This window comes from Embiotoca jacksoni, unplaced genomic scaffold (assembly GCF_022577435.1).
Source record: "Embiotoca jacksoni isolate LCO1_2020_lvr unplaced genomic scaffold, fEmbJac1.0.p SCAF_20, whole genome shotgun sequence".
Taxonomy (NCBI): Eukaryota; Metazoa; Chordata; class Actinopteri; family Embiotocidae; genus Embiotoca; species Embiotoca jacksoni.
Window position 1 is genome coordinate 1989923 of NW_027185341.1, and position 115627 is coordinate 2105549.

General features: G+C 41.9%; 6 protein-coding genes across 9 annotated transcripts; 4 read left to right on the top strand and 2 right to left on the bottom strand.

The window, feature by feature from the left end:
* The first annotated feature begins 1292 nt into the window (after positions 1 to 1292).
* adrb1 (adrenoceptor beta 1) lies at positions 1293 to 3513 on the top strand. The gene has a single exon (XM_069155554.1). The coding sequence runs from the start codon at positions 1430 to 1432 to the stop codon at positions 2621 to 2623; it is 1194 nt and encodes a 397-aa protein (XP_069011655.1). The 5' UTR covers positions 1293 to 1429; the 3' UTR covers positions 2624 to 3513.
* An 8215-nt stretch (positions 3514 to 11728) lies between these two features.
* ccdc186 (coiled-coil domain-containing protein 186) lies at positions 11729 to 40087 on the bottom strand. 3 transcript variants are annotated; one of them, XM_069155558.1, is made up of 16 exons: positions 40071 to 40087; positions 37329 to 38295; positions 36736 to 36862; positions 35206 to 35334; positions 32492 to 32704; positions 31832 to 31951; positions 30490 to 30594; positions 29723 to 29821; positions 27217 to 27303; positions 26985 to 27127; positions 25378 to 25633; positions 24729 to 24918; positions 23403 to 23501; positions 22953 to 23181; positions 17920 to 18139; positions 11729 to 15076 (listed from the first exon to the last, which is right to left on the bottom strand). In XM_069155558.1, exons 2-16 carry the CDS (start codon positions 38273 to 38275, stop codon positions 14993 to 14995), a joined length of 3048 nt encoding a protein of 1015 aa, XP_069011659.1. In that variant the 5' UTR covers positions 38276 to 38295; positions 40071 to 40087; the 3' UTR covers positions 11729 to 14992. The 3 variants fall into 3 exon arrangements, with proteins under 3 accessions (XP_069011659.1, XP_069011656.1, XP_069011660.1); XM_069155555.1 differs by lacking the exon at positions 40071 to 40087 and adding an exon at positions 39986 to 40043; XM_069155559.1 differs by lacking the exon at positions 40071 to 40087 and adding an exon at positions 39596 to 39619.
* Positions 40088 to 42048: 1961 nt separating this feature from the next.
* tdrd1 (tudor domain containing 1) lies at positions 42049 to 51992 on the top strand. The gene is made up of 25 exons (XM_069156279.1): positions 42049 to 42208; positions 42362 to 42399; positions 42491 to 42551; positions 42814 to 42925; positions 43040 to 43106; positions 43211 to 43291; positions 43378 to 43557; positions 43664 to 43807; positions 43969 to 44134; positions 44925 to 45005; positions 45351 to 45527; positions 45614 to 45721; positions 46023 to 46193; positions 46475 to 46717; positions 47089 to 47220; positions 47619 to 47726; positions 48005 to 48172; positions 48335 to 48682; positions 48774 to 48890; positions 48994 to 49122; positions 50291 to 50458; positions 50568 to 50984; positions 51228 to 51290; positions 51432 to 51475; positions 51683 to 51992. Exons 1-25 carry the CDS (start codon positions 42049 to 42051, stop codon positions 51752 to 51754), a joined length of 3555 nt encoding a protein of 1184 aa, XP_069012380.1. The 3' UTR covers positions 51755 to 51992.
* A 654-nt stretch (positions 51993 to 52646) lies between these two features.
* vwa2 (von Willebrand factor A domain containing 2) lies at positions 52647 to 68917 on the top strand. Its single transcript, XM_069155565.1, has 14 exons — positions 52647 to 52856; positions 56104 to 56165; positions 60473 to 60547; positions 61253 to 61386; positions 61485 to 61594; positions 63183 to 63380; positions 63499 to 63632; positions 63817 to 63946; positions 64919 to 64974; positions 65060 to 65167; positions 65249 to 65830; positions 66626 to 67177; positions 67406 to 67528; positions 67943 to 68917. Exons 2-14 carry the CDS (start codon positions 56114 to 56116, stop codon positions 68053 to 68055), a joined length of 2367 nt encoding a protein of 788 aa, XP_069011666.1. The 5' UTR covers positions 52647 to 52856; positions 56104 to 56113; the 3' UTR covers positions 68056 to 68917.
* Positions 68918 to 69018: 101 nt separating this feature from the next.
* afap1l2 (actin filament associated protein 1-like 2) lies at positions 69019 to 107832 on the bottom strand. 2 transcript variants are annotated; one of them, XM_069155563.1, is made up of 20 exons: positions 107609 to 107832; positions 92906 to 93034; positions 88596 to 88661; positions 85495 to 85586; positions 78204 to 78321; positions 76760 to 76843; positions 76092 to 76303; positions 75383 to 75562; positions 75197 to 75277; positions 74957 to 75041; positions 74745 to 74849; positions 74161 to 74372; positions 71987 to 72132; positions 71757 to 71868; positions 71410 to 71664; positions 70962 to 71244; positions 70298 to 70471; positions 70014 to 70201; positions 69670 to 69849; positions 69019 to 69557 (listed from the first exon to the last, which is right to left on the bottom strand). In XM_069155563.1, the coding sequence occupies exons 1-20, from the start codon at positions 107622 to 107624 to the stop codon at positions 69531 to 69533; spliced, it is 2745 nt and encodes a 914-aa protein (XP_069011664.1). In that variant the 5' UTR covers positions 107625 to 107832; the 3' UTR covers positions 69019 to 69530. The 2 variants fall into 2 exon arrangements, with proteins under 2 accessions (XP_069011664.1, XP_069011665.1); XM_069155564.1 differs by lacking the exon at positions 76760 to 76843 and having other exon boundaries at positions 107609 to 107831.
* LOC138201952 (kelch repeat and BTB domain-containing protein 13) lies at positions 82999 to 84690 on the top strand. The gene has a single exon (XM_069155566.1). The coding sequence runs from the start codon at positions 83071 to 83073 to the stop codon at positions 84583 to 84585; it is 1515 nt and encodes a 504-aa protein (XP_069011667.1). The 5' UTR covers positions 82999 to 83070; the 3' UTR covers positions 84586 to 84690.
* Positions 107833 to 115627: the final 7795 nt, after the last annotated feature.

Below are 115627 nucleotides of genomic sequence, written 5' to 3' on the forward strand. Positions count from 1 at the left end.
ACAAAAAAACTACACAGTGTGTGCCTGAGGTATAAATCCACGCGCACATCTTGACACTAAGATAGGCTTTGTTATGCCGGGTCAGGTTGTGTCACACCCTCTGGCACCGGGTCTTCAGGTTCATGAATAGGCATGCTGATCAGCAAAAAAGAAAAACAAGGAGCCACAGCCTTATCCATCTTTGCATGCAGTCTGTTTGTCACAAGGCTGCTGCAAATCCTTTCTCTCACTGATCATCAAGATGTCTGTCCTTGTCTATATTTTTGAGAGTCTTGCTCGTCAGTTGTGGACATAGAAAAGCTCTCTGAAGAATGTAGGGAATGTGCACACAAAGGCTGACAGTACTCTGCAAATCATTTTTTTTTTATGATTGTATGACCACCAATTCTGAAAATGAAATCACAATGTGTGTTGTTCCTCCAGGAGGTCAGATACAATCAATTATTTGCCATATTTTTCACTGTCTGATTCAGTTTTGTAAGAATATTTGAAGGGCCTCAGTGGCCTCTTTGTTCAGCTCTTTTTTTCTTGTTTAACTTTTGTTTTGTTTTTTAAATACTGGACCTGCCTGTCAGCAGGTTCACACCTGATGTTCCTTACATCCTGGTGGTATTTTTTTTTTTTTTTTTTTGGTATCTTTTATGACCTGCAGAAGTCCTGAAATTATTGTTTCTGAAATGATGGGTGTAGTTTGGCTGAGTCAAACTCTGTTTTATAGCTTTCTTAACTTCTGACTTAAACTAAGAAGTTTAATGCAATACAGCTGCTGAGAAGCACAGAACAGATCTGTGGTTGGTTGTGACCTCTGGCTCATGGAATGTATTTTTGGAGATAAAAATATATAATGGACTAGTGGAAAAACAAATCTTGTTTGTGATGGCAAGTGATGAAAACAGAGAAATCCCTGTAGTTCAAAATGTGTATATTGGACTTTTATTTGGCTCATTGTGTTCCCAGAGACTGAACGATTTTTGACAGATAGGAGTCACAGTTTCAGGTACAGGAAGCTGGATGTGGTTCAAGAGCTGCTTGCCATAAATGTCCTCCTCTTGTCTCAATGAAAGTGTCTTCATTCATTCATGCGCAATAATTTCTTAGGATATGATGAAAATGAGACTGAAGTAGCCAATAATTTTTTTGAGGTTTAGGTGCTTTTTTTTTTTTTTTTTTTTTTTGCCTCTTAAACTTCACTGCTCTGGACCGTTTGTCCGCTGAGCTGCCTGATTGGTTGTGAGGAGCATTGATGTCACCGCCTGCTTTGCTGCCCGGGCCGGTGCAGCAGCGGACGCAGGCTGAGAGGAGATCCAGATGGAGTTTGCGCGCGATGGGAGAAGAACTGTAGATCGTGCGACGGCAACAGGCTGGAAAGGCTGCTTTGCATTGCCTTGATGAACTCGCCCTGGTCCCGCACACAGCGCAGCAGCCCGTTATGGGGGACGGTGGCGCGTCCTCGCCGGTGAACTTCCAGAACGGCACGGGGAGCGAGGCGTCAGACGCGCCGGGCTCCGCTGCAGCCGCGTCCGAGCAGTGGATGGCGGGGATGAGCTTGCTGATGGGTGTGATCGTCCTGTCTATTGTGTTCGGGAATATCCTGGTCATCGTGGCCATAGCCAGGACGCAGAGGCTGCAGACGCTCACCAATGTGTTCATCGTGTCTCTGGCGAGCGCGGACCTCATCATGGGGATGCTGGTGGTGCCGTTTGGCGCCGCGCTCGAGGTGCGCGGCTCGTGGCTGTACGGCTCCTTTTTCTGCGAGTTCTGGATCTCCGTGGATGTCCTTTGCGTCACCGCCAGCATCGAGACCCTGTGCGTTATCGCCATAGACAGGTACGTGGCCATCACCTCACCTTTCCGCTACCAAAGCTTGTTAACCAAAGCCCGGGCCAAAGCGGTGGTGTGTGTAGTCTGGGCCATCTCTGCGCTGGTCTCCTTCCTGCCCATCATGATGCACTGGTCCCGGGACAGCGTGGACACTGCCTGCTACGAGGACCCTGAATGTTGCGACTTTGTTACTAACAGGGCCTATGCCATCTCTTCCTCCATCATATCTTTTTACATTCCTCTCCTGGTCATGATATTTGTTTACGCCCGAGTGTATAGGGAGGCGCAAAATCAGCTGAGGAAGATCGACAAGTGCGAGGGCAGGTTTCACAACGCCTTAACTGGACTCACCTCCAAGTGCAAGAAGAGGCCCTCCAAGATCCTGGCGCTGAGGGAGCAGAAGGCGCTCAAAACGCTCGGCATCATCATGGGGACGTTCACTCTGTGCTGGCTGCCCTTCTTCATAGTCAACGTCGTGCGCGTGTTTAGCGCAGAGGTGGTGGACAAGAACCTTTTCGTGTTCCTGAACTGGCTGGGTTACGTGAACTCTGCGTTCAACCCCATCATTTACTGCCGGAGCCCGGACTTCAGGAAGGCTTTCAAGAGGCTGCTGTGCTGCCCGAGGCAAGCCGACCGCAGGCTGCACATCAGCTCCTGCGACCTGTCACGATGCTCCGGCGGGTTCGTCTCCTCTCTGGAGCCCGGCACGCTGGGTATGTGGACAGAGTGCGCGGGCCTGGACATCAGTGACAGCAGCCTGGTGGGGACCGCAAAGTTGTCTCACTCTGAATCACAGTTGTGAAGGAAAAAAGTTCAACTTTTGCGGATTACAGCAACCGGGGAGGGGGGGGGGGGATAAAAACGAGCGTTAACTCCGTGGGTTTCTTTTTGGGGAAAGGTATACGCAAGAGCCATACCTTATAGTGTATCCATTTTTATATGCATCAACGAACTCGAGCATCAGCCAACACCGGAAATATTTGAAAGCCATATTCTTAAAAGAATCGTCAGGGCCAAATGTTGTGCCCAAGATGCGCGCACATCTCTTCAGCACGACTTTAATGTCTAAGAGGTGATCCAATTTGACAAATTATAGGCTGAAATCCGGTGGATGTAAAACGTCGGTGATAAATCCTGATTCACTTTGCTTTTAAATCGGAATCAGTGAACGTGCCAAAGGCGCACGGACTCTCCTGTGATTTATTCCTGATCATGTCCTCTTAATTCTAATTTCTTGGATAAAAAAAAAGTTCACGTCTATATTGATGATTGATAATGGGGAGGTGGGTCGGGTATCCTATAAGTCAACTCCATATCCGTGATGGGTAACAATGTACTCTTAAATCGACCGCTCAGGCGCGCTACAATAAAGAGCGAGGCATTTGTCGGAGTGACTGTACTGTAGTCCTGTAGAGCTCACGATGTGTTTTACCTCACAGCCATCGGCAAGTGCAATTTGTACGACAGCTATTTGTTTATATTAAACATTTCTGTACAATAGACGTGTATTTATTCCGCGCTGTCTTTTTCAACTAAGCAAGTTCAATGTGGGTGGATTCCTATGAATGCCCTGTGTACGTGGTGTTTAGTATTGAAGTGAGGAATTTGAGCCTCTCTCTTTGTCTTTGGCTTTACATGCTATTGTGAGGTGATGTGTCAACGTCTGTGAAAATAAAAGGACGTTTCATTGTTTATCACTGTTTGAGATTTATTTGGATTTGAATTGCTGATTACTGGACTGCCACGGAGGATCATCAAGCTGTAGTCATTTAAAAAATTCCTGAGTATAAATTGTTTCATTTCTTTCATATTCTAAACTTCATTTCATTCACAAATAATTTGCAAAGAGTATAAAACAAACCCGTGTTTGGTCTGTCAGGGTTGGTGACCTGCTGTGATGTTTGATGCCTCTGCATGTGCTTGCTGGGACTGCTGAGAGCAACTGGAATCTGATTGGCCTCTGTGGAGATGAGCCACGAAAATCAGATTATCAAACAATGGATTAAATAATGAATTAATATATAAATCGTTTTTTGTTTTTTGTTTTGTTGCTTTATGGTCAGCCAACAAGGCCCATTCATACAGTACAGCAGAGACATTAAAGGAAGCAGCTACACTGTGACTGTCACCGCAGACATTTTTGACCTATTGGAAAAGCACAGGTGTTGTTGTGCTTAACTGAGGCTCTGTATTATTCGAGCTTCTCGGTAAGCCATGACAGTGTGACAGCAACACAGCGTGCGCAAACTCAGGATGCTGAAACTGCAGCAATTCAGCCACCATTCATTTGATTATTTACACCTGGAACCCACCTGTGCTGGTCCTGCTGTGGTGTGACAAAATAGCTTCTGCGAACAAAGCCTGTTTAGTTCATTTGTGAAACAAATGAGTTTTTCTCTTACCTAAAACATTCCCTTACATGCAAATTAAATTGCATTACGATTGACATGTATTTGTTTGAATTTTAAGTGCATTTGCTCAATGCAGTCCATTTGCGCTGGATGTGGTCATATGCTGCACAAAATGCAAGTTGCTGACTATTGTAGCTTTCACACTACAAGCCAGTCGACTAATGTAAAACTAAATGTGTGTGTTGTCTCCCAAGAGACAGATCTTTAGAAAGAATGGTTTAAAATCAAAGCAGCAGATGTGCTGACTTGGTTAGTTTTAGCCTTCCGTGCAAACCTCAACTCAGGGAGACGGTGAAATGATGTGAAGTTTCAAACCTATAAAATGAGGTGATCCCGATGACATCACTGTGACATCACCAGGGTTATTTGAAAGGTACTCCATAGCTACAAGAGCTATTATACATTTGTTTTGACAGACTGACTCCTCAAGATGAGTAAACTGAACTTTTGATGTAAAATAGTGCCACTTTAAAACATTTAGGTTTTTTTTATGGTGCAAACAAAATTAAATGAAACATTTACAAGATTTAATGTGTCACATTTTTAGCATGATCAACAGTTCCCTCGCTCTTGCCTTTAATCTTTACAATTTAAGCTGAAATGTGTTTATGATCTCCTGCATACAATCTCATTATAAAGTTGAACTGCCTCTTGCTTTCTGATGGCTCTCCTCAAGCTTCACTCCTCAAGCCTATAGAAAATGTACCAGTAAACAGCTGTTGTTATGAAGTGGCTCTTAACGGAGATATTTTGCCTTTCTATCTGGGGAATATTAATTAGCCCCTAAGCTGGGCGTCTTTAAAACGCATTAACATAATGTGTTCTGTTAATGATGCTTTCCCAACGGAGCTGAGCCGTACATTTCAATTAGACCTGAAAAACTGACTGGAACTGAGCTCAGCTGTTTTGGCTAATGAACATTGTTTAGATATGATTGGCTGAACTAATGAGTGTGAATGAGACCCAGCTTTTAGGGGGAAAAAAAAACTAACAGCGCAAGCGCAGCCAGCTCCATTGATGGCCTCCTGGCAAAGACTCACTTCATTATTAAGCATTGTTTGTTTGGCAAGAAGTTTGAGTTTGGACAGATTAACGGTGGGCTCACAGATGGAGAAGCTAATCACTGGCTTTAAGGATAATTGTTTCAAATTGCATGTAGTAGACATTTAGGCTGCTCCAACTCAAAGTAGATTGATATCGGCGTGACCTCTGACTGGTCTTGAGTGCTACTATTCTACAGTCCAGTTTTGGAAAGACCCTTTTAAATATTAGAAGAAAGATGGTAAGCACCGAACAATATTTCTGCTCTTTATTTGTCCAATTTTATTCACTGTAATAAGAAAAACATCCATAGAAAATATTGTTGCATATTGTTTTGACAGATAATTGTCAGAAACATGAGATTTCCTTTTTCATAGAAAATGGAAAATTCAATAGATTTAAACTATGTTATATCCTCTGTACTATCTATGGAGACTTCTGTCCAACCTCAAGCTGACAAAAGATAAATACTTCAAAATGAGTGCAGCAAAAATATTCCTGGCTTGTATGGTGAAACTAGATTCGGGTTAACAAAAGCTCAACAACTCTTTCAAACTAAAACCATACTCAGCTATGTCCTACATTTATAAATCACTTCAGTTTAAAAAATGTAATCCTTTATTTAAAAATTTTTTACCATAGAAGTGTGAGAAAGGTTCGAATGAGTGGCTGACGTCAGTGATGGCTGCCCTGCCTCTTGTACTTTTCACCCTTGGGTGTTCTTGGTCCCACAATGCAATGTGCATTTATAAAATACAGACAAAGCACCTGTGAAAAACAAATACAGAAAGTTCCTTCATATTAACATAATTCATTGAGTTTTATTTTACCTACTTTATTGCAGCGGATGCGTGATGTATGCAATATAAGGGCATTTTTCAAGACACTGAATCATTTCCTTGATGAAATCCCCACACTCTTACATATGAAAGGAATTGTTCACCATTTTGGGAATTACTGTTATTCTCTGTCTGTTTGTTGTTCTGTCTTGAGCTGATAATATTGATTCCACCCTCACATCTGTGCAGCAAATAAATTGCCTAAATATGTCCAGCCAAGAGACTCTTAATCCAGTAGTAATAAAATCTGCCTACAAGTACCTCACTAATTAATATACTGTATCTTTTGAAGTCGCGGTTTTATGAGGGAGTTGTGTGCCTGACTATTTCTTGGCCGGGAGCCGCTGCCACCAGCGGAGACTTCAGGAAGTCGCTGCTCTCGGCCAAGAAATAGGCAGATTTCGTCACCTTTGGACAGAGGCATCGCTTCCAGCTGAGCTTCATTATTTATCATGCAGATATGGTGATTTTCTTGACAAAATAAAAAATGAACAAGTGTATTTTCCAAAATTATTAACGATTCCTTTAACAGTATTGAAACAAACGTTTTTATAGTGTAAAGACCGTGGGGATATTTTACAAGACTAGTTGCAAATCAAGGTGTAATCAGTCCTCGATAAAATGTCCATGTTCCCAGGTCTTAATAATTAATGGACCCATAAAATAGTTAAAAAGAGGGGTTTCCTTCGGCAGAATGAAGTCAGACTTCTTCCACGACCTCCCAAATCACAGCATCCACACCGCGCTGGAACTTTAAGGGAGTGTTTGGAGTCCTTTCAGATGCTCTGAGGCAACAGGTGTGAGGTTTCATTCAGTTATTACATGGACTCCACCTCCTCTCATCCAGATCATGAACACTGCCTCTGCCAACCGCCTCCACCTGCCATCTGCGCTCCATTAAAGAGCAAACACGATCATCATGATCATCAAAGAGAACCAAAAACCCTCAGACCAGGAGACCTCATTGTGACTCATATTGATGGTCGCTTTTTCCAAATGCTACTGTAATATCTGTGCGAGGAGACATTAATGTTTCTCAGTGGACACACTTTTGAATAATAGATCCAACAGAAACATGATTATGAAACACAATACTGTAAAACGATATGCAAATGATCTCATTTTCTTCAGGGCGTGCAGTTGGAGGCTGATACAATCTGGGAAGAAGAAAAACAAAACCCTCCGAAGGCAAGAAATGTCCCCACCTGGAGATAATTATTGCTGATTGGTAATTATTACCACCTTGTCAGACCCCAACAGATATGCAAAATTTGTGCTGTGGGAGCATAAAAGTGCACCTTCCCCCCCCCCCTCATTTAACATCTTATGTTAGCCACATCAAATGCAATTAAACTGTAGTTCAATAAGGAAAGATATGTATATAAAATACATTTTTAGCTATAGAGAAATAATATTATAAACCCTTTTTATGAATGTAAACTATGGCAATGTGACCAGCTTGAACTCGTGGAGACCCCATTGTTGGCTCACGTCTCCCTGATGTAAAACATTGATAAAAACCCAACCTCCATTGGCTAATAAATGCCTTGTAACCCTGTAAGACAAAATCCCCCTGTGATTTTTTCCACTCTAAATTACGCTGTGAGTATCGAGGTGCGCTGCCAAAAGCAGGTGCTTCACTTCATGCGTCCATCTGTTTGGATTCCCGTGTGAACTTGGCGCTTTGCGGCTTCCATCTGCTCAGTGCTCGGGCTCGTTCCGACCGGGGCTCACGTAAAGATTGGGGTAATGTGGTCAGTCATGCTCCGCATTTGTGTTCCGCTTCAATAATGTAAACTGACTGACTTACGGAAATATGAACTGAGAAACTAAGAATAGCACACTCATGATCACGCAACTGCTTTTAGAAATATTGGAACAGCAAACATGAGTGAGGTACATTTTTTTCTGTTTCGATCAAACAATTTTGGACTAAACTGTGATCAGATTGCCAGATTATGATAACTGAACTATAAAAGAAACTCGTTCCTGGTCAGACTGATACATTCAGGGAAAGCACGGCTTTTAAATCCAAGGAATTTTGCATAAATAAAGCTGGAACAATATCAAAATCCAAGCAGGCTTGGAGTGGTGTAACTTGCTGACTGCTCACTGCATAGGTTTGTTTAATTGAAGGTAAACAACTGGCGACCAAACACATTACAAATTCCTCGCTGGTTTCTCCCTCTGAATGAGAACCTTTTGGCACAGCTTGTGTAATTGCACTCTGTGGCTCCTGAAGCAGCCTGGCTTTCTCTTCAAATTGTTCATCGGGTTGCCCGTCTCCCGAGTCCTGACCTTTTACTAAATTCTTCACTCGAATCCAAATAAGCTGATGATTCAGTGTCTGGTGGTGCAGGGTCCTTTTTGATACCTGGAGATTTAGTGTACAGGATGAGTGTGTGTGCCAACAGAGATTGTCATGAAAAGAATATTTGCACTGTCTCAGTTAGATTAGAAGACTGGAAGCAGAAAGAAACAGCTAGCTCTGTTCAAAGACAACAAAAATCTTCTTACCAGCACCTGTGGAGGGTTTTGGAGTGGAATATTTCTTGGCTGGGTGCAGCTATTTCCTGGCTCTTCATATTCTTTTGACACAAGCGGACCAGCTCTTTCCTGTGTTTCTGGGCTTCTCCGATTGACCGCTGGCTCCAACCTCATGATATCGTTCTTCTCATGTAACTCTCAGCAACTAAACAAAAAGGTGGACTTTTGCAGAATGTTAAACTATTCCTTTAAAACAGAAGCCTTGAAAGTCCTCTTGACAGTGACTGCATTGATGAAAGCAAACATTATTACTAATTGAGTCTCAAACCCACTGTGAAGAGAGAAATGTGCTTTTCCATACTTAGTTCGAGCCCATCCTCAGCTTACAACTTTGGATCAAGGGTTAACTCCTTCCAAAGATCTGAGTAACATCAACATGCATGCAACATTTTCAGTCCCTAATTCTTTTGAAAGCCTCAAATAAGTCCTGACCCGGATGGTCAGTCTTTAATAATAACATTGTGGAGAAACTCCCGTCTCAGGTGTACGAGTCAACCTCCTTAAACCACAGAGTGCATTAAGCCTTCTGAGAGCTTGAGTCTAAAAGGGGAAAAGTGCCCTTTTGCAATTGCTCAGGGTTTTTGCCCTCTCACGGTAAAGGACACTGTCTGCGTTACACCAGTAAAACATCACAGTAGTGCATCAGATCCTGGAGTCCTCCTCGGCTCCTCAATTGTTCATGAACCTCTGCGGGTGACCTTGCGTTCCTGCTCGAAGACAATATTCAGATACACACTGCAGGCATGTTACACTTCTGGTCTAAACATGAAACAATACGAGTTACATTTTTCACGTATTGTATTTGCATACTGGAACCAGCCCAAACCTGCAGCTCAGCACCTTCTCATCAATTACAAATCTGAATGAACAAGACACAAATTGGAGGTTGTTAATGTAGCTACTGCAGCCCTGTGGGAGAAAATTAATTGTCTGAATCTCCGCGCTAGAGGCTGAAGCCAAGTGTCTGAAGAGGCCGAGCAGAGAGTGGCATACAATCAAAGCATTACCGAGAGCTTCCACACATGAGAGGGCTGATTTTTCTAATGGGATAGACCACATGGACACATGAATATTCCCAATTAAAACGTCTATTTTTGCACTCAGGATTACATAACACTGAAGTTAAAAGACAATAAGAGGAATGTAATGATACTCATTATGAATAGCCCATTCATATTCAGATGCGTTTCATCTTAATGTTGCAGCTTTAAGTGCGTGTGGACCATAGTAAACAAAAGAAGACCGACAAGGACATGCTTGTTATCTCTCTCCCTCGAGAGCTACTGTCATGGTTGCTGCTTCGGCTAAAGGACACGGGCAACGCTTTATGAATTCAAGGGTGGTCATCTACGCTGATACGAGAATCCACTATCTGTGTGCTAAAAATAGCCCGTCAGTAACCATTTGCCTGTTGTGGATATTTGAACCTGCTCTGTGCCGCCATGCCTCCAGAGAAAATGGGAACTTTCACCCCTACGTGATATGAATGTCGACACGAGCAAATGTCTTATTTTCCCACTTAATGATATATTATTTTGACGACAGGTGCCATCAGTTGGTCTGTGGGCGTATTTCAGTGTCTGCACGTGTGCAAACGTGGGAAAGAATGAAAGCACAGACGTGATGTTATTTTGATGTGAGCAGACCGACAGGGTGACTCAGGGTTCTGTTCTGTATAACACTGCTGTTATTACCAGGATACAGTGACTCCAGCCTCCGCCTCCGATCACCAGAGGTCTGGTAAACTCACCTCTTTCAATCTTTTTCGACATTTTTTTTATGTTTGTAGTTTTCAAACCCAGCTGACGCCGACTCAAGCAGCATGACTTGTTTATCAGATTTTGTGCAGGTCTCTGTGAAGTCAGGAGTGAAATCAGTGGCACTTTTTTTTTTTTTCGTATGCAGGCCTCCCAAAGATCTGCTGCTCTTCTTTGTCTTGTGTGATATTAAAGATGAATATCCACTATATTGTTTGGGTTTAGGCATAGATATTTTTAATAGGTGAACATTTTTCACAAATCTTTGAATCATTTTTTTTTTTTATTTTTTTTTTTAAAGCTTTTGCATTATTGGGAAAACAAATTCCATAATAAGCTTTTAGAATATTGTAATTCAAGTGGTCTGAGAGAACAATACACTTCTGTACCTCCAATTGGCTTTAAGAAATCTAGCCTATGACTTTGACAATCACGGGTCATTTCAGAGGGCGTTCCTATTGGCTGTTCTACAAATGCAGACACGAGTGCAAGTACCTTCAGATATCAAGCTTAAGTCAATCGCAGAAAATCCCAGAGTAAAAGTTGTTCAGGCATTGGCAACATATGGAAGTGTCGACACAGGATGGTCCGGTCAGGAGCGAGGACGAGACGAGGAGGGTGTTTTTGACCGTGACACCCATCTCACAAGGGCAAACCAACCGTTCTGCTGACGACCAACAGTCACCTCCACCTGACCAAGAGAACCTTTCTGTTACGAGCAAGCATAAAGTATGTGCATTTGTCCATCTGGTGGGAGGGGCTCAGGACACAGAGAGGAGGGTTTTGGAGGGAGGGGGGGGAGCTGCAGAAATTATTCTTTGCCTTTTCTAGAAAACTGCATACCTCAGCATCAATCGATTATTCAAGTGTGAAGCTTTAACATTTGTTCCTAAATGCAAGTCTTACTTTGTATAATTCCAGAGTCCTTATAATACAAGGTTGCTTCTACAAAACTGCCGCTTTCAGTTACAATAAAGAGGCTGAATGGCCGAGGAGGACAGTTCAGCCTCGAGTTGTTTTCATTTGGACTTCGGGAGTAGCCTTGGGTTTTAAATTGTGTGAAAGGCTGTCTGGTTTGACTGACAGCGGCACAGAGATGCACATGACCTCCAGAACCGATGACGCTGCTGCTTTTAAAGTGGAACCAACGCTGCATCCTATAAATGTCCCCGTGTGAAGAGGTAATCTCTGAGCAAAACTGCTCCGTTGTCGGTGTTAGATTTAATTCTAAAGATGTTAATGTCAACCTTACAGCAAAAAAAAAAAAAAAATTAAATTAAAAAAATAACCACTGTGAAGCGAGACCGCTGCAGAACATTCAAGATGAACTTAACACTCATCTCCTTTTATTCCTTGGAAACAAAATATATGTACAAACATCATCCAGAATCAGCAATTTTTTTGAAAAACATCTCATCATAATTTTACAGACCGACATATCTACAAATGTATATTATAATCACAGTTGGAATAATCCACAAAACGGAAAAGGGAATCATCATTGCACAGCGGGAGCAAAAGAAAACAAAAGACAAACTTCTCATTTAATTTTACAGATCGGCACTCGCACATACTGAACACTTTATATCTTCAGACATACAGTGAAACACGAGGTTTGATTCAATCATCCACACAATGCTGCAGCATGGCTTCATTTCAAGGCTGCGGAAGTATGCAAAATCTTGGATCAGCAAGTGCTCCATTTCTCTCTCTCTCTCATACTGTGACCAAATCAGAAAAAGGGTATTGGCGTGCCTCTGAGAATTAGAAGGACTTAATTAGGGAAATCCCATGCGGATGTATTGCATAGGTTGGACTTTACTTCTGTAGCAGAAACAAACGGCAAAATAATAATTCAGCTGCAAGCACCTCGTATTTTAGATGCGTGGAAACATCCAGATGAATTCTTTTTAAATTAATTAACTGGCTCCACTGGCAAAGAAATAAAAATATGATTTGATGTGATAAAGTTGCAACCTTTCTGAACCTTAAATGGATTCTTTTGGAGTGTTAAAAATATCCCTAAATTTTAATATAAAGGAGAATCGAGGTGTAATTTCCAGGTTTGCTGCCTGTACGTTTAGATAATAATCCCACGTCACAAAGAAGTCGGTCTGGATTCAATAAAAGTAGAGTAACACCAAATACAAAGCTCTCGCTGCAACAACAGGGAGGCTTTAAGGACTCTGTGACCTCAATCCTGGAAACTTTCATCCTTATTCAAGTAGTGGTCCATTTCAACACAGCCTCAGGGTGTATGGGGAGGTGATCTGCCTGTTACCATTCATGACCCATAAAAGCTTGTTTCTGACAGCAGAAAAAAAGAAAAAAAGAAAAAAGGAGGCTTATCGTTTGTGACGGCTTCTGCAATCAGGTTAAATCAAGTGAGAGGAAACTTTGGTAATGCGGTATTGAGCTGGTTGGCTGCTGTCTTACCCTTCATCTGGGCGTGTTGGTGAGCGTGCATGTCTGTATGATTAACTAAATAGTTGTCAGTGAGAATACGAAAGCGCTGAGCTGCAGGTGTGTGTCTGTGTGTGTGTGTTTGTTTGTGTGTCTGAAAGACTCTGGTCTAAATGCAAATCGTGTTTACCCTCCAAATGGAACAAAACTTCATGGTCAATGTGGGTAAAAGTCTACAAGCACTGACAGCTGAAGCATGTAGACAAGGTGTAAACACCAAAACTCGAAAGGTTTAAAAAAATAAAAAATAAAAAAATGCACACACACAGCCATGCACATGCACAGATGTAAATACTCAAACACCAGCACAAATGCATGTTGCACACACACAGGCATAAAATAACCAGACATACAAACAGTAAACTGGCACGCAAACGCATTCAGAACAAAGAAAGACCAAACTAAAAAAAAGGAACAGCATTGCACTTTGTCCCTGGATATATTTCTGTAGGTTCCATTAGCTTTCCTGAGCCACAGCTTCAGATTCTCCCTTTGATTCTTCTACACTTGATTTACTTCAATGGACTCAGTCACTCTTTCTAAAAAAACAAAACAAATAATAGTAATAAAGACGAGTGCGACAAGAATACCCAACAAACATTTTAGTCTTTCAACTTGTCATGCACACGGTGCAAAACAACTTTCCACACACTGTGAGCATCTCTGTGCCCGCCGTTTAAAATGAGGAACGCCAATTATGTTAACAAATCACTTTTTGGGAAGCTGGAACATAAACATTGGTAGATGCTCATGTCTGATTAAGATAAGTTGTTGCCAGTTGGTACGAATAAAACAGGAACATTTAAGGAGGCCAGATTACAGGAAGGAAAAAAAAACAAACAAATTTTTAGGTGTTCATTATTTTTAAATTAAGAGCAAAGAAAAAAAATCTAAAATAAACTTTGCTGAAGTGAAAATGAATAATAAAAAAATGGAAATATGTAACTGATCAGACATAGTAAAATAAAATCTCAATATTAAGCCAACTTGAATGATAATAAGCTTTAAAAAAAAAAAAAAAATAAATAAAAAAAAATAATCACTTTCAGAATGGCCAAACTTGGCTCTACGTTTTAAGTCTTCACATGACATAATATTTGTCATAGATGTATTTAAACTGTACACAGCTCCAGAGCCGGATACTTCCACGCTGGCGGAATAGTGCAGCTGGCTTCAGGAAACACTGCAAAGATGCAGACTGCTTCCTCACGTCGAACGCCGGTGTCACACAGATGGGTGGGTCTGCTGATGTGAGGCCCCTTGATTCACCGGCTGGGTTGTTAAATGCTGTGCAAAGCAAAAAAAAAAAGCAAAAAAAAAAAATAAAAAAAAAGAAAGGAAAAATGCACCGGTGGCGTGCAAGGTCCCCACGAGCCAGGGTCGATCTGTTTTTTAGTTTTTACTTCAAATGTGGAGTCAAGCTGAAGATGCAGTTTTTCTAAAACACGTTTGGCTTATTGTCAGATGGACATCAGGGGACGAGTAGAGAGCGAGCGTGCTGGCGATGATCATCTCGGGGTGCTAACTGCTCGGTGGACGGAGCTGGGAGATGCTGCTAAGAGACAAACGTACCAGAAGACGGTCCATTGTTTTTTTGTTTTTTTTTTATAGGAGGAATCGCTGGCAAATCAGAATTTGTCGTTTTTCAAACTATTTTCCAGGTAGAGTTTGCTTAACATTCATAATGACGGCATCCTCAGTCAATTATTTAACAAGGCAATCAAGAGTTTTCAAGCAACTGGCCTGAAGAGTTATCTTGGCAAAGGCTCCAGGGAGACGGATGTTAGCTAAACATGGAGGTGGTACAATGTGGATGGCATCTTGACAGTTCAAGTATGTTCTCCAAATGGACAGAAACAGAGCTCATGAGGTCCTCCAAAAAAATAAAAAAAAAAATTACAAACTGAGCCCCTACTGGCACACTAATTCAATGTCCTCCTTCATACGTTGCAAAATGAAGTGTGTGTGTGTGTGTGTGTGTGTGTGTGTGTGTGTGTGTGTGTGTGTGTGTGTGTGTGTGTGTGTGTGTGTGTGTGTGTGTGTGTGTGTGCGCGCGCGCGTAAAATGGTTGGTTGAAGATTCCTCAGGTAGTTTTTGGTCCTTCGAGGTCATGTCACTTCCTCCTGACTCCATCCTCTGGTTCCCTCTGCTGTTTTATGAGCCTTTCGATCTCAGCCCCCAGTGTCTGCAGATTCTCCTGGGAAACGGAGAAAAGATGGAAAGAAAAAATGCAACAGTTAAAGTGACAGTGCTCTTTATCATTTATCGATTTCTTATGAAGGCTCTCAAATCAAACTAAACCGAGATGGTTTTAGGTATTAAAAAAACCACACAAAAAATTCTTATGGATATCAAAACCGCAAGTCAAACACTGGACGGGTGTAAAATATGGGACCATTAAGAATAAAAAAAAACACAAAGAAAATGATTCTATTACAAGTACTAAAAAAACACTATTGTTAAAGATTGTCCCGGTCTCGTCTTTTTTCTGGATGATTTCTGTATAGCGGGGTTGAAAATAGCAGCAGCTCACTTTGTCATTCCCTCTGACGAAACCACTTGCTGCCACTAATTTTGATTCAGTATGGAGACCAATAATCACAGACTTAAACATGGAAAAAGCTAGATTATCCATATCAATCAATGTGAAGCCTTGATTTGGTTTCATCCGAATATTTTGTGTTATTGTCACGTTATTGTGCCCGTGGTGAGTGGTCCTCTTTCATCTGCCAGAAAACTCTCCCACACATTATTACAATGTGTTTAATAGAAGACTGACAGAACAAAGACAATAGGGAGCAGATTGGCTGCGAAAAATCGGAAAATATTTATAGAGCAAAAAAAAAAAAAAAAAAAAAAACATCAAAGAGGCTGAAACAATACATAACAGACAGTTCGGTGACACGTTGTGAGACTTTGCTTCAATTACGTCAGTGCGTGGCAAGCTTTAAGAAATATTTTCTCCTTTTCGCTCACCGTTATCTTTATGTTGTGTCACCCTGAGCCTGCTTGGTACCAATTTTTCACTCTCTGGATTCAAGATACATTTTACAGTATGTAGAAATGGTAAAAAGGAAGTCAGCTGAATTGCAGTCCATAAAATATGACAGTGGAGACATACACAGTTGGTATATTTGTTGTAATTCTCATTGGCGTTGTTTTTAGCAAGCAGCATTTCAAATAAATAGCTGTAAACATGCCCACTTTCAACTGGTAGCAACTACCTGGTGAACATCGAAGAGGATTTAGCAGCTGAAGAGATATTTCCTTCAGGAGTTGGTGGAGAATAAAACAGAGCAAAAAAAAAAACAAAAAAAGAGAGTGAATACTGGAGTCAGAAACACGACTCCCAGTCAGAGCTAATGCTGCTGTGTTTATAATCTTTAGCACTGATGGTTCCATCCATTAAATCAGGTTAAGCTTTATGTTCAAAAGAGACGATATAGGTATAAATATAGGTAAATCAATTTTTATATATCACCACACTCTAGCTGGGTGGTTAACGTAAACTTTTAACAAAAACTTAATCGGAAAAATGCATATTTCATGACGTGGAAATAAACTAGTCTCAATCGCCTGTCGCTATGCAGGTGCTACATTTTCTTATGGGTACAGTGTGCCAGCTGGTCAAATCATCTCTCGAGTCAGGTGTTGTTAACTAAAAGCTGAGAAGTGGAACTGATTCACTTATATAACACCAACGCATCAGAAAAATTGGTTTAATTGAAATCCTAACTCAATTCAATGATCAAAAGCCCCGAGGTCCAGACGCTGGACAAACACACACAGATTAAATGAGGATGAATGTAGGCTTCAATCAACTATTTCAGACCGTGGACAAACCATAGGCACAGTTTCCTTCCTTGGTATCATAGCATCAGTAAAGCAGGTTCTGATCCGAATTAGGCCACGATTTTCAACATTTTCAACACTGTCCTGACTCCCGACAGGACCGTCGGTCTGTCAAATGTCACAGTCGGACCGTGCGATGCTTCCTGTGGCTGATTTTAAAGGTTTGAAAGAAACAACCCAAATATCAAACAACCTGCCTTGACAAAAGGCAGAGGGTGGTCTGACATTCACCCGTACCTGGATTAAACTGTCCTTTTATCCACACCTACCATACTGTTGGTGCTCTATTTCGCAGCTGTCCCAGCACTTTAACTGTGCTACTTCTTCCTGTGGTTCACTGTTTTATGTTAGAAACCAAGCAAGATAAAGTATCTAAAAATCGATTCAGATGAGTATCTCTAACAAGCCTTAAAGCAACGGTGTACATTTTAAGAAAAACATGGAGCAAAAGTAATGAAACGCAAACGCGTCATTTGTTCCAGTCAATGAATAAAGCTGTGAAACTTTTCGTTTCAGTGTCTGAAATTTTTTTTTTTGTCAAAGGAAATTTGTCAAATGCCTGAACAACAATAAACTGGTGAAGTTGACTAGTGAATATGGCATGTTGATCACGACACCGAATATGAAGCTTTGCTTTCTAACATGAATGGCTTTGGGAGAAAGATGAGCAGCTGCTAACGGAGACATCCAGGGATCCTGCAGTTTTCTGGGCTGGAGTAGGTAGTTGTGAGGACTGAGCTAAGTTTTTAGTGTGAAAGTCAATGTAAACGCTTAAAAAGAAAAAAAGACCAACGTTAGGGATTTAGAGATACTGTTGTGTATCGTGTTTGTAATTCATGCGTTCGATAATGCACCAAATGTTGAATCGAATGAGCTGAGGAAAATTAAATGCATAAAATTATTATTATTATTTTTTTTTTCAGTAAAGCAGGTTCTGATCTGAATTAGGCCATGATTTCCAACATTTCGTTTTTATTTTTATTTTTATCATCCACATAATATTATCCACAGAGGTCATCTGAGCGAAACGATTACTCACTCACGGCAAATTAAGAGGCCTTGAAGGAAACTGCTCACATAATCAATATTATCAATGAATTTAAATCAGCTTATCTGCAGTTGTGGCTGAATACTTTAGTAGTATGATGACCACTGGGGGTGGGGGAGTGGGGGGGTGGGGGGGCTTACCTTCAGTGTTATGTTTTTCAGCAGCGTGTCCTCCAGCACGGCCTGCAGCTTCCTGTTGATCTCCAGCGACAGGTCCAGGGTCAGCCCGCTGTCCGCCGGGTGGGAGCTGTAAAGCGAAGCCATGATGCCTCCCCGCCGGCTGAGGTGGGCCTTGTTAATGTCTGACGCCTCGGATGAGAGGGCCCCCGACTCCTCTCTAAGCACATAGCTCTGGATAATTCTGTGGGGAGGAACGAGGAGGTGATGAGTCAAACTGTGTGCTTCCAAAAAAAAAAAAAAACGATAAGGAGACCAAGTGAAGCTGTCGGCTGGAGACTGCTGAGCAAATAAAAAAAATAAAAAAATCCAGAAAGTGGGATTCTGGGATAGTTGGGGAGCATGCAGAGCTCCAACACCGCAATAAACCATTTCTAGGAGCAAAAGCAGCAGACGTAACGAGAATAGTAATCCCAGTGGGATGGCTTATTGGACTCATGTACGCGGTACACATTCAGTCATGGTTAGAAAAATTATTATTGTGCCACTCAGAGAAGGAAAGGTAATGAGAACGGCGGCCTTAGAATGGACTGCCAGGATTCAATTAATCAACTGCATGCCTCTGTGTGTGTGTGTGTGTGTGTGTGTGTGTGTGTGTGTGTGTGTGTGTGTGTGTGTGTGTGTGTGTGTGTGTGTGTGTGTGTGTGTGTGTGAGAGAGAAAGGGAGATACATTTTCACGATCATCATACATTTTCATCTCGGTTACAATATAGTGCCAAGGTTAAGCTGTGTTTGTCAGAGAGAGGCAGAGAGGAGAATTCATAAACTTAAAATCTTTAAACTTCCTGTTGTTTAGCCTCCTGCTGGCATTGTTGAGCTCCAGTTCAGGTTGTGACTGAGAGTGATCGCTTGAAGGTGGGTAACTACAGGATGAGCTCCGAGCAAATGGACGCTCCAGATCATACATTGTCAGGATGAAGATTCTCAAGAAGATAATAATCATTGAAACGGAAAAATTCTACTTCAACAACAACTATTACTGCTACTACTGCTGGTACTACTACTACTACTACTACTACGACTACTACTACTACTACTACTGCTGCTGCTGTTACTACTGCTGCTACCACTACTTCTACTTCTACTACTACTACTACTACTACTACTACACCGCTCACGATCTAGTTGTGACAAATGAAATACATGGAAACTAAAACAACATCACAAACAATCCAAATGGAAATGAATGGAAAACGGTTTGTGTCCTCTCGTGTACCGGTGATGACCTTGATGACAAACAGAACTACTGTTTTCAAATACACAATATTCCAGCCTATAATAAGTCAATAACTATATTAATGCAATTATGACAATTACACTGACTTTATCTCACAAGGTTAACCACGATGAGTTTTCATGGGCGAGACATCCATTGAGGGTCCAAGTGACTCAAAAAGAGCCTGCTGTTCAACTTGCACTCGCTTAGGAAGGCATTTTATTGAAGTGAATATGTTGGAAGGGTCAAAGACCTCTGATATTTTCATTGATATTCCATGCATTAATAATAGTGGTTAAAACAACTGAATTGTGTTGCCTGCAAAAGGATTTATCGGCAATTTACCTGGAACTAAAATGTCAAATTTACCAGCTTTAAGTTTACTCTAAAGAGAGGGTCATATTTAACATGCACTTTAAGCATTCATACTAGTCCTCAGTATTGGCTCTTTCCTGCACTTTTATTTTCCAATGATTAAGCTGGCTTTTTTTCTGGTCCGCCCCAGAAGTCAGGCTCATTTTTAGAAGTACACAGGCTTGAAACTGTGCTGCAGTGTATGCATCACAAACTAACAAGGCGAATAAATCTACGCAAAAAAAAAAAAAAAAAAAAAAAAAAAATGAAAAAGCTACGTAAGCACTACACAGTAGGGCACCACCATAAATTGTCAACACTCACACACACACACACACACACACACACACACACACACACACACACACACTCTCACACACACACACACACACACACACACACACACTCACCCCTCTGGGCTTTCACGGACATAAAGTGGGACTTACCTCTGACTAGGCTTGCAAGGGTCCATATTTGGACCCCAGTTCCATCACGACAGTGTTTAGTAAAAACAAAAAAGTGACAGAAATTAAAGATGTGGCCACATGATGCGCTGAATGGCATGCACAGGTCGGCGTGCAGCAGAGATGTGAGCAACAGGTTTTTTTTTTTAAATTTTAAATTATTTGTGAGTCCTTTGTTTTTCTGGAAATGAGGGCAGCAAGTCAAGCATGCACAAAGTGAAGGTGGCGGTTCTCAGAAAAGTGCAGAAGAGCTCTCTTAGGAAAGCCCAAAATGTGTATTTTTGTGCCCAAAATAGCAAGACAGAGAAATCAGGTGCAGAGAAAGAAAGATACGCCTGCAGTCTGAAAACCTTCCAGTTTATCGTCATCATATTTAGAACTAAACTATTTAAAAGGTAACTATCTGTGATGATGATGATGATGATGATATCTTAATACATCTAAACACACATCCTCTGTATTATTTATAAAACATCAGAGGCACTGACTCACTACAGTAAATAAAAGAGTCAAGAAACGGGCAGATACCCTTGAAACGATCCATTATAATATATTCTAGCACATTCAGCAGGAGTGGATCCACAGTAACCTACAACAGAGCTCATATTGCTCTGGTTCGCACTTACCATTGATTACAACCTTAGACTGAAAAGCATGCCTCCCAGATAAATAGGCATCTACACCTCCTGAACAGAAGGCCTCCACCTGCTGCTTTTGTCCATGTCTGGTTCGTACCAGCATCATTTTAATTCCAGTCACATGAAGAGACCATTTCCATGTAATAGTTATAACAACTGGGTCTGGCGGTGGGAGGGGGGGATTGAAGGACAGACATCATTGCCCTTGAAGGATGATGCTGCCGTTTCTGCATGTTTCAGCCCATTTACCACAAATCGCATATGTATTCTCTATAAGTCGCGGCCAATGGCCCGTCTTTGCCTCGTTAGCAGCACATGAACATGCCACTGGGAAAAACAGAAATGAAAGATTGCATGATGGGCAAAAAACAAAACCAAAAAAAACAAAAAACATGTCATGTAGCAATAAACTTGCAAAGTGGGAGCGACTTGTCCTGCTTCCAGGTGTATCCCTCCCCTCCCCCCCAAGCACACACACACTCCCATGAAAGTCTCATGAATAATGAATGTAACTATCCTACAGGTTGAAATTGTGGCCGGCGGTTTTAAATCGTTTGAATTTAGTTCGAATGAAATCATGTTTTTTTTTTTTTGTTTCCCGTCAGTTTGGCATGGAAGATGTTTTTTTTTTTTTAATACTAAAGTGCCGATGAGCCTCGGCCACAAGTCGTTGGTGTTGTAGTTGTGAAGAAACACAGTTGCCCAATTGATCCTAAATTGACCCAATTGGTCCAAATAAGAAATTGAATTAAGAAACATTAACCTTCGATTAGCGCTGCAATACAATACTTGAACTTTTACGACTTGAACCAGTAGTACCCAAAATAGCCCCTCCCGCTTCGCAACTATAAATTCTACTAAAAACGGTGGACATACATGTGTAGTAAATGTGCTTAAAGATGCAAAAAAAAAACAAAAAAACACTGCAATGATCGCACAACAGAGCGGTATGAATGCGGTAACGTAAATCAAAAGTTAGCCTTTTTTCCTTTCTCCCACTGACTGCCCCTTATCCCAGATCCCCTAAGCTTCTCCCTCCATCTCTTTACTCATCACCTGCTTCAGCCTCACAGTTAGCTCATCAGTGTTCACCAGGCTGTCCTGGAGGGATAGGGACAGAGAGGCAAAAAGGACAAATTCACAGCCACACTCTGGGGCAGTGCAACACCCCCTCGCGCTCAGCCAAGATGTTATGGAGCTAAATTTAGCCCTGCAACCGTGGGATTCGTCCTCAATTTTAACTCTTCAATGTAGGTTGAGGCTAATGGATTCAGTCCAAGCGTATAGCTGGGAAACAAATGAGAAATGGGAGAGTAGAAATGATCCGAGCAGAATCAAATAAAATGGCAGGATAGCTCGGAGCGGCTGAGAATACCATCGAGCAGTAAAAAGACGCGCGGATGGAGAACTTTAACGAACCGTGTCGGCGGGATCTCCACCGATCGATTCACCGGATTTCACTCATCCTGTTTGGAGAATAATCTTTCCACGCTTTAAGCCTCTAGGAGATTATATTTTATGGGAAACTCGCATCCACACATTTTTTTTTTTTTATCCCGTCTGCTGCCCACAATCCAGTTAAGAGGCCTAAAACGTAGTGGAAGTGGCGACGTGATGAAGAAGTCCGAACGTCCTTTACGCCGTGTCTTTATTTCAGGTGATGACCATGAATATTGATTTATTTTCCCCCCCGCTCCCTCCAGTGGCCCTGACTGTAAATAGCTCTTTATGAAGTTTGTCACGAACCGGAGGTGCGCAAATCGCGCGAATTACAATGTAAAGATGAGAGCGAGAGATAAAGAACGATGCAGGGGGGGGGGGGCCATGAACTGTGTGCGGAAGCAGATACTGGCTGTCAAGGTCAGTCGAGGCGTTCTGTGCATAAAATATTTGGTCATGTGTATGTATGGAAAATTGTTTTTTTTTTTTTTTTTTTTTTTTTTTTTACACACAGCTACAGGAAACCGTTCTCATGCCTCTGCCTCACTGACTTTTGATGTCATCACATGATATGCTGCTAAGTTTTCTCAAACGGGGATCAAAGAAATGGTTTCCGCAGCATGTTTCGGGGATTCCAGCTCTTACTCTCATCTTCAAACTGTCGGAGGGTCTGAAACACTGTATCACGGGTTTTCCCTTTGCACTGCAAGTGCTGTCATCGGTAGCGTTTGAAAACACATCATAACCTGCATTCTTTGGTCAACGTGCCCCCGATGCATAAATTCTAATCGTACATTGTAAAAAAAAACAAAAACATAAAATACAAACGGTTCTCTCCACCTCTGTTTCTCTGCTCTCCCTGCACTTTGCTCCGTGCCACTCACTTGGTCTTTTTGCGGATCTCTTCCACCAGCTGCTTGATGTGGTCTTCCATGAACTCGATTTTCTCCTGCTTCCGAGCCAGGGCCTTCTGCAGACGTACGATGCGCTCCACGAGCAATGCCTTGTCCACCTCTGGGAAGCTGTCCACGACCACCACCGAAGGACCTGACTGGCTCTCCGGCGAGCGCTCTTCGACGCCGCTGATGCCACCGTGGCGAGCGTTCAAGGATCCTGGGGAGCGGACGGAGATTCATTTAGAAAACCAGCTAGTGGTTGGGACTTTGGTCATTTAACAACCAGCTGTGATAAACAAAAGAGTACAGAAACTTTGCATTTTGATGACCGTGTTATTTATAGAAGGATCATTTATCCCAACAAAAGCAAAATATACCTCCACCACTATTTATAAAGGAAAAACACCCTTATGGTATTACTATGTGTTAAATACTAACCAAATTTCGGAGTAGTACCTGAGGAACTGGAGCGACTCCCCATACTGCTGGCATCCCGGTCGCACCCTCCGTTCTCAACCTGATCCAGCCTCTTACGGGCTGCAGAGACAGAGAAAGTGAAGAGCTGTTAACTGTCAGAATGAGACACGGACACCAAAAACACTGCGACATGTAATTTGAAATAACTGAATATTAAAACATGAATCACCATAGCTCGACTTAACTCTGGGACATTTCCTCTGCGAAGGTGTCACCCTGAATAAATATCACGCTGCAGAAGAATGCTCGCTCAACAAACCTTTTCAGGTTTGAACTTTAACAACATGACAATGCTGTTAAAGTGTAACTATGAACGCTGATGGAGAATCCGTGTTTCGCCTGAGGAAAGTGTCCTCTCTGGCCCAGGAGACAACTGGAACTTTAAAGCTTGTCCATGCAAGATAAAGGGGACAAAACTTAAAGCCCTCAGGTTCCTCCGTGTGCCCGGAGAACCAAGTGAGAGGAAGCTGGCTCACTTCCTTTAAGTGTAATCCTAGCAGGGGGGGCACTTTCATCTCGCTTTAAAACGCCGTGCACATTCTCCTCTGAATCTGCACGTACGATCTGACATGAACATGCACATGAATATATGAATACATACGTGATCAGACTGAGAATCCATAGAAATGATACGCAGATGTTTGAAAATCGAATTTACAGTCATTCGATATCTATTTTTTTTTTTTTATTAAAGTGTTAAAATGTCATCCGAGTTACTCGGCGTTTACAATGTTCACGAAGGGGAAACCTCAGGTGGTATTTTTGACCTCTGAATTTTCTGAAAGCTCTGAAAGTTTACAAGTTGAAACGTGTAATTGCTAGCCTCTTTGGCTTCGAGGGGTCGCCCGTGTTACCGTTGCCCAGCAACTGTGTTCTCAAGAAAACTAAACTAACGTGAACGCAAAGCATGCCGTACACACGGCTTCCGGTGTCGTAACAATGAGCTCACGACCTCCGGTCGGCGGCGGCGCAGTCTTGGTGACAACTTGACGAGAGTCACCGGATTACAAAAACCAGATGTTACTCTGATGTTTTCCTGAAGTGTTGCGCATGCCAATCAGTCGCTTTTCAGCATGAAAAGATCCATTTTCAGTTTTAAAAATGCACCACGGGGCTTTATTCTCCCTGGATTTAGGATTTTGAAATTCATTTATGCAAGTACGGTTTTCATTGTGGGTGAATTTTTTTTTTTTAGCATAATGGCCATTTGGCAAAAAAATATCTCAAATGTGGAAGATCACATCTGCAAAGTGCGACCACATGAAAAATAACACTGTGGAGTCTAACCTTGTGTTAGCTGTTTCGTGAGGTCCTTGATGTTGGCAGCTTGTTTCCTTTTCTGAGTCACCAGCTCGTCCCTCAGCTCTTCCACTCGCGTTTTTAGTTGGGCCACATCTGTCTGCAGTGCTGCCCGCTCCTCCTGCAGATCGTGCACCTCCTGCTGCCTTAGCACCTCCTCCTTTTTCAGTTGCCGTGACTGCAGGATAAATGGAGTTGGTAGAGTAAACATGAAACAACAGCCATTATAGGAGCGGTAAACTAGTTCAGCAGGGATTTCTAGTAGTCTAGAAATCTGGGATTGAACGAATAAAATAGGCCAGATAGTGTTTTAATTCTCTCGTCTCTTCTCTTCTCTTGGATGTCAAGTCAGAAAATATCACTACTAAGGGACACTGTATGTTCTAGGTCAGTCAACTTGGCTCTTTTGAGAATGTCAGAACCATAAATTATTGGCTCTGTAGAAGGTTTGTTCCAACCACAGAAATCAGAATCAAACATTTTGATCATGATGGCTTCCTAGCTTTTGTATAAGCTGGTTGTTGTTTTTTTTTTTTTTATATATATATATTGTGTCCAGCCATTTAAATCCAACCAACTTTACTGCTTTCTATGTTTCACCCCATCAAGACCACACTGTATCTCCGAGCGCCCTGACCGTGTCATCCAGCAGACTGCTGGTCTCCTCCAGCTTGGCTTGCAGCTCTGTGAAGCTGCAGGTGAGCTGATCCAGCTGAGACTGCAGCGCGTTGCTCTCCGACTGGAGCTGGGCATTCTTGCTGCTCAGCTTCTCGGTGAAGCCCAGTAACTCGGCCTCGCGCTCCCTGCTGCCTTGTACGTCGCGCTGCAGGTCGGTCATCTGATTGGTCAGCCCATCCACTTCCTCACGAAGAGACGCGATCTCCTGTTCGTCACTGCGCACAGGAAAGAGATGTATCGTCACAAAGTCCGGTGCAATAGTAAAATGCAATACATTTAAAGAACTAAGAGAGACTTAAAAGGACAGAAGGCCTAAAAATATATCATATATAACTGTTTACTATCATTACAATTATATGCAATACATTATTAAGCCAGAGAAGCCATGTTTTTTTTTTTTTAAATAAACATGTGAACCACGAAAGCAAAAACTACCATAAACAGTGTGATTCTAATCTGTAGATTAACTGTTAAAAAGTTAACTATAACTTCAGTGACGTTTTCTCATGACCAAAAAAAAAACAACTTAATTTTTTTTTTCTTGCAAACACCTTCATATGTCTGTGCACGTGATAGAAAAACGTCCTGTAGCTCGACATGACACCCGCATTCTTTTGCTTCATTTTGGGTTGGTGCACATTTTTTGAAAAAAGCATTTCAATAAATGGAAACGCAGAAGTTTCTCTGCCTTGAACGTCCCCCTCGCTCTATTAAGTCATCTTCACATGGCCAGCAGAGTCACACACCCACTGAGGGACCCGAGTCCCTCCCTGCCCTGTGTGCTATATCTATCCCTGGCCTAGCTTTAGCAGTTGGGGAAAAAAAAAAGAAAAAAAGAAAAAGGAACAAGGACTAAATACCAACCTGCACAGTTCTATCCAAACCTGTCGTCAGATTGGTGATACAGAAGCACGAGTGGATTTGTTTAAGCATGTGACACATCTTACTTAGACAGTGATGTGAAAGTAGCTTGTCAAGACCTAAATACTTCCAAAGGTGAGCTCATGTCATGTAATATGACTTCTACTTATGCGGGTTTATTTTCCTGGAAAAGTCTAAATGTCACGAATGTATAACTGTCTGTACTGTTTTCTATCCCACAATCTCACTTTAAAAACACAACTTTTAACAAGTCCTTAAGATGTATGTATTTCCAGCACTGACAAACGCAGTCCATCGTTCTAAAATATTCATGTGTTCTTTTTCCTTAACCGACTTTATGTCAACGAATCTTGACACTTACAGCAAGCGAAGGCTGTCTTCAGGTTAATTTAATATTACTGCCTTTCACTTTATATTCATTAAATATTCTGCAAAAATCTGTCCCAGTAAGTCTGTTTGACACCGCATCCGTGGCCTGTTAATATATGTTACCGAGCAAATTTGTTGTCCTTTAGTCTTTTCCGTCGGCTGCTGGACATGTTGTACCGTCCTGTGGTGGCCATTATTGAAGTTACTCCTCAGTGTGTGTCAGTGTGAACCATCACATGCTGCAGGGTTCCCATGCTCTAGCTTTGACATGAAGTGCTGCTCCTGCATGATCAATGAGAGAGTGTGTGGCTGTACCGTTCATGCTGCTGCTTGAGCGCTGTAACCTCTTCCAGCTTTTCTCTCTGGCGGCCAATCTCGGCTTTCTGCCGGTTGATGATCTCCCTGTATTTGGTCAGCTCGTCCTCCCATCGCGGACGCTCGTCCTCCAGGCACTTCAACTAAAGAGCAACGCTTCCTTATTAGGCTGAAGACCTGCTCATATTACGGTATGTGTGCAGATGTTCAAGCTTTTATCTGTATGACAAACCTTGGTACGCAGAGTATTGAGCTCGTCCATGCTCTCTTTGTAACTCCTCTTCAGATCTTCCAGCTCTTTGGCCTTCACTCGGTGAACCTGCCAGATGTAGTAAAATCTCCTTTTATCCACGGTTATATGTTTTACTTTAAGTCTGCTTATATACAGTAAGCTGCAATCTAAAATGTTTGTTCTCTCCCAGCTCTGAGTGCGATAAGTAAGATTTAAAGGTGCAATATGTATGATTTTTGTTTAAAACATTTAAAAAAATAACGAAAATGATGTGATGATTGTGACTGAAACTTTTGGCAAAATAGAAAAACAAAAACAAGCTTTAACATCGGCATTGCTTTCCACTGCTGTAGACAACTCTTGGCTGCAACAGTCTCACTAAAATAGTGATTAACAAGCTATAAAGTTAAGTGTAGGTTGAACTTATTGCCAGTTTTTTTACTCGATCCACTCCTGGGTGCAGAAAATCAAACTTTACAATCAGCAGTTATTGAAAACAACTAACTAATGTCAGGGCATAATTCGACCCAATTGGTGAAACTCTGCTGTGGTATTACAAGGCATGATGTATTTCTTACATATTCATATATAATGAATATTGCTCTTTTTGAAATGCATTTCCGCACAATCCGAGTGTTGCATTTATTACAGCCACTTTGCTTTGCCACTCATTAAGCATGTGAAAGCATTGATGCTTTTAAAATGTTTCGTCTTGTCTTTTTAACAAAGGCATTACCGGTGTTACTGCGAATCAACCTTTCCGCAAAGCTATTAGTAGCATGGGGTATCCAAGACAACGGTGATGGAGATGTTGGTAACTTTACTCTGTACTTCTTCCACTCATCCCTTCCCATCCAACTTGAATGTTACCACCCAAACAGTGACGGATACTGTTTTTGACTGCATTATTTATGACTGAACTGCATCATCACTCCAGCATATCACGCATACTAAAATAAACATGGGCTTGAACCAATTTATTAATCAGCAGGGCGGCGATATCTGCCAAAAACCCAGGTCTATGCTGAAACCTGGCCTAAAAACAGCACTCAGTTTCAGTGATGAGCTGGCAAAATTTCTTAGATAACAATGTCTGACACAACAGAATTCAACTTAATCGTATTCCTCTTTTTATATATTTTATGCCTCCATTTTAAGAAAATTCGATTTATCAATCAAGACACTATAAGGAAATTAAAAACACCTTAGAAAAATGAAGCGGACTGTGGAACCATGGCAAGCAATGGGTGATGCCTTCTGGGTTGTTATTGAAACACACAGCTTCGTATTGATTATTTCTAGGCCATTTATTTTTAAAGTGCGATTCCCCTTAGAGCGGGGCATGGAGAAAAACAGGCCATTGTGTTTGGATTAAGTCCATGTTTGTGCCGGCGTTCATGCGCTGCAGAGCTCATGTCCCGTTGTTTTACCCACTCTAAGTTAAGGTAATTACACCTCTCGAACGGAGGAAAACAGCTGAGAGTAAACATTTTTACTAAAGAGCTGGCATCGAGGCCTTCAATAAAAGGATGAATAATGGCCTGGCAAACAGAATATTGATGTTGAGGTAATGACAAGCCTGTGTTACTTTTATTTTGTCTGCTAATGGATTGTCACATAGATACAAAAATAAATTTTAAAAAAAGACACTAAATTGATGAAGCAAGCATGTACACTGCTAATGGTATTGCTGCCCAGCTTCATGTTATGTCTAGGATTAGAAATGTCTCGCCTCAAGCTCTGTATAATAGAGTGCTGCCTTACAAAAGCAATAAACTGCCACTGCAACTGCAACTGTGGAGACAATGCTGAGAAGTTAAGAAAAAAGGATTTGAAGTTTGAAGGCTCCTAAGCCAACAATGTAATAGATACCAGTTAAAACACCTTAATTGTATTCTGTTTAAGGCTGATTATTCATCTTGGCCAGTGACTCTGCAACAAATATTTGAATACTGCACTCCGTGTTCGAATTTAAAAAGGTGGCAGAGAAAACACAGCATCTGAGAGCAAAATATGTTTTTGTTGCCGCTTTCTTGTTTATTTGAACTCAAAAGCGAGTTTAATAAGTTCATCTTAAATTAAATATATTATTCAAAGGTAATATCACAAGAATGTTATAAGAGGACGAAGCTGCAGTTGTGGCAGTCAGTGTTATTGGTGTTTTTAATTCTTTCTCTCCGTTATGATTGGATTTAGTTGCTGCATTAGTTGTGTGATATAACAACTCAAATACAAATTTGTGGAAGCATCAAAATTGATGTTTTAAATATAAGAAACAGAAAAAGTTGGTTAATTAGCTTTAAACAACCCTATTTCACCGCCTGGCTAGTGTTTTGTTTGTACATGGGGTTTAAGCCTTTCTTTGGTAAAATGACACTTTTATTGCATCATGTTTATATGGTATCAGATAAAATGTTAAAAAGGTCAGACTGTGGCTGTGTTTTGGCTTTGTAGGGAAAAGTGGTGGAGATGATGAGTGTATGTGTTTGCCTGTAGAGTATATCACCTCTAACTGGTCTGTTTGTTCCTGCTTGTGTTTCGCCAGCTCTCCCTTGGTCTCCTTCAGTTTAGCATCCAGCTCGTTGGACCTGAGCTCCTCTGACTCCTGAAGGAGAGAGAAGTAAACATTTCAGAAACAGAAGAATAATACCAGGGGAGAAGATGCTTTTGTAAAAGGAAAATAGGAAAAGAGTGGCTGAAATAAAGAGACAGCTAGCCGGAAATAAAGAGTGATTTCTAGGCACAAGTAAAGAGAGGCAATGACAATAATTTCGTTTTTGAGGTCCATTTTATGTAATTTCATTTTGACATCTTGCTGTGTTATATGCTGTCACTGTTTTCAGTCTATGCTGTGATAAAAACACTGCTGCTGAAAGAATACAGAAGCTCAAACTAATCTTTCCACCAAACGAACACAGCTCTTTACCACCATCATAAGGTACAAATGAAAACTGCCATTCTCATTATCAGAATCAATCTGCTTTTTAATTCAATTTTGCTCGTTGAAAGCGTGTCGTCCAGTCTTTTTATGAGTGGCGCGTGTGAATCAGCTATAAATGACCTTAGTCTAACAGTCGAGTTAGTTCATTTGAGACCAACTGATTGTATTCCTTGATAAAGATTTTCCGACAAATCCTTTCTTGCCAGAAAGCACATGCATTCATCTTGACATCATCTCCACACACACACATGCAGCATGATTGAGGGACACACACTTTCTTTGTTCGACTGTCATGAGCAAACTAATACATTCATGTGATAAATATGACAAACCTGATAAGTTCGGATCATGTCCTGGCAGTTCTTGCGGATCTGTTCGGTCTCCTCTTTGGCCTGAGCCAACTTGGACGAGGTCTCTCTCAGTCTGTCTTTCGTTTCCTGCGCAGAGATAAACATCGACAGGGTTCGTAATCACGACACTGAAATTGCATTTCACTTCAAAATAATGAAAAGTCTCCTTTTTTTTCTTTTCATTAAAATGTATTGTATTGCATGTTATGCAGATATACTGTACACACACACACACACACACACACACACACACACACACACACACACACACACACACACACAGAGTGACTTACACACATATGAACCGCACACAGAAACCACAAAAAGAAACATTAGTGACTCGCCTCCCGCGGCCATTAGTAGCTACTGATTTTTTATTTATTTCCCCTCTGATTATTGTTGTGTGTTTGCTTGGAGGCAGTTAAAAAATAAAACCATTATTTTGTAATAGACATTTTCTAAAATAGTTACCATGTTAATGATTATTTCCTTGCAGGTTCATTACTGTATTATTCCCACCCCATTTCATTTTGCTCGTAAATCACAAGACACATCTAATCATGTTTTTTTTTTGTTTTTTTTAATGGAGCATCTGCAGATAAAATGACCGGAGGGGAAATCATTTGTGTGCCTGCGTACGTGTTCAACAAACAACAGGCATGCTTTTTTTTTAGACTGAAGAAAATCAACAATAATCAGAGGATCCATGTCGTTTTAATGATAGGGGTAATGTATACGTTGTATCCTTGAGCAGCAACTCCTTTCTGTAGTCAGCGGTATTAGTGATGCAATTGTGTAAATTTAGCTATTTGGATTCATTGTCTTTTAAATAAGATTTGACTGCAGCATGCTCAGGTTCACACCATGTCTACAACAATATCTAAAGCACAATAATACTGTATGCAAATAAGTAGAACATTGTATTTTTTTTCTTTATGTTTTCTGACAATTTTTCTGCTGATAATTTTACAACAAAACAACAAATAAGAAAACAGGGAATTCTGGGGTTATAAATTTTGGTTGTAAACTCCATTGTAAGGTTTACATGCAGCCACCAAGCTGCTTTGGGCACCACTGAGGCCAGTACATTTCTTTACCACGTTATGTCAAGTTATGCCAAGCTTTTTGTGTGTTGTTTACTGATCATTTGCTTGATTTTTTTTCTAAATTTTTGGAAATGTTACATAAATATGGTAATAATACTGGTCAAAATTTTGGTAAAATGTCATATTTTTTATCTGAAAAACATATTCGAGGTTGGATTGCTTCCTCAATAAGTAACAAATTTAAGACAAAACCAATACAAAAATAGCAGTTGGATTACCTTGTGCACATCTGCCTCACTCTTCAGTTTGTTCTGGGCCCATTTGACCTTGATAAGATGAGAGTTGATCTCCTCCTTTAACTTTTCCACCTCTCGAGTCAACCTGCTAACCTCGCCCTCCTGAGAACAAAATAAACATGGGTGAGACAAGAACAATATTAAAGAACAGGACAGGGAACAGATCTTTAACTGAGCTCATATACCTATTATTAAATAACTTATTTTGTTTTTCCACTCCTAATTCCAAAAAACTGGGACATCTTACATATTGCTCTGATAAGACTCACAGCAGTGTAATAAAGACTAGGGAGATAAAATCTGCATGACCCAAACAATGCTGGGCACATCTTGGAGAAACTCGTATGAAATTTTCACTGTACAGTGCAAACTATTGAGAGGGACATGTATCTATGTATATCAATGTCTAGAATGGTAAATCATGCCAAATATAATCAAATTAACACATAAAAAATACATTCAAATGCATTGACCGAAAAATTGTGTGACGTCTTTAGTCTTCTCTTTTGTGAGAAGTTAACAGACTTAATGCAAATACATCTGATAAAGTCGAGTAGGTATCGAGTCTTTATGTCCTAATAAACAGCTTCCAACATAACAACGCTACAACAAGGCACATAAGAACTCGGACACAGTACTTACCTTTGCGTCGTACAGCTGCTGCAGCCGGCCTTTATCCTGAGCCAGCTGGTTTCCTCGGAGCGCCTGGCGGTCCACCTCCTTGGTGGCTTCCCTCAGCCTCTTCTCCAGACCCTCCTTATCCCGCCTCAGGTCGAGGGCCTCCTTCTCCCCCCGCACATATTTCATCACCATGGCCTCCTTCTCTTGACGTGCCTCGTCACACTTCTTGTTCACCTGGGAGGATTGTTTATAGCATGAGACAAGTTGTAAAATGTCCTACTTCAGTCAGGGAGTTGCCAAAATTGTTGGATCCATGAGAGGATCAGAAAAAAAAAAGTCATGTCTTCCTTGAGGATCTCTAAGAGGAGGTGGTTGTGAGCAGACACACTACATGGACTACTCCACTTAGCCTGCTTTGATTTCAACCTGAACTGACAGAAGTGATAGAAGACGGACAGTCAGAAAGACAGGTGGATGATCCCTGTTGTAGTGGGGATGTAAGACAGACGTGCTGACCCACTTTATGACTGTCAGCATGTCAACCTTTTTCAAGTCGCTCGAACAAGCTTCCACTTGGCAGCAATATTACAAAGGCATTTTTCTGTTGCCTTATTGTACCAGTGGATGAGAACCAAAAAAGTAATACACCCAGACTCTCTCAACCCCATAGTTTACCTTTTTGCATAAACTAGGGCTTAAAGTAATTATTATTAATTATTTAGCAAATTATCTTTTCAATTAATGAATTCATTGTATTTTCAACAAAATGTCAGAAAATAGTAAAACAAAAGATGGTCAAGGTGTGAAATGAATATACTCAAATTGTTTGTTTGGTCTAACTTGGTCCAAAACTACCTATAGTCTTATATTATTAAGAAAGAGCATCAGATGCTCCGATTCAAGAGGCTTGAACCAGCCAATGTGTTGCTATGACGATGGGAGACCAGGTTTCGCTGACATGATATAGTATGTAAAAATCTGATGGGTGTTTGCCTCGACAATGACATTTCCTTTAACGAAAATTCGACATTCACTGTGTAAGTGCAGACTGATTGCTACCTGAAGCACGCGATCAGCCCTGCCCTTTTCAAGACCCTGATGCACTTCACTCTCAACCTGGTGGCTCTTTCTTTGCTTTCCCCTGTAGTCTCACACCCGTGTGTTCACTCCTCACGCCAACGACATGCTCATGTGCAGCTTCTCAGTTTTATGTTCGTGTGCCAAACTTGTACTGTTTGCTGTAACGAGTTGGGGGTTTTGGGAGAGCAAGAGAAAAGTGGAGAAACTGTACAAACTGTACACGAGATGCTGTGTGAATTTGTACGTTTAAGAATATGAAACAAGGAAAATAGATCATGTTGCGCATGTGACATCACAATGTTATTTTAGGAAAGAAGTTAGTTGTCGCAAAATGTCTATAAATTAACACAACACAATGTTTTCAAACCTCAGAAGAAACAGCTGGTTGGGACTGGGTCACCATCTTAATACAAGGGAGGAATGAAACAATGGAAGGGCTTAAAAGATACGGCCGCGAGCAAAATCTACCTCGTATTGTTCACTGAACAGTGAAATTAAAAATGGTGAAGTGTGACAAAACTGTCAAGAGAAAAGTGCCGTACAGGGTTTCAACCAGGTGTGCAAACTGCCGGATGAAAAATGTGCCTTCCTGCACTATTCGTTTAACAAGTGATTAAATCTGCAATAACAAGAGTTTGGTGTGCAAAGACCTTGAACGATCAGCTGCAAGTTTTGTGAAGACATCTTAAACAAAAAAAAAACAAAAAAAAAAAGGAGGGGGTGGTCGTGGTGGTGGTAGAGGGGGATGTGCGGAGAGGGGGGACAGTGTCTGGCAAAAAAAACGATGTATTTTTGTTGTGACTATCTTTCATTTTGAAACAATCTTAATCTGAAGATAAATGCTGCTTTATTGTGACGTTTACAGTATGTATGTAGGGCGATGCAAGTTTATTGCTGGAAGTATCATGTATTGATCGGCACTCACTCATGTTATAGACATAAATACCGACAGCTATGAGGGCAATCAAAAAGTTCAGAGACTGCTCCTATTGCACGCGAACGGAGAGCAGCACCGTGATGCGCAAAGAGCCACCGAGTTACAGATGTTTTTGCGAGAAGTGGTACGTGAGCAGTTTGCAAGACAGAGGTGCAGCCGATGGGGCGCAATTAATCAGATATCGCTCAATTAAACATGGATCTTATTGAATGCTGTGTGCATTAGCAGTCCGAGTTTGCTGTTGTTCATTTCTCACTGGGATCTCTGACTTCAGAAGTCGGAGCCTGATCTCTTGTCAATACATCGATAGCTATTTAATTGTATCCCATTAAACATATACCCCCAAGTATCCATAAACTGTGTCGGTAGGTCATTTCTACTGTTGTATCCTGTTAAGATCACAGGATCTTTATCATCAACACTCAGCAAAATATCTCCAGTCGTTTTTGTCAACTATTCAGCCCAGGATTAATGCTGGGGTACATAGATAGAACTTATATGTCCTACACAGTCTTAAATCCAAATCTGCCTTTACGATGGGTATGTTGACATTTTAAAAAAAGGTAAAAACATACGGTGTTAAGTTACAAACTTCACCTATTGAAGTAGCCTGTCACGAAACAAAACCAAACATGAAAATCACAGTCAGATTTGGGCAAAACTAAGTTGTGTGAGCAGCTTATCAAGGAGTTTCGGAGCATTCAGGTCTCCGTTTTACCTGTTCTAGCCGGTAAGACGTCTCCCTCTGCATCTGCTGGAGGGCGGCCTTAGCTGCCTGATCCTGGTGAATTAGTTTATCCCGCGACTCCTTCAGTTCTTTCAGCAGCTCATCCACCCTGCCCTCCAACTGCAGAAACAGGGAGGATACAGGGTAAGCAGCTTGTTGGGCAATATGATGAGTCTGGGCCACACCTGAGCTAACCTGTCAGGCAGGATGACACCTGACACAAAACGCTGAAGGCCAAATAAATGTAGACAGCAGAAGAAGAGGATGTCAGTCTGTTTAATTCTGAAAAATCAGATAATTTTACTGTATAAGAATAAATGTTTCTGGTGAGATTAGCCTACAATACTTATGATGGAGAGCTTCTTTTACCTTATCAGCATAGCCTTTAACTTTTAGAACATTTCTGGAAAATGCTGCAAAACACATACTAGACAGTAAATCTCTCAAGCCTAAAACTAGACAGCATACATTAGGTGTACATCATACAAATCCATCCTATAGCCTTTTATTTATACAATGCTTAAACAAACCATGTTACCCTGACAACATGAGTCAATTATTGTTCCTTCCATGGCAACAGCAAAGCTAAACCAGACCCAATGAATAGGGAGGCACTTTTGTTTTGGAGTTCTAGCTCATGTACAAGGTGATCTTTGTAAATCAAAGGGAAGAAAACACTAGGAAAAAAAAAAAAAAAAGCTAAGATTTACACAGGTGATGATGCACAAGTGCTGCTTTGAATGCTGGCAATCAGGATTCAGTATCATTTTCTTTTCCCCACCGGGCTGCTGTGCTTGATGTCCTTAATTATCAGCAATACAAGGCTGGAGTCCAGACTTAATTGAATTGAGAGTGTCACTGTGACTGCTGCAGCTACACAACATTTGTCCATTACATTGTACAGCAGTCAGTGTCAGCTAAACCCTCGCCTCACAGACAAAATATTATTGATATTCAATGTTTTTCGGAATGTAACTCATATATCAACTATGAGGAATTACTCTTCTACTAATCTAAGAGTTTATCATCAACCTGAAAACCAACAGGGCCATTACCATTACTAAGAGGGCAATTTATAGATTTTGAACACTAATGCAAGAAAAATGCAAGCAAGCACCTACACATTCAGGTGAGTCACCCATTAATAATTTGAAAACTACATGATCTAGCAATGGTCAAGAGAAATGATAATAATTCATCAAGGTTTGCATATAAATATATTACTGCTGCAGAACAAAGTCTTTCACCGCTATAATAGTGTCAACAGTATTTGCAAAACTGCTCGAGCAATGTGAACACAATTAGCAGAAATCAAAGTCTGGCACAGACAAAAGTTAGACAAAGCATTGCAGCGGAACAATTCCCTGTCATCTGGTAAAGAGGCTTCCATTGTTTTCAAAAAGCTACCAAAAATAGCTTGGAGAGACGTACATGATGAACATGGACCGTTAGTTCAGAGTATGTCTCCTAAACAGTCAATGCCATGAACAACATGAACAGACGACAGAGAATGAAACTGACCTTTTTGATGGTGGCCATGTGCTGCTTTTCTGTCTCTGTCCTCTTTTTCAGGTCTTCCTTCATCTTGTCTTTCTCTGAGCAGATACCCAGGATCAGCTCCTGATGTCTCTTATTCTCCTCAAGCAACCTATGCACACAGATGGAGTACACAGATGGAGTGTGTATACACACACACACACACACACACACACACACACACACACACACACACACACACACACACACACACACAATCCGAATTCAGGTCAAGTCCATACAAAGTACTGAAGAATTTGCTATTAAGGCCAAAAGAGAGCTGGACTGGAACATGTGTGGATTATGCTCGCTGTTATTCACCAGTTTCACTAATGAAAACACTGCTGAGGTTTTAAAACAAGTATTTTCCTGTGTCAGCTTGATGAAGGCAGATTTTTATAAGTAAAGCAAAAGCGAAAGAAACAGCTGGCAGGTAAACTGCCCCACTGCACAGGAAGCCAAGTACTGTACAAAGTGAAGATTAAAATGAAAGGTTGTCTAATATGTCAAAGGTTCCTCCTTCTACACCTCCCGGAATAATGATGTGCATAATTGGCTTGTACAACATAACAGTTTACCTCTGAATAGCTTTCTCCTGTTGTGCATACTTGTACTGCACACACTTCTCAAAGACCGCCATGCAGTCCTCCTGGTCTGTGGGGAGTCCGTTGACAGGTGGGCTGCCTTTCCTCTCGCCTCCACCTTCACCTTCAGGCAGCTGACAAGCCAACAGCTCCGACTCCAGCTCATCCAGCAGCGACTCTTGTGACAGCGAGCGCTGGATCTGGGAAATCAGCTTTCGGCTGCAATCAGTGTCGTAAGGACTCAACGAAGAATGTGAGGGGACTGAGTTGTTGGCACTGGTTTGTGGGCTGGAGGCAAGCGAGGAGCTGACGGTGTCGGAGCTCGGGCTGGTGGGACCGTTAGAGATCCCGGAGGTCGTTGTGGTGTCGGTGGGTGAGTTTTGGACAGAAACGGATGATGGCGTCTTAGCTGAGCCACTGTCGTCAACAGGTGATGGCTCTGTGGAACAATTTGTAATCAAGAGGGATGGCTGCTCGTTGCTGTTTTGAGAGGTGGCATCGAAAGTCAATGAGGTGTCTTTTGTCCCTTCGAGAACGGAAGGAGAGCTGTCTACTACTTCCAGCGTGGTGACTGGGGTTACCAAAGTGATAACGTTGTCATCTGAAAGACTAAGTGGAGGTCTACCGATTCCCAAAGAAACAGCACTGGTATCAACAGCCAGCTCTCTCCCGTCTGGATGTTCCTGACTGCGTGTTTGAGCTTCCTGCTCTGTCTTTGTGTTTGTTGTCGTCGTGATTAATTCACTGTCAAGTGGCAATTCATCTTTTGCCTGACTGCTGATTTCCGCATCATGTGCACTGTTGTGAGAGATTTGTTCCTGCTGTTCCACGTTAGACGTGCTGTTGTGAAGCTGATTCTCTTGGTGTGATGCCTCCGTCACAGATTTGACGTCTGATCCTTCCATCATGTGTGTTTCTGTCGCAGGACCAGGCTGATCCATGGACTTTCTCTGCTTCAAATCTGGCATAGTGAGGAAGAAGCAAACACAAAGGAGAGACAGGGAGAGAGTTTGGTGATTTATACATAATGTAACAACAGTTTTATCTCTTTACAACCTAAAATTCCTGTGTGCCACACCTCACAGCATACTGTGGCCATTTGCATGTTGTGCCTTCCTGGTCACGTCAAGGCAGAATCTTAGCCTTGTTGAGTCAGGAAGAACCCAGACAATCCTGAGAATAACTCTCATATTTCCTCATGTTAGTTTATCTGTTACCAAAAGGAAACTAAACGTAAACAATGTCCAACAGACACATACACACACACACACACACACACACACACACACACACACACTACAAGGTACGGTGCTGTCAACACCTGTGACGTAATACATTTGGAGGTATGTGCCGCAGAACATCAGACAACAGGTATTCAAGATTATTACACAGTTATTACACAGTTACTTCTGCTCAAAATGTATCACTAAACCAATCAGATGTCTTGGTAAAACACACGTTAAAAGATCTGCCATTAATAACTGTACATTTGTCTTCAATACTACTTTTCTAACCGTGTCCAATAGCCTCAATGCAAAAGAGGCAATATGAAGCCAATGACCCCAAATCATGAAGCATGACCACACTGAAGTTACCGCGGAGAAGAAAGAACTACAATCTTAATGGAACATCTTGATAACACATCCAGTTAATCTAAGAAGTAGATTAAGAGAGTAAAGATAATGATTAAATTAAAGTAAATTAATCAACCCTATCTCTGTCTGAAACATACAGTTTTGGCTTTAACCTACTCAATCCAACATTCAGGAGTTAACAGTTCCCTTGGACTGAAAAAGGCTGTGTCAGCATTTAGTTTGTTATTAATTGCTGGGGTGACTGAGGACAGCGGGAAGCCGTGTAAACTTTGACTCAACTCTCTGCGTTCTTGCGAGACAATGAAATATATGCTGTGGTCGAGACCCCTTCTTCTGTTACACCATGTTTCCTGATCCAAACCTCCCCCCACACCCCTCCCAGGACCATTTGTCCCACCTCTTTCTGCATCATCCTGTTGTACTTCTGCAGCTATTACACAACTGAGATTCGAAATTATAAGGTCTGTCAATAAAAACCCGTAATGACTGTGCTTACCACCGTCCCCTTGTGTAAACCTGTGACACAGCTGCATTCAGAGACAGTCCAGCCTCGTCACTTGAACATCAGCTTTAACACACGCGAAGCTGAAGATGCTCTTTTGACAGGCGTCATTCCGTAACCCTGGAGTTCACGTGATGGGTGTAGCCACCCTTCTTAAAACACACCTTTTTAAGTGTCCCTTAACCGGGTTGGTGACTGCAAAGCAGCAGGCCGATGTATTGCATGTATTTACTGCTGATTTAAGAACATGTCGGTTCGTTTAACGTTAGGACAGCCTGGTCTGACTTCAGCTCGCGATCTGTTTACGTATCCAAGGCGAAAACCTGTCTCACGCGGTAAGAATAAAAACATTTAAAGAAAACATCAAACCCACGAGATGTGATTTAAACGGATTCGACTGCAGACTGACATGTTGTGAGGTTACAGGGCCACCGCTTACTTTAGCTGGTGAAGCTAACGCTTTAGCTCCTTTACAGTACAATCCCCTCACACTTCAGCTAGCGTGGCTAACGCCGGCGTCAAAACATAACCGATTGGCTGTAAGATTTACCCACCGATTGCAAAAAACCCATGCTGCAGTTCAATGCGGAGACAATCGGAATAAGAGTGAACTTGGAGTCCCCCCCCCCTCAGTCTTACCAGCTGATCGCCCAACGAGTCACTTTGATATGACACATCAACAAATATGGCCACCGCAGGAAACAAAAAAACGACGAGGCGATATAAACCAATGACAGCCCAGTGATCGATGACGTAGTCTGACGTAAGCACACGACAGGTACCTAAATGGCGACAAACTCCGCCTTAAAATTGAATCGCGTAACACAAGTCAGTTCACGGATCAGCAAACCACATTAACTTACCTCACGCTGCTCATACTATTCATATGACTTATTGAAATGGTCTGCAGTTTATTCAAATACCGTACCGAACGAGATTATGTCAGTAATCCTAAATAAAAAAAAAAACTCTTCTCAAAACCTTATTTTGTTGAGTATGAAGCTCCAGAAATTCCTTTTAAACTAATGTAGCACAAAAAAACAAAACAAAACTATGAATTAAATAGCATCAAATGTTGTTGTATTACTTTAATACCCAGCCCTAATTCAGTTTTTTGGGTGCTTTAAGAACATTATTGCTTGTACTGGTTTGGAAAATAGCATATATTGAGTTTTTAATATGAGGATACATACTATCTGATGTAAGAAAGCAGTTGTAGATATTTGTTTAACAAATGCTTTTTTTTTTTCTCCTGAGGATATAGCCGAACGCTCACTGGGAGGCCTGGATGGCAACCAGGGAAGGGCAAAAAGGGTGTGTGCCACAAGCATCTGTGTGACCATGTGCCTTCAGTGCAGATGGTTTAAAGAGCCTTTCATTTAATTATTAACTTTTCTATGTGGCCCACTTAATATCTGAAGGGTTTTCTGTTTTTCAGCTGTCATATACTGTAAACCCCTATGACAGATTCTCATAAGATTCTGAATTAAACACAGTTCAATAATAAATTGTAGTACTTATTATTTGAATTCTATTGTTTCTTTTTCCCTGTCCCTTATATGGCACACATCTTTTAGTTGTGATGAAGTTCTAACATTTCCCTTTTTTTTTTTTACCTCTCCTGAACATCCACATTTTTACAAAGCTGAATACCTTGTAGTTGTAGTGTTTTATGTGTTCAAATAAATGAATAAATAAATTAATAAAATAGTTATTTCAAACGATAAAACATTTTAAATCATATGCCCTTCTAATTTAGTATCATTGTTGTTCTTACCATATTAGTTGAATTTTCACAATTGTTTATTATACCTACTTTATTTTTAATTTTACTAATATTATCATTGTGTAATTATCATATTATCAAGATAAATAAAGAAATACCATTTTTTTTTTTTTTTAGAAAATTCCAAAACTGTGAGCCAGTGCTCAAAGCACGTGATAGAGTAGTTCCAGACATAGCCCAACACTAAGGTGTATCTTTATTGACCTGTGTAAAAGTGTATTATTGTTGGTTTTCTGTAGCCTTAATGGTTGGAATGTCTGATTCTCACCCTTGCACAGAATCAGATATTCCTTTTATTATTTAATTTTTTTTTAAAAAATTTTTTATTATCAATTAAGGCAAATAAAATGTCCCTGCACAATCAAAACAAAGTGGTTGTTAAATGTCTCTCTTCTTAACCCTGGCCTTTTGACCTCCCTACAATTAAAGGTTATTGGGCATCCCAAAAAAAGAAGGCGGAACGTAGTGCGCATGTGCAACTCTTTTTTTTTTTTTTTCTTTCCCCCCTCTGCAACCACGCGTCTTCTCAGGTACGATACTGACTGTGCAATTTAATTTAAAAAAAAAATAAATACAGTAAATATGTATTTATTTGGTTTATTGTTGTGGTATAGCATTCTTTAAGTTCTTTATCGAAAGTTTTGCTGAGTTTTTGGCCTTAGTATCAGGTTGCAATTGTCTAATTAGCGAGTGACCTGTTTAACAGTAGGTGACTGTTAGCTGTTTGACCGTTCATGAACGAGCTGACGATTGTTTCTGCTCGCACCCGTTTGTAATAAACTGACTATTTATTTATTTATTTTTTTATATATAAAGGTGACGGCTACCGAGATGAACGGCTCGCTCACTCCGAATCAGGTTCGACCAAACCTGCCTTTGAGGAAACCCTCATCGAGGCCCGCGGCTCTTTCCACCACATTGCCTCCTCCCAGACACCCCGTCGCGCCCGGTGTGACACCTGTGCGACCCGCGTCGGGCGCCACCGGAGACGGTAAATCAGTCAAGATAGGTTTGTGTCCATTATCGGACACGTAACTGCTTTGGATACCTCCATTTTGAGTTGCAATTTGCTAACGTTATTTAACCTGTTTTTTTGTGTGTTTTTTTTTTTTAAGTATGTCGTCTCTCTTTTTATTTTTTTCAGGCACCATGAATTCACCAGTCAGCAGGAATACATCTGGAGTATGTAACAAACGTGCAGTTTTGGTTATTGGATAAATCAAGTGTGTCGTATTGACGTAAGAGTCTCAGTGCATCTCTTCTGCCTTCACAGTTGTCAGGCTCGGCTACGCCAGCACTGACTGGATATTTCTGCAACTTTTGTGGTCAGCAAGGTAACAATGCAGTTTAAAGGGACATGTTGAGTTCCTGCAGCCGTGTTCGTTTCAGCCAAAGACTCTTCGCCGGGCGAATTAACCAGCTCGCCCTGAAGTGGCAACACGTTTCACAGCTTCGTTTTGTCTTTGCTTTTCATATTAAGTTTATGGTATCGGTGTATCTGAGGATGTACTGTCGAAATTAATATGGGACACATTTCAGCACTGCGGTTTCTGTCAACAGTTTAGTGAAGCCTGATTTACCAATGTTCGTTGACAGGGAGTTTTCGGTGCAAGCGCTGCAAGATGTCCTACTGCTCTGTGGTGTGTCAGACGGAAGACTGGAAGGAACACAAATACTTGTGCACGCCCGTCGATCCGGAGACTGCAGTGTAAGCTGGGTCAACCCTGAGTGCTACTGACTGGCAGCTGTTACCATTGCTTTAACACCAACAACAACAAAAAAAAACGGCCGATAATTTTCACTCTTTTCCTTTAATCTAAAGAGAGAAACCAAAGGAAACGTCAGCTTTGCCAGTTGTGGCAGAAACCACCAGCCTGTTGAAGTTGGAGGTAATTGCAAATGAAAAGTTGTAAGTTCAACATTTGCATGATTTGAACACTGTAAAATAATAGTGATATTTAACTCTCTCTCTTTTTATTTCTATTTATTGAAGTATGGTGATCCATCCAGCCCCCACAGGGTCTTTTTAAAGGACTTACCTATTACTAAAGTCATTAAGGGAACAGACATTCAGGTATAACACACCCATTTTGCCTTAACTGTAAAGACTAATCTAATCAGATTTGTGAAATACCAAAACACTGTTTGTCGTGTTTTCAGGCATCTGTTGTTGAGTTTGACAGCCCTGGAAGGTTTTTCCTCATTCCTCAAAGCCCTGAGCTGCTTGAAGCTTTACAAAACATCAGCACACAGCTTCAGAAAACGTACAGCTGCTCCTCTGTGATGACGTATGTACCCTGTGTTGGGGAAGTTTGCGCGGTTCAGTTTTCCTGTGATCTGGTGAGTAGAGGCCCCTCTCAATCAATTTCACAAGATGCACAAGGTTTAGCAAACACACTGGCTCAGTTCTCGGCTCTGTCATTTGTCTGTATATTAATATGTGTAGAACTGGTACCGAGGCCTTGTGCAGACGTTGGATGCTGACCAGACGATGGCTAATATCCTTTACATTGACTTTGGCAATGAAGAGAATGTCCCTGTGGAGAGGATGAGACCCCTGACTGCTAATATTCAGCCTTTTTGCCCTTGTGTGAGTGCATATTCGGACCAGCAGTTGTCCAATGTAACAGCAATAGACGTCAAGACATTTTATTTTCTCCATAAGTATTAATCATGCACACACAACCATCAAGGCCATAACGTTCTTTATGCCTGCATTGTGACATCAGCGTCGTCCTCTATTACTTGTAGGCAATGGAGTGCTGCACCGCTGAGGTGGTACCGTTGGTTAGCCACTGGTCAGGCGAGTCCTGCTTTGCAGTGAGACAGCTGGTGGCCGGCAAGACCGTGACCGCAAAGCTGGTGGAAACACTGGAGAACAGCCGCATGCATGCTATCGATATCCTGCTTCATAATGGTGAGCTGAAAACCATAAGGATGAATGCACATGTGAAGAATTCTAAGAAGTTAAAACTCTTAAGAGCTCCCAGTTTGTGTTTGAGGGGCAAAAACCCTCTCTAGCTTTAAGATTAGACTCAAAACTTTCCTTTTTGATAAAGCCTATAGTTAGGGCTGGCTCAGGTGGACCTGAACCAACCCTTAGTTATGCCGTTATAGGCCGAGGCTGCTGGGGGACCTCGTTACACGCCGAGCTTCTTTTCTTTCCTCCTACTCTTTAACTCTCTACAGACTCGCACCTCACCATCTTTTTCTCTCACAGTTTTTGCTTATTATCTGTCGTCTCTCCATTCAGTTCCCTCGCTCGCGTAGTTTTTCTTCTTTCTTTTGCAGATGTCCCATCATGGAGCTGCATGCCTCTTCCCTGCGCTTGTCGTCTCCACCAACAGTTCTTCTCTTCTATCTCTATGCTGTCCTTTTCTCTCTCTGCTCTCCTCTCACCCCAACCGGTCGGGGGCAGATGGCTCCGCCCACCTCTGAGCCCGGTTCTGTCGGAGGTTTCTTCCTGTTAAAAGGGAGTTTTTCCTTCCTTCTGTTGGAGGTTTTTCTCCCTTAAAGAGGAGTTTTTTCCCTCCTAGCTTATGTGGGAATTGTTGAATTGTTGGGTTTCTCTGAAAAATATTGTAAAGTCTTGCTGTAAGGACTTCAACGTGTTAAGTGCCATGAAATAACCTCTGTTGTGATTTGGCGCTATATAAATTAAATTGAATTGAATTAAACCCAACTCCCTTCCTCCTTGTGTCTTTCAGGAAAGCAGTTGAGCACATTCCTCCTTGAGCAAGGATATGCACGAAAAGAAGTCACTGTATCACCAACTAAGCAAGATATAAGTAAGCTAACTTCATGTGTACTTAACCATCACATCTCAGATCAATCTGCAGATCAGGGCTCTGACAAGGGACAGAACTGGGGTGAATCGCAAGACATCACTGTTACACTGCAGAGTTTGTTGAGATATGTAATAGATATGTCATTTTATGACTTCTGACAGCATGTAAGAAATTCAGCATCTGGATTTTTTTTTTTTTTTTTTTTTTTTTTTTTTTTTTTTTTTTTATATATATACATTGACAATTAAGTATATTTAGAGAATACAATTAACCTGAACCACAGTGCTAAAAATATTCTCTCTGTTTATATGAAAAGAGTTTTGGCGTGTATTTGATTTTTCTCAGATGCCATGGTGAGTGCATCCTTGGAAAACTTCAAGTGTCACTCTGATGGGAAAGATGACAATACGTGGGCTCAACCACCGGAGCCACTGACGCAGGCAGTGGGAGACCAGCTATCTGTTGCGGTCACTCACTTCAAGTCACCCAGTCAACTTATAGTGCAGAAGGTGGAGAATGCTGGTGAGCCGAATTTCTTCTGGATAATGCAACCTAAACCTATCAACCTCAGCATGCATCTTTCCGCTGACAGAGATTTTGGTTTGCAGGAGTAATTCAGAATTTGCAGTTGAAGCTGAGGAACTACTGCTGTCAGGTTGCAGCCTCGCCGAACTTCCGACCAGCTCCTGGCACAGTTTGTTGTGCACAGTTCTCGGGTACAACCCTTTATGTACATATAGAAACATCACGCGTTGCATGTTGGCAGGATGTCCCCAAGTTTCAGAACAAAAACTTATATTTGCCAATAAATTAGTGTACTTCATAGTTCACTTGATTTGAAAATGCCCCGATCCTGAACGGTGGCGAAACGGACCAATTCACAAGATACTGAAAATATAACGCGCATAATAGTTGGGTTTCAACATTTCTACAGACAGTATAATATCAAGTTTGTATCTTCATAGTGGTAGATATGCTCTGTGAATCTATGGCCTTACCTCTTCATGTTTCTTTCAGAGGACAAGCAGTGGTACAGGGCTAAAGTGCTGGCTTACTCATCAGGGGAACACGTCTGTGTCGGCTACCTTGATTTTGGCAACTCTGAAGAGGTGGATTTAGGCCTCCTGCGACCTATCAGTACTTCACTGCTGGCCGTTCCGACGCAGGCCATACCGTGCGGTCTAGCAGGTAGGACCTCCATTGTGCAGTGTGTTTGATGGCTCAGTCGCAAGCCTTTTCTTTAACTTTAGTGTCACTCTGATTTTTTTTTTTTGAAGAAATCTACAAATATACCTCATTGGTGAAATTGGGCAATAATGTGATGATAAAATACTGCAAAAAGTCTGTGGTTTTGACTTTTATTTGGTCAATTGAAATGACGTATTACAGCACTAACGTGTTTTTAAGTCTTGTCTCAGCAAATTGTCTCTCGCACTCATTCAAACGTCTGTCTTCGGGCTCCTCTCCAGGTGTGCAGCCCGTCGGGGAGGAATGGTCTGAGGAATGCCTTTTGGCCCTGCAGCAAAGGGTATCCAACCGAATACTGCACATCGAGATCCAGGGAGCACACGAGGGCACGCTGCTGGTGGCCATGATCGATGAAGCCAGTGATCCTCAGGCCAACGTAGCCGAGCTGCTGATATCTGCAGGTTATGCCGTTACCGCCAGCAGTGACCTGCAGGCCGAAGAGACGACTACTGCAGAAACACAAGGTGGGAGGTGTCTGAAACGACACGCGTCACACAGTCGGACGTCTTTGTGGTTCCAGTCGGATCTTGTGCAAATGCAAGTCCCATTTTGAAATTTTAAATCAAAACGTGAAAAATAACATTCGGATTTAATCAATGACTGATTTCTTTTGACGGAGGATTATAACAGTGACTGTTTCCGCCTGTCCCTCTCTGTGGCTGCCAGTGAATGTATTTACCCCCCAGTCACAGTTTTACTTTTCGATGTCAACGTGTTTATGCATCTGTCTCACTCAATTTCATGACTTTGTTTTCAAGCTCAAAGTTTGATTGGACAAGGAATTACTGGATACCTCTGTGTGATGCATATTACTGTGTTGAAATGTGCTCTTCAGTGTCTCCCCCTGTGTGTGAGCCTCTGGTTTGGTCTTGCACTGAACTTCCCTGTCACAACCAGACAGTGGCGCTACTAGCCAGCGTGGTGGAGAACCCTGACGAGTTTTACTGCCACATCAACAACCCTGCAGGTATTGTTTGCTCAGTCTAGCGGACCACCATTATTGATCTTTGACAACAGGTTGAGCTGAATATTGACCAACAGAAAAATGCCACTTGGAGCACCCGTCCCAATAAGTATGCTGCCCGTTCACTATTGTTGTATACAATGAAAATCTTGCTTAATTGGCCACGTATCGCAGGTGCTCATCGGTGATATACTATATTATTCCCTTTTTCATATATTTTATTGACATACAGTTGTATTGTACAAATGTTAGTGGAAGCTTTACATTTGTTTTATTCAGTGCAATAAATACATGATCAAACTCTGGCCGGCATTGTTGCAATAGATTTTATATCAGACTGTGTCACGGAAATAATTTCAGAAAAGAATAAGACAAAGTTTTATATTCTGATACTTTTTCAGACCATCGGCGACTGATGGAGCTCGGGCCGCTGTTAAAACATCACTGTGAGGCCGACGCCTCACCTTTCATGCCCAAAGTAGGAGAGCCCTGTTGCACCATGTTCCCTGGTGAGACCATCACACTGCACCGCTGGTTGTGATAAATACTGTCAGCTCATCAAGCAGGCTGTTAAAACAACAACAACAAAAGGACAGGCATGATGCTTTTGTGTACGAAGCAGATTTAAATACTCATTGATGGTGATTCTAGGTGTTGCTGGGACTGATCATTTTTTTTATGAAAAGCCAGAATATTACATTTCTGTCTGTAGGCTGAATACCATTTGATTTAACTCCTTTTTCTTTCGGGGCCTTTGGTAGTCCATAATGTGCCGTTTGCTCCCCAGGTGACGGAGCATGGTATCGAGCTACGGTAAAGGGATCGTCTGAAGACATGATCGCAGTGAACTTAGTGGACTATGGTTACAGCATGGAAGTCAAAAAAAGCCACCTTCGGTCCATTACACCCCAACTCCTGACACTGCCCTTCCAGGCCATTCGCTGCTGGCTTACAGGTGTGTGTGTGTGTGTGTGTGTGTGTGTGTGTGTGTGTGTGTGTGTGTGTGTCAGTAAAACAACTGTCAGTTTAGCAAACAAAGGAGTATCTCTGTCTTTCCTGTCATCTCCAAATATGGATGTCATCCGCCGTGTTAAAGGCCATGCATGTTCGTGTTCAGGTGTGGAGCCTCTTGGATCTGAGTGGACCAGTGAAGCCCTGCTGCGGTTCCAGACTCTGGTAGCGGAGGAGCTGTCTGCACGCGTCCTCTCCGCCACCGAACGGGGCTACGGTGTGGACCTGGAGAGCCGAGGGCAGAATGTGGCAGCCGTCCTCATTTCTGAGCAGCTCGCCAAAGTTCCCGGAGAGACCGCCAAAGAGACGCATGAAAAGACGGCCTCCTCCACCAAACAGCAGGAGAGAGTGAAGCAAAATGAGCACCAACAATCACATGTTCGAGCCTCCAGTCAGACAGAAGCCAGTCCCACAGAGACACCAGCTGAAGGGAAGACCGCAAAGCCATCAGAAGGTCAGCTAGAGTGACGTGCTTTAGATCAAATGCTGTTTGGTGATTTTTTTTTTTTAGGAGCTGGATTTGAAGTGTTGTGATCTGGTTTCAGTTCCTTTGTTCCCAGTGGACTGGAAGACGGTGGCGCTGCCGCCCAACGAGACCTTTCAGCCTTACGTCGCAGCTGTCGTTAGTCCTGCCCTCTTCTACCTGCTCGGTCCCACCCAGGGTCAGAACACTCACTTTAGCACTCCCGTCTCTTATAAAAAACGGACATTACATGACAAGAAGTTGGTATAGTGGTCTGTTGTAACTATCGTGTTTTTGTGAAGTGAACCAGCGAAAGCTTCAGGAGGTTATGATGGAGCTGGCTGCCTACTGCAGCAACAACCAGGCCACTTTATCCTCCGCTGTGAAGAGCAGACCGGCTCCTGGGGCGGCCTGCTGTGCCCAGTTCTCCGGTGAGGAAAACACGGGTTAATCTGAAAATTCAGCCGCAAGTCAGTCGCATCGATGAACTTAAACTCGTGTTCGTTCTTTCTGCCACGTCGTCAAATACACGCAGCAACAAACAGCGGCGTTAGTCCTGGCCTCTTCCCTCTCAATTAGTCAAATTTCCACAAAACATTTGATTGCATGTCTCCTCCAAAACCACGCAGCCTCACAGTATGTGATCCAAGTTCGATGTTGGCCAGTATTACCATTAGTGTTTGCAGCCATTAGGGGGCAAACAGGCCGATTTTCTCACAAGACTCAGTAACAAGTAACAAATGCAACTTCAAAGCGAATCATGCTCCATGACAGCTAACAATACCCAAACAATGTCATCTTAACCGAGACATTTTATTTGATGAAAAATATGTATTTGAATCTCAGGAGGTGGACCCATTTGTTTTACACGTGATCCTGTTTTATGTGGAAAGGACATCCACAGTTCCGTCGTTCAGGCAGTGTCCATCCCCTCGCGTCGCTTACTGGCGACAGGGAAGACAAACCAGCGGAATCTGTCGGTGCAAATCTCTCTCTTTTTCATTCTCGCATCCAAGTGGTGTGTTGGCTCTCTGGCGGTTCTCGAGACCCCACCTGCAGTTCTCGTCGCTGCAGTCCTAAGCTGGTAATTCCATGTCTGCCAGTAGATGTAATTACACAGTGTGTGTGTGTGTGTGTGTGTGTGTGTGTGTGTGTGTGCGCGTGCGCGCGCGCGCGCGCATAGCTGAGCATCGGGGCTTCTTTAAACACACCATACAGGTAGGAGACTATAGCCTGGTATACATTCCACAGCCCCGCTAGCAACAGGGTCTGTTTTAATGGAGTTGTCTGTGCTGACTGGAGCTTCTTACAAAAGCTGTACATGTAGAAATGTCTCTTGTTATGTCTTAAGGGTGGATGTATAAGTTTTTTTTTTTTTTTTGTACCGAACTTGCTCATGAAATTTGTGCCTATTTTTTTTTATTTTTTTTAATTTATTTTTTTTGCCTCCATGACGGCATAAACTTTTGTTTCATGTAGAGAATGTTTAGCTCTTGTGTCAACGCAACCCTTTGACGTGACATAACAAAAGTATACAGGTGAATTAAACGCCTTAGTTGGAGCTTCTTTTAATTGTATTTTTTTTATTTATTTATCCAGCGGACAATAAGTGGTACCGCGCAGTGGTCCTGGAAGTCGGCGAGAATGAGACGAGCGTCATCTACGCCGACTACGGCAACAGCGAGAAGGTACCGTTCTCGCGAATAATGTCCATCCCCGTGCACCTGCTGCAGCTCCCCTTTCAGATCGTTCGCTGCACCGTCACTGGTAAGGCAACGGGGGCTGTCCGTTGTTTCAAGCACGTCCTCTGTGTGATTTCTCTGGGCTGCAGTAGTTTACTCCCCCCCCCCCCCCCCCCCCCCCCCCTTTTTAATAGGCAAGGAGCGGTTTCCGGCAGAGTGGCCGGAGGAGGTGCAGCAGCTCTTCCGAACTTTGCCGCTGACTGGCGTCCTGGCCACTGTCCAGTCCTTTGACGGCTCTGCTAACGTGCTCTCCCTCACTCTGCCCGCTGAGAGTGGCGGGGTACAGCTCACCGACACGCTCTTGGACGCATTACGCGCCCATTCAAAGAGTAACCCTCGCACAGCCGCCGCCCGGAAGGCTGACCAAACTGACAGCAGCAGCAGCACTCCCATCGGCACCACAGCTGCACCCGACCGCCCGCAGCCCAAGTCGGTACCCAGAACCCGGAGCGGACCGGGGCCGCTCGGCACCGCAGAGCCGACCAAAACCCCCGAGCCAGAAGCCAAGAACGTTCAGCAGAAGGAAAGTCCTTCTGCAGCGTCCGCGAACGGTCGGTCAAGTTGGAATTTGCGATTGTAGGCGAGATTTTAGGATTAAATCTGTACAATAATATATTTTTGTGAACATTTTAAAGTTGGATTGGGCAACCTGATATGACATAAATAAATTTGCTTCATTATTGTAAGTTTAAGTTACTAAACGGAGGCGCTGCGGGTATTTAATGCACATCTGGATGGGATGGCACACAAGATACCAATGCTGACCTCCGTCGGCGGTTCTGTTTGTGTTTCAGAAGATCCGGTGAAGCATATCGAGCCAGTGGAACCACCATGCCAAAAGAATTCAAACATTGATGGTATGTATGCATTAAAACGGAGCCTGCAGCCTCCCTGCCTGAGGTGACGTATTGTAATTTCATTGGACTATGATGTAAAGGATTAGTTTGTGACTTTTCGAGGTGGCTCAGAATTCACTTGTCTCTCCACCTGAATCCCAGATCATCAGACCTCTGACTGCTGCTGTCTGAGCCTGAAGAACAAGGTCAGAGCTGGTTTCACAGTTTTAGAATATATATATATATATATATATTTTATTTTTTATTTGTGTAATTTGATTGCGAAAGGTAAAACAACACGACGTGCGTTTTTAGTTTGTTCATGCGTATCGTGCGACAGGAGAAAATGTTTCATATTATTTTGAATGTAGGCGCAAGTGGGCGACATCAATATTTCCTCTTGTCCTCCACAGGTTGATCATCTGGAACAGCTGATGCAGCTGCAGCTCGCTCTCCTCAAGCACTTAGTTGCACAGACAAAATAACACTCGATGTTCAGTACATACATGTTCGGCATCTCGTTCCGATCAAGGCTGTTATTTTTTCTTTTCTTTTCTGCCTGTGTTTTCCTAAAACCGGTTTCCTGTGAATGTGTTCTCCAGAAGCTGCCATCCAGCTTGTCATTTATTTTATTTTTTTTCCCTCTTTATTCCCGTAGTTGCCATCCAGCTTTTAATTTTCTGTCCTTATCGCTGATGGTACACTCTTTTCATGGCTTTTATGTTTTTAACCTGTGGTTAAACTTCAGTCACTTTAAGGTTTTAATATTTCTGGAGCTTTTCTTAAAGAAAGAAAGAAAGAAAAAAAAAAAAAGATACTGAAAGCAATTTAAAGGTTTGTCTTTTAAAGTCTGCAGAAATGTCGGCTACAAGACACATCCTGCCTCCATTATCAGCTTGCCTTGTCTCCTGTAAGTGTGTTGTAGCGCATGCTGTGCTGCCATCTGTTCCTTTGTTCAGTCCTAATCACCTGTTAGGTCGGGGTGTCCTGCCTGATTGATTGATTTATGTTTGACATGTGTTTCAGTTTTCTCATAAACAAAAAAAAAATTCAGTGGTGGAAAACCTGAAGACTGACTGGTCCATTTCATTGGCTGTCCACACTAAGCAGAAGTAATCCGCAGCGGAGATTAAACGTAACAGTTTGATCTGCTTTCAGTGGGGTTGGATGAACTTCTCTTCTTGGCTCAGAGGGGGAAAAAATAAAAATAAAAAAAAATCCTTGGGAGCCATTTAAGTCTCTCGGGCACTCCCTGTCTTCGTGCTTCACCCCTGCGCGTGGGGAGGGAGGGAGGGAGGAGGAGGAGGGGAGTCGACAAATTAGACCCGACCGGTGCAGGTACATCACAGGTGGGCACGGCGAGTAGGTGGGGTCCGCCGCTCTCCTTCTGTCCCCAGCAAACAACCCTATCGGATCGCACCAGTGCGGAAACGAAGTGGAGCGAGGAGACGGGAGAGGTTCTGCTTTCTGGAAGACGCGCCTCCCAAACACAAAGGGGAGACGTTTTGTCGCGTTAGTTTTGGTCGCCCGGTGGTGGCGGGCGGTGCACGCTGTTGCGCAGCAAGTTGACAACTTTGGATGAACGAGGTGATGTTTTTACTCGACTTTTCCTTTTGATTTGAAGCGTCGGTTTAAACGCGTAAAAGTTGCTCTAAAGTTACGACCACGCGGTGACAAGACTAGTAAATAAAACACGTCTATTTAAAAAAAAACACAAAAAAAACACCGATGGCTAATTAGACCAACATCAAAAGAAAATGCCTGTCTTGGATTCTCTCCACTTGCTTAGTGTTTAACCAGGCTGACATAACACCATTTTGTTTGCCTTGCTGAGTAAACTCCGGTTACTGTTGCGTGTCAGGGGTCATAACCTCTGGCCACATTTTGGACCTGCCTTGACGCATGATATATACGTGTATATATAAGGGTGACCAGATGTTGGCAAAACCCTCTTAACTACAAGGTAAACTACACCGAAAATGAGCGACTTGTTTCTTTGAGGTGAAAAGGTTTGGTCGTAGCAGGAGAACGTGTCTGCGGACGTGTCTTTAGTAGTATCCGCACGCCAGCCTCTTAAATTGGGAGTTTCCAATTTGTGTTCGAGATAAGGATCTTCGGGTAGAAGCTCATCCTCGGTTAACTCTATTAAAGTTGAGGTGAAGTTTGATTGCTTTTTAATTCAAGTTTTTCCTACTGTTTGTGAGAAGTAATTACCCCTCGGAGGCTGCACATCCTCTGTGTGGTTTCCAGCTTGCTCTTGCAGCACATTCCTATGCTTCAGTGCATACCTAAGCATTTTTAATTATAGTTATAGCTTTTAATCAGACAGTTGTCACACTATGGGGGAAAAAAAAAAAAAGTTTCCACATTAGTCCTTCTGTTGTTTCAAAATGTCCGTTTCGGGTGACTCCCCATTGTAATAATTGAAGCTGTCGGGATGTTTCTCAAAGTGACACCCTCGCTCCAAGTACAGGTTAGGAGATCACTGGATTTTTGAATGAAGTTGGTCCAAAAGATAGCACTCCTTTCTAATTATAGACTTCAGAGTGGAGGCACTTTCCAGCCTAAGAATCATTTCAAAACAGATGCAACATCTGGGGCTTGGGCCTTCTTTTTTTATTTACGAAGGTGGGCACAATTTTGGGAATGTCCAAATCTGTGGATGTGGTTTTTGATTTGATTACTGAAAGAGCTAATATCTCGAAGTTTAACCATTTCATTACATTAAAAAAAAAAAAAAAAAAAATAGGAGTACACGGCACCTATATTAGTAGTTTTCTCTCAAGTAGGTCTACAGAGGTTGATCTGTACAGGGTTGTCAGGAAGGGTGTTCACTGGCAGACAGACTGACGGAGGGCGGAGGCATCCGCAAGAATGCTTGTGAAGAGGCAGCCAATTTTGAGACAGCTGTGTGCACTGCGTGGGTGCGCGTCCGTACATTATGTTTGCTCTATATGTAGGCATTGCTTGGCTGCTTCCCCCTCCCTACAAGCATGCAGCCCCCCCGCCCCCCTCCCTCCCTCCCTCCCGGGCAGTAATGAAATCCCTCGTCGGCGAGACGCACCAGCGAGCGCACAAATAGAAGCATCAACAGACTGCGGTGATGTTTATCAGCACAGGGCTTCTCAAGACAGCCGCCGCTGCATGTCAACTCTGCAGATCTGTTGTCACCAACACACCGGCTCCTCTCGAGCGGAGGCTCCCATCATCCTGCACACAATTCCATCTCGGGTCTCAGAAGTACGCACAGTTCTACCCGTGCAGAGGAGGGTCTCTCTGCCGCGTCCGTCCTCTCGCCTCGATGGGCACACAAACGCGCACTTCAGCCACAAGGCAGGATATCATGGCCGAGCTTATCAGCAGGCCGAGTTAATCAGACTTTATCTGCAGCCCCTCGGCGTCTTGTGTGTGTGTGTGTGTGTGTGTGTGTGCGCGCGCGCCCAACAATGACCATACAGAGTTGATGGAAGACGGGTGGGATTGGTGGGGCTGTCGTGGAATGGTTAACACGAGGTCAAGATTGTACGCTCAGTTTACGGTTTGCCGACTTGCGCCTGCGTAATCAAATGCAATCCAGCACAACCGTATCGCACAGTTTTATCTTATCTTTATCTGTATAATATGAAACTCCAGGCCACGTACTGATGGAACTAAGGACACCAGAGCCACTAATTGTGGCTTCTCAAGTTATTAAGTTGACTGGGTTTCTGTCTGAAAACATTGGCAGTAATACGTAATGCAGGAATACCACCAGCGCTCCGCCCGCTGAGTCGTTGCGAAGGTGCTGGAACCATCAATTAGCGCAAACACAGCAGAGCAGATAACCACACACTCCGAATCATGCACTATATCACTTTTATTAAAGCTTTCAGTCTTATCGGATCAGAAGGCAGAGGTGGGATTTAAATTTTTTTTTTTTTGCAGTACTATTGGGTTGCATTAGATTATAGAGCAACTGTGTAATAACTAGCGACTCGCATATTGCACTGCCAAAGATTTTGCATCTTACCAAAAGTGTCCATTGCCCGTAATCTTAAACACAGCGGGCTAGAAAGACATTTCAGTGGATATGTAGACGAAAATAAAACTGTAAACGCAGAGGACATGCTTTCAAATACACACTCGCAAACATAGTTCCTACTGCACGCACATTCCTGACGAAATGATAGCACCGCAACTTGTGCTTTAAGAGCTTCACTTGTTATTATTATTATTCAGCTTATTGTAATCTTTTTGAACCAGACAAAACACTGATAGGCTCCCATGCTGGTGTCGAGTAAGTGAAGTGCTGTGTGGAGACACCTTTGTCTAGTGCGTTATGTTTTGATACACAGCAGTGGGCAGAGATGATGGTGGGGGGGAGGGGGGTGTTCCTTTGTGAGCTGAGCTCTGGACATGATAATACTCTTTTTTTTGGACAGACTGCTGACACATTTCTCTTCCAGGTTTTGGAATTATAACTACACCTCAAATATTGTGAAGTTCCAGACATCAGCATTGAATTGCAGATAATGGACCAAGGTGCAGCTTTAATAAGAACACAGTCACTCGGACGTCAACACCCTGCTGGTGTTTCTTTGTGGAGGCTGTCACTCATCTCGCACAGCAAGCGTCCAATCATTCAGCTCTCTTTGAAAGGTCAGAGGTCGACCCACACTTAGCTGTAGAAACACAGTGGGGGTCAGAACACTGCTTTACTCCCCGACTTGCTGGATCATAAAATACATGTTACCCCGGCAGAGCCTTGCTAACATCTCTTACCTATCCCGCTATTAAACATTTCACGCTGCACTGTTATTCATACTTCAGCATTTGCCTTTGTTTATCATTCCAGGTGTCCCGCCATGCACCCTGATATCCGTCTCCCCCTGCTCTCAACGCTGCTGCTCCTTCAAGGTCGGTTGATTGATTTTATTACTGTTTTGCCATCTCTGCGTCTCCGGTATTCAGGGCCATTAGAGCCAGGGCAAAGAGTCTTGTACCATGTTGGAATGTTTCTAATCTGCTCACATTATTACGGATGTTTGGTTGGTCCAAATCACAGACTGCGGCCGTCTGTGAGGGTTAGTGTTATTGTAGGTATACAGTTCATTGAAAGGTGTAAATGTTTTTGCCGAGAGAGAGAGAGAGAATGAACTCGCTGTAATGGCTTCATAAATACAGTGTTGAAAATGTTCATTTGTTGGCGTGAGCCCATTTGTCATTTAAGTATTACGCCCTGCATGGTGGAAAATGTGGGGTGATTCACTGGACGACCTGAGATTCTTTTACTGCTTGAACCTATCAAGTCTCCACCGCTGAAGAATTCTCCCCTTCAAAGTGATTTCCTGCCTCCTGTTCTCGTTTCCAGGCGGGAGTCGTGGGGCAATATAATCGTTGAGTTGTTTTCAAAAATGACAGCTTTAGCACCATCTTGAGTATTTATTACTGGTGATTTTAAGAGTTTGAACTTGAGCAAACCAGACTTTTTTTTTTTTTTTTACCTCGTCAAGACGCGCCCACCTTTCGTCCTGTGCTGACAACACAGATAACATGTTGCGGTGCAACATATCCATGTAATCCAGCCCGGCAAATAAAATTTCACAGATAACGCCAGTTTTTATCGCTGATTTCGAGTGAATATTACTTATATCGCCCAGGCTGCGGTGGGATTAAAGCCAACTGGACATCAACCCCTCAGCCAGAGGACTTATGCTCATTATGTTGCTCCTGATTTTCCTGCTGCTATTTCTTTCACAGACATTAAAGATACACAGTCATTTTGCTGGAGGCTTTTGGCCGAACAGACAGACTTTTTGTTCAGAGCACTGGGGCCCCACTGACCATGACAAAGCTGCTTGCCAAGACCCTAAACTTTCACTGTCAGGAGGACTTTGGGGGCTGGAATGATGTTGGAATTAGGCGCAGATGAAAGGGTCGGGATTGTGAGGAGGTCGGTGCGCAGGCCTCTGGTTTTGCAGTTGGTACTTCTGGAGTTCTTTTAGTTTTTCCCCTTTAATATTTCCTCCCCTCATGCTGTTCCTTTCCCCATATGACTTGCTGATTGTACACTAGGATGTCATGGGTATTTAAAAAGGGATTTTTGTTAAATAAAATGCCTTTTGGTACAAATGATACTAACGCAGCATTATATTTTTAGTTTTACTCAGTGAATCAGTTTAACTATTTAGATATCAGTAGTTCTAATTTGACGTTCTTTCGAAGATGACTTGATGCTGACCTCTCCAAAAATATTTATTTTGCTGTAACACAGCTTTGCAAAGTGCCTCATTTTGTCTGTCGCGGTTACCTTCCAAAAAGTTTTTTTTGAAATAAAACCACACAAGCAGGTCAGTTGTGATCTTTTGAAAAGGAAGATAAAGGAGCTGTGCCGCTGTCCTGACACCCTCTCGCCATCCCTCCACTGAAGGGAAGACGCATGAGTGATAATCTCCCACTTCTGACTCAATCACCAGATACTCGAGTCTCCTCTTTTGATGAACATTCACCCTCTCCACCACTTGTCACGTCCTCTTGTTCAAATCTCATACTGTAGCAGGCGCCACTAAAAAGAAACGGCACATTCATGTCCTAAAGTGTCGTTGTTAGAGTTTATAATGACATTAAGAGCTACAAAATGAGCCATGAAGAGATTAGGGCTGAAACAAAGTAGTTGTTTAATCAGCCGGTTGGTCAATTAATTATTAAAGTCGCTGATGGAGGTAAAATTTAACACACTTCTTCTTGTTTCTCAAACTGGGGATATACCACTAACAAGTTAGTCCGAATTTTTTATTTAACAAAAAAACATGACTTTGGGCTCTTCAAATTTGTTGTCAGTTTTTATTATTAGAAATAGTAATCCCAAAAGTCATTACCGCTAATAAAAAGTAATTGTCCCTGACGGCCCTTTGACACATGTAGGTTTTTATTCATACATAATCACGTCTAATTTCATTTTCAGTAAAATTTTATTTTTCTATATCTGTACAATGAAAAATCCTTCTTTCTTTTGACAAATAAATCGCAAGTCTCCAAAAGATTACCAATTAAAGTAGTAACTGGTCTAAATTTTATGGAGCACATATGGCTGGAGTTACCGCTAGTCGGCTGCAACTTCCTCAATGCGTTTCAAACTACAAATACTTATTTCAAATTAAAAGCCCTCTAGTGTCACATACGATCCAGACGTATACTAGGTTTTGACCTCGTCTTATTGCTCTAATAACCGAGATGATTTTTCCACCTTATTAAATTGCATTTATCGTTAGTTTTTCATAGTTAATCTTTTTGTCATTCCTGATAGATAGATAGACTGATAGACTTTATTGATGTCGCAAGGGGACATTTTTTCATTAAAAAAAAAAAAAAATCTTAAAAATAAGATTACATTAAAAACAGTGCAACGGTGTTAATGATGGTGTAGGATGGCCATTTTTTTTTTGTCACTGAACTAAAAGGGTTTCATAATTATTTCCCTAAAACATGTAGTTTTTAACCGCTGACTAATTTTTTGTTCTCCTGAACCCTCACTTCAACTTCAGTGAAAGAAAGATGAGCAGAAGAGGAGGAAAAAGTCAATGTTGGCACTAAATTGTCCGACGCCGACACGCCCTTATTTCTATTGAACTTTTGCACCTTTCTTTCATGTTTTCTGTTGTACTTTGTTACTTTGCTCTCTGACTTTTTGTCACCGCTTTTAGCTGATTAGCAGGCGCTAAATCAACAGGAGGCGGGCGGCCTGAAGAACTACGGCGAAGTTGACGGGAACAAACCGACAATTAGTTTCTGCGTTCCGACTGGAGGGTGAGCACCGCCCCGTTCGGAGGGAGGAATCTATTTGTGTGGAGTTTGTAAAATAACTCGAGTGTCTCTGCGTGTCTGTCCTGGTCAAATGCCTCCGTGACCTGTTGGGGTTACCAGGGACAACAAGGCATGTATACAGGAAATGTCCCTCCCTCCTCTCTGAGCTGTACGTGTGCTTGAATAGAGGAACCTCATTTCACTGAATGGACCAAGGGAATGGTTTTCTTCACTTGTCCGCTCACATTAGCGTTGAGCCCTTCCGCAACGGATAATTGAGTTTTCAAATGGGAGACTGCATTGGCTTCAGGGAAAGCATCCAATTAAATACATTTAACATGTGAAGAAGCATTAGGGCTAACAGGTCACGGTATGCGTGTCTACATCTTTTGTGAGCCCAAGTGACAAACTGTACAGATGTATGTACGGGAAATCGCATGTCAACTTGTTGTCAAAGTGCAGGCGTTTGCGTTCATCCAAAGCGGTAAGGGAAGTAACCCTCCACTGCTTAGTGGATGTTAGAGGACTTTTTTTTTTTTGCTTGTGACCACTTAAAACAGTTTTAAGGAGTCACAAGACATCAGCAAAAAAAACATTTAATATGTTTTTAGAGTTCTTGTCTTGTTTCTTGAAACACCAGGTTGTGCGACATTGACAAATCAACAGTGATAAACCCATAGGGTCGTAGTTTCAGGTCCGACGTCATCAACCACCCTCAGCCAAGTATATCGCCCCTCTTGATCCAAAGCGACCATGACTCTGTTTCTATGACTGCAATCGCGTTCTTCGCCGCTGTTGCCAAACAGGCTGAGTGTCCAATGTAGAGGCTTAGCTGTAAAGTTTCTGCAGCCCACCTCGGTGGGCTCACAGTCGGCCTTCCATCTATGCCTTCTACTTTTCCCTCTTACCAGTTTGAGATATTTGGCCTGTTTACTCTGATGGGCCTCCTCTATCCAGTCTTCCTGGGAAACAGTCAGGTCCAGCAGAAGCATTTGCTCGGAACGGGCAGATGTTAAGTCTAAACCTGGCCTGAGTGTCGTCATTGCAACACGGTCCGCTTCAGCTGCCTCCTTCAGTCAACCATCAGCTGCCAGTCACGAGCTAATTTCAAATTTTTCATGTTAATCATCTCGCGACCCCTTAAACCCATCATGTGAAACCTTTTAGACGTCCTGAACCCGATGTTGGGAACCACTGCTGAGATATGCTACAGCAGAGGTGGCTCAGACACAATATTCATTTTTTTTAAATTTCCTTTTGAAAGACCAAATGTTGCCGGGGTTTGGTTTGGTCATTAAAAACCCGACTTTCAGTTTATCTTGAATGTCATCGGTTGGTGCTCAGTATCTGAAAATTGCTGTACGAGTCTGTGTGTGTATAAATACATCTGGATGACCTCCACGTTGTTTGTCCCCTTCCAGTTCAGCAGGACGCTGCCGTGCAGGAGATCCAAACCAGCCACGAGAACATTGCAAAGATCAACTCTGCAGGAGAGAGTGAGTACCCGCCTGACCTCGTCCTTTACAAATGAAACTTGGTGAGGGAGGCTGAGGCGGTTGAAGGAGCTGTGACGGTAACCGTGTTGACAGGTCAGGCGGTAATGGCCACGCTTTAGACCCGCATGCGTGTAAATGTCGGCTGCCAGCCACGCCGTGAATGTGCCAGCGGAGCTTTCATGTTACTGCAAATGGAGATTGCATTGCGATGTAGCGTGACGAGGCTGCGGAAGAATCCGGCGCGAGTGGTCTTATTGGCCTGATGTCTGTGTCACAGACGACGGTGCGTGTGGAGGTGACTGTCCCGTAACGTGAACGTTTGACAGACAGACGGCACACGCTCGCTGCCTCTGCACATTCTGACATGACAGCAACACCACAGATTCTTTATACCTCCGGCGAGTACAGACGTGTGGAAAAGAGACAGAGACAGAAAGAGAAAGAGAGAGAGAGAGTTTTTTTGCTTGGTAACGGTTTAGTGTGTTCGCTCTGGGGAAAAGAAAATTGAGCTTTAGCACGCGAAGCTGGTTTTCTTCTTATTATGTTAAGGTTTTATTTTCACCTGGAACAATTCATTTTTGAACCAACCAACCAGGATGCCAACATATAAAGACAATAAATGAGTTTGGACCTACATCTTTGTTTTTACATCCAGAGGGTGTAACTTTTTTTATGACGTGTGTGCGTGCGTGTTTCCATGGGAAGTGATGCAGTGCTCAGCAGCCATGGACATCCTCTTCCTCATGGATGGTTCCTACAGCGTTGGGAAGGGCAGCTTTGAGAGGTCCAAACACTACGCGATCAAACTCTGTCAAGCACTAGACATCGGACCAGAAAAGGTTTGTCCCCCCCCCCCCCCCCCACCTTCTCCCCCCAACTCCCTCCCCTCTTCATCTTCACCATCAATCAGTACTCTTGTAATTGCACTCTGGTCCAGGTGCGAGTCGGTTTGATTCAGTTTGGCTCCGTTCCTCGGCTGGAGTTTTCCCTGGACTCGTACTCCACCAAACAAGAGCTGACGAAGCACATAAAGAAGATTTCTTTCAGGTGTGTGTCTCCTCTCACCTCACTCTCCGCCGGATCATGTTCCGGGTTTCAAAAGAATATTATGGAATCTTTTTTTTTTTTTTTTTTTTGTACTGCTGAATCAGTAAGACTGAAATAACAATCATCACTAATATATAAAATGATATACAAGCATGTGTAGTTCATACAGTCATATGTATCCCTTTTAACAAACTAAGCTGGGATTGACATTGAAATCTAAAAAAGTTCTATTCACTGAAGAAGGATGAGATATGGTTGAAGAAGAAGAAGAAAAAATAGCTAGTAAGTGATGAACATGTTACTGAAAATTTGAAGTCAAACTGTTTATGCTGCCATATAAAACATTATTTTGTTGCAATCGTATGATTTTAAAATTCATAAATAGCTATTCTTTTGTCATATCGTCAAGAATATCCTTATTGCAAAAATACCCTGAAATGTCAAATAACTATTGTATGACTATAATGGCCGGCTCTTTTTTTAATGCAACAAAATCAAAGAACAAAACAAGATGAGAGGGAACTGTGTTCAGAAGACCCAGAATCACAGCAATTACTTATATTCTCATCTCTTTTCGTGTGTTTAAAAGTTGTCACAATTCTTAGTTGATTAATGTGGCAGTAGTTTAACTGATACTGGCAGCAAAACGCACACACACACACACATATGCAGAGGCTTAGTAAAACTAAAATCTGCCTGCCAAAAAACAAATTAATTTCAGATTAGAGGCGCCACCACAGGTGGTCACTAGATATTGGATAAGTGAATAAGCCGAGGAAGAGGAAAGTAATTTGACCGTGTGTGTGTGTGTGTGTGTGTGTGTGTGTGTGTGTGTGGGAGGAAGGGGTTGTTTCACAGTTTGAAAGAAACAATCTGGTTTCCAGTGCCTACCCACATTTTAAATTAGTTAGTGGCCACATTGCTTTGAATCAAATTTGTGTTTATTCATGCTTAAATGCTGAATAATTTATCTTTAGCAACATACACGGTAGAGATAGATGTTTCTTTATCTGCAGTCCAACGATGCACAAAGCGTCTTTGGTTTCGACACGTCCAGTATGGGCGTAAAGTGTGTGTTGATATAAATCTGTACAAGGGAGGTGATGTGGTTCAATCACGCCTGAAGGCCTTCAAGCTTTTCGCTGCTTCGTCTTGTAGTTTCAGTGCTTCGAGGGGACCCACCGTAGTATTGCTTTCACGGCTGAAGAATATTGGAAATATGATAGGGTGGCATCAAAACACGACCTCCAACTATTGTAAAACATGTCAGTCTTTTTCTCAGTGTTTGATGAGAGGTCATAAAGTGGCTCCTGCTCAACTGACATTCATGACTTCTTGAAAAAAAAAAAAGGACTTAAGTGGGTTTCATGAGGCCTGCGGTGATGATACTTAGCCAAGACATGGTTTCAGTCCAAGAACTAAAAAGTGGAATCCGACCAGAAGTCATTTTTAGTTGACTTTGGCAGTGATCATTGACTCCGCTCTCCAACATCTGTAGCACTGCGCATGTTCTCTAATTGCTCTGTTTGAGTATGTTTCGAACGATAACACGAAAAATCCTGCTCGTTCTCAAACTCTCCTCTCCCAGGGGAGGCGGCACTCAGACAGGCCTGGCTCTGAAATACGTCCTGAGGAAGGGTTTCCCCAGCGGCCGTAACTCCTCCGGCGTGCCCCACGTCGCCATCCTGCTGTCGGACGGGCGGTCGCAGGGCAACGTGCTGCAGGCCGCTGCGCAGCTCAAAGAGACGGGCGTGGTCTTGTTCGCCGTGGGCTTGCGCTACCCCAAGTATGTTTGGTGCTTAAAAAAAATAATCATTACCGATAAGACGAATAGTAATGCATGAAAGTGCTTTCAGTTGGTTGCAACGCAGTCTCGGGACAAAGTGTCTCCGTTTGTTTTCCAGGTGGGAGGAGCTACATGCTCTGGCCAGTGAGCCGATGGAGAGCCATGTCTTCTTCGCCGAGCACTTCTATGACGCTGTCAACGGCCTGTACACCACACTGACCACCTTCTCTGTCTGCAGCGCTACACCAGCAGGTTGGACTGGAGGGAGTTATGACGGATACACATGCTAATTATCCAAATGAGGAAATGTTTTCTATCTCTTTCACTCCCCTCCTCTCTAAAATCCTTGTGTTGTGTTTCTCTCTCTCTCTAACCCCCCTTTTCAATTCCCGTCCATCATTCCCCTCTCTTTCTAACACCCACCTCTGCCGTCCAGGCTGTCAGGTGGAGTCATTTCCCTGTGAAAGGAAGACACTGGAGACAGTGAAAGAGCTGCAGGGGAATTTCATGTGTTGGAAAGGCGCTAAGGGGTATTCCCCGTACACATCGCTCTGTCCCTACTACAGGCAAGTGGGCACGAAGATGCAAATACTTTTGTTTTCTCCCTCACAAAGAGATTTCTTGAATTCCTGCACTTTTCCAAGATTAAACACTCGCCCGCTGTTCGATGCATCTTTGCTGTAAATCGGCACAATGATGTTGACTGGAATATTTACAGATTCTTCTGGGTTGACTTTGCAGCATGCAGCAGGAATGATGGATCTTCCAGCACAAATGTATTTTATTATAAATTGTTGTGGCACTTTTGTGTTACCACAGAATAAATCTTCACAAGCCAACAGATTTTTTTTTTTCAGTTTGAATGTTTTACTTTTAAATATTTATTATACAATATTGAAACATATTTCCTCATATAAATTCAATAATTATAATATATATTTTGGAATTTAAATTGGACCTGAATATACAGCACTTTCCTCTCCTTTGCTCAATGAGCCACAAGCCAGTGTTAGAACAGAGAAACTCCCATGTGTTAATGTGCTGTGTCAGTGAGGGGGTGTTAATAAAAACAAACTGGTGTAATTGTGTCGGAGCCTTCCAGGGCAAATTAAAATGGCCTTAGACAAAATCTATCTCGCAGAACATTGTAACTTTATCACAGTAAAAAAAAAGGCCTCTGACTCGCAGAGCTCAGTTTAGAGAACCGTTTACTTTTTTTAGGTACAGTAAACAGAGGCAGTAATGAGACTGCTGTTTGTATGTCTACCATAAGCCGTGTATATAAATGTCCACATGAAAAACACTTCACATAAATGGCAGTAAAACAAAATGTGAGCCAAATGAGATATAAAGTGCCTTCCATCTGAGTAACTTATCATATTCAGTAGCTTATTAATTGAATGGTGAGGCTCAATGACTGTATTTACTTCACAGAACAGGTGTAGTGGAGTATGGTGCCTGAAACTCGCCCACATTCCTTCTCTCCGTAAGCATATACGCTCACAAAACAAGGGGATTTTCACTTGTGTATGTTGCAGGTACAGCAAGGTTTACAAGAGACACCAGACAGTCTGCCATCGGACCATCTGTCCAGGTAACAGCCTGTCGTTTCCTGCTTCACTCTTCTCTCTCCTGGATTAGTGGAGTTTACTTCCTGTCGTTCGCTCTCTGCACTGTAGATCCCTGTGACTCTCAGCCGTGTCTGAATGGAGGAACATGTGTATCAGAAGATCCGGAGGGCTACCACTGTGTGTGTCCACCCGGCTACGGAGGAGACCCGCACTGCGGTGAGTGCACTGTCTGGAGGAGACGCCTCACTGGCCTGTGTGTTCAGGTGATCTCTAATCTCTCCGTTCATCCCTCCTCAGCTCCTGCGATGTCACTGGACTGCTCTGTGGACCTGCTCTTCCTGCTGGAGGGCTCGGCCACCCTCACCCTGGAGGGCTTCCTCCGCCTCAGGTCCTTCCTAAAGCGCTTCCTGCAGATCGCCATCGGGTCCGACAGCCCCAGTAAAGTCGGCCTGGCAGTGTTCGGTGGAGAGACTCGAGTCGAGGCCCAGGTCGACAAGTTCAAAGGGGACCTGAGGGGTCTTCTGAAGGCTGTGGAGGCACTCAAACCGATCGGTGGCGAGACCCTGACAGGCCAGGCACTTCTCCACGTTGCGCGCCGTGGCTTTGTGAGCGCGCCGGTCTATGCCGACGTCACAGATGACCTTCCCCGCGTGGTGGTGCTGCTCACCGCCACGCCTTCCGCCGACGACGTCGTCGAGCCCTCGAAATATGCACGGGATAGAGAGATCTTCCTGATAGCAGTGGGAGCCGACAGTTTGAAGGGGCAGCTGAATAATATCACGGGAAACCCGCAGAGGACTCTCACCTACGCCTCGCCTGATAGGCTCACGAGCAAAATCCCGGAGCTCAAGGCCAAGATCTGCAGTGTGGATACACAAGGTACTCACTGACCAACACGGGACTTTTACTCAACAAGCAAAAGTCACACTCAAGTTCAGTGTTACTCACCAAAATGCATCTTTGTATCTTTTAATGTCTGACAAACATGTTCAACACATTTCCTTCCTCATAAAACATTTGCAAAGCCAAAGTTTGACAACACGATAGTTCCCAACCATGTTATCAGGGCTGGTGCTAGATTGGACCAGCGGGAGGGACGCTCTTGCCTGTGATAGGTTGTGTTTGGAAAGGTTTAGGTCAGGCCTTTCATTTACAGTCTAATGGGTTAGGTTCATAAACCTGTTGACTGGCAGTGAAACGGCAAATCACAGCAGCATAGAGTTAAGAGCATTCATCCCTCCGGCTGCTCTGATCTAGCACAAACTATTTACCATCAAGTTTTCTTCCTCACTGCTTTTTCTGGCACGCTGCTGCATATCACGGTGCACTGGCGCCACCTTTAGGTCAGTGAAATAGTGTGAAACTACTGACTGAGAGCATGCAACTTGTGTGTGTGTGTGGGACAAACATTCAGTTTTTTCAGTGTTTATGCAGGATATTCTGCTACTGCTGCTGTTTACTACTGATACTTACTGTGGCCATTAAGATCCAGTCATTAGTTCTGACACAAACGCATTGCACAGCCAACAAATGCTAAAATAAAATATATATATATTTTTTTAAATCTATCAAAACTTTATACGGCTGTGTAAATGTTTATCCGTTTAACTATTGACAGTCTGTTTGTGTATTTTTTTTTTTTCAACATAATTCTTTGTCCCTCCTGTCTCTCAGGTTGTCTGGGTCAGGCAGTAGACCTGGTGTTTGCCCTGGACGCCTCAGTTGGTATCGGCCGCGACAACTTCCCCACCCTGCGGGACTTTGTTCGCAGCATCAGCGTCCAGTTCGACATCAACCGCGATGTGGCTCAGGTGGCCCTCGTGGCTTACGGTCGCAGAGCCACCACCGTCTTCGGCCTGGACGCCCACGAGACCGGCTCCGCCATCCTCAAGGCCGTCGGTGACGCCGGCTACGTGGGCGGGGTGGCGTCGACGGGCGCAGCGTTGCTTCACATCCACACCAACGTCCTGACCGTAGCGAACGGTGCACGGCCAGGAGTCAACAAGGCGGTGGTGGTGGTGACGGACGGTTCGAGCGGGGACGACGCCGTCGTACCCGCTCGAAAGATAAGAGACAACGGCGTTTCAGTGTTTGTGATCGGTATCGGGGACGTGCAGAGAGAGAAGCTGATGCAGATTGCTGGTGCAGAGGAGCACATGATCTCAGTGCCGTCTTACGAGGATCTCAAGTACTTTGAGGATGTTCTGGTGCAAATGCTTTGTTCAGGTAAGAATGTAGAGAAACACCCCTGTTACCAAAGCTTTCGAGACCGGTTTGTCCTCTCCTTCTTTATGGATGGGAGAATGTGATGTACAATATATTATTTTTGATTTCATGTCTCTTTTTCGGCATTTTGCTTCACGAAGACGTCTTTGCAACAGGTCCTGTACAAAATAGGAGTTTGTGTACGTTTCATTGAGGTAATGACCTGTTTTGTGATATTCTTTCTATCAGAGGTGAAGAAACCAGTAAACCTGTGCAAGCCCAACCCCTGTATGAATGACGGGATCTGCATCCTGTCAGGAGGGAGCTTCCGGTGCCAGTGCCGAGGCTTTGAAGGACCTCACTGTGAAAAAAGTCAGTGGCGTCTCCTGTCCTTTCTTTATTCCTTAATTCCTGCCTTTGTCTTTTTTTTTTTCTTTTTACATTGCCAGTATCCCTTCTCTTTTCACTTTTTGCTTATCCGTTCGTGTGTTGCCTTACCTCTGGCCCCATCTTCAGAAACCCTGACACAACATCTGAATCATTGAGACTGACTGTATTCAGTCCAAAAACCTGCACTTCTGTTCCCCCTCTCAATAGATTTGCTTAAAACCTGTAGTTACTTGCCCTACTGGATTTAATGTTGCCAGATCCCACGAATGGAAGTAGTGCACAAAATGTAAAGCATGTGCAGATTGGGATCGGATTGGTGGCCAGAAACAAAGCAACAGCTTCGTGATTGATGGCGCAAATGTAGAAGTCATGACTTGTTCCGTGGTTCGTTTGCAGGAAGCAGTCGGTCTTCATCCAGAGGGGATCTTCCAAGACCGGCTGGTCTGAGGAAGAACCACCAGGAGCTCCTGCATCACTACAAACTACACCGTCGGAGACACGCTGCCTGACCCACAGTATACACACACACACACACACACACACACACACGGAAACAAATCACTGTATGAACACTTCCGAACCAATGATGTTTGCGGGTACACGCTTCAGCAAAGGGAATCCTCTTGTTGCTTTGTGTTTGTCTCGGTATTTAAAGTTGTACTCGATGTCAACGAGTGCCTCGTCTGTGTCTCTCCTGCCGTGTTCGTTTGTCCTCGTTTGTGTTTTCGTCAACCCCCATAATGCTTTCTGTTGTGCGACTGTCTCAACGCGGTTCTCTTGGCCGTTAAAGGATGTAAACGTTTATATTATAGTGTATATCTGTGTTATGATTTTTTTTATTATTATTTTTTAATGTATAATCACCAGTTAAAAAAAACAAAAAACCTTTACAAATTGGTCCCAAAAATGCTACATGTGTTCTATTTTCATGTTTTAATTGAAAGCTTTGGATGTTAAAAAGATGTTTCACCAATGGAGCTAATTTCAAAAATATGTGTACATGTATTTCATATTTAATTATATAAGCACTACAGCACACTTAATAAGGCTAGTTTTGTACTTCAACTTTTCTTTTCCTTGACTAATGACAATTTATCGGGAAAAGAGAAAAAACCTCAAATGGGACAGATTTCATGATGAGACAGATGTTTCAGTCCAACTTTAGTCTGTTTACATTTACATAAACAGTTGAATTTTTTTTTACTTGCACATCAGGTGACCAGCTTTTATATTGTCTACATGAAACAGCTGCTCATTTAAATTAATAGCCAAAGGAAAAATTGTAACACTTTGAACTGTCCAAAACATCTGCCAGACAAACACCCTTTTATCAAATGAGCCTCCTTCATAGTATGTTTTCTTTTCATGAGTGAGAATTGATTCCAATTACCCTGTAAATATTTAAATACTGCAGATTATATTCTGCTAAAGGCAAAGGGAAACATTCTCAAAAACAATTTTCAAGTCCGTAATTTTTGTCAGTACATTTTTATTTGAATAAAAAGTGCATTTTTAGCTAGCAATACAAGCCAGAAGGCTGAATAATGGTGTAAATATATTTACATCTTGGCTACCAGCATATACGAACCAAGCTACAATCTATCGTGTACAGAACGGACAATTTAGTAGAGGGGCGTCTTTCCGTCTCGAAATTTTGTGGTTTCAAATGTTTGTTCCATTTGTGCATTTGTTACACTGGCCAAAATGCTCAGACATCAACTTCCTCCCTTTAAAAATAGAGAAAAACAACTTTTAAAAAAAGAGTCATTGAACTCAAGATTATCCAGTGGTATTTGAGAAGACAACTGGTGCCTCTCTCTGATTGGCTCTTCATAGTCTTGGCAGGGAGATGATGAAGGATTGAGGGAAGGGAGGATGTTGATTTAACTGTGTGGCCTGTTACCTCCTTGTTAAAGCAGGAAGTGGTGGACAGGCAACCAGACCAACAGACATTTGATTTTTAGAGGTCAAAAGAGGTTTTCTTCTACGTGGTGGATTTCTTCTCCCATTCCTGTAAAATAAAAACAAGTTCAGGAAATGTAACCCATAATTTGTTGACAGATTTACTTCAATTATTTGTTCTTTTGACGAGTGCTTTTAGTGCATGTTCTGTAAAATATCACCTTGGCTTTCTGCAAGACTTTGCCTTTCGTGGTCAGGATGGAGGCGGGTCTGCTTTTAAGAGCAGAGGCAGAGTTGACGGGAGAAGCCGGGTCTGCTGGGACGTTGCTGTTGGAGGGTTGGAAAGATGATGAAGATGATCCTGATGATGATGACACCTGGGAAATGGTTGCTGCTTTAGGCTGAGGAAAAATGGAAAGAGATAGTTACTCTATAGTGCACGTTTCAAAGAAGATTCACACTAAAGTACTTTCATACACGCACAGGTATGCATTTAAAAAAAAAAAAAATGTTATACAGGTAAATAAAAGTTGTACATCTCTAGAAACAGACCCAGTACACTGACCGTGGTTGTGTCCTGGAGGCTGCTGTCCAGTGTGGTCCCCAGTGTAAAAGGCCCCGACTCCACTTTCTTCAGACTTTCTTTCACTTCAACCAGTTGTAGCTCCACCTCTACCCTGCGGCGCTCCCCCTCTCGACACGCCTCCTCCTTCTGCTTCAGACGGGCTTCCAGCGAGGCTTGCTGCTTGGCATCTGAGGACAACAGACAAGCTGTCAGTCGCACTCTTCAGTGTAAACTTTGTAACCTAAGCGGTACCAAGCCACAGGTGCGATGACGTGAATGTGTACCTTGGCAGGCGCTGAGCTCCTCTTTGGTCTCCCTCTTCTCCTTCTTCAGGTTGGCCAAACTGCTCCTCACCTCCTCCCTCTCCTTCTCCAGGCGATCACGCTCATCGATGTAGCGCCGCATGTCCGCCTCGGTGCGGTTCTTGCCCAGTTTAACCTCAACAGCACCGGGACACCCTGGGAAGTAAGAGTATCATTTTAGTTCATCCATTAGTAAAAAAAAAATTTAAATTTTTTATTTTTTTTTTATTTTTTTATATCAAGTACATTTATCCGTTTATAAGGTTAAAAGGAAAACAAAAAAAAACAATAATCACACAAAAAAAAAAGCAAACGTATTGATCTAAATCATTGCATTCTGAAGCTGTGCCTCAAACTGTAGAGGATGCAGCTCGTCACTAGAGGGAGCTGTTGTAACGTAAGATTACAGAGCAGAGAACCGATGTCAAAAAAAACTTAACAGCTTCGCTCACTCACTAAAAATGATTTTTTTTTTTTAAGTATTTCTGTTCACTGAAGAAAAAAAAATTTTTTTCCAGATACGTTTATAAATTTGGGTGTGGTGATAGTAAAACAGATGTTTGACTGGAGAACATGCTCACAATATTACACTGAGCACTGTTATACTTTCTGCCCTTTTAAGAACCCAGCAGCTGTCTGTCCTGACCTATAGTGTGTGCCTTGGGCCGCATGGGTAGTGGGCTGTGAGCAGTCTGAGTCGTTGGGCCCTTGTGGATCTGTGCCCCGGAGCTGAAGGCCTGTGGGATTCCCAGGCTGGTCCTCTTCGGGGTCTCCTGGCTTTGGGATGAGGTCTTGACTGGTTGAGCTTCCGGCCTTGGTGGAGTGGGGGTCAGAGGTCGTTCTTGTTCTGATTTGACACTAGCGGAGGTCGAACTCGTCCCGTTTACCGCAGGTGTGGACTCTGACTCAGTGCCGCTGGCTGAAATGACCTGGAAATAATAAATCATCACAGAAATGTAAAGCCAAGGATTCAAATAATTTACTTTAGTTTAATAATACATCTGTTTTTGGGATACTGAATATGTTCATCAGTAATTTAACAGTTATTTGTTCCAAATACTGACAAAATATTTCATTATATCCTGATTATGTACCTCTTTAACTTGACAAGAGGAATCCTTCTGGTCCTCTACTGTGACCGGGGAATGTCCAGAAGTTTCTTTGGCAAGGGGGGCTTTACTGCCACTAGATGTATGGAGGAAGGAGCGCACAGGGACGAGGTCCAGGTAAATCCTGTTTTCAGTATCCTGCTCTGCCCCCGGGGGCTCCTTGGCTTCTTGTGAGCTTGTTTCGTTTTGTTCTTGGAGGTTGTTGTTCTCACAGTTTGGCAGGCTGCTCTCTTCAGCATCCTGTGACAGAGGAGTAGGAAATTAGGAGATGGAAAAAAGCCAACTAAGGTGAAAAATGAAACTGGAAATTGACAAACAATAAGGCAACTTACCTCTGGATCAGCTATAGACGCTACATCGTCGTACAGCTCATCAGAGTTTTGAGAAATGGAGGGTGGGGTGTCTATGTAGGTGTTTGGCTCTGAATACCTCCTCTGCATCAAGCTAGAGAAAGACACAAATAACGGGACTCACTTAAAGTTTTCCTTCAACATTAATACAGAGTCTCACCATTAACATTGTTCCTGCATATAGAGCAGCATCCCTTCAGTGTCTAACTTACTATAAGGAAGTCTTGGCAGCATTGACTATGCTGGAGATCCTCTCAGAGTTGACGTAGTCGTACGTCAGCTCCTCGGGGTCGGTTTTGGTCCCCGTCTGTGACAGCAAGAGGCCCAGCCAGTGACCCATGTCGGCTGATGTCTTCGCCTGGAAGGGGATGGGAGCGGAAAGGAAAGGAAAGGAAAGAAAGAATGTGCCCTTAGTACAAACCATGTACTTGCAACATAGTGGGTTTCAAATGGTTTATGCTGCATGCCATCCGTCACTTTGAATTAATGAAATGATTGCAACAGCATCGTCTTCCGATCTGTGTTTTACAGTGCTAAACCTTTTAAGACGTGAACCGTCTTCTCCTCAACTGAGCTACGACACTTTAAGAGGAAATGCTTCAAGAAACAGCAGGACACAGTAAACATGTGCGGATGGCTAATAGTCTTTTATGGCTTTTATGAAATAAGCAATAATGTCCCATAAATCAGAAATGCTGTGATGTGGTAACGCTTCGAGGACAGACGAGTATTCAGTGGAACTGATGCATATAAAATGGCTCATTTCAGTAACCATCCCAATAAGACACGACATGTTTACAGCCTTTTAAGCAGCTTGACCAATAAAACTCTATTCAAATCTCCCCACACAATGGTTTGACACATTTCCTTACAGAAAAATAAGTGGCTTTTTTTTAAATTCAGTTGTGTGTTTTGGTAAATACTTGACTGATTTTAGTTTTGTAAAATGAAAAGCAAGCATAAAAAACCTCAATGAGAAAAAAAAAATCAGCACATTTAATGTGTTCAGAAAGAGACCACAAGACTAAACATAAAATTCCATTGCCGATGACTAAATACGCACTGCAGCTGGGTGGTACTGGAAGACTAATGAAAAAGGGTGTAGCATTAGTCCCCAAAATCCCAGTCCATCCACACCCTTCCACACACACACTTTTACACACTCTTACGCACACAAGCAGGCAGACCACCCTTGCATATATCACATACACCATATGTTTGATGTCAGCAGAAAGTGAGCTTAACATGAAGACATGTTTCCGTTGAGGATTCCGAGACGTAGCTGTACATCTTTCTCTGTTTGAGAAAATGCTGATGCAGTATGTGATTTTTATTATTATTATTTTATTTTTTTTTAGACATATTGCCTTTCCAGACGTGTTACACGTCTGCTGATACTTCAGAAGAGCATTAGAAAAGTCACAGCTGCACTGTGAGGCAAGTTCTCATTTAAGGCAAACATGAACTGAAGACAGGAAACATTCTGCATGCATGCACAACACTTCTCACGGCCAATATTTAAATAACTTTTTTTAAGCTTGTAACCACCAATTTTCCAACCCTAACCGATTAAAACCCACACTGTTGTGTTTGACATTAGGGTCAACTTTCACTTTGGTAAGGGTGTTAAAACTTCTGTGTGTCAAAGAGCATCAAACCTTTTGTTCAGCAGTTGTTGGCAAAACTTCAAAACATTTTCTCATAAATCTTCACCTACTCAAATTTGAAGACATTTAGCGAAAGAAAATCACCCGATTTGATTATTTTTGTTGTATTATGTAGTATTGCACAGGCAGTTATCACACATCTGTTTCCATTGCGACCTCTAGTGGCCATATTAGTTATGATGGGAGCAATGGAGGAAGTCAGGTGACGTAGTGTAAACAGTTGCTGACATCCAGTGGAAGTTGTAAGCTTGTATTTACAAAATGGGAAATCGTTTGCTTGGTATGCTGGCAGTTCAAATGGTTAACTTGCGAGCGCACTGTTACTAAGCAACGACAACATGGCCGGTGTCTGGAAGCCACAGGCAAATACGTCACATCTCGTGAAGTTTTCAGAAATTTCGAGGTCTTTCACTTGTGAGCCACATTACTTGTGTGACCTACATACGCAACTTGCGCAAGTAAGATTCTTATTTCATCCAAAACCATGATCTTTTGCTCAACCTAGACAGGTAGTTGGGTGGATAAATGAAACTGCAACTGTGTCAGAACATTAACTTGGTATTTGTTATTGTTAACATGAAAATTAAGGTTTAGAGCACCTGGTACTCTTCAACAGTCATATATGCTGTTGATAACAGTAGGCCACTACTAGCCCATATATTTGCTATCTTCAATACTCATAATAGTCGGACCGGGTGGAAAAAATACTGGTTATCTACCTCTAGGTTTGCCAGCTGCATCCCATCCATGTCAATCCTGAAGGAGTAGTGGTGCTCTGGGCTGGGATCGGGCAAAACACTGCAGCCCTCCAAGGTCACAGCTGGCTGGCTCACTTTGTTCTTGCCCTTGTCTTGGTAAAACCACAGCTGCCCGTTCTTTATAAGACACCAGCAGGTCCGCCACTGACTGTTCACCAGCACGCTGAGGTAGCCTGACAGAGGATGGGGGGGCGAGAGAACTTAATCACGAGGTACCCGTTTCTCTTTCTCGGAACTAACACCGTACGTAATTGCTCGACAAGGCAGAGAAACAAGAGTATTTACATTTCACACAATACAATGCGAGATGGTTTTATGGCCGTTAGACTCCACAAATGTCAATCTGTGTTTGTTTAATGTCACTATCCTACTGATTCCAATTGTTGTGGTATCAAAACAAACTATTATTGACAGCTATGAGGCTAAGAGTGTTAAAAGTTTTGTCTAGATTGAGTGTAAATTGTTGAGGATCATAGCCAGGCAAATACTATCCTGCATCCACTAAAAGGAAAGATGTCTGACATGCAAAGCAGATTCGCGCCTACCTGAGGTGTTGACACATTTCACTGGGCTCTCCAGTGTGGAGGGTTTTTTCTTGCCAATGTTCATAAGGTTGCTGAACTTCAAACCTGCACTGTATTTCTTCTTCACTGTGGAGGGAGAACAAATTGTGACGAGTTTAACAACATTTTTTCTGTATATTTTGATCTCAAATCCCAGCGCCAACAGCTGAAAAAATACATTATGGATGACTCACCATCTTTGTTTTCTGGAGTTTCAGCGTGGCTGTCTGTGCTGCTGCCGCTCTCTGAAGCCACCGAGTATCTCTCACTCAGCTCCCCCTGTGAGTTCACAGCTACATTTTAGTCATTTTGAAAAGCACATTTCTGAAAAATACAGATGATGACACAATTTGAAAGAACAAAAACTTACCAAAAGCCGGATGTCTGATCACAGGACAGGGAAATCAACAGATAGAGGTTTGAAATAAGCATACCTTAGTGCAAATAAGCCTCGGGGAGTCCGAGTGTTGGGGGTCACAGTTTTCAGCTGGCTTGGGACTGATCTCTTGAATAACCTAATGAGCAAAAAAAGATGCATGCCATTAATAAATCCTTATAAAAAAATGTTTTTTTAAAAATCGAAGGATTCGTTTAAAACAGAAAACCACTGAATTTGTCACCTTTAACCACTGCTCAGTCTGTTCTTTGCTCTGCAGTCCCAGCACAATGGCCTCCCCTACTACTGGACTAATCTTCAGCTTGTGCTCTTTTCTCTTTAGCTGCTTTTCTTTGTAGACCACACTGCAGCCCAGCAGACTCACATCCAGCAGAGGCGCCTGCTCCTTGGAGCTCTTATAGCACTAAAAGAGGACGAGAAAGCACGTTAGTTTGTAATTGACTCAGGGCTGATGAAATGCCTCAGCTTAACGGTGAAACATGTACTGTACTGTAGGACAGCCACTTTGTGGTAGTGTGTGGTATCTTTAGCATTAATTACATAACAAACACGAGCTGTACAGAAGCTAAAAAGCCAAATCTATTCAACCTGTCCGTGTCCATTTAAAATGTGTTATTTGATATTCATTCCCAAACAACAAGTAACAGTTTAAGAGGAATTGACATGCTGTAATTAGCTTATTTTCTGGCAAACAGCTGTTTAACTGGCCTGACTATCGCTCTCAGCTTCAGTCTTCACTGTGTTTATAGTCTGGAAACCCTGTCTGCATTAAGGTCTGTTCAGCCACTTTGAAGGGCGGACCAATCACAGACAAGTGGGCGTGGCTAAGTGCAATGACAATCCAGTTGTGGAATGTGCAATGAAGAGTCGCCAGACTGAGATATTCACAGGGAACTCTGATTCCCACTAAATTATTATTTTTTTTTACCCACCTGCAGGCGGTGGTCTTTAATGACACACAGCTGTTTGGCCCACTGGCCAAGCCACTTCTTCCTCCATAGGAAGGCACAGATGCGAGCGTCCTTCATCAGCTCAATAGACGCCTCTGCTGATGGCCACTGGTGCTGCGCTGATGGTGACTTCCCTCGGGTCACTTCCTCCTCGTCGTACGACTCGTAGGAACTGCTAACTGCCTCTCCATCGTCTGAGAAACAAAAATCAGAGATGAAAATTACAACACGGTGAGGGTCACACACAAAAAAAAAAAAAATGATATGGCATGAAAAGTACAGATTCAGAGAGATGGATCTGTGGGATGAGTCTGAGGGAGGAAATGAGGTTAATGTCTGATTTCTTGATCTGGATGACTTTCTTGAATGGAAATGGGATTTCCTCACAACACTCAAGCAATCAAACAAATACACACTTGTCAGGTGGAGGTGACCAGGAAAAAGATAGCAAGTTTTGCAAAAGGAAAAAAATAATAAATTCAGGAAGTTGATCGGATGAGGCGGATTAATGATGGTGGTCCGGACTTGAAATTGTTTCTTTACATGCAGACACCCTTGGCATGCTGGACAATGAGCGTTTTGGGACATGCTGGTTTCATGCCTCAAACAACTGCGGACATGCCACACACAGACACACAAATCCTAGCTACCCCCGGTGATCACAGCATAGACCACATTGTCAGAGCTGTGCACTCGCATCCAGGGCCCTGAGAGGAGGCCAAAACAGTCCAGGTCTGCACAGCATCCAAGGAAACAGGAAGAAGAGGAAGGAGAACAACAAAGTGGCAAAATTGGAAAGCCTTTAAGAATACTAGTTGAATGTAAAAAAAAAAAAAAAAAAAAAAAAACTTCACAAAACAATCTCGGCAACATTCTCCAAATTACATGAAGGAAAACCTGTGACTGGTCTTCCGGTTGTTGAAAAATGATATATGAAGTTTGGCCTGATCAACAAGTATCACACTTTGCAAAGCATATAACATCAGCATAAACAATTCTATACCTGAAGCATTGTTAGCATTCAGCACCGAACAAAAAGTCAACGTTGAGCCTTGAAAGTCACATGTTTAACCGCAGCCCAACACGTAAACAACCCGACTGCACCATTACAGTAAACAAAACCTTGAAATAGAAACTGGTCATGATCTCTCAGTGCTCGCTAATTATAGTGTACGCCTTATGAAGCCGCTTTCTCAGTGTTTTTATGAGGCTATGTTTAACAGCTCAAGCTCAAACATTAAGGTGTGCTTGAGAACAACAAACCCGACAAAGCAGATAACTGTGATGAAATGTCTACAATTCAAACAGCTGACTGGGTTAGATTGGAACACACAATTCCACACGGCAATATGCGAGTGAGTGTACTTTTTCAAGTGTTCCAACGTTTACTGGTATTTTACTTGATGGGGAGCTACAAAAATGTATCTTTTTTTTTTTTTTTTTTATTTTTTTTTTTTATCTATTTCCATGATGATGTGTAGAAAACACTCACCCAAACATGAGGAAGTGCTCCTCGTGGGGATGCTTCCTAAACAACTTGAGTGTACATCTCATTAACATCATGCTTTTTCTCTCCAATAGTTTTTGCTTATTGTTTGTTGCCCCCCGTACAGTTTCCCTAACTCGCATAGTTTCTTCGCCTTCTCTTGCAGATGTCCCCGTCCCCGGGGCTGATTGTCTCTGGGCTGTGATTACTGGCCCCATTAACCGTTCATGGTGTTGGATCTCTATAGTGTCCTGCAGTGCCCACCTCTGAGCCTGGTTTGGTCGGAGTTTTTTTTTTTTTTTCTGCTAAAAGGGAGGGTTTTTTTTTTCCTCCCAGCCACTCCGGGGGGAATTTTTTTAATCGTTGGGTTTCTCTGTATAATATTGTAAAGTTCTGTTGTAAGGAATTTACTATGTTAGGTGCCCTGAAATAACCTGTTGTGTTGCGATTTGGTGCTATATAAATAATAATTGAATTGAATCGAATAGATTTTCTTGGCAGCAAGAATACTGATTAATACTGGCCCTGATAGTAAAGGATTTAATCTGACAATTATTTAGCTGGGCTTGTGGACAAGAAGATATGTAATATTGAACCAGAGAACTTACCATTTACAGTTTCCTCATAGGGCTGAGCCTCTTCATAGTAACTCTCTGAGGTGTCTAAACAGGCTGGAGCTGGAGCTGGAGCTATGGACAGGGGGAACGGCTCCCGACCAACCACACCCTGACAGATGAGACACAATCGGGGAAAAGAGGAGGGGGTTTCAAATGTGAAGGTGTCATATTCAATTTTTTTATAAAACTTTATTATAAACTAAAAGACAAAAATATTGGATAGGAAAAAAAAAAGTCTGTTAATTTAACTTCTTTCTTCATAGAAGTATGATCAATCAATGGCCTGTAGAGGAAATGCACAGGTTAACAGCAACAACACACACACACACACACACACACACACACACACGCGCGCGTGCGTGCGCGCGCACACACACACTATTAACATGTGTTGTTCCCGTAGGCTGAACGTGGTTAATCGAGCTGTCACCTCAGGAGTAAGTGGGGAATTCCTCATGTAACCAATCCTCGTCTGACCGAGTGCACTAGAGAGTAACATGTTTGCCTTTTCGGGGAGGAGTGCGTGTGTGTGTGTGTGTGTGTGGGCATGGAAAAGAGTTGGGCTGGGTGTGTGTGTGTGTGTGTGTGCGGGCCCAGAGGCTTCCTTGAAATCAATGAGCAGTCTGACTTCACTTCCGTCTTCCTTCTCATTTACTGTGTGGTATAGCCCGTCTGTCTGCCCCGTCCTTAATACTCAGCTAAAACCATTAAATCAGCAACATGATCCAGAGTACATTTTGAAGAAAATATGTCATGACAGGAGTTCTTTATTATTATTATTATTATTATTATGATTATGATTTTCTTCAAGATGTTAAGTTGTGAATGTCAAAGAATTTTTCTGAACACATTTTTAAACTCAACAAATTGTAATTAAACTGAGTGAGTCAAATTTAAGGAGACAGTATTCCTCCAAAAACAACCCATTGGTGTGTCATGCATGGAGCTCATTTCAACCCACACTTATAGGTGTCTCATCATCAAATGACCTTGAACCTTGTGTAAAATACCACATCCTCCTAACATCTCCTGTGTGTTGAGATTATGTATGGGTACTATGGAAATAGTGTCAGTGAACAAAAGAAGTTACACAGAACAGATGGACATCATTTGATGTGAGTTTTTCTTTGTTAGGAGGTGGATAGTCTGAAACCAAGGTAGACTTAGGTGTTGTTTGCTCGTAGTTTTCAACCACAGTCTCAACCACAAACTGCATTAGTTTTTTTCAAGACAACAAAGTCTCAAAACTTGAAGGAAGCAAAAACTTTGATGCACAACACTGTTCAAGTCATCATTTTAACACAAACCATTATCTACGTGTTTGTTATGCCAAACCCTAACTAGGAGCCCTAATTTAGGAAACACTCCACTGGTTTGTATTTAAGGGGAGGAACAAACAACTTTTATGGTATTATGGGCTGGAGGACTTGTTAAATTTACAAATGCCAAAGGTCATTTGTCAGCATTCAGTTCATGTTATAAGTAATACACAATATACTTATATAAATAAATTAGAGATGCAGTGTGTGCATTGGACAATGACCTTTGTATGACAAAATATATTGTAAGCAAGTAAACTAAAGTTTGTGTTTCATCTTGCACTGACACATCTGGTAATTACCCTACTGAGCATCCTGCAGAACTTCTGGAGAAAACCGAGTGAGTAAACTGGCCAAGTTTGAAATTATTGAGAAGATATAGTCACACCTTTTCTGCAGATACAAGCAGATCTTTTTCTTTGGAACTGAGAAATCACACAGTGGCTATTTTGTAGCCAATCACAGATTTATGTGTCTCTTAATCATACACAAGCTGCGTGGGATCACCTGTCTTCTTACCAGTAAACAGTTTACATGTGGAATTACTTCATCAGGGCTTAATTTTTCGGGCGCTGAAAGTTCACTTTCTGTCTCGTACTCAAAACCTCCCACCAGTTGCAATGTCTTCCATGGAAAACACTCTTTATCTCCGCAAACTGTGCCCACAAGTCTCAAGTTATCAGGTCTCTACAGTAGCAAGCAGAAGAGATATGCAAGTTTAGTTTTGGTACAATGTGGAAATAAAATGACATAACAGCTGAAAAATTTCAGAAGCTGTCAGCGAAGTTGACATCAGTGTATTCAATCTTTTATCCCGAAGCAAAGGGAGGGATGATGGAGATAGACGTCCATAGAGGGAGGATTCTTCTGAGGCCACAGAAAGACATAGAGGAAATGACACTCATCCCTAAAGGTTGTGATGTAAAAGCATCTCAAATACTATGTTTATGTGGCAAAAAGGCAAAACAAAAATTTGGGATAAATCACCCGAGGATACAGCTCATATTGATGTTGTAGGAATTTATGGAGTTCCAAGGTGAACAAAATAAAATCCTTCAACGTGAGAGGTATGACAAAAAAGTGATGTTTCCTCCCACAAATGATCTGCACTCCTTATTTTTGTCTTAATTTTCTGGAAAACATTATCTACAAGATTACAAGCATAAGGAATACAAGTCGCATGCAAAGTAGCCTGATATACTATCCAGACTGCTAAAAGTATCTCATTAGATCAGAGTTTGACTACTTAGTTTTCTTTCAGTACAGCACAAGCTGTTCCTGTAATACAAGTCTGAAATTGACTACAGAAGTTTGATCACGTTTGATGGGTAAAAGTGTTGACTCTGTATAGAAAATTGAAGAGAGGCAGTAATAAATTGTGTTTTGTGGTTACAAAACCGTGTGGTGGGTCTTATGACGTTATAGATTTAAAAGAGCAGTTACTGAGATTTACAGGCCAAGAAAAAAATGAAAAACAAATCATGTTTATCTGTTTGTACAAAAATCACAAAATCAGGATTTCTGATGTGGGCTGTCAGAGACAGTCGCAGTGACTCCCAGTAAACAGGGAATTCCCTGTTTGTGAGCTTTTCCCACCATATCACATTCCCAGTAATACGTAGCACATGCGGTAAACCGTCATGATAACTGGCATCATGTCACGGTCCGCACACAGTCACAGTGACGAAGACTTGTTTGTGTGATTAGCCCGCACATGCCAGAACATGAAGGAGAGGATGGAGAGAAGTGGGTGGGACAGACATGTTATCACTGCAGTTCAACGAGGGTAACATTGGTTTTCATTATGGAGCTGATGAAGATTTTTCATCATGCAACTGTGTGTGTAACATCTTCAAAATGATGCAATGTCGAGTAAATATTGAAAAAAAAACTAGTTTTGAGGTGAAACTTATGTCACTTAATAATCATCAACACAGGTGGAACTAACACCGTAAGCAGTTGGACAATGACATGAATAACATGGATTATGACAGTTTATTATAAAAGTTTGCATTTGATATATGGTAATATAGGTGTTTGTTTTCTGTATCGTATTTGATCTCTGTTGAGATTATATGATCCCAAGAGTAAGACAGATTTCTACAAAGTTTCAAGAGTTGACAAATTTCCTGAGAAAAAACAATTCTTGTAAAAAAGTGATTCTTGTCTCACGCACACACACACACACACACACACACAACAGTGGTAACAGTGTAAACTGCTCCATAGTGAAAGAAAACAGCAGTTAAGGCATCTGTTATTAATTAAAACAAAAAGTCAGGCATTCCAGAGCAGCAGCAACCCCCCCGAACACCCACCCACCGTTATCTCTAGCTTTTCTCTTTTTCTCTTTCCATTTCATTAATTTCCCCAAAACAACTTGTTGTTTGGGTCAAGGCTATTCCACAGAAAAGCTGGACTGATGAGAAAGAGAAGCAAAGGGGACATGCCAGGTATGTGTATCTTTATCTCCCAGAAGACTTTGCAACCCCCCCCCCCTCCAACCTCCACCCTCTTCAATAGCCCTTTCCTTTCAATTCTCTCTCACACACACACACACCCTCACCACAGAAACATCGACTAGAAGGAATGGATTGAGGAGGCAGAACATAAATAACAAACCGGTTTGGGGGGAGGGGGGGGGTACTGGTGTGGTGGTGGGGCTGTGAGTGAAGAGTGGGAAAAAGAGCTCAAGAAACGAACTGTCAGAGGAACATGGAAAATCCCTGGTTCCCATGCCAAGAATCCGGTGCGGCGAAACACACACACACACACACACACACACACACACACACTGTATCTGGAAGCCTGCTGGGAGCTCAGAGGAGAAGGTAGTGATAAAAAAAATTTTATCAGTGCCGCTCAGCTTTGGAAAGCAAGATTCAGGAGAAGTCTGTAGCCCTGTTTTATCTCTCAATGACTTGTTACGTAGTATTTTTTGTTTATATATTCTTAAGCTAAAGTAGCATGAATTAAAATGGAAAAAAGGAAGCACATGTCAGCAGTGTGGCAGGAGCAGAAAGAGAAAACAAAATATTCACATGACTCTGACAGTGCACGTACTGTATTTGTTTTTGTATTTTGCCTTCTTGGGAACACTTTGACCTCTAAACCCTTCATGGTTTTGGTTCTAGATTTTTCCTCAATTTGTATAATAAACTTTGACAACATATAACTAGCTATTTAAAAACGAGCTGGATTTAAAGGGGTAATGTAATCATGAATAATTCAACAAAGATCTACATGAGCCAATCGTATTGCGGTGATGGTAATGAACAGTTGCCGGCAGCCACATTACCGCTCACAGTGCGAGTCAACAGTTTCCCTTTTCCTGCCTGACGCTCGCAAGTGGCACAGCTGCTATCTATAGTCCCAACTCTATTTTCAGACCATGCAGACTGGCCGCAATGGAACTCGCACAAACCTTCATTTACCGAGCAGTCCTGGGAGAAAAATGGCTGATCTACACTCAAGTCACACACTGAATAATCACTTGAAGGCCTGTTTTAGGAAGAAAGGAGATCCCGGTTTTAGAGATCATGGAAGTGCCTGAAGGCCTGGGAATCAACCGGGATATTCATGCAGAGAATGTGACCCTTGATCTGGAGGACAGACAGTACCAGACGGGCTGTGTGAGAGTGAGGGTGGAGGAGAGCTGGTTCACTGTGGAGCGGGCGTTTCTTGTGAAGCACAGCGACTATTTCCGCGCTCTCTTTCACTCCGGGATGACAGAAAGTCTGCAGGACGAGCTCTACCTGCAGGGAGGAGTACATGCAAGGGGTTTCCTGATTGCACTGGTTGTCTGCAGGGGAGAGATTCCCGCCATCAGCGACCCGGATGAGTTCGTAGAAGCTGTAGAGTGTGCTGCTTTTTTACAGGTTGCATGTTTGGTCCGACATCTTTGCGACATTATTGACTCAAACAACTGCCTCCTGCTTTACCATGCAGCCTCCATCTTTGGGGTGCATGCACTGGTTCAGAGTGCAGCTCTCTTTCTTTGTGACGCTTTTGATGACCTCAAAGAAGCAGCAGAGAGTACAATCCCTGAAGAGCTGCTACAATATTCTCAAACATTGTCTCCTACTTCTTATATCGCTATAGGTACCCACTCTCCTTCAATGGAGCTGCTACAGGACTCCTTCAGAGTTGTTTGCTATCTCGATGAAAAAGCGGGAGAGTGGAAGCATCTGACAAACCTCCCAACTCTTTGCAGCACCTCCATGGCAGGCGTGGCAGTACTCGACAATCGATTGTACATTGTTGGGGGAGTCTACGGTTATGGTAAGGACACAGTGGACAGTAGCTTCTGCTACAACCCTGAGACAGGGGTTTGGACTACTCTCCCAGGTCCCCAGCAGCCAAGATATGATTTCACCCTGCTTGGATATGAGGGCCAACTCTATGCCGTCGGTGGAGAGGTCCAAAAAAAACCAATTTCCACTGCAGAGCGGTATAACACTGCAAAAGGAGAGTGGACATTTATACATCATGCACCAAGACCCGTTGCATCCGCAGCCTGTGCTGTGGCGCGACGACGGATGTTTGTTTGCTTCTGGAAACCTCCAGACACCACAGACATCTACGAGTACATACCAGTGAAAGATGAGTGGATTCTTGCCACCACATTGATTAGACCTCAAAGCTATGGCCACTGTATGGTATCCCACAGGGACAATTTGTACGTGATGCGCAACGGGGCTTGCGATGATTTCCTGCGCTGCCGGATGGACTGCTACAATATCACAACGGGCCAGTGGACAGCCATGCCCGGGGACTACATCAACAGCAAGGGGGCGCTGTTCACTGCAATGATAAGGGCGGACTCTGTGTTCACCGTGAAACACATGTTAACTCTTGAATACACCGTCACTGGAGATGTATGGAAGCCCCGCAGGCAGATGAAGGGGTTTCCGAAGAGTGGTTCACTGTGGACGTGTTTACTCAGGCTCCCCAAGACGGGACCAGTTACACCACGAGTGGATGCAGAAGGGAAGGAAGAAGAAATGTCTTTGCCAGACGCATCTGAGGGATTTGAGGAAGCTATACCGCTATAAAACTATAAAACTAGAGCGCAACTGAGAAACAATGTCATGTTTCTTTTAGAGTGTCTTTGTGTATACCTCCCTCCCCCCCACACACACCCACCCACACACACACACACACACACACACACACACACACACACACACACACACACGTGCTGACACTAAGCATTTGCTCTGATTAGCAGCAGCTGCTACTGTAGTTTATATTGGGGGAGGCCATGTGTGTGTGTGTGTGTGTGTGTGTGTGTGTGTGTGTGTGTGTGTGTGTGTGTGTCTGTGCATGTGTGTGCATGTGTGAAGTTCAAAGGCACTGACGGGATGTTCGAAACCTCTCATTCTCTGCTTTTTTTTTTCCTGAAGTCACACTGGGCCAATTCAGGAGCCACCGGGCTCTCAGTCAACATAAAACACACCGCAGCTCTCTCACACACTCCTGAGCGATCACGTCTGCAGCCTTGTTAAATACCTGTTTCGGTGGGAAAACACATTTCACGAAGCCTCAGGCTTGTGACTCTGAGGGTTGTGGGAAATGTTTTTGGCTCGCCTGGCCACAGACTGCATTTGTTTTAGGATATGAAAAGCCAAAGGAATTCTGTTTCAATATGTGACATCAACCCATTGTACTTTTATTTTCAACACCGAAGGTGTCAGTGACGGTAAAGTCTGTGCTGTAACAAAAGGCCGAGATGCCGTCAATCACATTTAAAGCTGGAATTTGTCTTTGGGCTTCTTGAGGAGAATATCGTGACTTCAGCTGAACCTTCCCATGTACTTTATTGAATTCAGCAGGGCTACTGGGGTCAATTATACTATTACCATTCCCACCACAGTGGCAGAGGCTGAAAAAGCCGTGTGTGTAAAGCCAAACCATTCTGCATGTTAATGGACTCTGATGGAGAGGAGCTGGTAATCACTTACTGTTCTGGGGGGCGGCAGGTCAGGGAGGCGCTTCTGTGGCACGGAGACATATTTTGCTGCTTTTCCATTGACCAGGGCATTTGATCGGCCATCTAGGTCATAAAAGCATAACAGGAATTTGAACTCATACACATGAATTGACTATTGTGAAATAAACACACAGGAATTAGAAAGAAAATTAAAAAAAACTGGTCCGTCATGGAAGTCCAAATGTAGTCTATTTTTATCAAACACATTTCCAGATACAAAGCTGTGGCCTATACACACTTGTGTTTCCATTGAAGGCACAGAACCTCCATTGTTAAAATATAGCGACTACATAACCCAAATCATGGGGAAGCATTTGTATGGTAGCAATGAGAGCACTATGCAAAACACACAAGACCTCACAGCACGCTCCAGAAAATTAGAAAAGATAAGAAATGAAAATGTTTTGGTTTTCATTGGCCTTAACAGCAGCCAATATTTATGTAGAGCAAAGGGTCCCAAACTTTAGGTTTGTGACCGCCATAAAAAGTTTTCTGTCAAAATAATTACTAAATTAGTAAAATAATACTAAATATTACTAAAATAGTAATTTGCTTTCTTGCCAATGGTTAGATGTACACCGTCATGTCTGCATGTTAATTATGAAGCTGCAGCTAAGAGAGAGTTAGCTTGGCTTAGCGGAAGGAAGGGAAACAACTATCCTACTTTCAGAAGGTACAACGTGTTTAGTATGGGGCCTTAAAAGTGCTGAATCGGGCTTCTTGCTTTCCCCTCTTGAATGACCTGCTGGCTGTAGATTTACAGTTAGCATGCACATATGAGTGATATCAACCTTCCTATCCGTGTCTTACTAAAAATGCAGATAGGCATATTTGTTATAATGTTAATACTAAGGTTATGCCCACGAGTGAATGTATTAGATCATCCAGTAACAGTAAAAAAGAACAAAACAAAGTCAACCAAATGAACCAGATTGTTTGTATGTTTATGTCTGTCTGTCTGTGTGTGTGTGTGTGTGTGTGTGTGTGTGTGTGTGTGTGTGTGTGTGTGTGTGTGTGTGTGTTTCTATAGGTGTGGGGACCACTTTTGGTTAAAAAACACATTAATGAGGACAAACTGTGAGGATATTTAGGCTGGTCCCCACAACTTTAAAGTGCAATTTGAGGATTAAGGTTAGAATTAGGTTTAGTTTAGGTTTAGGTTTAGGGCTAGGGTAGGGGATGGAGTTAGGTACTTAGTTGTGATGATTAGGGTTAGGATAAGGGACTAGAAAATGCATTATGTCAATAAGTGTCCTCACAACTATAGTAAAACATGACTCTGTATGTGTGTGTGTTTTCTGCTCTCTTTTTAAACTCAAGATGTTTGATAGGAAAGGGCTCTCAGGCTGACCCTTCCTTTGGGACGAGGAGTGTAGCTCTGCCAATGATTGTTTACTTCTGTAAACTAGTTCCGCTATCCTCAGAACTTTCACCTAGTTTCTACTTGAAAATTGATATGTGGATTAACAAAGAAATACAAGAGCAAAACAGTGACAGACTCATTTTCTCTTTAGATTTTTCATAGTTTGGGGTTTTCTCTGTCCGAAACACGAATGTAACAGAACATCCGTAATAATTAGATAGCACAAACAAAGAAAAGAAAACATCTGCACCTGTGGACCTCCTGACTGTGTTCATGAGGACATAAAGCAAAATGTTCAGTTATGTACTTTGCTGATGGTTCGTGTTTTTTTGTATCATCACGAGGATAGAGAACAAGCTGAACTCTGCAGCAAAAACAGTCTGTCAGTATTCCCTCAGACTGAGCATGTAATAGCACTGATAAAACTAAAACTAAGATGACTGTCTTTTTTTATGAGCAATGATTTACTCTAAAATCTCAAATGTTTGGCTCTTGCTCTTTGGCTCAAAGATAGAGCCCGGTTTATCACAAGATCATTGATGAATAAACCTTAGTTGTCATAATCTCAGCTCCACTTTCCGTCAGTGTTTGTAAAAGAAAACTTGCGGCTTTGCTAGCGTCGCTGCTGAAAATATGTGTCTAAAGTCTAGTGCTTGCGCTCAAACCACATTCTTCATCACCATCCAAACAAAACAGGTCAGTCTCAGATGCTGAGGAGCTCTGAAAAAACAGACAGGAAATGGTGGGCGAAAGGAGGGGGGCTGAGGGGGCAGCTGCTTGCAGCAGTTTATCATGTCTGCTATTCACTTGAATCTAAATTGTACGCGAGATGTAATAACATAACAAGAATGCACCTTTTGACCCACTTGGACAAACTCAAAATACCAGTAAAAAGCCAGTATCCAAGTCTGATATCATTTCATATAACACACATCCTTTAAAGATAATGACATCTGAAGTTCAAACTTCACATGGTGAAACTACAGTTGTCATAACAGGATTAATGCAGAAGGTTTATGGATACTGTTGACACTAACATAAAGTCGAATTGAACATGTACAAAGATTTTCCAGGGAACTATGTGATTTCAATATGTTTGATTTATGCAGAATTCAGTTGGTCAACCATGATGATTGATGAGGAAATGTGACCCTAACCCATCTCTAAAGTAAATAACCAAAATGTAATTCTGACTAAAAGAAGGGTTTTCTAACAATATGAAGAGCCTGCAGCCGTGTAAGCAGTTCTGTAAGGCTAAACAGCTGCATTTTGAGCTAAATGCTTCAACAAGAACAAAAAGATCATTTTTGTTAACTGGCACGAAACACTAAGCACAGCTGAGTGTTATGTCTGTAGCGTTGCAGGAATTTGGTCACAAACCAAAAACTTGCAAATACTACGAAAGGTCAGTGGACATCTCTGCGTTTTGAATATCTGTACTAAGTTTTCTGCGAATAGTTTGAGAGTTTAGATTCAGGAAAAAAAAAAAAAATTAAATTAAAAAAATGAACTGGTATGACAGGAAAAGTCAGAGCTCATAAAATTTATTAGGAATCATCCTCTGAACAGAAGTTGTTGATCTTACATTTGAGTCTGGATCAAAGTAGTGGACCGACTGTCAAACATTGCTACAGAACCATCCCACTGGTAGGGCTGAGATGCTCTGCCAAAAGCCCTCATTTTGCAATAGAAAGACTAAGAAGTCACACCTCCGTCATCTCCGTTCTTCCCAGAAACAATGACTTTGTTCATGTAGATGTACTCCTCGTCAGCGCCTGCAAGCAGAGACAGAAAAAGGTGGTTAACAGTTGACCGCTGAAGTTAATATTATTATCTGGAATAGACTGTGACCATATGCTATCAAAGCTCATTTTAATGTAACTTCTACTAAATCGAATGTCATATGCAGTGTAGCAGCTGAAACACCTCAAGTGTCACATCTCGTCAAGTTTGTCAAGTTCTGTGTCCACTCGTGTTTTACTTATGTTTTGTTTCCTGTTTTATTTTGAAATATTCACCTCCCCTCTCCTTTCGGACACCTTCACTTCTCTTGTAGTACCGATGGGAAAAATGTGATCCCACCTTAGTGCCAAACAAACTTTCATGTTTGTCAAAAGTCCAGGATTAAAGGGGAACTTCACCCAAACAAGCAGCCCATTGTGCCGACAAATGGGAGCATTATTGACACCCACTCTTACTGTGGAGAGCATTCATCACACATTAGTCAGAGAACTCCTTGCCTGCACAGATAGAGCACTGTGTCACTTCTGTCTTTGAAGTTTTGAAGATCATGCGGCTAAATATACAATACAGCTCCTGAAGTCGGTCCATCTGTTAATACCAGTTTGCATTCCCAAAGAGTTTACATTAAACCCAAACTGTGGTTTGGTTTTGTATTATGCTTCAACTGCACATCTGAATTCATTTCAACAAACAAGAATTAGGAGCGGCCCAAAAGAGACGGCTTCGTTTTATCCATCAGCTTTTCTTTTACATGCTTGAAAAGTAAGAATGAGCAAAATCTAGAGAAAATATCGGAGGAAAAAAAACAACAAAGTGTTTTACGTGGTGAGAGGAGTTGAACATTTCAGGATAAATGACCAGGGGCCTCATCTATAAAAAAAAAAAATTGGGTGGGATCCATACTAAAAGTGTATGTGCACAAAAACCCGGAAATATATTTTCTCAGACACAGAGCTCGAGATGTTTGTGGACGAGGTGGAGGATATGAAGCGCATATTTGTTCGGTGGTCACAGCTGTGACGTCGCAAACGCAGCGAGTGGTAGCGTGTGGCTGCTGCAGTGATGGAAGTTCCACCGCGATGTCTCCATGCCGCTGCACTCTGAGCGCCTGAGAGCGCGTTGGAAACACTTTTACACACAACAACTGCATTAAACTATATGTGAACAATATGAGAATTATTTTTTTTATGTGACGCTCTGTTCTGCAGTCCTTTAACCTGATGCTGTTTGTTGTTATCTCGGATTTTTACAAAGGATGATGATTAGTTTGCAATGTAAATGCGGTGAAAAGGAACGTGTCGGAGAGTATGATATAATGAGCGGAATTAAATGTGAGACATAGATTTGCTTCTATCATTTACAGTTCAAAGTTGCTTATGGAATAATTTGAGGTCACGAGCAAAAAATTACCCTGCTGGTTAGAATGTTAATGATAAAGTGGAGCCACGTCCAAATAAGATGTGATATGAAGTCAAATTAAATATGTGAGAGGCTTCGTTATACGTATCGAGTTGTCTGTCACATTGAATTTTCTACAATCTGGCTTCAATTCACCACCTCACCGTCCGTGTTGCCAATTTTCCTAAAGGTGAGTACGGATGAGTCAGAGTTTGTTGACAGGTGCGCACTATTTACTGTCAAGTTTGTTTTTATAAATCCTGACTTTTGCGTGAGGAGCGGCGTACGCCTTTTTTCAGGCCCTGTTTTGTGCTTACGCAACAGTTACAAATGAGGCTGTCATTGAAGGCTGGACTTGACTTCTCTGTGCACTCGAATATAAACAGGTGAATGTGAACAATGGTATCGCTGAGGCAAGAAGTGGAGATGATGAAACTTCCTGACACACACCGATGCTAATATCATCTTAGTGAGAAAAGGACTGTGTTTGGATTAATGTCCCTCCAAACATGGTGGAGTAATTACAAGCTGGTGAGGACATCGCCATAACTTTGCCACATAAACAGTCTGAATGAACTACTTTTTCCTCAAACAATAAAGTCTGAGGTTGCGCCACAGCACGCTCCAGCTGCTTACTGTAACCTGTTATGGGAATTTGTTCTGGAGCTACAGCTCAGTTTTGAGAAAAGGGCTGTTTCATGAAATTAAATATTTTAGCTGAGTAAGATTATACCCCGGGAGGAAATCAAACAAAACTCCCAAGCTTGTTTGATACTCTGGAGAAGGTTTCTCCTTTGAAATAGATATCAGGAGATGAAACCAAACAGCGGCAAAATAAAACGATGTTTTGCCTGTACAGTGAAAACAGATTTTTGGGGAACAGAGTTGAAACACTATTTATAAACTTCTGCTCAAAGGAAGTGAGCATCCCCAGAGGATAAATGCAGCTTCGGAAAACTGATACAGCTCGGAGCCAGAGGAGGAAGTAGTCCAGGACCTGAACATGGAAACGCATGACTGCCTGTGTGTGTTAGTGGACTGCTGTGTGAGAGAGCTCACTGAGAAAGACAGCGAGGGGAGAAGAATCAATCTGGTCATCAAAACAAAACTACAGAAAACATTTTATTTACTATATCATCAGAACATAAAACACATTTTTGAGGTTGCAATAAGTGTCTTTATTTATTCACAAATGATCACACACCTACAGGGCTGAGGTTTGGCTTACTGCAGTGCTGTTTCACATAGAAACCGAGTGACTTGTAGGGACCATAAATTATATCAGCCCACCAGCAGTCGCAGCATTTTCATGTTGTCTGTCAGAGCCAGTGAGTAAGAAAAATAAGCTTGTCTTTAACTATTTGACAAGATATGTTAAGAGACCATGCATCACTTTAGGATGCATTAGTAGGCACTTTGTGTGAGCTTGCTTATATGTGTAAAACTGCAAAACAGTCACAAAACAAAACAGCATGTATCCAATGGTTGCACAAGAGAGGGAGACGTGCAGGTAAATATTCAGTTCAGCTACCACAATGTGGTGTTTATCAACCAAAGTGGGAAAAAGTAACCCAGATTTATTTGTAAACATAAGCTTGGAGGATTATTATCATTACACGGTGGTTTACTGAGAGTTTAAAATAGCTAAATCCTACCAGAGTTGGCAGCTTGATAGTTTCTTTTAGGTCAAACTGCCAACAGTATAAGCTCATTTAAGTGTGGGAAAACAGCAGGGTATGACCACATGGTGCTTTGTATGAAGACAGACGAACTGCCGGTTAGTCTAAACAGCATTTCAATGAATCCAAACGTGTGGTTAACATTCAACCAATGCAACTGCCATGCAATCCCCCAAAAAAACACATTAAAAAGGAAATATAAGAAAGGTTTGTGAAGACTGATTTTACTGTAATGAAAGTCCCTGCTGCTACCTCTAATACGGTATCACAAACATTTCCTGACAACAGACAATGTTTTTAATGTATATACGCCAACAGTTGTACGTAAAAAGTGCAGTATAGAGATCTGAGACGGTGCTGATGAATGCTGTCAAATCACATTTCTGGAGATGGAAATCATTAACTCCCAAGACATTTTGAAGCCTTCATGGAGGCAAATGGCACCTCATAACACTTAACAGGCATGATTTTATCAGAGAGTGTAGTGGTTGACATAATAATTCATGAGTATTCTGGGAAAAACTCTCAGTTCATTTGTAATCTCAAAGGCTGGTTTATTCCCAATACTGTTACTCTGCAAAAAGTGTTGCTTTAGGCTTTAGGACTCAAGTTTTTCTGCTGTCTTTTAGACTTTCCAATGTATCTAATCTTTTAATTCTAAACCAGGCAGAACATCTTTATCTTCCGCTCACGTAATTCTCCGAAAACAGTTATTATGTTATGAGGTGTTTTCATATGTTTGTGACCTTTGACGTCGTTTGTTTCTTTGTTTTTATTTATACGGTAAAAAAAAGAGAAAAAAAAAAAGTTATAGTTCCCCTGAAATATCCACTGAAAATCAGTTCCTAAATAATTTGGAAGTGAGAGCCAAGTCAGACGGTTTTATATTTGCATTTCCTTCTATATCTACCCTGTCAAACTTTAAGATCAAAAGGTTTTGAGAGGTAACGAGTTGTTAGATGTTAGAGAGATGTTATTTTCTAATTAGTTTTCTGACTAGTTTGGCATATATTACCTAAGCTTAGTTTCATTCAGTGGATGTTTTCCAGACTTAAATCTTTAGAAACTAAGCAAGAGTGACTATTAATGTATATCTTTATGGCAATAATAACAATTATCCATTGTACTTTGAAAAGGCATGTCTGTAGGGCACCTTCTATTCTCTTTCCAACAACCAGCATTTCATTTCTAGGTCTTACCATTTGAACCTCTGTAGGACTGGAGGAGATCAGACAGCAAGCCCTTCTGGGTGGTGGCACTCCCAGTCAGAGTCTCACTGTCCAGGATGAGCAGGAAGCGGTGGAGCTCCATCAGGAGCTGGTCCAGCACTGGAAGCACAGACAGACAAGAAGGACTTAGATTTACAGCTAAATAAAAAAAACATTTTAAAGCTTATTACACATTTCTTGGCACGAGAATATCTTGGAGTATCAAAACAATGGCTGGAGACCAGGACTGTCAAAATTCCCATCATCAAGAAAAAAAGAGGAGCCATGAGTAATAAAATATCCTGTGAAGTATCCAGACAGACATATTCGGAATATTATACTTTAATTTATGGCAGAGGACTTGTTCAACTCAGTGATTTGTCTTTTGACACAGATTTCAGATCTTGGTTTGTTTGCTATTTCTTTCTCACTGCTTCCCTTTTGTTCCTCAAGTTGCTGTAATGCTGCATGCCAACATTTTACATGGGAGAGACTCTTCAGTGGTTTTTAGCTGGCAACAGTCAATAACCACTCAGACTGTCATTCACTTATTTTTTTTCTCTCCTCCAGCTGCTATTGACAGTTGCTAGTCTGTTTGAGGCTGTTTTGGGAGTTTAGTAGAAGGTCAAGTTCAGAGGAGGGAGGAGCCTGGAGCCAGAGTTGGAGGGGCCACTGTGTCTGGGTGCAGCCCACACACATCCTTCAGGGGTCAGCGCTGAGCTCACAGCACTCTCCACTGTGTGTGGGGAGCTCTTTGTGTTTCCCTTCACTGTCTCTCGGCCTCATGAATAGGTCCCTTGCCACAGTGGACCTCAGTGTGTGAGCACTTCAGCAGCAGAGCAGACAGAGGGGGGGATAAAGAAGAAAGAATGTATTAAAGGAATAGGTGGGTGGCAGGTATTGGTGGGTGTGAATATACTGTACATTGTATTAGAATGTGTAGTAACTGTTGACATTTTGGAAAATAATTATCCAGTACTATATTTAGGTGCAAGCCTGTATCACGCTAGTGTTGTAATACACCTGTCAGTCAAATAGAGGATATCTTGTCAGCCTCCCGTTTTGCTTGAAAAGTAAGGTGACTTAAGATTTAGGCACCAAAAACCTGGTTATGTTTAGAAAAAGATCATGGTTTCGATCAAATTAGGTAAATATATGCAAGTAATGTTACGAACACCTTGTAAGTTATTTAACATACATTACATAAGTTAAAAATACTACATAACTTCCTTATGTACTTTGAAGAAATCTAGGTTGACTTTTGCTTTCTCATGGACTTAAACGCCAGCCTCACAGGTAGAAGTCCTGTGATTGCTCCATCCAATCATCCATCACCTCCTCCTAATGCAGACTTCATTACTTTACATCACATGGCCTCCCTTTTTTTTTTTTACCACGGACACCATAGGGCACTTTGTGCATATCTCTTTTCATGCTGAGACGAGCCAAAATGCGAGACTGACACGGTATCCTCTAGAGGACTGATGGGTGTATTACACACTTTCGTGTGACACCGGGATGTTAGGGGAGGTGAAAGGACAATCAATGAAGGAAAAAGATTTGAGTATCAGCACACTGAATTAAATGTCATTTCTTCTTGGTTATTTTGGAAAAGTAAGTGAAGAAAAGTAAACACTTACTCCAATTGGCATTAATTGAAACTGTCTGCAAAGGTACACATACTGTAGCTCTATAAAAGTAGGGACCTTAACTGACATTACAGTAACACATATTAATAAAAAAAAAAGTGACTGCCTTCCTTGGGAAAAACAAATCAGTAAAAAAAAAAAAATGTCTCAACCAGACAAGTGCTGTAGCTTAAAGTGAAATGAAGTTTTGATTATTAAAAAAACAAACCTTCTGCTCCACATAAAATAAAAACTATGACAAGGATAGTAAACTGCTCCTCTCTGTTTGAGCTCTATTAAAACTGTCAGCTATGTCATTTTAATGGCTCCTTCCGGCTCAAACTCATCACTAACTGAGCCTTGCAGTGGAGTACACTCATGCCCTCTCCCCTCCTTCCTACACTCCCGCACATCAAAGGACCTCTGAAAAAGGGGGACTTTTTTTTTGCAACATAAGGTGTCAGACCTCAGTAAGATTTGCCTTTCAGAGATGACGAAAGGCATTCCCAAAACTGCAGCGGGCTGGGTTGTTTTTAATGACTCCTACTCAAGCTGAGTCAGCTTCTGCTGAAAGGCACCATGTGAGGACCTTCACCATGGAAAACATCACACACATACACATACAACGGGGATGTATGGTCACATTTGATTAAAAGATGATGAAAATGCTTTAAAATGGGCTCCTCTATGTGTCGCAATGTGCCGTCATGATTAAAACCACATTCATTACATTTCTAATTGTTGTTTAGTTGTGACTGTTTCGCCGCTCAGTATGAATCTAAACATTTTTCCAGCTTCTCGTCCTTGTGTGTTTGCAGAGATTGACTCAGATGGCCTTTTGGATTGGGGGACCCTGGGAAACAGAGTCAGCTGACAGGACGGGGAGGTCTGTAGCCCGGGCCGGCTCTGTGGGCTCTGGGTTGGCCAGATGCCCACTGCACATCCAGTGAGTGACCGCAGCCTCCACAGCATAAACAATTCACTTCTGTGGAAAGGACTGAAAGGAATCCGAGAGACCAGGAAGTGAGAGTGATTTTAATGTTTTTCAATTAAAACAGTAAAAAGAACACAAGTTAAATAAACACTTTTTGTTTTAATTATCAGCTGAATTAAAGGTTTCAAAACACCTACACAACGTAAAAGCAGAATTGCTGTTCCTCATGTGTGAGATTGGACTTCCTGGCTTGCTTTATTAACAACAGTAAATGACCACATCTTTGTTTGACTTCTCCTGCACTTCACATGACCACACCTATTGAGCTGGATAAAGTGCACTGATGAGTTGGCAGACCGATAAGTTGAATTTGCAATGTTTCAGCTGAGACGGAAGAATGTTACTGAAAAGTGAGGCTGACTCTTAAACTAGGGATTTTTTTTAAAAACCAGTCCGACTTAAGCAGATCAAGTTACAGGGAACTCTATCGTGGTATTGCAACAAATACTTTGTAAGAAAACCATCACACCCTAGATTATATAAAAACAAATGTTTCCTGCAATGTTAGTTGTCACGAGCTGAAGGTTTACATTGGCTGTGGTCAATAGAAAAGGGATCAGTCTTCCAATTTGGCTTAAATTATAACTGAGTGAGACCATACTTTTTATCAGCCATCCAAGAATAAAAATAACAAACAGAATATATGAACGTCTTTACATTTATCTCTGATAATGCATCCATCTGTGCGTCTGTTTCAAATCATTGCTTCTTTTTTATATTTTACAGCCATTGTGCTCAAATGCTAATTTATCATGTTAGCTGTGAAGAAGAAGGCGATAGTTTGGATATGATCTCTATTAGGAGAGGGTAAATCATTAATAAGATTAGAAAGGTGATCTGGTGGTTTATCTCATCCACAACTAATTGAAACACTATAAGGAATAAAATACACAAAAACAGGACTGCACTCAAAAAGTTAATTTCAAAGTTATCTCTGAAAAGGGCAGTTGTATGGCGCCAACAACCAGTCAAGTTAGTTTGCAACCAAGTCTAACTAGACTCATACAATGTATGTAGTGAAAACTTTGAAGGAATCCTTATGTGTCCACAACTTTGGCCAATAAAACTGTTTCTGATGACCTTTGACTATTTGTATATGCAACGTCATCACTTCATCATTTAATCTCATTAGAGTGATAATTTGAAAATAATTTTTGGAGTTATGGCCACAAATGTGTTTTGTGAGGTCCCACTGACCTTTGACCATCAAATTCTAATCAGTTCACCTTCGAGTCCAAGTTAACGTTTGTACCAAATTTGAAGAAATGCCCTCGAGGTGTTCCTGAGATATTGCCTTCGCAAAAATGGGGAGATGTGAGCTCCGTGTCATCTTGACCTTTAACCAGAAAAATGTAATCAGTTCATCTTTAAGTCCAAGTGAACGTTTGCGCCAAATTTGAAGAAATTCCCTCATGTCGCTGTTGAGATATCACGTTCAGAAACATTGGACAGTCAACCCGAGATCATAATGCCTCTGGCCATGGCTGCTGCCAGCAGGAAGAAATTGGACTTAAGTGTGTTCCACCAGTTCTTGTTAAATTTGAACATATTTTCTGCTGAACAAGGGTGTCTTGTTAAGATTTTGGCGGGATTTCCTGCTCTGAGAGACTGGAAGTCCTGCAACACTGACAGACCACATTTGATTTTCTTAAGTTAACAAAGCAGGAATGGCTTCTCATTTCAATCAGACAGCTTCCAGGCTAAATGGGGTAAATATAATCTGACAAGAATATGTTTCCCTATAAATGTAGTCTCTCTCACATCAGCAAGTACCCATACAGACCACTGATGGATGGTTGGAACAACACTTCAGCCCTCTAAAAACCTCGTTTTTCTTCCACCACCTCTTTCTTAGAGGTATGACTGGTCTATACCTCTTTTTCCTCATATTTTGAGGTGACACTGGGCTGTAAATCAAACAAGTTTCTTCTCATCTGTACACCATCTCCTCTCCATCTGCCCTACTTAAGTCCCAGAATATCAGTTTATGCTCCAGGAAATATCCTGTGTTTCACTGATGCAATATTTGTGCTTCTTTTTGAGCATTTTTTTTTATCATGACTTTGATCAACAATGGGGGGGGGGGGGGGATCAAACGGGTGGGGAGTTAAAGAAAACAAAAACAAGTCAAAACATGAAATTATAATATTTCTTAAATCTGATGATGCAATAAAGGCAGCTGCGATGTAAGTAGGGCTTCCTGCTTGTTCAGCTTGGAGCTGGTGGTTTAGGTCTGGACACTTCCTTTACTCTCTGAATCCCAGTCATATTTTGGGATGTGGTGCAGATGTTTAAAACAGTTACAGATGTGCTCACATTGCTTTCTTCACTTCTAGCTAAAAAGTAAACACAATACTTACTAAGCTTATAAAAGCATTTGTCTTTCTGCATATTTTTCCATATATCTGTTCATCCATGCACCCCCCCCCCCCCCCCCCCCCGCCACCGTGTGCCCACGTACATCCCTTCATCCATTCATAACGTCTTTTTAAAGAAAGGTATCTTTAAAGCACATTTATTCTTCAGATCACACTGGACTCAGCTGCATGGGAAGAGTGTCACCACAATGTGACACTCTGTCGACTCCAGGGAGGCCAAACAGTTTCTCTCCACTAATCTTGTGACTCATTCCAAGCAGTTTACCGATGACTTATGCAGCAGCACAACACAGTATGCTTTGTAAAACATCATCTAACAGCTTGCTGCTAACCAGCTCTAATCTCATTCATGAGTTCACACAAACAAAGACACACTCCCAAGATTTGTACATTTAAAACCGCATTCAAAAAATCCATGCCTTTTTAATGAGGTAATGATTAATTTCTGTTTATCAGGGAATACAAAGTTTTTTGCAAATATACAGTAACTAAAAAGTGCTGAGTTTGCACTGTCAATAAAAAAAAAAAAAAAAAACGGTGTTTATTTATTTGACATGAATAAGTAATGGTACACTATATTTGCCTTAAGTGGCCTACTTAACTGCAAAAACACTTTTCTTTTTCTTGCAGGTAGGTGTTTGCAGTGGTGTTTTTCTTGAGCATTTAATCTCTATGAATTGGTTAGCTGTACTTGTTTGTTGAACATAAAAGCAGGTTAAGTCAGAGTAAACATATACACAAGATATTCATTGCTATAAATAAGAAAATGGACTTACATAATTCCATTTTTAAAGAAACAAGTAACTGGAAAATCTTGTGAACTGAGGTTGCATCAACTGATACGAAGCACTGAGCCTTTCTGTGACACCTTGTGACTGACAGAGCTACAACTCCAACTAAAAAGGGAAGTGGGGTCAAGAAGGAGAATTGGAACCAGTGACCAAACATGAGAGTAAAACGTTCGGGATGATAGTGTTTTTCTCACACTGTCACAGATTAAGGTTGCTTCTGTTTCAGTAGAAGCAAAGCTAATTTATATCAGGGGGAGAATACATAAATGGCGTTGACCTTTTGATAAATTGTAATGTGCACAACAGGAAGAAGGAGCCACGTTTGATTGCTTTGTTCCAGCCTGGCCTTTACTCTGGTGAGAGTGTCAGATAATTAGCAAATGGCAGGGCTTGAATAAAGTATCAAACACCACTTCGATTGGCGTTTGATCGCTATTGGCAGGCAGTGGTCTTTCACTCTGAAGCATGCTGGATTCAGCTGTGGGGCAGGGACTGCCTGGACATGGCTGGATTAATGCAAGCTGTGTTTTGGTGCTATTGCCATAGAAACCAGAGTTTAAAAAAAAAAGAAGAAGCAAGTGTCAACTTTATGGCTTCAGAAAAGGGGCTGCGTGTGTCTGATAGCAGCAGTAAAGGAACTTTAGAAAGAATTGGACTCAGTCGGACAAATTAAATGAAAAGTGAATGTATGTATAGAGGTTGAAAGTAAAATTTGACATTAAACATGAGGGGTAAATACATAGTTCCCTGTCCAACAACACACAAACATTCCCTGTGTTTTAACATAATAGGGAGGGAATTTGGTGGCTTCAATATGTCTTTAAGTGCAAATAAAAACCTTTCCTATAATGAGAGTTAGCAAATATTGTTATCACAGGTTAATCTTTAACAAGCAGTACACTGAAACAAAAACCTTTGCCCTTGCAAAAAGCAGAAAGATACGAAAAGAAAAATGGACAGTAAAATGTTGACCTTGTAGTTGTATTCATTCTTATAGTGTTGTTCCCTTTGAACTGAATGTGCTGTACATTGGTAAATTTTTGTTAAGGTAATCAAATCTTAGTGTTTCTGTGTTTAAAAAAACACTGGGATGTGGTTTTTAGAAGACCCTCTCAAGTTTCTCACACTCTCACACTGATGCAGCATCACACCAGACTCCAGAGTGAGCCTGACTTAATGACTTGAGAGTCAGTGCAGAGAGCCCTGTGGGCGTCGATTCGGTCTCAGAACCCAAACAACAACTCGTAGGACTGAAAGCAGCAGCACTCTCAAGTCCAAGGAGTCATTCATCTTAACAATGAGGAGGCAAAACAAACTTTCTGTCTTACTTTACCCTGTCACTAAAAGTCAATCCTTTACTACAAGATCATGTATTACATTGTCAGTGAACATAACAACATGTTCAGTATCTACATATAGAATGTTTCTCGCTACATTAATAGGAAATATAATTTGGTTGAAATTGTGCTTCAGAAATTTCTAATTTACTCCATTGCAAAATGTATGGTTTAATCTGAAGTGGTCCAAAAATGAAATCTGTGAAAGTGTCATAGGAGTTTCTGGTTTAGATCAAATATTTGTGACAGGAAGTATTTTGTCACGAGAGGAGCTCACGGTTGTACAGTGGTTTGGTTGTGGCCTAAAGTCCTGCAGTTTCTATTGTCTTTAACACTACAGACGCTTGTTGCATCTAACATACCTTTGACCAAAAAAGAGAAACAGTGGAACCAGCTGCTGTATGTTCGGTTGAAATGAAAACTGAACTTTCTGTTTCTGAGCTGTCAGTCATGATTTGTTTTGTTTTTTATTAACTCAATCTGTGTTTTGTTTTTTCTTTCTTTTTGGCAGATGAAAAATAACAATTCGGTATAAAATATGCTTGATGCTGCTATTGAACAATTAATTATTAAGCAAGTTTGATCAATGTGATCAGAACAAAGGAGACATGAAGCACAACAAGAAACAGAAGCTCCGATTTCACATAATAAAAGAACATCAAAGAGAGTGGTGAAAGAATAGGATTATGACATTGAAAAGAGTAGAAATAATCTAAGGGGCAGAATTATAGCAAATGTTGAAACACTAGCAGTTGGCTCACCCAACATGCTGAGCCTCAGATTGAGGTGTTAACTTTTACAAAAGGTACAAACACTGCATACAAAAGCTGTAAAGAAGTCACTTATCAAGTGTAGTTCCACTTTCTTTTTCCAAGTTCCTCCTCTTTCATCTTCCCTCTGCCCCAGCTACTGAATCTTCCCTTTATTCATCTCACGCCTGAGCTTCCCTAACACTCTTTTGCAGTCTTCTTTCTTTAGATCTGTGCTGTCTCAGTTATATTGAGGCTTACAGTTCGGCCCCTTGGAGAAATCAGGCAAGTTTTCACAGCTGAAAAATGCTAATGGGCTCTAAAAATCCAAGTAAATCTCGCTTTTTTATAGGAAGGGGCCCTCGTCTGCTTGAGCAACTCTGACTTGATTTGGATGCAAAGCAGGTTCCAGTAGTCGCTGCAGATGAAGGCTAAAGCTGAAGACTCAATACTCTGGCTAAGTAGGATGATGACATGAGGTTTGTGTAGGTATGCGAGAGTGCGTATGAAATAGGAGACTGAAAATAAAGGATGATGGTGCAGAAATGTTGTCAACATAAACAAAATCAGTTGTTTACTGTTGTATAATACAAAGGGAAGATTGTAAAGTTTTAATGACTGTTCCAGCAAAGTAGTAAAAAGCACACGGGGCAGGAGGGAGCAAAACATTTTGTGTATGTATCCCATGTTATGTCGCTTGATCAAGATCAGCTCCTGAGTTGCATGCGTTTTGTGACCACTGGTGGTGCACATTTGTGATTTCAACATATACCTGAAAGTTTGAGCAGAGAGCACACATCAGATTTTGTGTCAAACTCAGGAAATTGGCAATGAAGCAATGAGCGGGTGAGGTGTTTTGAGTGTCATGCGCGTTTCAAGAAGGTCAGAATGTCACAGTCCAAAAGTGAAGAAGGCGCGTCAGGTCAGGAGTGCAACCAGGAGCACGCTGGTGGTTTTCTTTTATATTCGCGTCAACAGGGTCAGACTGTCAACACAGTTCTACCGTGACATTCTGAGGCGTCTGAGAAAAAACATTCAAAGCAAACAACCTGAACTGTGGCATGATGACACTTGGGTTCTCCGACATGAAAACATGACTTGAACGATTGAAAAATTGCATGTTTCTCTCCCAAAACAACACAATCATAGCTCTCCACCATCCCTCCTTGATGGATTTGGCTGCCTGCGAGTTCTTCTGTTCCCCAAAATGAAGTTGAAGCTGAAGGGTTGCAGTTTTGACACAGAAGGATATCTGGCATGAATTGCAGATGGTGCTTGAGGCACTTACAAATCAAGACTTCCAGGGAGCGTTCCAAGCGTTGGCACTACTTTGAAGGGGATGGCGGCCCGATTGAAATCAGGTTTTTGGTTGTTGTAAACGCAGTCTCTGAGCTTTTTGATCACACCTTGTATTGTGTAGAGATACCACCAACAAAGGTCAATGTCTAATATTAAAGTGGTGCACTAATGTTTTCCATAAGGTTCATTAACTTATGTTTTCAGATACAAGGAGGAGGAATTTTTGTTGCCAGCAGTTGGCTTCATTTGCATGAAAGTAATAATGTACAAGAATGTTAACAATGCTGAAAAAATTATAACATAAACAGAGTGAAAAAAAAATCTAAAATATCCTTTCATGAAGCTGCTCTAATCATGTTTTAATTAACAATAGATCAAATGACTGTAAAAAAAATTAAGTTGGCTTGTAGTGACAAACCAAAAGAGAAATTTCCCCAGTCGCTGCAGTTTCCTTCCAACTCTACGCAGCATGTTCAGCACCAAACAGCAGACAGAAAACGTCAGCAACAGAAAGTCAGACAGAGAAGACAAGATTTACATTCGCCAGGTGGACAGGAATACAACTCCAAATAAAGGCTTATGTTGCTCCATATCTGTTGGATGTAGATATAAGCAACCAAGTGCTAACATATTTTTTTTTAATTATTATTGTACTGCCCCAAGTGGCAAATAAAAATCAAATCAAATAATATAATATATTAGCTATCAACTTTGCCAGTAAATGATAGCAACATTGTGGCATAAGACTTGTTCCAATACAAACAACTCTGTATCTCTCTCCCTCTCATTGGCTTGTCTCACAAACACACACACACACACACACACACACACACACACACACACACACACACACACACACACACACACACACACAGAGATGAAAAATCTGTCAGCCCTGGGCCACGAGGCAGAGGAGGCTCAGACTGGCTCCACACAGCCTGCATCACTCCAGCAAACTCCTACTCTCTTTACTCCCCCAAAATAATTTCCTCACTCCACAAGACCCGTCCAACAGTCAAAGGCATCACGCTCTGGATGTGCTTTGGTGTGTGACGGGTACAGTATATGCATCTATGTATCGCTCTGTGCGGGCATTAAGCATCAGTCATTTCTCAATAAAAATATCCTGCGTAGTGATAAACAGATTGATGTTTAAGAAAAAAGAAAGCTTTACAAGCCTGTGCAGTCTTGGCTTGATGAGAAAGAAAGTGACAGACTAGAAGCAGCTGCTAACAAATAAAAAGTAACTAGCCATACTGCCTCAGAGTCATCCACATAAAAGCTTCTCCGCTTACTTATTATCCCACAGAAAAGTAGCCAGGAGGGCTGCTTAGAACGGGGGGTTTGCATGTGTGTGTGATTACAAGTGTGTACGCTCCTGTTCTCTTGTAGTAGCCCTTTCCATCAAAAGCGTACCTGGTGAGAAACAAACACAATACAGGTTGGATCCTGAGCTCCTGTATCCAATAAACAAAGGCACGTTTGATGTGTTGAAAATGAACAGGAGTAAGACCCAGAGGGTGAGAAGGGCCAAACTCACAGAGCACCCTGCTGCCACAGAGCAGGAAGGCCGTCTTTCTTTTCATCATTTTTATTGCCCAGTCCAGCTTCCTGAATTACCCCAACGCCACTCACTCCCCGTTGTCAAATACATCCCATGACACACATACGAGTGAACCAGGAGACCCCATGCCAGCCTTGATGGCCCACATCTAAGCGTGCCACTGCTGAGCTTATGGCAGGTAAAACCCACTATAAACCTGCTGACTCTGTCACATTGTCATGCTGCAGTGAAGAGTAATTTTGAGTGGGAATAAGTTTGATTGACACGATCACTGCTGTTGACAGACTATTGGCCTTCCTAAAGTAGAGTGGGTTTAACGGCTAAGACAAATGTTTGAAGTAGTTTGGGCATCTGTGCTTTTATTTCATTTAACAACTGAAAGGTTCACTTGAAAAAAAAAACATACTGTATCCCTAAAGCAAACCTTAAATTGTAAATTAAAGCATTTTGTCAAATATTTCAAAAATAATGTGTGGATTAGGTGAAAACATTTGACTATTCTTCAATATCTCATCTTTCTTTTTAATTAAGGGATTTAAAAATTGAGGGGCTTTCATGGGTCAACATTTCAGAAATTATTGGGGAATTAAGGGATTTTGACAGAACAAAGTTGGAGCCAAGACAATCATTATGATGATAGACAATGATTTAAATTTAGATTTTGCTGCAAAGAAGATACACACATCTTCAATCCAAGAGCACAGAAACCACAGTTTCAAGGTGAACACCCAAGATGTGTCAAGAAGTGTCACCCAATCAAAATCCATCCTAAAGTGGTCACAGTCTCCCCTTCTGTTCCTGAGTTATGGCATCACATTCACAATAAAAGGACGAATGTGAGGTTTGACCATAAACATCTAATCAGTGTATCTTTGGGTCAAAGTGAACATTTCACTGACATCCAGTAGCAGCATCAGGCAAAAGTTTTGACTTGTCCATAACTTTGCTTTGTGACCAGCAAAACTACAATCACAGATGTGTCTTTCCTAATGGTGGACTATGGGGAGAAATGCTTTTTGGCCACAGGGGATGTCTTGACAAAAGTACCCCAAGCTGCCTTTGGGACAGACTGGCCTCCTAAAATACTGCAGGTAAACAGTACACCTGCTAAATTTCAGCATGTTAGCATCAAAGCATTAACATTTTAGCACTGCATTTAGCAATTTGAGCAAAATGCCTGTTTAGCTCATCAAAAAGTACACACAATGTTGTCCATGTAAACTTTTTATAACAAAACATTACTGCATTTTATCATCCATTACTCTTTAAATCCCGATCATTTTGAACTGCAATCAATTGTGTGTCTACTGAATGGTCCAATGATTCAAAAATGTCCATCAATACATCTGTCGGTCTGCCTCCATTTGTCTTCCATTGTATTTTGGCACTGGTCAGAGAATCAGATCATTGTTGGAGAAGACATCTGATGCCGCAGGCAAGAAGGACAGCCATCATCACAGATCACATTGCTTTTCTGGGTGAAACCCCAGCTGCAAAGAACATGAAGCCAGCACAGTGAATTTAACATAGACATGCTTTATGTTCAGTCTGGCGGGATCCATAATAACATGGGAAGCAAAACAAGCAAGGGCATTAGGTGGAAGGCGCTGATTGACAAGGAAAGAAAGAAAAATAAATACTGGATAGAATCTTACAATAAATAAACAAATACTTCCATTCCCAGAGGGAAAATTTAGGGAAATTACTCTTTTGATTGTTTCTATATTTAGGTATTGTTTCTCGTATAAGGTATTATGAAAAAATGCATGGTTTAATTTATGTCAAATGATCAAGACACACTAACAAGACAGCTGGTATAAACAAAGTCCTGTAAAAAAGCCTGTATAAACAATTCTGCCAATATCATTATTTAATATTTGGTGGGGTGAAACATTAGCGTATGGGCCGTAATTAGATGCAGAGCAAAGTGAGTAGTGAACCAATAACATTGCATAAAAAGTGCTGATCAACTCTTGGCTCAGCTGTAGGAGAAGTATGCACTAAACATGTCCTCTCATAGCCCAAAGGTCATTCAAATCAAACAAAGCTCCAGGTGCTTTCACTAATTTGATCCTCATCTCTGGCACAAGGTGTGAGAATCGGTGACATGAGCCGCCGCGCTGCTTCTCTGGAATAAAACCTGCTCGAGTCAAGTTTCAGAAACACGGAGCATATCCAGAATACTAAATAATGCCTTTCCTTGTCATTGGCCTCCCTGAATTTTCCCAAGTTTCCCTTTACTGTACCCCATCCGCTGGCTGCCTGTGGCTGTTAGTATCTAATTCAATGTCCCGGTGCTGATGCATGCAGCTGCCAAAGGAGTACACTCCTGCCCTTATTTCAGCCCCAACACACCAGCTCATTCTCTGCAATCTGTGACTACCAGGTGCAGGTTTCTTGCCAAGCTGTCATCTTTCCCCTTCTCTAATCAATTACGTTCTCATTGAAAGTGTGTTGCCTCTGACTGCCTTTCATTGCCGACCCAAAATTCAACCAATCATTGTCATTTTGAAAATGCACCTTTCCCTTTTGGTTATAAGGCCACTTAACAACTGAATGATGCAATACTCATACCTTCCCACCTCAGCTTTTAAAGTACTGACACATACTGTAAAGACAGTCCTTCCCTCTTGTTTGGTATAAAGTTAAGTGAACTATGTAGCGCCCCTGGTGGACAATCACTGCAACAGATACAGTATGTACATCCCCTTCAGTGTGTCAAAATTAAATCTATGTACTGTATGTCTATCTGTACAAGTCAGAAATTGAATGTTATTAGGGATGAAATTAACAGATATTTTAATAAAAATTACCCTTAAGATCATTTTCTGTGTTAAAACAGAATTATCAAAACATTTGTCTGATCAGTTAGTGGACTGATTGTCTGAATGAATGAACAACCCAAAGCCTCCACTGCTAATTAAATCCCCTCACAGGGAAAGAAAATTATTCACAAAACACCTCTGCATTTGACTGCCTGCTACACTGACTATTTACTCTCGAGTGAGAGTGGGAGTAAACAGACTGGCCCGTCTGGTCATCTGGTGGACGGGAATGTGGCAGCAAGACTGTTTTCTTTCAGACTGTGATTCCACGGCAGTTTGCCTCTGTTGTCCATACAGATCAGCGAAGGCGGGGTGTGTGTGTGTGTGTGTGTGTGTGTGTGTGTGTGTGTGGAAGGGGGGGGGGCGAGTTTCACTGTAACACTTCTCCCACCAGTGTTGAGATCCAAAGATAACTAACCTCCCCTCTTAACTAGTCTGTGCACGAACTATGTTCAGACTGCAACGTGAGATGCACCTATTGGCCAATCACTACTACTATTTGAACATATTGCCTCAAAACTACTTGTTTATGTCAATAAGGAAGTATTAACTTGGTCATCCCTCATGAACAAATAACCACAGGAATTTGAGGAATGCTGTGAGTATAATGTTGCAGCTATTGAAAATTAATTTGTGGCCACAGTCTAAACTAGATTTAATGGACCCCAATGGATAAGTATCTTCATATTCCTGGTGAAACATTCAGCTGTAGCCTCAGTTTTGTGCAAAGTTTTGAACTGATTGCTCACAACTTCTCAGGAAACCACCTGGTATCAGTGGCAGATAATCAATATTCAGATTACCCTGTGTAAAACTATTTATGCAACACAGATCAACCAGGAGGAAATACAATTTACCTGAAGATTTTCAAATGCAAATTAGGCTACAAGAAAGCCACAGCAGCAGAATTGGTGTATTTTTAATCAAATGCGTCGAAAAGCTTTAAATGTCATGGAATAGTTCATAATGAGTCTGGTTTAGTGTATCAAAAATAAAACATTTACCATCAAACAGTAGCTGTAAAATTGTTATTTTTACAGCGAGTTCATAAAGAAGCATTATTCAGCGACAGCACCCGAGAAGTCAGCAGCCCTGTCTCATGTTCTAGACACAAAAACTCCCGTCTTACCTTTGTGCTTCTCCATTCGCTCGCTCGGACACTTTGAACCGCTTTCCTCCTCTCATAAAACGGAACAATCACAAAAGTTTCTTTCGGAGTGATGGCACAGCAACTTGTGCGGAATGCAGCAGCCCGAGCCTCCCCGATTTGCAACAATACACTGACTGTGGCTGCTGGACACACTGAGTTGGGACGGAACAACAGCGCTCTACTCGTCTTCCTAATCTGTTTTTGCCGCACCTCCTCCTTCCAGATTGCAGCATCCAGTCTGCAGCAGCTCCGTCTCTGCTTCACAGTGGGGACCCTCAGCCAGGTGTTATTAAGAAGAGACCCCCGGTGCGTCCCGTGGCAAACTGGAAAAGTTTGACGCGCTTAAGAGAAGCATGCACTGAAAAGATGGTTGCATGAGCTTTTATTCTCTAACCATCGCTATTGAAATATATTTAAGAACTAAACTCACCACACAACTAAAGAGAAGCTGTGCACCTAACATAAGTTAAGCTAAATATAATTTTGTTTTGTTTCTCTGTGATCTATCTTTGTTTACAATAAACAGGGTAATGGTTTTTTTTGAAAGAGAAGAGAAATGTGAATCCTGCCTGACATATCTAACTTATGTATAAGTGTTTCCAAACTGAGTTGACCCACGGGTGAGGATGGGAAGGATTGCTGATTGAGGACAAAACAACTGACATGAAAGTGTTCATCTTAAAAAAGACTGGTGTAGCCTATGGGCTACTGAAGGCTGCTTTTCCAGCCATTGCTTTCTCTCCTATTGCAGCAGAAAAGTTCCCTGCCTAAACAAGCAAGTACCCCTGTGGGAGAACCGTGACCGGGTGGAGGTATGAAAGGAATGTCAAGCGGAGTAACACAGCATACTCCAGGAGATGATTAAAAAGCATGACATGTGTTATCAGCTGGACGGTTTTATACTTAAACAGGGTGGGGGCACGTGTATGCATACTTGCGCCACTTACAGTAACCTCCCCATTAAATAGCTAGAGCTCAGACAGTAAGGATAATTATGTAATTGAATACAAAAGAGCAAGTCCAGAGAACTGAAGTCATGGTTAGTTTAAATGACAGCAGACACACCCAACATAAAGCACTACCAGAGCTGAGTAGGCCCTCACCGGTAGCCGAGGCCTATCAGGACTTCTTCTTTATAGCCTTCTCTTTTTCTTTCCCTTTCTTTCATTATATCGTTTCCTTGTTCAAGGACACTCACATGCTGCCGGTGCTCTTTTCTGTCCCCTTCATATCAAATTATCTGGACGATTTGTAAAAGCCACACATAAACTTCATTACCCAGGAGGCACTGCGAGACCTGTTCCTGTTTCTGCCTTTGTGCCCTTTTCTGTTGGTGGCTCGTAAAGTTCACATTTACCTTACAATCGGCCTGGCTCCCAAAGAGTACAAAGTGAAAACAGACAAAGACACTGGGACACAGCAGAGATTGAGAAGTAAAATCCCACCCATCCGGTCACAGGTCAGGAGCTTTAAGTTAACATTAGCGCCACTGCTTGCATATAGGAGCCGATTGATGTAATGTTGGCATCAGCAGAAACACCTGCAGCTACAATTTAGTTGACCTCAAAGCATGCTGGTGCCATTTCTGTAAGTATGTGAACATCTTACTCATTAAAATAGTGTTTCTTGTGTCCTCCCTAAAATGTATAGAGCTTGAATTTGTGCCATCTATCCACTGTTTCTTATGAATGCCTTGACTTCCTGTATCCATTTCAAAGTAATGTTTTGACCTAGTCTTGTATCTCCAATAATAGAAATGGTTGGCCCCTAGATTAAATAAATTGATATTGTGAACATCAGCATTGCTTCCTATATATCTTTTATTCACTGTAGAAATTCAATGTAATCATTTGATGATACCAGTTGATACACACCAACATGTGAATAAGGGCAGAACTCACCCTTATATTTTTTCTCTTCAAGCACTGACCATAGGGCAGGTGTTAATCCTGTGATGCCATCATGGTGGTTAATGATATACTTTCTATGTCAGGATCTCCGCCTGTCCCTGTTTGTCGTTCCCTCTGTTTCCCCGATCACCCTTTTCCTCATGTTCTCTGTCTTCTCCCCTGTTTCAGCCTGCACAGGTCTCAGGGACCTTCTCCGCCTCTGGACTCTGCCAGAGTTCCTGCCGCGACCACCCCGGAAGGATCCCGGGTCGGTAGTGACTGTTGTTGGCTTACAAAAATTTTGGATTTGCCTCTGTACTCGCGCATAATCCCCTGGACTATTCTCCTGTTCTGTGTTGAAAATAAACCTGTGTTACATCAAGTCATCTGCTGTGTGTGTGCATTTGGATCCGTTCAACCACCACCCCTTAATATTGTATAGGCTAACTGCAGCAGACGGGAATGAGGAGGTGGTAGGTTGCACAGAAGTTCTTTCTAATGGAAGTCTTTCTCTCTAGTAGCAGTAGCAGTAATTCTTTCTAGATGGAGATGTTATCTTTAAATTCTGCTCTCACACTGATACAATTCATGAGCATCGATGCTTTATATTTGCTGTGTGTTATTGTGTTTGTGTGTTGTGTTGTTGAGGCAAAGGGGGAGATAGGCTATATACAGTATGTGTGAATATGGGCTATAAAAAGCACAAATTCCACTGGACATTTTCTCATGTGAAAGAACATGTCCTTCATCAAATTGAACCCATTACTATCCCGGAGAAAATTGTTTACAATGGAAAGTTTTCTTAGCGTAAATCTTAAAGGTCAGGTTTGTGTCTGTCTCCGCAGACTGTACTTTCCAAAAATAACATTGTACTCTGAAAACTTGCTTTAAAACATCGCCAGTTCTCTCATAGGTAATCTACAGCGCACAGTTTTTCAGGGTACTTGGCAGATAGATTGTTCCAAGTATTTGAGGAACTTTCCAAGGCTCTTCTGAGGAGTTAGGTAGCCTGTCTTGATTGCTTTTGCCTCTTCGTGTAATCCCCGTCTGAGGTGTTGAGATCAGGGCTCTGTAGGGGCCAAAACTCTGTTAAAGGGCCCCCTATTCTTCTCATCACTGGAGATAGTTCTTTGTGAATCTGGCTGTTTGTTTGGGGTCATTGTCACAAAGGTAGGAATTTGGGAGAGATCAGATGCTTCCTTGATGGTATTTCATGTCAGTATAAAAGTATCTGCACTCTATGTTTGTGCCGCTGTATCAAATTGAAAAATCAAAAATGGAAAAGTGAATTTGAAAAATTGCTGAGAAATAATGTACTTTGTTTGTCTGACAATGGCCCCACTTTTTAGATTTGTACAGAGCTTTCCGCCACTTCTCATTGTCTTCACCAGCAGAATGAGTTGTCATATGTAGATCGCTCAGGTGTCATCATGTGACTACTAGATTTTTCCTACATATCCACCTTTTGTTTCCAAGGTCAATCGTTAACATCTTTCCTCAGTATTTTTCTTTGTTTGAAAAATACCATTTTTACCTGACCAAATCTTTCAAGATTCTTTTTAGGGAAACTGCTGTGTTTTATATTTGTTTAGATTGCAGCCTTGAACTTGTGCTTGTACAGACTTCACCTCACCTCAAACATGTAAGTTCAAAGTCAGCAGATGATGTCAGTATTTTCTAAACATCATAGTCTCAAGTGAATGGTGAAAGTGTGAATGTGAGTCAGGCATGATGGCTCAGCGTGACTTGACAACAAGGGTGGTCTGGCCTTTCTTTCCTTCACTCTGTCTTTGTCTGTGTCCACAGCAAAAGATCTGTGTTGTTAATCCAGGAGGAGAATTCCTATTGTGCAGCAGACCTTTGGAAGGCCCTGGTCGTAGGGGAGGTTTAAGACCTTGAACATTCAGTTTTGTGTGATTTAGAGTCATCATGTGTGCGAGGTAGGTGTGGAACAAGTGCGTCACAAGTTTAAAGTTAGGTCAAACAGACACCTGAGCTTTACAAGATTGCTTTTTGGAATTAAAGGTGAGACTGTGGATAACTCAGTCCTGCAGCTGATTGAAACAGAAAGAGCATTCCTCCGCTGTGAATCAGAGGACAAAGGTCACAGACTCAACTCCAAATTAGCCCCGGACCTTTTGATTCAGGGGTCTCTACCATGTTTGCACACATATAGAAAGACATAATGCACCTCAATCCCCTGAAAAGAGACCCCCCAATTATTTAGGTATTATCATCTAATCTAGTCTACACCATGTGCCTTCTCTGACTGTTATGTCTGGGAATTTCCAAAGAAAGTCGAAGCCACTGACTCTGCTATATATTTTTAAAGAATATTTAGACCAAGAATGCAGAGGGCACTGGTTTCAGACACACTACACCTTGTAAAGATGGTGCCTATTTCCCTTCACCACAGAGGTGTATGCACCTGACTAAATGCTAGCAGGCTCTCCCGTGGCTTAAGCAGACGAGTGTGAAGTCATGGCACAATAATATTGTTTCCAGTTCACGTGTGATCAAGTTCACGGCAACCTCTGTGGAAAATAAACAGTGGTTCTTCAGATTTCTAAGTGTTGAGGGAATATGTTTTTTGACAGCTTAAATATTGCCTAAATTTTGATAGCCTAAGAAGACAGCTATTCAGACAATTCACCAAATGTATGAAGGTGTGATGAAATATTTGGAAAGGATTACATCCAAAATAAAATCTATAATAAACGTACAATAGAATACTCCATAACTAAAATGAACATCTTTTACTCTGTTGATAATACAAACTGTGTTAACGTTGATTTAATAGAGTCTATCAAACAGAATTTGTGATGCACAATTCAAATGAGTCAAGGATTGTCATTTGCCATGACAAATGCTGCCATTTTACTCTCCTAAAAGCTAATCAGTAGACCATTCTGTATAAATGAAGATGAAATAGGTAAATAAAACCCAAAATCTGTTTCAGTTGAAGATGCAGTGTCACAGTGTTGTATAGTGGAATTTTAATTTAGCATTACTTTGGCTGTATTATAAGCTGTATTTTTTTGTATATACTGTGCATTTTTATATTTAATATTTTTACTGTTATTTTATTTCTTTCCTGTATCTATAAATGCTGCTGTAGCGAAAACAATTCCCTTTGGGGATTAATAAAGTATCTGTCTGTCTGTCTGTCTGTCTGTCTGTCTATCTATCTATCTGTCTACCTGTCTGTCTGTCTGTCTGTCTGTCTGTCTGTCTATCTATCTATCTATCTATCTATCTATCTATCTATCTATCTATCTATCTATCTATCTATCTATCTATCTATCTATCTATCTATCTATCTATCTATCTATCTATCTATCTATCTATCTATCTGTCTGTCTGTCTGTCTGCCTGCCTGCCTGCCTGCCTGCCTGCCTGCCTGCCTGCCTGCCTGCCTGTCTGTCTGTCTGTCTAACCATGTCTTGAAGACACTGTGCAACATTGCCACCTGCAGGTGTAGGTGTAGAAGTGTGGACAGCTCCAGATACATAAATCTGTCAAGCATGCAGCAACCAAAATGATAAATATGGACGATTAAATCTGAATACTCACAAAGGCAAAAGTTCAAGATTACTTTCATGTTATTGATTTAGTATATTGAAATGCAATAAAATAAAGCCTTTTTCAACCGTTTGTTATTTTTTAACCACTGTCCGCTCTCCTGACCCTCAGAAATTTATTAGGGGTCCATCTGCCATTGAATCACCGTCTATGTGATAGACACAAAAAGGAAACACATCTCAGATCTTCTTTCTTTCCCTCCCTGTATCAAACAACTGCATCATGCTCCACTATGTGTCAGACTCTCCAGCCTGGCAGCGAGCATCATCCAACAAGCCTCATCTCATAGATAAGTACTCTCTCAGAGAGACGATCTGATGTAGGGCAAAGTCACAACAGGGGCTCCCTTAATGTGTGAATGATAAATTACTTTTTTTTTTTTTTTTTTTTTTTTAAAGCACCTATTTCTCCTTGACCTTGACAGTGATTTATTTTCCCAAACCTTGGTGTCAGAAATAGACATTTCCTGAGAGTAATAGACTCTTCACATTCAAATTGACTCAGCAGTAAATACACTTCAAATGCAAATGCAGAAGTTAAGCCTCTCTGTACTGGTTAAACTTACTGATGCAAGTGTAGCTGTGAAAATTACCTCTTTAGATCTTGGGCATGAGCTACCCTGAGTGGAGTATCACTGACTATTGAAGGTTTTTTCACAGTCACTTCATGATTATATGTTCAATTGTGAGCTATAGGGGCCAAGACCACAAAATATATACATGTATTCAGATTTTTATATCACACAGTTTATTTCACTTAATAGTACAACAAATTCAAACAATTTCATATTTCAGTGGAGTCGCAAGTGGGCGTGGCCTAAAAAATAAAAGTCAATAGCAAAAAATAAAGGGTGTCTTCTTGGATTTCTGTCCAAACTACCACAAACTTTATCCCCCAAAATCCCATTAATACATTTTAATGCTATAGTATGACTTTAAAATTTTTTAAGGACGACATGCTATAGTATGAATTTCTTTTCATATTTCGTAAGACATGCTGCAGTATGACAGTGGTGCAGTGGTTAGAGCAGTTGCCTCACAGTGAAAAGTAACTGAGTTCAAAAAAGGTCACACTTCAAAAACTGAAAAATTCATACTATATGTCGTCCAAAATATTCAAAGGAAAGTCACACATGTCATCCAAAAAGTGATAATAAAAAAAAAGACATAGCATGTGACCTGACCCAAAATTCAGTTTTGTAACTAGTACAGCCTGGGCGCGGCTCAGTTTGAGATTTCGTTGTGACACAGGAAGTTGAAGTTCAAAGGGTGCTCTAAACCTCACGAAACTTGTGTCAGGCGCCAACTGATGTTAAAACAAGCTGTTAAAGCCGACCAAAAAAGGCAATTTAAAAAAAATATTTTTGAATAAGGAACGAGATCGACAAAAAAAAAAAAAAAAAAAAAAAATTTAAACTGCAAGGGGCAATATGCAGACCGTCGCGTGCCCGACCGGCTGGATCTCCGACTTGCAGGGTGCCAGGGCCCGCATATCACTGCTTGCAGTTTCTATTTGAATTGGGTTTCAGTTTTGGTTATTTGCACAGGCTAAAATCAAACAAACGCTGTAGCCTAAAGAATAATGTGTAAAGAGAGGAAGAAATTGGAGAGGTATTGTTGATCACTGAAAAGGAAGGGGTTATTATAAACAAATGATAAAAAAATAAAATAAAATAACTACACGTGTTATGAACTCTGTATTTTATTGGCCTCCGGCTTAGGGAACAGTTTCAGAGTGAGGACAAGAAGGACAAAATGTTTTTTTTTTTTTTGTTTTTTTTTTGAGTATGCAACTGGGAGTCCTTGACCTAAAAAAAAACAACAACAACTTATTAAGACATATTCCGCTTTTAAATGCCGCATAGGACAGCTGCGCAGGTTTGCGACACTGTACCTTTAAACGAAAACCCCTTTCCAGTGCGCATGCGTAGGCTCTGTTTAGTTTTCCTCCAACCTGAGGAGCCGTATAGTGTCTCCGCGCTAGCAAATCCATCGCAGGCTTGTTCTTGTTCATGTTTTGAGAGCTTTCGGCGGTATTTTTTTTTTTTTTAATTATTATTATTATTTTTTTAACCTCACCGCAGTTAAAAAAAAAAAAAAAAAAAAGGGGGACAACAACCACAAGAGTACTGTCAACTGAATCCACGTTTCTCAGGATGTTGAAATATCTGCGGGGGATAGCCCAGGAGGATCAACAACAGTTCAAAGTGTTTGCTCGGCGCCCCTCCAGTCGGCAGGAATAACCCTCCGGTTTCCCCACATCATCACCCCCCGTCCTCCCCTTCCTCTCCCAACATCCATGTTGACTGCGGCAGCCTGCTCTCCGGGTCCGGGGCTCCGACCCCCTTTGTTCGTTCTCGGCTCGGCCGCCTCGGCGGCTCGCGGAAGGACCGTCGTATGTTCCGGTGTATACGTCCCCGTTTCGGTCTAAAAAAAACAACAACAACAAAACAAAACGATTGTTTACGCATTAAAATGGCTGCTGAACTGGTATTTGGAGGAGAGTGGTCTTGAATCGGCGCAGTAAC

Excerpts from the sequence above, each read along its gene's own strand:
- LOC138201952 (XM_069155566.1), top strand. The coding sequence starts at position 83,071 with ATGGAAGTGCCTGAAGGCCTGGGAATCAACCGGGATATTCATGCAGAG.
- afap1l2 (XM_069155563.1), bottom strand. Across the intron at positions 85,587-88,595 it reads GAAGAACGGAGATGACGGAG|ATGGCCGATCAAATGCCCTG; the intron begins GTGTGACTTCTT and ends TTTATGACCTAG. Across the intron at positions 76,304-76,759 it reads CTATGCTGTGATCACCGGGG|ACGATGGAGAGGCAGTTAGC; the intron begins GTAGCTAGGATT and ends TTTGTTTCTCAG.
- tdrd1 (XM_069156279.1), top strand. The coding sequence starts at position 42,049 with ATGAACGGCTCGCTCACTCCGAATCAGGTTCGACCAAACCTGCCTTTG. Across the intron at positions 43,558-43,663 it reads TTCAGTTTTCCTGTGATCTG|AACTGGTACCGAGGCCTTGT; the intron begins GTGAGTAGAGGC and ends TAATATGTGTAG. Across the intron at positions 49,123-50,290 it reads CTGCTGTGCCCAGTTCTCCG|CGGACAATAAGTGGTACCGC; the intron begins GTGAGGAAAACA and ends TTATTTATCCAG.
- ccdc186 (XM_069155558.1), bottom strand. The coding sequence starts at position 38,275 with ATGGATCAGCCTGGTCCTGCGACAGAAACACACATGATGGAAGGATCA. Across the intron at positions 30,595-31,831 it reads GTGAGGCAGATGTGCACAAG|GAAACGAAAGACAGACTGAG; the intron begins GTAATCCAACTG and ends ATCTCTGCGCAG. Across the intron at positions 29,822-30,489 it reads ACATGATCCGAACTTATCAG|GAGTCAGAGGAGCTCAGGTC; the intron begins GTTTGTCATATT and ends TCTCTCCTTCAG.
- adrb1 (XM_069155554.1), top strand. The coding sequence starts at position 1,430 with ATGGGGGACGGTGGCGCGTCCTCGCCGGTGAACTTCCAGAACGGCACG.
- vwa2 (XM_069155565.1), top strand. The coding sequence starts at position 56,114 with ATGCACCCTGATATCCGTCTCCCCCTGCTCTCAACGCTGCTGCTCCTT. Across the intron at positions 60,548-61,252 it reads GATCAACTCTGCAGGAGAGA|TGATGCAGTGCTCAGCAGCC; the intron begins GTGAGTACCCGC and ends TTCCATGGGAAG. Across the intron at positions 63,381-63,498 it reads GTGGGCTTGCGCTACCCCAA|GTGGGAGGAGCTACATGCTC; the intron begins GTATGTTTGGTG and ends TTTGTTTTCCAG.